A 144179-nucleotide genomic window follows, 5' to 3' on the forward strand; every position below is an offset into this window, starting at 1 on the left:
AAAAATACATACAACATTAAGAGGGACGAAGCATCCAAGTACATCAATGATTACAATGTAATCAATGCTCTTTTGTAAAATGCAAACATAGACATGCAGTACATTGCAGACAATTCCACTGCACGTGCAAGATGTGTCACCAAAGCTGAGCAAATAGAGCAAATAGACCTCTGGGATGACATATCATCTGACAAAAAAAATTAAAACAAATTGTACAGCCTTGGTATAAAAATGCTCTCCCATAGAGAATGTGATTGCTACGAAGCTACAGACAATTTAACAGATACAGCCTTACATGGCAAATTTGAACACATTGTTTGGCTAAACATTGGTCCAGTTTCATCCCGAAAAAGAGTGCTAAAATCCTACCAAGATATAGAAACAATAGCCACAAATGATCCCATCATCCGAGACATTTTAAAAAACAATTGTACAGAGACATACTACCGAAACAGAAGTAGTGATTTGGAAAATATGTGACTTTACGACGTAGTCCAAAACTACTCCTACAAAAACAATATCACAAACTGGCAAATATTCACTCTCAACTTGCGAAGGAAGGGTAGTGAAACCTACGAAGCTCAGCCTAATTAATCATATAAAGTTATCATGGAAATCTCCACAAAATAGAGAACATTCTTACATTACCCTACTGAAACTATTTTAACATGGGAGAAAAGAAGAATAATTATTAGGTGACTATGGCTCATTTAAAGCTGCATTCAAAGCAATTGAAAACAGTATAACAAATAACAATTTCAAACAATACAAAGAAATGTGTCACAAAGAATGCCAATAAGAGGTTGAATTTGAAGCTCAACTAGATAAAGAGACTCCTGAGGGCAGTCAACTTTCCCTTACAGGAAACCAAGAACCACTTTGAGAACCACTCCTTCTAAATTAAGCAGACATAGACATGACTGAGATAGAAAATACCATTTATCAATCTAAACAATCTGAAGAAGACTTGTCAGTGCTGCCTTCACAGCTAAATGATAAGCAACTAACCATTTATCTGGAAGTCACTGAAGAAAGGGAACATGGCTTTAAACAAGAACAAATTGTGTAACTGTAAATGTTATAAACCTCTTCTCCTGTGTGTAAGTGGTGAAGCTGGTACTGGTAAAACATTCTTAATTAAAATAGTCAGCACATTTCTACAAAATGAACAACATTTTGGCTATTGTAACAGCCCCCACAGGTTTAGCTGCCTACAACATAGGAGGTGTACCTTTACACCAACTACTAAACCTCCCAGTAGAACACCAAAATAAATGATAATACTACAAAATATCTGCAGACGCTGCTCCTGAAGTACGCAGAATTCTGCAGCAAATGAAATTGCTCCAGATAGATGATATAAGAATGGTTTCCAACCCCATGTTGTCTTTACTTCACATCAGAATGCAAGAAATCCTATAAAAGGACAATGAAGACCTTTTTGGGGGAAAACATGGTATTGTTATCGGAGACATTTTACGGTTAACACTGGTAAAAGGTGAACCTATTTTCAAAACATTAGGACACACACAGTGCCTTAACACACTTGGTAGCATTGGAAATGTATATCTCTGGCAACATTTTTACTACAGAAAACTAACTCAAAACATGTGTCAGTTTGCAGACCTCATCTATGCTATCATTTTAAAAAGCATTAGAAGTGGTTTGCTTTCTAAAGATGCAAAATCCATCATAAATAGTAGACTAATCCATGAGCTATATGGTCGAAATATGTCTGCTCCTGATTTCATGGAACAATTAACTCAACAAAATATAAAATGCATTTCCTTAATGCCAACCCTTGCAAGCTTTAGTCAAATCAATGAGACAGAAAAGCAACCAATTCTGGATATGAGCTCCACAGACAAACTAGAATTGCACAACATGGCACTCCCTATGTGTCAACACACAACAACACAATGAAATTTCTTAGAAAAATGTATCTCCTACACATCTGGATTAGAAAAAGTATTAACTATAGGTCTAAACAGCAGAGGTATTCTAAAATGAAACCTTGATGCAGAACGAGTTTTAGTCAATGGAGCAATTGGTACTGTTGTTGGCTTCCAAACCTATCCACATGACAGCAAAATATATTTTTCAACATCCCTTTTAACAAAAACAACAAAAAAACTGGCAGAACTAAAAAGAAAATGCTGTACAATAGCATGTCTCCTTCTTTTCAAAGACATGTACATATGTAGAAAACAATTATCTCTATCTCTTGCATATGCTGTCACTATTCACAAATTGCAAGGTCTAACCTTAGATCATGCATTGAATGGCATTGGCAGCAGAGGTCTTAAAGAAGGTATGACTTACATAGCACTTTCACATCTGTGTACACTCAATGGTCTATTCCTAATAAACTTAGATGCAATCAAAGTCAACACTGACATTCCTTGCATCCTAAAATGCAATAGGCTATGAGCACAGTACGCCCCATCTAGATATGCACTTTGTATCTCAAAAAAGAAAACTTTATAAAATAAAATAAAAACAAACAGAATCTATAACATATTTCCCAAAAATACTGCCAAAGAAACAACAGGGAAATGCTTCTAACATCAAATAAATACAACCACAAACCTGTCTATTAAAATCTGAACTGCACATCCTTCAGAAGAAAAAAAGACAAATATCTCTACTAGAAAAACAAATACAAACTGCAGGTCCCTCAAAGGTTATAGAGGCACATTTAAATTCAGAAACACAACTGGAGTAAATTGCTATGCAAATGTAACTATCAATCTTCTCTTCCAATTGCCACCAACTTAAACAGCTCAGGCTCTGCTCCTTCATAGAAATGCCACAAATAATCTTGACAGCACTAACATCGTCTCAGGTATAAGCCAAGAATTGGACTACTGTGCAGAAATGGTAACATTTACCATAAACACACAGGAAGATCTGCATGAATACCTAATGCACTTACAACAAGTACTGGAAACCAAAAACATCCCTATAAATGAAGTCTTCCAGATTCCATACAAGTTGAAACATACATGGACCCTCTGCAAACATGTTTCACAAGACCACATTCCTAATGAACAATATGTCTATGTATCGATACCATAATATGAATCCATTCCATTTCACCAGCTTTAGCAGAATACAAATCATGGCATATTATGTGCTTTGCAATTCAGACAATCATTCCAGCACAAATTTAACTCACATAGCCAATGTATCATACTGATACTTCTTTAGTACAAAGCAGATGGTACCAAAAATAACTGTACGCTCACTAGCTTTGCTGACAATATCTCTTGGCAAGAAAACCACCTTCACAACAGTAGGCATAACATACCACACTGCTGGCACAACCACTTCAGGTCACTATACTGCATATACTGCATATGATATATATATATATATATATATATATATATATATATATATATTCAGAAAAAAAAACTTTGTTAAAGGGACATTATGGTTAAGTTGCGCTACCCAAAACCTATGAAATTCAGATAAAAAACTTTGTTAAAGGGACATTATGGTTCCAAGTAAAACCAAAAAAACCTGAAATTCGCCAGTTATGGTAAACTAAGCAACCATAACTCGCTCCACCACTGTGCACTGCTAAGACTAACACCCAAGACATCAAAGATGACATCACACATGTCATTGATGACATCACTGATGACATCACATGTCTGGCACCCCCTTTTTTCCTTTACTGACATATCTAGGCCACATGGTTTTCTTCAGTAACAGTCCGGAACTAAACATTGAAAAGGTACTATATTTGTAGACTTATCCTTCAAGTATGTTCTTACATTAATTCCCTCAGGGTCCAGTCACATCATATGAAACATATACATAGGGGAAGACACAGGCTTGAAAGACAGCAATCGTTTCTGTGCATGAAGATAATCAGTAACATTATGAACTCTTTCTGCTACTTCTGCTGCTTTTTTGCTTACTTCATTTTCCCTGTCGATACTCATATTTGTATGTGTTCTTGTATCTTTGTGTTTTATCTGTAATAATGCAATTATGTACTAAGTGGGTTTTATTAACTTCTTATTACATGGTTCACAGTACGCAAAACTCTAATAAGAAAGCAGTTATCATTTCACTATTCAACATGGCAAGATTATGAATATTGCACCTTCATCATGTATGCTGCACACAAAGCCTATGTTTCTGCATGAGTAGCTTAGTATACTGGATAGAACTTCAACTTCATAATAGAATGTTATTTATATCAATGTATTGATTAATGCACTAATTAGCTCATGATATATATTCCAATGATCCTTGACACTTTATCAACATTAAAATAAGAATCTCTTGTACAGACTTTTCATGAAAAGTAAATGCACATGTGATGTCATCAATGACATTTGTGATGTCATCTTTGATGTCCTTCGTGTTAGTCTTATCAGTGCACGGTGGTGGTGCGAGTTATGGTTGCTTAGCTTGCCATAACTGGCAAATTTCAGGGGTTTTTCGGTTTTACTTGGAACCATAATGTCCCTTTAACAAATGTTTTGTTCTGAATTTCATAGGTTTTTGGTAGCGCAAATTAACCATAACGTCCCTTTAACAAAACATTTTTTTCTGAATTTCATAGGTTTTTGGTGGCGCAACTTAACCATAACGTCCCTTTAACAAAGTTTTTTTTACTGAATTTCATAGGTTTTTAGTAGCAAAAGTTAACCACAATATCCCTGACTTTATATACATGTAACATAGAACATACTGAACCCCCAGCTAGTGATTTTGATGTCTGCAGACTCTGTGTATGTCCGCGGACAGACACAGACAACAGCAACACTACCCAAAAACTCAGGGGGTATCTTAAATTGTTATATCATGCCATATGCACACTGCACAAGTTCAAAAACCAGTACACAAACATATTATATGTAGTAATAAATACAAAGCGGAACCTATATATGTAACACATCAACCATCCATTTAAATACCATATGTACTAAAAATGGAATATACCAAAGGAAGAAATATAGGCTTGCAACATAATTACCTCACAGAAACTGCACAACTAGTAGCAACAGCAGAGCTACAAACCAGTAAGAACACCATTTACCAGAAGCTAGTAAGTGTACTTAATTTTTTCTTATATATTTCTAACATTTCTGTATTAGATACAATAAAAGTGATGTATTTTTCTTTTCTCACAGAAATCTCCAGTACTTTGGAGTGGCTTGAGGAGAATTTCCCACGTGAGGAAATGTCTGAAGATAGTGAGCCTAATGGTAGACACTTCTCTATATAAGTAAATTAATAAGCATTACTTTATGTACACTTAACATATATATATATATATATATATTTTATTTTTATTTTTTTACAGACCATACAAACATTGAAAATAGTACACCAAAAGATATATTGGATAAGACACTCCAGCGCACGGAAGAAAAAATGGACATGCTCATGGCAAATTTCAACAATTTGAAAAACTTTGTGGAGGACAACATACAAGAAAAAATTAGATACCATTGTCCCACAGGTACCAGTCCGCCTTGTCAGTCAATTATCCCCAAACCCTCTCCATGAAGAAAAACGTTTTGATGAGACTTCCATCCCTTCATCTCCTCCTATCAATCCTCTTGAAACCCCACATTCTCCTGTGTTTGTCTCAGTTTCTGCTTCCCCTTCTCTTTCATAAATTGTATATCTATATATAATAAAACAAAAATATTATATGTGTCTCAATTCAGTTCTTATTGTGTAAAAAAAAAAAGGCAGTTGAGGTGTCCGCGGACAGCGTGGGTGTCTGGGATGTCCACAATCAAACGAAAATGGGGGCTTCCTAAGGACATTATACCTATCCGTCCTGTCCTGTTCGCAGGCAAGTTGAACTGTTCTAAGAACACACTCGGTGTCTGGGATGTCCGCAATTAACAAAAATGGAGGTGTCCTAAGGACACTATACCTGTCCGTACTGTTCGCAAGCAAGTTGAAACTGTTCTAAGAACACACTCTGTGTCTGGAATGTCCGCAATTAACCAAAATGGAGGTGTCCTAAGGACACTATACCTGTCCGTACTGTTCACAGGCAAGTTGAAACTGTTCTAAGAACACACTCGGTGTCTGGGATGTCCAATTAACCAACATGGAGGTGGTCTAAGGACACCATACCTGTCCGTACTGCCTAAAGAACATCTACACAAATGCGCACCACACCCGTAAGTTCTCTGAACATTGAGCCTGTCCGTTACTGTTCGCGTCGCTTGTGTCGCACTTTTAATGAATTTCAGGACCGAACACTGTCCGTAGAACACCCGTGCGCATGCGCACAACCGTTCCCGTGCACTTGATGTCCTGCGGACACCCGTTCCCTTTGTTCGCAACGCCATCATGTGACCGCACCCATGCTGAGCGTGTGTCCTGAATTGCGGACACTATCCGGGTACCCCAACATTTTTAAAGTACCTTTTCAGGCAATCCACAGTATTTTATACAAAAAATGCACCATAGCACATCTCCCAGACAATAACCCTGACTTTCTACAGACTTTTTGAAACTTTTTGATCCCTTTTGGGGTGTTCGTTCTGTTCGTGGACAGCGCGGGTGTCCGCGAACCGCGCACCAGCACACCTATAAAAGGCCACGCCCCAGATCTCACCATCATTGTGTTTCTGGTTACCTTACAGAACACAGTGTATTTTGCTGCCAATTTTCCAGATTTTTTTCTGAAACCTGATGGCATCGATGGCTCCTCCACTGCCACATGGTGCTACATCTGCCTCAGCACCACCCCGACCCCTCCACCACCACCCCCTCTCCAAGGGCCTGAAGAGGGGAACAGGCGTGAGGATGTAGAGGAGGATGAAGAGGATGACGAGGATGAGGTAGTGGAAGTCCCTACTACCAGCACTCGCCGTGAGCCTTGGGTGTGGCGGTTATTTACCATTCATGGTAACGTATCCAAGGCGCATGCGAAAAAAGTCACCTGCAACCAGTGCAAAATGGTGTTGAGTCGCGGGAGGCTTAGTTTGTACAGCTTTGGTACGACAACTATGAAGCGACACCTAAGGTCTTTCCACGGTGGGGCCGTTCGCAAGGTTGTACCTTGTGAGGAGCGTAGTAGGTTGAGTTCCTCTACTTCATCCTCTGTTTCCACTCCTCTCAACACAAGAGACACTCCTGTGGGAGATCGCATCCCTTCAGCTGCCTCACAGGCCATTCACAATGCTGATGACCCTTACCTTTCGAGGGTCACAGTTCTGTGTATGTACTGTGACACAGTACTCTGCAGGGGGGGAGACTTCAAAGTGCTTTTGAGACTGTGGTCTCGGAGAATGAGAAGACCTGCCCACTACTTAAGTAAGGCCCACCCGACATTTCTTATCCTGTGGTTTGTGCCCCCATTACCCTCCTTTACCCTCCTCTCCTAGAGTGTAAAAAAACAATAAAATGTATAAAACAACAATTTTAAAAAAAGGCTCTTTTCCTAGCCGCCTTTCACAGTCTAAAAAAGAAGTGACAAATAAATGGAGCAGACAGTTTGCGAACATCTAAAATTTTGGGGTGCTGCCCTATCAAAATCATTGCACATTTCTCTGGGAGGAAGAGGTGGCTCTGAAAAGAGCCTTTTGGTGATGTTTTTTTGTATTTGAAAAACTTAAAATAGTGAACACCTACTGAAAAATGGATAGCTGTAATTCCACAAAAGGACACAATGCATTTTGTACATTTCTCAAAACAATCTGATTACCAGAATAAGTAAGATGGACTCCATCTCTGCGATAAATGTTTGTGCTACGAAACATAATATATAACATAATAATGCTTTCTCCATTTGTGGACCAAATGAAGAAGAACGCAGCCACATTTGTCACTGCGCAATACGAGAAAATATTTCTTGAGAATTTGGAAACATGTCCATGACCTTCCCAAGTCCTTCTTTCATCGCAAATTGCAAAGAAATTCCTGACACATGTCCTAAACTGTTCCCTCCACAATTAATTATAATTATGTCTGGATGAAGCTCTGTCTCCAAACTAGCACAGAGGGGTACCAAGTCTAGCCACTTCATTCCACGTACTCCATGCCAGTGTACTTCCACATGAGGGAATCCAAGATCTGCAGCTACTCCACAGCGTTGGGCATGCACCTCCAACCAATGTATCCATGAGTCTCCTAAAATCCACACAATCTGTTTTCTGAAACACATAGCCATAGCTAACTGTTCTTCTCTCAGGAAAAAGACCTTCTGACAAACTCTCTCCTTACACAACACACCCACCAAACTTTCCTGACCAATCAATTGCTCTGCTCATTCTCATTTGCATGCCTCTCCACCCCCAAAATCCCTGCATGTAATACGCGGTGTCCGTGGACTACCGCCATGCCCGCGGACATATTGTAACGTGGACAACTCTTCTACCATTTCCACTTCACTCTCTGTGCCATTCCCTCATTGGATACAGCTAAACAGTCACACAACCATCCACCAATCACATTCAAGACCTCTACATCTAACTCCATCATCAGAGTTCAGCACTTCAAATGTACTGTAGATTACTCTGAGTACAAGTCTCATATCATTGGAAAGCACCTACTACAAAAACTACTATATAAGTCTCCAAGATTCCTACTTGCAGCTGCATGCATATCCACATGCATGAATGCAAACTACAGGTATGCATATTTTATGCACAGTACATGTACAAATTTTCTAAAAGAATATAAACAAAGTAACTGCCACTTAACCTGTATAGCCTATAAAATGAGCGTATTGTCATTTTTTCCATCTACTACAATCAACTGTCACTTCCAAACCCATCTACTATCTAAACATTTTTACACACAACAGTATAATTGTAGAAAAACACTTAGTAGTGTACTATAAAATTACACACAGCCAGGATAAGGTCATGCACCTTCATACACTCACATAGATAGACACTATCATTGAAAAACTCCCAACTGCAATAGCACCACTGCCTGTAAATCAAATCCTTCTGATTTATTACCCACACATTCACAAATCCATACATTCCATGCTTTTCTATACAGTATTTGCCATTTACCTTATAAAAATTGCTAAATAAGTATATCATTATTTCTTCTGTCTCCTAACATTCAATAACACAGCCTTAAGAAACCAAGCGACTTTCATACACTTCCTATTCTACTCATTTGCAAAGCATGTTGAACTAACATATTTAAAATAAAATATAAAGACTGCACATATTCAAAGGAAATTGCATGTTATATACACACAAAATTACTAACTTCTTTCCTTTACAATTGTAGTGAAGATCACTCTCCTGAAAAGCAGCAGAATCCGAAGTACAAACAACAACTCAGAAGAAACCTGCTCATTCCACACAATAAAAGTAAGTACAATACTTCCATAATATTCTTACTGTTACTCAAACACAGTGTGCGGTTGATTCATGGTATTTGTGCACACAAATACAAAAGATGAGTGCACCATTCTGCCCATAAACCCCCATTTATTAAACAGGCATTTGCAGGCAGAATTCCACACAAATCCCTGTTTTTCCGCGCACAAATGACATAACTCAGCCTCTAAAATGTTAGTATTGCAGAACAAAGAACTGTTTTAATTCTATACCATTAGATTTAGTATTTGTGCTTCTCTTCACCACTAGCTTACTGTCTACTGTCATCTGAACCCCAGTATAGTAACACACAAATACAAGAATAGCCCTCCCAACTAGTTGCAGCTACCCAATGCACAATCACACATCATCACATACATCTCTACCATCATACACAGACACTCAAGCACAGCACACATGCATCGCAGAACAGCCCAACCCATACCTTCTTTATTTTTTCTTATTTTTTTTCAACAGACCCCGAAGAATGCCTACCAAAAAGCAAGTCCATAGAAAACAATGTAGAAGTAGATCAAATGAAAAAAGAAGTGACCAAAATAAGCACCCATTTCTAGCAGAAGTTGTACAAAAAGTTAAAACAGAACAGCTAATAGTCATTTAGCGAAACAAACAAGCTTCAAGTACAGAAACTTTGCCTCCTCTATCAAAATGTAAAACGAAACAGAAAACAATTATCAAGAATTCAGCTACCACTACTGCTAAAACTGGTCCTATAAATCTACATATAATGGCAAGTAAGCATACCAAAAAAAGTATTTTAGCAAAAATGTTCTGCCACAGAGTCCTTCAGAATCTTATAAAAACAGGAGAGAAATCATACACAACCCTTAAAACCTACCGTAGAAAATTAATCTTAGAAGCTTTGATAAACAGTGCAATCCTTCTCAAAAGAAAAGTATTCATGTTAGTGTTTAACAGAATGAAACCACTAACAAAACGAATTACTAAATTACAAAAAAGACTTCTCAATAAACAAAATATCAACAAAAATAACTTCTTAAATATCTGTGGAGTTGAATGGAGTCACACCACAAGCACAGAACCATACTTTAATGAAGAAGCATACAAAGAAAAGCAAACAAATACAATTGCTATACATAGCAGTGGACAAGGTTATGAAAAACTTAATAATACCATAATGGAACAAGAAATACTGCTTACAAAAATATCCCCAGAAAACTCAGAATTAACTCTCCATTCAACTGGACCAGAACATCCAGTATACAAATGGCCATGCACGTCAATGTGTAACATTCCCAAAAAATCTTTAAAATCTTTACGCCAATTCCTCAATCAGTATGTGAAAGGAAAAGACAAAATCAAAATGAAACTGCTGCAAAATATGGATACCTGTCCAGTGTGTAAATACACAGGACTACAAGGACATTCATTAGCCTGCATTTCAGGACCTATTTGCAAAAGCACCTTCCATCATATCAAAATGATATCAACACATCTGTCATGATCCGCCGATTACATCCATTTTGGACTTTTTGGTCCATGATGCATCGTGGTCTGAACTCTGTGATCCTTCCAACATGGCCGTCAGTTTTGAAATGTTGCTTACCAGCCCTTATGCATTATGTTCAACTTCCTACTAAACAGCCACGCCCCCGCGGCTCTGTGCGTCTTATCGCTACTGCTTGGAGTAGTTAGACGTGTGTTGCCGGAGTCTGCTCTCTGCTTTTTTCCAAGTCCTTGTTCTCATCTTCCTGATTGTATTTCCCGTTGGTTCCCTTTCCTTTCCTTACCTACTTCCACGCATCATTCCTGGATCCTTTCTGTGCTCAGTCCTACAACGCTTCCATACCTCCGAGCCCGGACACTGTTTCCTTCCTGGTTCCCAGTCCTGGATGTTGAAAGCTACCCAGCGAAGGACACTCGCAAACCTCACGATGGAATCCGAAGACCCGCGCACAGGCCTGTATAAATCCCGGACAGTACGAAAGAAGGAAGCCACTTCCAAGAAGGTTGCAAGCAAAGAGAAACAGGTGAGAAGGGGAGAGACTTGTGACAGATTGAGACGCCTCAAACCTAATACAAAGGCAGATATGGAAGCCGCGGTTCAATACCTCATGTGAGGTATGCAAGAATGAACCACTGAAGTCCAGAACCTCAATGCTGAGAACGCGGCATTAAAGCAGTTAGTCTTATCTCGTGACTCTGCAGCCAAAGAAAGTGTCTTGTTGGGAGGAGTAGTGGACAAATACGATGGCTCATCAAAAACCCTCTGTGCCTTCCTTGATTCTTGTCTGGTACATTTTACCTTCAAACCATACTATTTTTCCACCCCAAGAGCAACGGTGGGATTTATGATATCTCATCTCACGGGCAATGCCTTAACCTGGGCAAGCCCCTTAGTCAATGCGGGTGATGCCCTACTGGATGATTACGATGGATTTGTGGAAGCCATTAAGGCCATGCTTGATCGCCCAGAACTCATTTACAGTGCACAAGAAAGACTGCTCGAATTCCAACAAGGATCCCAGGATATGCTCACATATGTGACTCGCTTTAAACAGCTAGTAAAAGAAGCCGATTGGTCCCAGGAAGTCAGATTCACCCTCTTTCGAAGAGGTCTGAAGGACGGGATAAAGGATTAATTAGCTAGGGTAGCTCGCCCAAGCTCCTTCCAAGCTCTCATGGACCTCTCCCTTCAGATTGATTTTCGGGATTCAGGAAAGAAAGGCAGAGAAAAGGAAGTCTAAGTCAACATCCCCAAAGGCAGCCACAGATTACCACTGCCAAAAAGAAACCGCTGCATCACAAGCCTCAGATCCTGAACCCATGCAACTAGGCGCCTTCCAAGGACCAATTTTTCCCCAAGAAAGGATCCGTCGGATTAATACAGGATTGTGCATGTATTGTGCCTCTGACAAACACCTTGTAAGAGAGTGTCCTATAGCGCCGCCTCGGCGTTCGAGAAACGCCAGCTTCTGATCTAAGTGGAGCACAGTTCTGGGAGAAAGATGTATGCTCCTCATCTATTCCATCCTTGAAATCCCCAGGACATAACAATCTCGTGATTCTACAGACATTTCTGTCACCTTCCAAAAAAGAATCCTAACCCCATGCTTGCCTTAGTGGACTGTGGACCATGGGCATTTTCATAGATCATGATTGGGCCATCAGCCATCACATATCCCGGGAATCCAAACAGATAATGCAACCTGTTGAAACCATTGATGGCAGACGCTTGTCTTCTGGACCCATAACTCATCAAACCAAGGAGATTCTACTTTCGATGACATCATAAAATCTGCCCACTACCCCGTGGTTTTAGGCATGCCTTGGCTACAGAAACACAATCCATACATCAATTGGGCAGCAGGCTCCTTGTTTCTCGGTTCAGAACATTGTATGTCCCATTGCCTATCTCTTGCCACATTACAAAGTCCTTCAGTAGACTTCCAGGAGCCCAAGCAACCAGTCGTAACTGTATCCAACCTTTTCCAGATTCCTCAGGCATACCAAGCTTACTCAGATGTGTTTTCAACAGCCATTGTTCAAGCTCTTCCACCTCATAGACCCGAGGAATGTTGCCATTTATACAGACCCAGCTGCAGTAATTCACTTCGTGAGTATGTTCATTTTGTCTGAACCTGAGAAGAAAGCCCTACGAGAGTATCTGGGCACCAATTTGAAAAAAGGCACTATCAGAGCTTCCAAGTCTCCAGCCTGTGCTTCTCTCTTCTTCGTTCCTAAAAAAGACACTAAGGAACTTCGACCTTGTCTGGTTTACCGTGGCCTTAACCAATGCACACTCAAAGACCAGATCCATTACCACTTATTTCAAGCATTCTTGAGGCAGTGAGAGGTGCTGTCATTTTCAGTAAACTTGATCTCAGGGATGCTTACCACCTCATTCACATAAGAGAAGGCAATGAGTGGAAAACTGCCTTCAGGACTCCCTTTGGCCACTTTGAGCATCTGGTGATGCCCTTTGGTCTCACCAATGCCCCTACAGTATTTCAACGCTTCATGGATCGGGTCTTTTCTGACATGCTGTTTCTTTTTGTCATAGTCTATCTGGACGATATTCTAATTTACTCCAAAGAACCTCAGGCCCATCAAGAACATGTACAAGCAGTTTTACAACGCCTACGTGAACACAAGCTCCTGGCCAAGCCTAAAAAATCCCTTTTCCATGTATCAACTGTTCATTATCTTGGCTTCGTGCTTAGTTCCAAAGGTATCAGAATGGACAAATCCAAGGTTGATTCCATCCTGTCTTGGCCCTCCCCCACTTCAGTAAAACAGATCCAATCCTTCCTGGGACTTGCACATTTTTACAGGAAATTCATACCCACATTTTCTGACATAGTACATTCCATTGTAACTCTTTTAAAAAGGACACTCCATTCCATTGGTCTGCGACTCAAGAGAAGGCTTTTCAACAACTGAAACTGGAATTCACTCGTGCTCCAATCCTAGCTCAACCTGATATAGATCGACCCTTTTTGGTAGACAGATGCATACGACTACGTCATTGGAACAGAGTTAAAACAAGAACTTGAGGACAAGATGGAGCATCCTATTGCATACCTATCCCGTACCTTGACTCCTAGTGAGACTCATTATTCCTATTCCTTCCTGGAGAAGGAACTACTAGCTATCCAACAAGCTTTCACCAACTGGTGTCATCTCCTTTTGGGTGCCAAACACCCAGTACAAGTTCGCACTGATCACTGAAACCTACAAATCCTACAGTCCTTGGAATGCAGTAATAGTCGTCAGGCCCGTTGGGCCTTCTTTTTTACCCAATATCAATTTCAAATCCACCACTTCCCTGGAACACATAACCTCATAGCTGATGCCTTATCCAGACATCCTTATTATGAACCACTTGAAGCCCGGACCTTCCCCAAGATGTTTCCTAACACAGTGTTTGTAGCTCAAGCCATTACTCTCCTGGAGGATATTCGAGCCAAGACACCTTCTTCCAAACTCTGGAAGGAATATAAAGGAGACAATCTAAGGAATTTCATGATGAAGGACGGATATCTTTTCAAGGAAACACGGCTGGCTATTCCCACACAAGAGCTGAGACATAAAATCACAAATCTATACTATGATACCCTCCATTCAGGACACCGAGGAACCACCAACACCTTCCGTTTTATACAGAGGCAGTTTTGGTGGCCAACGATGAAAGAAGACATAAGACAATATGTCCAATCCTGTACAGTGTGCAATCAGAATAAATATGATAACAGAAGACCAGCAGGTCTCTTACACCAACCAGCAATACCGACACAACCTTGGGAAATCATCGCCACGATTTTAGCGTGGAATTACCCCCATCCAGAGGATACATGACCATAATGGTTACCATCGATTTGTTTACACATATGGCTCACTTTACACTTTTGTTAAAGCTACCATCCTCATCTGAATTGGCTGGGATATTTCTGGAACAGGCTTCATGGACTACCTTCCAAAATCATTTCAGACAGAGGGCCCCAGTACATATCCCAGTTTTGCAAACAACTATGTCAAATATTGGGAATCCAACACACATTGTCCTCGGGGTATCATCCACAGACCAATGGAGCAACTGAACGAGTCAACCAGACCTTAGAACAGTACCTTCGGTGCTTTGCCACCAATATCCAGGATGGTTGGTTGCTCTTGATTCCTGTAGCTGAATTCGCTTATAACAATTCCGATCATTCAGCTATCAAGACCAGTCCATGTTTTTGCAGTCAATGATTTCACCCCTCAGTTCTACCATCCATTCTTCCACATCCAACCCCAGTTCCTGCGGTCGATTCCTGGATTGAAACACTGATCAACGTACACAAGGAAGCGAAGGAGCACCTGGAAAAGGCCAGAAAAGATGTCAAACAATATGCAGACACCAAAAGAAGGGCTAGTCTTTCTTATGCAGTGGGACATAGGGTTTGGATGTCTTCAAAACTCCTTCCTCAACATCTACGACCAAATAAACTGGCTCCCAGGTATTATGGACCTTTATCCATAAAGGAAATTATTAATCCAGTGGCCTTTCGACTCCAACTTCCAGAGTCATGGAAAAGGATTCATCCAGTCTTCCACACTTCTTTGTTAAAACTATTTGTACAATCCACTCTGACTGCTCCTAGACATACTCCAGTAATTGTCAATAACCAACTTGAATTTGAGGTCTCCAGGATATGTGACTCCAGGTAAAGACAGGGTGAACTCCAGTATTTGGTCGAATGGAAAGGATATCCTCTCCGTGAGCGCACCTGGGAGCCCGTCTCAAACATGAATGCCACCCGATTGATACAAAGATATCATCGTATCCACCCAGGCAAACCCGGAGGGTGTACATACACAGGACAACAAGGACATTCATTAGCCTGCATTTCAGGACCTATTTGCAAAAGCACCTTCCATCATATCAAAATGGTATCAACACATCTGTCATGAACCACCGATTACGTCCATTTTGGACTTCGTGGTCCGTGATGCATCGTGGTCTGAACTCCGTGATCCTTCCAACATGGCCGTCAGTTTCGAAACGCTGCTTACCAGCCCTTACGCGTTACGTTCATTTTCCTACTAAACAGCCACGCCACCGTGGTTCTGCGCGTCTCAACGCTACTGTTTGGAGTAGTTAGACGTGTGTTGCCAGAGTCCGCTGGCTGCTTTTTTCAAAGTCCTTGTTCTCATTTTCCTGATTGTATTTCCTGTTTGTTTCTTTTCCTTTCCTTACCTACTTCCGCGCATCATTCCTGGATCATTTCTGTGCTCGGTCCTACGACGCATCCGTACCTCCGAGCCCGGACACTGTTTCCTTCCTGGTTCCCAGTCCTGGATGTTGAATGCTACCCAGGGATGGACACTCGTAAACCTCACGTTGGAATCCAAAGACCTGCGCACGGGCCTGCATAAATCCCGGACAGTACGAAAGAAAGAAGCCACATCCAAGAAGGTCGCAAGCAAAGAGAAACAGGTGAGTAGGGGAAAGACTTGTGACAACTATAAGAAATCTAGTCTATAAAATGTACTATGCTAAAAGTCCTGATTTTGCACTAGCCAATTTAAATAGCAATCTTCTACATGGTACAGCCAAAGAACTACTTGAGGAAATCGACCATATTGAGAAAAAATATTTTGGAAGTGAAAGCCACTTGCAAAATGCAATAGCTTTACAACAAACTAGCAACAATTGTACACATGGCAACCTTCACCTACACACATACAAAAAAGAAATACTAAAATATAAAAGTACTTCTGCTGAAGTACCAAACCATTTCATTCTGTAAATGGATTTCACTTCCAAAATATTTTTTTCTGGATATAGTCACGTTCTTGAAGTAGGTCTTTTGTTGTACCATGTAGAAGAATGTTATTTAAAGTTGCTAGTGCTAAAGCAGGACTTTTAGCATAGTACAGTTTATAGACTAGATTTCTTATAGTTGAATGATGTGTTGATATTCTTTTGATATCATGGAAGGTGGTTTTACAAGTAGGTCCTGTAATGCAGGCCAATGAATGTCCTTGTAGTCCTGTGTGTTTGCACACTGGACAGGTATCCATATTTTGCACTAGTTTAATTTTGATTTTGTCTTTGCTTTTTACATATTGATTGAGGAATTGGCGTAAAGACTTGAAAAATCGTTTAGGAATGTTACATATTGACGTGCATGGCCATTTGTACACTAGACGTTCTGATTCAGTTGAATGGAGGGGTCATTCTAGGTTTTCACGGCATATTTTTGTAAGGAGTGCTTCTTGTTCCATTATGGTATTATGAACTTTTTCATAACCTTTTTCATAACCTCGACCACTGCTATGTATGGCAGTTGTATTTGTTTGCTTTTGTTTGTACGCTTCTTCATTAAAGTATGGTTCTGTGCTCGTTGTGTGACTCCATTCACCTCCGCAGATAATTAAGAAGTTCTTTCTGTTGACATTTCGTTTATTGAGAAGTCTTTTTTGTAATTTAGTTATTAGTTTTGTTAATGGCTTCATTTTGTTTAACACTAAAATAAATAACTTTCTAAAATTAATTTCCTACGATAGGTTTTAAGCATTGAACCTGATTTCTCTCCTGTTTTTATGAGATTTTGAAGTACTTTGTGACGGAACATTTTGGCTAAAATACTTTTCTTGGTATGCTTACTTTGCACTATATTAAAATTTAAAGAAGTCGTTTTATCTGTAGTGATAGCTGGTTTTCTGTTAATTATTTTTTGGTTGGTTTTACATTTTGATAGAGGAGGCAAAGTTTCTGTACTTGAAACTTCTTGTGTTTCACTAATTGACTGTATTTCAACTTTTTTTACAAATTCTGCTAGAGATGGATGCTTATGTTGGACACTTTTATTTTCATTTGCTGTACTTCTGCGTTGCTTTCTACGGACTTGACTTTTGGTAGGCATTCTTTAGGGTCTGTTGAAGAAAGAAGGTATGGGTTGGGGTGTTCTGCAATGTATGTGTGCTGTGTGCATGAGTGTTTGAGTAAGATGATGTATGTAATGGTGTCTGTGCATTGGGAACTACAACTAGTAGGTATGTGTATTCTTCAATTAATATGTTACTAAACTCAGGTTCAGATGACAGAAACAAATAAGCTAGTGGTGTGGAGAAGTACACATAGTAAATCTAATGTATACAATTAAAACAGTTGTTTGTTCTATAATATGAAAATTCTAGCAGTTGAGTTGGGTAATTTGTGTGCCCAAAAGTAGGAATTTGTGCACCATTCTGGCTGTAAATCGCTGTTTAAGACATGGGGATTTTTCAACAGAATGGTGCACAATCTCTATTTTTAGGCACAGAAATAGCATGCATTAACTTTACAGTATGTTTGAGTAATAATACAAATATTATGGTGATATTCTAATTACTTTTTTTCTAAAATGAGCAGTTTAATTCTTAGTTCTTCTTTGTTCTTGAAATTCGGCTGCTTCTTTTCAGGAGAATGGTCTTCACGGCAATTGTAAAAGAAACAAATTAGTAATTTTGTTTGTATGTAGCATTGTTTTTAATTTAGATATTGATTTTTTTCATTGAAATCCTCAGCGCCTTCCGTAAAACCATTAAAACTATGTTATTCACATAAGATACGTCACACCAGTTCAATACATATGGTATGTTCTTAATGAACAAATTGTATTGCAATGAGTAACTGTAACAAACAAAATATCTTTAGTATGTCTTGTGAAATTCATAATGTAGCACTGAATACCACCATTAGTGTAACTAAGCTGTTCTAGGTAATAGTGCCTTAATGTCATGCTTAAATTAAAGTAATCAAATAAATAAATAAATGTAATTGTATAAGTATTATTTTTTGAGATTTGAGCATAGAGTGTGCATGCATGCAATTTTGTTTGAATATATGTAGTCTATAAATTTCATTTAAAAATGTTAGTTTATCATGATTTGATAGTGAGTGTATAAAGAAAGTAAATAGTAAAAGGTTTATAAGTGATAGTTGATTTTAGAAAATTGGAATAAAGACAGTAGATTCATTTTACAGATTACACAAGCTAATAGTCAGTGTGAACATGTGTTCATGTACTGTACAGAAAATATGCATACCTGTAGTTTTTTGTTCATGCATATGGATATGCATGGAGCTGCAAGTAGAAATCTTGGAGACTTGTACATCATTTCTTGTAGATGGTGCTTGCCAATGATATGACACTTGAACTCAGAGAGATTCACAGTACATTTGCAGTGCTGATCTATGATGATGCAGCTGTCTTGAATGTGATTGGTGCATGGTCATGTGATTTCTTAGCTACATCCAATGAAGGAATGGCACAGAGAGTGAAGTGGAAATGGTAGAATGGCTGTTCATGTTACGATATGTCCGCGGACATGGCGTTAGTTCGCGGACATCGGGAGTTACATCCGGGGATTTTTGGGTTCAGAAGTCATGCAAATGAGAATGAGCAGTGAAAGGGATTGGTCAGGAAAGTTTAGTGGGTGTGTTGTGCCAGGAGAGAGTTTCTCAGATACTCTTTTTGCTGAGAGAACAACAGATAGCTATAGCTGTGTTTTTCAGAAAACCGATTGTTTGGATTTTGGGAGATTCGTGGATACATTGGTTGACGGTGCATGCAGAAAGCTGTGGAGTAGCTGTAGATCTTGGATATCCACATGTGGAAGTACACTGGCATGGAGTACGTGGAATGAAATGGTTGGGCTTGCTACCATGCTCTTTCCCGAGCCGCCACTTCCTCCCAGAGAAAAATGCAATGATAACAATAGGGTAGCACCCCAATTTTTTTAAGGTTCACGAACTGTCCGCGGACTTTTAAGAAATACAATGGGCCCTGCTTCATTTATCTTCACTTCTATTTTTTAACTGTGAAAGGCGGCTCTGAAAAGAGACTTATTTTTTTTAATTTTTGTAATTTTTATTTTTTCTTTCGGTTTTTTAGACACAACACACTAGAAGAGGAGGGGAAAGGAGGGTAAAGGGGGGGGGACACCAACCACAGGGATAAGAAAGGGCGAGCTGAGAGAGGAAGATGTAGAGTGGGTTTTATTTGGGTAGTGAGCAGGTCTTCTCGTGCTCTGAGACGATAGTCTCAAAAGCACTCCGAAGTCGCTCCCCCCTGCAGAGTACTGTGTCACAGTACATACATACAACTGTGACCCTCGAAAGGTAAGGGTCATCAGAATTTTGTATGGCCTGTGAGGCAGCTTGAGGAAGACGCTGTCCCACAGAGGTGGTCCTTGTGGTGACAGGATCAGAAACGGAGGATGAAGTAGAGGAAATCAACCTACTACGTTCTTCGCAAGGTACAACCTTGCGAATAGCCCCAGAGTGAAATGACCTGAGGTGTTGCTTCATGGTCGTGGTCCCAAAGCTGTACAAACCGTCCGTACTGCAACTGAGTATGATAACACGGTTTGCACGAGCCTTAGGACCATTCCCATAAATGGAAAATAACCGCCACACCCAAGATTCACGTCTAGAGCGGGTAGTAGGGATTTCCTCTATCTCATTCTCGTCATCCTCTTCTTCCTCATCTGCATCCTCACTCCTGTTCCCCTCTTCAGGCCCTTGGGAAGGTGATGGTGGTGGAGGGGATGGGGGTGGTGCTGAAGCAGGTGCAGCACCAGGTGGCAGTTCTGCAGCCAGGGATGCCATCTCGATGGTTTAATCAGCAAGTTGCTGGAGAAATAGCTGTGCTCTGAAGAATAGCCAGAAACACAATGAGAATAAGGCGTGGTCTTTTATAGGGGTGCTTGTACACAGTTCGTGGACATGTGCTCGGACAGATCGAACACAAAAAAGGGTTCAGAAAGTTTCAAAAGATATGTAGAAACTCAGGATTACTATGTGGGACTTGTGCCATGATGAGTTTTTATGGAAAAATATTGTGGATTACTCGCAAATGTACTTTTAAATTGTTCGGGGACATGAACAGTGTCCGTATTCAGAACACGCGATCAGCATGGGCGCGGTCACATGATCCCTTCGCGAACAGGTCCGCGAAGGATGCTCCTGTCCGCAGGACACCAAATGCACGGACTTAGCCCTTAATATGTATTCCAATAATCCTTGACACTTTTTTTAATTAAAATTACAATAAGAAACCGTTGTACAGACTTTTCATGAAAGATAAATGCACATGTGATGTCACCAGTGATGTCATCAATGACATTTGTGATGTCATCTTTGATGTCCTGGGTGTTAGTCTTAGCAGTGTACGGTGGTGGCGCGAGTTATGGTTGCTTAGCTTACCATAACTGGCGAATTTCAAGGGTTTTTCGGTTTTACTTGGAACCATAACGTCCCTTTAACAAAGTTTTTTCACTGAATTTCATAGGTTTTTAGTAGCAAAACTTAATCATAACGTCCCTTTAACAAAGTTTTTTCACTGATATATATATATTTCAAAAAACAAACAGCAAAAACACCATTACGACGAGCAGCACTCCCAAAAGTGAATGTAACATTCTTTCGAAGTTGATGCAGCAAAACAAAAGCCAACTTGCAAACTGCAGGGATTGAAATAGCAAACAACCTGGGCATGTTTGAGGACCTATTAATCTATACCACAGAGGCTTACAACAGACACGTCATCAAATGGACCCGTTACATTGATGACGTCTTGCTAGTATGGAATGGCACACCACAGCAATTGGAAACATTCAGACTTCAAATTAATAGCAACCAGTTAGGTATTGAGTTCACAGGAATCAGCAGCAAAACAGAGATCAATTTCCTGGATCTGAATGTTTATGTTTCGGGAGAACATCTTAAAACTAGAACATACCGGAAAGAGACTGAAGTCAACTCCACATTATATGCAACGAGTTGTCACCATGTACCGGTGATTAGGAATATCCCTAAAGGGGAGTACATTAGGGCTAAGAGGAACTGCAATGAACTATCTCACTTTAATGAGGAATGTGAAACATTGTCCAGAAGATTTCAAGCCAGGGGCTATCCAAGGAAGAGCATTGAAACTGCCTACAACAAGGCACGAAAAATCCTGAGGAAACAGACACTAACACAACAGGTGAAACCGAATCCGCCAGACAAGGTGCAATTTATCACAACATACTGTGCAAATAACTATGTGATTAAGAGATCTCTTAGAAAATACTGGTACTTACTTAAATTGGACCCCCATATTGGGTCATTTATACACGACCATCCATCATTGATCTACAGAAGAGCTAAAACTTTGAAACAGAGCCTCAGCCCGTCATTACTACCAGAAGAAAAGGAGGAGACAGCAGGGACCTGGCTAAAAGAATCCAGCCCAGGGTTCAGGAAATGTGGCACATGCACAATGTGCAAATATGCCACACCCATGACTAATAATTTCAAGACGGATAATGGTCTTCGAATTAAGATACGAGAACAGATAAACTGCAAAAGCAAGCATGTCATATACGCTATTATCTGCATTTGCAAAAAAATCTATATTGGCAGTACGATTCGTGAACTCCGTTTCAGGATTAGGGAACACCTGGCAGTGATTGGAAGTCAAGACAAGAATCTGCCTCTAGCAGAACATTGGCAGCGCGTCCACCAGATGGACAATAAACAAGACATCAAATTCATCGGCCTAAAAAAAGTGACATTGGGTTGCAGAGGTGGCGACCAGGAACTGTTGCTACGTCAGGGGGAGGCTAAACTTATAAATTTCTTCAGAAGTGTAGAAGACGGCCTTAACACAGACAAGGAAATGTCATATTTTCTATGAATTCTGTAAATGACAACTGTTATTATATAGATTAGAATGAAGCGCCTGTGAAGCAGGCCACAATGTAGTTGAATTATTTTTTTAAAATCCAGATTAGTATGATGTACCCCAACATATGGTAAATTCAAATTCAAGGTAGCACCACTTTTGCCTCCCCATGAACGAGATTTTAGGATTGCCCTGCCCTCACAATCCTACAGGGACTATTTTTCCCAGACTGCACCTGTAGGAGTTAACACTCCTCAGGATGGGACCTCGGACTAGGTTCACATGCATTTAGTCCAGATTAAGACTACAATTAATGGAGCTCATATTTCAGCAGAAGGACTGTCTTCTGTTAAATTCGAAACGGCCTTAAGAACACGCATGAATTCGCTATAGATAATCAAGGCGCTGACCTCTCAATTTCACAGAGACTACATCTCCCAGCATGCACCTGTAACAACTAACACTCCACAGGATGGGACTTCAGATTAGAATCACATGTAATTAGCCCAGAGTAAGACTACAATTAATGGAACTCATACTGCAGCAGAAGGACTGGCTCCTTTTAAATTCAAAACAGCCTTAGAACACGCACGAACTCGCTGTAGACAATTTAGCCCTCACCATTAAAATATGGCTGACAGTTTTTCTAGCATGGAAACAGAGGTAGGACGGAGTACCAGCACCATAGCAACACTTTATATATAAATGACAGGGAAAGACCTCTGCCATTTTAGAAACCCGACGCGTGATGCAGTAAAACAGAACTTGTCAGGTAAGCACTAGGGGGCGGTTAAGCCCACATAACAACGCACCAATTAACAAAGGGTCCGCGTTTGAAACTGCAGTCCGGATCCTCATCCGTAAAATTTCTATGGCACACAATGATAGAATACAGGTTAATGGAGACTAGCATGAGGATTGTTCAGATCTTACTGCTGGGCAGAAACGCATAGAACTATAGAACATTTTTAACGTAGTGAAATGGGAGTATGTTTAAACGCTTGGAGGCAAACTAACGGTAATGTCAGGATGCAACAAAACGACAATGTATGAACACAGTGGTTTGACTCTGATGTCTCACCTTGGTTTTTCTAGAAAACGTTTAGAGTCTGATGGGACTCAGCCACCAAATACGTTATTTGTAGCGGACAGAACAGTCGATGGGTAAGCTGGATTTACCCATTTGGGATTTCCCCGAAATATTAATCAATGCAACCTCGTGATCTAAATTAGTGACTTACAAAATTTCTATCTCTTTTTCTTTTTTATATTTTCAACTACCCTTTACTCCCACCTCCACACTCCTCCAAATGATTTTTCGATTCCGGATTGGTATGTGCTTAACATTTTTGTTTACAAATGGGTTCATGTATGTAATTTACGTTGTTTATGTGTCTAAATGGATGTTTTATTTACTATTTATTTTCTACTTTGGGGAATTCGCGAAACATATGAACTTAATATGATTTGTGCTCCGTCGTAAATGTAACGTTTGTCAAATTGACTTTTTTGTTTTTTTTTTTTTTGTTGTTTTTTGTATTTGCCAAATCTCTAAATGTTATGTTATAAATAATCAGTGAATAGATATTGCCCTGATCTGAGGAAGGCACTAGGAGTGTGCCGAAACACGTGTTATCAAAAAAGGGCTATTAATAAACCTACTCTCACTATGACCAAGAGTCCAAGTTTTTGAAATACAATTGTGGCGCAGTAAAGAGATGTGTGCAGCCCTCGATATCTCTTTCACAATCGGAGTGAGGGAACTCTTTGTCTCCGTTTCTGCTGCACACACCATTGCGACACCACCAGTTTTGGTGTACATAATTGAAGTCGCGGAGGTCAAAGAGTGATTTGCCCTAAAAAGTTCCCTATAAAAATTAAACCTTTATTTGTAAATGTTGCAATTTAAAATGTGGTTTTCCCAGTCACATCCATGCCAGCTGGCAGCCTGACACTTTTCACCACTCACCTGTGGCTTGATCACAGTAACCCAGACCACCTGAGAAGGAACAGGATCTACGAAACACTGCTGGGACAGTGCCCCATAGCAGTGCTTCCTTGAAGCCCAGTCCCTCGCAGAGGAATGCAGCGAGTGCTACCTGATTCTAGAAGGTTGATATCTATGAGTTACTCTTAGCACCATAGGTGCAGTAACCTTTCATAATTTCTTCAGTAACCTCCCAAAGGGTTATTACCTTATTTGCACAGTTAGAAGTCTGTGCTTACCTCTACATGTATCCGGCACCCTATCTGGGCATCCTGATGCCATTCTGCAACACAAGGCCCCAGGCCATTCCAAGATGGCTGCCCGTGATCCCCAGCCAATATCTAAGCCTATCACACACTGGGTGGCGCGAGCCGGCCCTTCCTGGGAAGGCCCTGAGGGAAGGCCAGCAACTGTCCTGACACTGTCTAGATCGGACCAGAGGACAGGGCCTCACCCCCTGCCAGTTCCACATCCGAGGTAACTTACTTCAATATATTGATTATACTGCAGCTGCCCGCCTACTACACGGCCCACCCATAAACTTACCACCACTTGAAATTAACGTTATACCTTGTGCTATCTACGGAATCAATTTGCTACTGAAGTGACTTATCCTCAACTTGTATAGTACTTGTGTATACCCGTAACGCCTCGTTACCTTTACATCTGTATATTTTGTACACATGTTCATACAATCCCGTTGAAGTCCTGTTCACTACGGAGCCTACCTTTTTACTGCCCGCATTGAGGCCTACAGCACCTAGTCTTGCGGCCTACCTATCAGCCATTGTATTTGGCCAGCACTCCACACCATAATGACCGAGTGCCTGATACTTACGCCTGCAATGTCCGGCTCTTACCGTATGCATGTTACTGCTGCTCCTCTTCATTATGTCCACTTTGCTATTATGTCTGCCTCATCATGCTGATAATTGTGCCTGATGCTTAAGAGTCCACATACGTGACCTTTTGTGCCAACTTTGGTGCCTGCATACTGTATTCAGAATCTGCTGCATTTCCTAATCTACAAATCTAGACTTCTGCTTACCTGTGCGCCCAATTTGTCTACTGTTAATACCTATTGCATATAGCTTCTGCCTACCTACTAACTTTTAAATCTAGGCAGCTGTATTTTTGTGCCCTCCATTTGGCCATCCTGCATATAGAATTCGTCCATTTGTCAGCCTTTGAATCTATGGGAACAAGAGGAAGGGCGTCCTACCACATTAATTTACATCAGACGATTCCTGCATTCCTTATTTACTGCAGAAGTAAACTTCATTTGACATACTAAGTATCAACAAGTTTGTAAACTCATAATTACACGAGAAATAAATACACATGAAGTGATGAAATTGACTTTTAGACTGCTTAGTTCAACTACATGTCAAAGACAAAGAATGGAATGAATTTAATCAACCATAACATTTAATAGTTTTATATGAACAACACATGCCCACTTATTTTGCAAACATATTCAAATAGAAACAAAGCACAAATAGATTGGAAACATAATTCAATTAGTTACCATACCAGTTTGCAATGACATGACATGAGATCTGAACAATTGTTTCATAAGTTGTCGTTAAAGAAACACAGATAAAATGTAAAACCGTAGGTGATGAACCAGAGTGTTTTTTTTTACAGATACAAATACATTATACCTGCTATTTTCAAGGTATACTAAATATTCTGCGGGAGGTAACCAAGTCTATGGCCCATTAGGTCTCTTGAGCATTTGGTAGATATTTTGCTGAAACTAAGCATGTATTCTTTGTCCTCTAAAAACAAAGCCGGTTCATTTCGAACAATCAGTCCAAGTGGGACCATATTTACTCTTAAATATTCTCTTAAAAAATGGCCATGGACCTCAGTCCGAAAACATTTCTTTTTGAATTTAAGTAAATCGTCACCGGATGCTGTAGTAGCTATATGTTGTTGTGCTCCATCCAAATTAAAAAGGGTGGAGCCCTGAATAATGTTAGAGGTTTCTTCCTCCGTAAAGCTAAGTACTTGTTCCATGTTGAATTCAAAGGAAAGTGTATTTAGGTGCGAGGCTAGTTAGAACACAACGTGTGGGAGGTGGGGGTGTCTAAACCCAAAGAGAAAGTCAAGAACTTGAAAGGACAAATCTGGGTGTCCCTATTATAGCAAGAGCTATATCTAAAGTTACGTAACTGAAGGGACTGCTCAAAAAGTGGTAGAACTTTATAGAGCTGTAATATATGGGAACAAGAGGAAGGGCGTCCTACCACATTAATTTACATCAGACGATTCCTGCATTCCTTATTTACTGCAGAAGTAAACTTCATGTGACATACTAAGTATCAACAAGTTTGTAAACTCATAATTACACGAGAAATAAATACACATGAAGTGATGAAATTGACTTTTAGACTGCTTAGTTCAACTAAATGTCAAAGACCAAGAATGGAATGAATGTAATCAACCATAACCTTTAATAGTTTTATATGAACAACACATGCCCACTTATTTTGCAAACATATTCAAATAGAAACAAAGCACAAATAGATTGGAAACATAATTTAATTAGTTACCATACCAATTTGCAATAACATGACATGAGATCTGAACAATTGTTTCATAAATTGTCGTTAAAGAAACACAGATAAAACGTAAAACCGTAGGTGATGTACCAGAGTGGGTTTTTTTACAGATACAAATACATTATACCTGCTATTTTCAAGGTATACTAAATATTCTGCGGGATGTAATTATGAGTTTACAAACTTGTTGATACTTAGTATGTCAAATGAAGTTTACTTCTGCAGTAAATAAGGAATGCAGGACTCGTCTGATGTAAATTAATGTGGTAGGACGCCCTTCCTCTTGTTCCCATATATTACAGCTCTATAAAGTTCTACCACTTTTTGAGCAGTCCCTTCAGTTACGTAACTTTAGATATAGCTCTTGCTATAATAGGGACACCCAGATTTGTCCTTTCAAGTTCTTGACTTTCTCTTTGGGTTTAGACACCCCCACCTCCCACACGTTATGTTCTAACTAGCCTCGCACCTAAATACACTTTCCTTTGAATTCAACATGGAACAAGTACTTAGCTTTACGGAGGAAGAAACCTCTAACATTATTCAGGGCTCCACCCTTTTTAATTTGGATTGAGCACAACAACATATAGCTACTACAGCATCCGGTGACGATTTACTTAAATTCAAAAAGAAATGTTTTCAGACTGAGGTCCATGGCCATTTTTTAAGAGAATATTTAAGAGTAAATATGGTCCCACTTGGACTGATTGTTCGAAATTAACCGGCTTTGTTTTTAGAGGACAAAGAATACATGCTTAGTTTCAGCAACATATCTATCAAATGCTTAAGAGACCTAATGGGCAATAGACTTGGTTACCTCCCACAGAATATTTAGTATACCTTGAAAATAGCAGGTATAATGTATTTGTATCTGTAAAAAAAACCACTCTGGTTCATCACCTACGGTTTTACGTTTTATCTGTGTTTCTTTAACGACAACTTATGAAACAATTGTTCAGATCTCATGTCATGTTATTGCAAATTCGTATGGTTACTAATTGAATTATGTTTCCAATCTATTTGTGCTTTGTTTCTATTTGAATATGTTTGCAAAATAAGTGGGCATGTGTTGTTCATATAAAACTATTAAATGTTATGGTTGATTAAATTCATTCCATTCTTTGTCTTTGACATTTAGTTGAACTAAGCAGTCTAAAAGTCAATTTCATCACTTCATGTGTATTTATTTCTCGTGTAATTATGAGTTTACAAACTTGTTGATACTTAGTATGTCAAATGAAGTTTACTTCTGCAGTAAATAAGGAATGCAGGAATCGTCTGATGTAAATTAATGTGGTAGGACGCCCTTCCTCTTGTTCCCATATATTACAGCTCTATAAAGTTCTACCACTTTTTGAGCAGTAGTCCCTTCAGTTACGTAACTTTAGATATAGCTCTTGCTATAATAGGGACACCCAGATTTGTCCTTTCAAGTTCTTGACTTTCTCTTTGGGTTTAGACACCCCCACCTCCCACACGTTGTGTTCTAACTAGCCTCGCACCTAAATACACTTTCCTTTGAATTCAACATGGAACAAGTACTTAGCTTTACGGAGGAAGAAACCTCTAACATTATTCAGGGCCCCACCCTTTTTAATTTGGATGGAGCACAACAACATATAGCTACTACAGCATCCGGTGACGATTTACTTAAATTCAAAAAGAAATGTTTTCAGACTGAGGTCCATGGCCATTTTTTAAGAGAATATTTAAGAGTAAATATGGTCCCACTTGGACTGATTGTTCAAAATGAACCGGCTTTGTTTTTAGAGGACAAAGAATACATGCTTAGTTTCAGCAAAATATCTATCAAATGCTTAAGAGAGCTAATGGGCAATAGACTTGGTTATCTCCCGCAGAATATTTAGTATACCTTGAAAATAGCAGGTATAATGTATTTGTATCTGTAAAAAAACCCACTCTGGTTCATCACCTACGGTTTTACGTTTTATCTGTGTTTCTTTAACGACAATTTATGAAACAATTGTTCAGATCTCATGTCATGTTATTGCAAATTGGTATGGTAACTAATTGAATTATGTTTCCAATCTATTTGTGCTTTGTTTCTATTTGAATATGTTTGCAAAATAAGTGGGCATGTGTTGTTCATATAAAACTATTAAATGTTATGGTTGATTAAATTCATTCCATTCTTTGTCTTTGACATTTAGTTGAACTAAGCAGTCTAAAAGTCAATTTCATCACTTCATGTGTATTTATTTCTCGTGTAATTATGAGTTTACAAACTTGTTGATACTTAGTATGTCAAATGAAGTTTACTTCTGCAGTAAATAAGGAATGCAGGTATCGTCTGATGTAAATTAATGTGGTAGGACGCCCTTCCTCTTGTTCCCATATATTACAGCTCTATAAAGTTCTACCACTTTTTGAGCAGTCCCTTCAGTTACGTAGCCTTTGAATCTAGGCATCTGTATTTTTGTGCCTTCCATTTGGCCCTACTGTACATAGATTGTGCCCATTTGTTATCCTTTGAATCGAGGTAACAGCCTACATGTGCCCTCCATTTGGCCCTACGGCACATAGAATCTGCCCATTTGCGAGCCTTTGATTCTAGGTAACTGCATATGTGTGCCCTCCATTTGGCCCTACTGCATATAGAATGTGTCCATTTGCTAGCCTTTGAATCTAGGCATCTGTATTTTTGTGCCCTCCATTTGGCCCTACTGCATATAGAATGTTTCCATTTACTAGCCTTGAATCTAGGCAACTGTATTTGTGAACTATAAGTGTTTTCTCACCATCTGCCGCTGCAGACCCCATCCTTATCACCTGTGGGTTGCCCCAGGGCTCGTGTGTTTCTCCAACACCGTACAATATTTTCAACAAGCCCCTGTTTGATGATTTGGACCATCTGGGTATCACCTACAATAATTATACAGACGATACCCAGATCCTCCTACCACTTACGGGGGACTATAGCAAGAATCTAGCATTGGTGAATAGAATTTACAGCATCGTTCAGGCATGAATGGCCACTCACGGCCTCCTTCTGAACGATGACAAAACAGAGCTTCTCATCCTAGGAACCGTATTTCTTCTCACCAGACTTGGCAAGGAATACTCATCATTCATTATCTATTGGAACATCATTAAGGTTGCCAAAGAAGTAAAAACTCTAGGATTTTACTTAGATGCTACCTTAACATCCACCAAACAGGTAAACACCCTAGCTTCCTCTACAGCATACATATATAAACTAATTAGAGCTGGCAAACAATTCCTCTCATCCAACAGCTGCATGATCTTAGCCAGAGCCCTCATTCTATCCAAACTAGATTACTGCACTGCCCAGAACGACCAAACACATTATTAACAAAATACAGACACTCCAGAATAATGCCATTAGAGCCATACTCAGTATCTCTAAAAGAGAATATATCTCTGAAACAAGTAGGGAGTACAAGTGGCTATCCACACAAGAGAAAATCAGACTAAAATCAGCATCCCTGACCCACAAATGCCTAAACAATAAAGCACCACAATATCTAATAGAAAGATTTTCTAGAATATATTCTACTAGACCCAGAAGACTAGTGAGTTCCAATTGCATTCACATGCCTCACTTTAAACTGTGCACCATTGACGGCACCAGTTTCCCAGTCAAAGCAGCCCAACTGGGGAACTCACTACCAACCACAATTAGAATGGACCAAACTTTTACCAAATTTAGGCAAAGTCTGATCACATGGCTCCTAGAGAATGATGATAAATGAACCCGTTGAAGCTGACCATACCTGTTAATATACTGTACATTTTCCTGTATATAGATTGTCTATATATTATTTACCACTGTATATTTGCCACCTTTGCTTGCTGTAGGTACCTTAGCTAATGGTTTGTAGATTTGATGTTCGTTTTATACTTTTGTATGCGTACTAAACTCTATAACTTCTTACTTTTGCCTGTGCCCTGATACCTTCGGGTATGGTGCGCATAACAAATATTAAACAAACAAACAAACAAACCCCTCCCTTTCAGGGGGAGACCAACTTAACAAAACACTGTGAAAGACATCAAATGGTGACTGATAACAAATTGTATTGATAACGGCCATCTTTGAGGGGACAGGCTCCAGTTGTAATAACATATGTGTCATATTGAAAATTATCCATAATACATAAAACGTCTCTCTTATTAGGCATAGTGCTAAACAAAGTGTTTGTCATGCATGCATTTTTACACAAAGATAAATATATTGCAAGTTTTAAAGTGACCATTAGGTCATGACCTAGGACAGCAAAAGCGTGTTCGTATTATGAAACACTTAATTCGAGAAGGAAAGTATAGTGCAAAGTGCACATTGTATTCCCGAAATGTTGTGTGTCCCAAGTACGGCAGCTACACCAAATTGCTAATGCAACCAACCCATATTAGATGCAATTCCATATGATGACTTGCATGACTTATACATTCACGCCAGAGCATTCCCTGAAATGAATGCCAATTGGCCAATTATAATGTATGGAACCTTCCTATGTTATTAGTTGCTGGTGCGACAGATAAAGTGCAAGGTGCAGTGAAGATGCTGAAACAAAGAATCAGTATTTGAATTTATATTGTAATGTATACAATATACATTCAAATCACTATCACTAAATAACTTGCTGCCATTAATGTGATAGTGAGACATAAAATATCTATTTCAATTGTCTTCAGTAAGATCTGGCAACTAAGGTGCATAATGCATTATGATAAAAAGTGCATAGTGCATCAGTGATTCAGACACAAGAGCAATTCTTCATTGTTGATAAGGCTAGATGTATTGTTATGCTCACCTGGTCTCTGTGGAGGCATTGGGGCACGGTTGCAGCCCTCACTGGTGTTAGATCTCCCCCTTCTGGTTTTGTCCCCTGTGCATCAGCTATGGGTGGCACCAACTGGTGGTACTGCTTCTGCGTGGGTATGGGAAAACGTGAATGTGCTGGTAGGTGACTGTGGTATCTCCCAAACCCTTCGACCCAAGGTGCGATTTCTGTGGGCACGTACCGCTTCATAAGGCTCACGTAGTTAATGTGAATGATGAGCTCTCCATCCTGCTACTTCTGGCAGGGGTGCTTGTTGGTGGAATCTAGTTTCTTCGGGTATTGTTTCTGTAACATGTTTTTAGCCACAACTTGACTTGTTAAGTCAAAATCAGAGATTTCACAACAATTCCATCTGATAAGGATAAATTCACTGTATGGAATACTCCACAATAAAGTGTTAGGATGTGCACTGTTGACACATAGGGGAATGTTAGCGTCTGTTACCTTTCTATGTAATACACACCATAACCTTTGAGCCACAATTTTAACTTTGACATCCAAAAATACTATGCATTCTTGACTATGGTGTTCAGTGAACTTCAAAATAAAATTGTTGACATTTAACAGCTTTACAAATTCACACCACAATTGTATTGTTCCATTCCAGATGATGAAAAAATCATTAATGTAGCGAAGTCGCAGTATGATGTTTTCCGTATATTTCTCATTCGTCTCTGCCCAGACAGTATTTTTTTGCCAGTGACCCATCAGCAGATTTGCGTACAAAGGCACAAATGTCATACGGCAGTCCCCTGAATTTGACAAAGCACTTAAAAAGAGAAAAATGTTGTTTTCCAGACACGACTTTATAATTTCGAGGATCATTTTAGAATGCTGTAAATGATTTAGGGTCCATGTATTGAGGACGTTTTGACAAGCCTCTGTTCCATCATTATGTTGCATAGATGTATATAGGGATACCATATCCATGGTTGCTGGTGTATATGTAGATTCCCACGGGAAATCAACTATCCTAGATAGGAAATCTGTAGTATCTCTGACAAAAGGGGGGTAAGGTAGATACGAAAGTACTGAGTACTTTGTCCACAAATGTGGACATGTTTTCAAGGAAGGAGCCACTAAGGGTCACTATAGGTCTCCCAGGAGGTCTAGTGGGGTTCTTGTGAACCTTGGGGAGGAAATAGATAGTAGGAATTACAGAATGTTTAGTCATTAGAAATGTGACCATTTCCTCCTCTAAAATGCCTGCATTCTGCCATTTGGTCAGAAAGGCCAATACCTCTCTTTCCAGATGTTTCATTGGATTGGTGGGTAGTCTTTCATAACAATTCCCATCATTAAGTTGTCTATAAGCTTCTCGGATGTAGTCTTGTTTATTCATATTGACTATGTCGCAGTATGATTGATTATGTACTTGTTTTGTACTTTTTGCTGTTTTCTTGACAGATTGCTTTTTGGTTGGTGTTTGATTTTCCGTCTTTCATTTTTCAAGTCATCAATGACTACATTTGATAAGGCCTCTATATGGCAGTTTTGTGTGCGCAGAGGGTTGAATTTCAATGCACACTTTAATTTACTGGTCGAAGGCTAGTCTGTGCTGAAACCCAATGTACTGAGATCAATGGTGTCTTCAGGAGTTGCTATGATGTTTTCATGCTGTAATTCAACAAGGGTAGTTAAAGTGTCTAATTCTGCAATTGTAATTTGTGTCCATCCCTCTGAGGTTTTTTTAGGTTTTTTCTTATAAGACGAGGTGGCAAAGAATTTCTTAAGTCGTAATTTGTGTATAACGCTATCCAAATCTATTGTAGTCTGTATGTAGTCAAATTTGGCCAGTGGACAAACATTAAGACACAGTTTCAGTATTTGAGTTTCCTCTTTTGTTAGAACATGATCAGACAAGTTGATGATTTGTTGTTTATTCATAGCTTGTATATTGTGATCATTCATTTGCCAGAGCGCAGAGATCGATGCAGGGGGTTGCTGTTTGAATGTATTGCCCCTCTGCCCCCTTCTCATTTTGTTCTTCCTCCTCATCCTCGTCCTCTTGTGTTGGATGTACTTACTCATGTATTTTTGTTTGTTCGTCCATCTTGGCACAAAAGTCTCATCACCTCTAAAAATGAAGGCGTATAGTAGGTTCTTCTTCTTTGCCTTCTGTAATAACGAATTCTGAGGTAGAGGCTGTTTGATCTTGATTGTTCTCATTTTACATCGCAATAGATGTTTGCATTGTTTTTGCTGTTTGTCGCATATGATCAAACCTGTGTGCAAAGGTGTATACACGGCCTTGTTTATAATCCACCTTTTCTCTTAGAAATTTACATAGTTTTCTGTGTTGTACTTCTTCCTCATATGTTATCAGACTGCTCTCAATATTGACTAAAAGTTTTTTTTTCCTTCTTCAGTCTCCTTCACAGCTTTTATTTTCTCTTCTAAATCAGCTATTTCTAATAAAGTTTTTATTTACAATCATTGCCTGCATATTACACTAATAGCTTCAAATATGTACTTGAACACTGATCCGTAGCATTGCCCCATTCTCTTAGCATGGTGAGGTCTTGTTCCTCAAATGACGATAATGGGAGAATTCTTAAGCCACGTGGGATTCTACATACATCCAGATAGTTTTGTCGGAATGTTCTTCCCACTATTTGCTTATTTCCTTTTTGCATGCTTATTAAAGTTCTTTAAGCGATTAGATTTCATTGTTATCTTTCTGCTTCTCTGCTCTTGCCTTGTCCTTCTCCCTGGTGGAAGGTAAAGTTACATTAAATAGGCTAATTGCCTGTTCTTTTCTTGCTGCCTCTCTGCCGGCCTGGGAAGCCATTGTAAGAACATATGGAGTTCAACTGAGTCCTTAGTTGCAAGAGACCATAAATATAATTAATGGTGTTGCATGTAAATTCACACAAGCCAATAATATGGCAGATGGTCACACAGTAGCACACAAATAATGGGCAGGGAAGTTATTATAAGTGTGAGGAGTATCACACATAACCCTTTTGAAAATAGTATTTCCACAGCGCAAGATAATGGGCCTGATTACGACTTTGGCCGTAACACCGGCGATATTACCGCTGGCGGTATTAGCCCTACCGCCGAACTCCCCGGCGCGAATAGCGCCGGATCACGAGTTCGGCGGTCATGTAATTCCCCATTCCCCATTGAGCCCATTCAGGAATGCCCCATTCCCCATTGGGCTCAATGGGGAAAATTTGCGTTCTTACCGCCGGCGGATTTCCCGGTGGTGGTAATAGTGCACATTTTTGGCGGATTTCCCCCCAGCCAAGAGCTGGGGCGAAATCCGCTGAAGTCCTGATTTGGTGGACCATTAAATCCGGCGGTAATAGCGCAACCGCAGGATTTAAGGGTTACCGCCAAAGTCGTGATGAGGCCCAATGGAATGAGTACTTACCCTAAGCAGGGTTCACTGACCAAGTCCTCCGACACTTCCATTTCGGACCGCGTTGGGTGTTCCTCCTAGTTGTCTGAGATGAAAGGTTTAAGGGCAGTCCCTCTGTGAACTCCCAGCAGCTTCGTAAACATTCTGAGCACAAGGTAAAACGTCCGGAATGTCCTCGAGTGCTTTAATCCAGTCCTCATTCGCTGGTGCTGCTCCATGCTGCAACGTTTTCAGCATGTAAACATTTCAAGAAACAAACAGCAAAAACGCCATTGCGGAGAGCAGCACTCTCAAAAGTGAATTTAACAGTCTTCCCAAGTTGTTGCAGCAAAACAAAAGCCAACTTGCAAACTGTAGGGGTTGAAATAATAAAACAACTTTTATTTGTAAATTAAGCAGTTTAAAATGCGGTTTTCCCAGTCACATCTATACCGGATGCTAACCTGACGCGTTTCACCACACACCTGTGGCTTGATCACAGTAACCTCTCCCTTTCCAGAGAGACCAATTTAACAAAACACTGTGGTAGACATAAAAACGGTGACTGATAACACATTGGATTTATAACGCCCATCTTTGAGGGGACAGGCTCCATTTGAAATAACATTTGTGTCATAGTGACAATTTTGCATAATACATATAACGTCTCTCTTATTAGGCATATTGCTAAACAAAGCGTTTGTCATGCATGCATTTGTACACAAAGAACAATATATTGCAAGTTTTAAAGCAACCATTAGGTCCTGACCCAGGACAGTAAAAGCGTGTTCGTATTATGAAACACTGACGAGCCGATTCATGGAATTAATGTGTGCTGAGATTTTCAGCGCAAGCCTGCGAAAGCGTGCAAATCGCAGTGCCAGTGCGAAAATCGCAGCGAAACCCACACACAGCGATTCATGGAAGTCCGTGAACGAGGAAATTCCAGGATGTGTGCCAAAATTCTGCCTGGCGCACGCTGGCGCACACGTCTCCAAAAAGCGCACAGCGAAATCGCACATAGCGCGGCACACACAACAAAAGTAGGAGGAACAGAGGGCGTGACATGCGGAATGGGGAACAACTCGTGAAAATGTGGGTGTCACGGGGGAAGTACAGGAGGCAAGTGCACGGAACGCCCACACGCACGTTCAAAACACATATTCATGGAATCGAACGGGGCTAACGCGTGCGCAAAAAAAGACGCGCTAATCCGGAAACACGTACGCCAGCAGGAAGCAGGCGTACGTGGACCCGCGCAGCATAAAAGTGCACGCAAACAACAAACAAGCACAGACGCTAGGATGAATATACCGTTCCTAGCAGCAGTGGTTGTGGGATACCGCAGGAGGAGGATTGTCAGGCCCAGAATTTTTACACCCAGAACCAGCCTTTTTGGGATGCCTGATGACCAGGTGTATGGAAGGTACAGGTTTCCACCTTACATAATACTCGACCTGGTCAGTGAGTGGGAGGATGACCTCACATCACCCACCCTGTGCTCCCAAGCACTCAGCCCCCTGCATAAGGTCCTCAATGTACTGCACTTCTTGGCCACTGGATAATTTCAACGGACAACTGCTATAATGGGGGGGTGTCACAGGCCACGCAGTCACGCTGCCTACACCAGGTCTTGGCCATCATGACTGCACGCCCATCAGTCCGCAGGCACATATACCTGCCCAGAACACCTGCAGAAAGGCAGGCTGTCATCCAGGATTTTTACGGGGTGGCACACTTCCCCAAAGTGCTAGGTGCCATTGACTGCACCCATGTGGTTCTACGTCCCCCCAGGGCATCAGAGCACATCTACAGAAACCGCAAGCACTGGCATTCCATCAACGTGCAGGTAGTATGTGATGCCAAGGGAATCATCACCTCAGTATATGCCAACCATCCAGGGTCCACCCACGACAGTTTTATTTACAGAATGTCAACCCTAAACCGGGACCTAGAAGCTGGGCGGCATGGCGATACATGGCTGCTCGGTGAGTATACATGCCACAGCACATGCATGCATGTCAGATACTGAGCAATGTCACAACCCCACTAATGATACCCATCACCACCACCCCAGGGGACAGTGCCTACCCTCTGAGCACACACATGAGGACGCCAATTCGGAACCCCACCATGCCACCCGAGGTAAGATACAACACAACCCACATTGCAACCCGGGGCATAGTGGAGCACACATTCGGAGTGCTCAAGTCACGCTTTCGCTCCCTTGACTGTTCTGGCGGGCAGCTGTTATACGCTCCCCCAGTAGTGTGCAGGATCATAGTGGCAGGATGTGTCCTGCACAACCTTGCAACACGCCGGGGCCCGCCCTTGGACATGGTGGTGCCCCCACATCCCCAACGACAAGCACAGCCGCTGCGCATGGGAGGGGAAAGGGCACGGGGTGAGGCAGCCCGTACACAGCTGGTGGATAATTACTTCACCTAAAATCACACCCCTGTGGAGTGCACACAGCCCTGGCACATGCCTGCTGACAATCAATGATGATGACATAAGGGACAGTCAACTGTCACAACCATACCAGCCTGAGATTGGTCACCTGGAAGTGTTACATTGTGTGCCCTACCTACACAAACACCAACAATGCTGTGTCATCAAAAGACACACTTCTATGCTGCAAAAATCATTACCCCCTTGCAAAATACAACATGACAACAGTGCCATGTCACCCAACCCCTCCCCAGCACCGCCACCCAACACACCATGGCATGTCATGCTATGTGCTAGCAAACAAAGCAATCCCCAAAACATCACACAAGTGTCAAAGTACAGTGTCCTCAATGGAAACTGCCCACACACAATATGATCCCAGTAATGTAGAACTAACAACACACATGACCAAATACTTACCAACAATACAATGCAGCTACACAACCTCAAACATAGCATAAACATGACAGTACTAAGTTAAAGTAGTGGTAGTCTTACAACCTGATCATGCCAGCACATCAGCCACTTCCAACTGTACAGTGCTGCTGCCACGCAAATGTCCAAGTACACTGCTTACAACATGAACTCCATCTCCAAAGTAGACGGCCTTGTGAAGACATTAGGAATTAACCTGCAAATTAGGCGAAAGACATGGATGCACAAGCACATAGCAATACACCATGCAGTGTACAAATGAACAACAATATCCACTAGGAATGTATACACAGTATTGACTACAGACTGCCCACACAGCTCATGGGAGATCTACGTCACCGTGTAAGTCAATGTCACTTGGGCACACCCTTTGCAAGCCCATGGAAATGGGAAGCAGGAGGGGTGTGTGTCTCACGAACCCAAGCACCTAACCCAAACTCAGGACAAGCCTGCATGTGCCCAGCCGGAATACAGTGGATGCCCACGGGAGCCACACAAGGCAACACACTGCAAAAAAACAAAAAAAACAAAAATCAAAAATGGCCGTGTGGGGGCTGGGGGGGGCACCCAGGAGGTCCGAGGACATGGTGCGCACCAACACCCACCTGTGTGGATGTTGGGGAAAAAAAACACCTCCATGGCCTCATGGCCTCCACGGCTATGCCAATGTGGGAGGACTGCTGCTGTCGCTATCATCACCCTCTGCTTCTGCCACAGGAAGTGGTGCTGCCACAGGAGGTGGTGGTGCAATGGGAGGCAGCCCATGCAAAGCCCTGGTATGGTCCTCCATGGCAGCAAGCATGCGGGTGTGGAAGGTTTCGTTTTGGAGGATTATAGTGCGGAGATCCCCATGCAGCACCTGACGTGATGCACGGATATCCTCCTGAGTTGCCTGCATCTCAGCTGAGAGCGAACGTGTGAGCCGCTCCAGCTGCTGTTTTGACCTGAAGTTAGTGGAAGCCTCAAGGTCAACAAGAGTCTCCCTGAGGTGATGGAGTTCTACCCTCAGGACTTCCCTGTGGCCCTGGGACTCTATTGATATCGTTTGGCGTAGAGTCTCCAGTGCCGCCCGTCTGTCCCTGTTGGACGCCAACATGTCCTCCCTGTGTGATTGGCAAATGGAGTCTGTTGCCTGCTGTAGTAGCTCCATCTGCCTTTCAGGGGGACAATGGAAGTGGCCACCCTCTCCATTGCTGATGCTGCCTGTTGGGTTGCCATACTGTAAATGGATTGTTCCCATGCGGTATTGCCTGGTGGCATATGGCCACCGCATCGGCGGGCACCACACCTGTTTGGGGCAAGGCGATCTGCGCCTTGCTGTGCCGGCACTGCCTGAGGCTGCAGGACTGCATTCCCCCTCTGATCTGCTGGCCCAGGAACAGGATCAGATGTTGTGGAGTGTGACCCTGCATCCGTAACTGCCAAAGGCGGACTTTCCAACACTGACATCCCCATAGAGGGTTCTACCCCTGGTACAGGTGGGTTGGACAGAACAGTATCCCTGCCAAAAACACTTACCTGCGATGCCACATAGGTCTCATCATCGGAATCAGCACCTGAATAGAGGTCTGGGGAGGTGCACCTAGAGGCACCCCTCGACAGAATGTTCTGCAGCAAGATTGGGTTCTCACCCACCACCACACCACATCCCCCACTTGTGCCCGTTCGTGCCTGAGATTCCTCCTGGGTCTGCACCATCTCCTCAACCTCAACAGCATCAAGTGCGTCAACCCCCTGCAAAAACATGAAACACAGAAAATGGAAACAGGCATTAGCACCATAGCACACAAATAGGCCTGACAAGCTACATAACCAGTACATGATTTACACGATTTGCACATTTCCCACATGACTATAACCCTCCCATGTATGCACTGTCACTGAGTTTGAAGGGGACCCAAAAGGCAGACACTGATGACACCTACATGGAAGAGCAACACATTTTCTGCATGCTGGGTAGCACTGCCATCACACATTGGCCTGTGAGTGGCATGTCCAAAACACATACATGACACATGCCATCACACAGATGGCATGTACCATAGCCATGGTAAATTCCACATGTCAGTGAATGAATACTGTCAGCCATCCATGTGAGATGGACATGATGAGATGAAAAATGCTACATAGTGTGACAAAATAGGCATGTGCCACACACTGCAATACATCCAGTGTACACAAATACAGTGATTGCAGGTCGATGTACACATTAATAGTTTGTCATTTCAACATGACAGGAAACAACTATCATGTTCCACATTCAAACAGGCCCCATAAATTCCTGTGATCAGGCCAATACTCAATTAGCCTGAATGGTCAAATCATTCATCTAACAAGGTAACACATGTGGTCCAATGTGGGGTTCATCAATGACAGAAGAATGTCACAAATGTGACAATAGGGCTGAGGAATGCGTAGCCAAAGTGGGAGAATTGAAACAATCAGCCTGAACGAACACTGAAAAATACAAACAATGTTGTTGCAAGATGCCACTTCAAGGGAAACTGCCGTAATGTTGATCCAAATTACTAATGTGGGCAGAAGGGATACTGTCACACCCAAATCCAAGGCCGCTGAATGTTTTGGATGAAGCACATGGGTGACCCATACCACTCAGGCACACACACTCTCACCTGGCACTCAATCAGAACCCGTCACCAAAACAACATACACATGCATTACACACATGCATGGGCACTCACCGGACAATGCTTCATAATCAGGTAGTCCTCCCACACCTAGGATCTGTTCCTCTGTGACGAAGGCCCCAGCAACAGACTCATGTTCAGTGAGTTTGTTGTCTTCTTGTGGAGACCCACCGCCAGTCACCAGAGTAGCGGCATAATTTGAGGCCATCTTGTTCTTTGCTCTGCCCTTCAGGTCATTCCACCGCTTGTAGCAATCATCAGCTGAGCGCCTCACAAATCCAAGGGCACTTATGCGCTCGGCGATGGTCTGTCAGTGTGCCTTACGTTGACCAGGTGCGGTCTTGCACCACCATTTCGTGGAAAGGTGCCGGCACATAGCCCACAAGTGCATCAAGTTCCGTCTCATTGAAGCAAGGCTTCCTTGAGGTACCGGAGTGTGTAGCCGTGTCTGGGGTCTCAGCCTGTCGTGCCAGAGCACCCTTCTTCCTCTTCTTTAAAGGTGGAGCAGAGCCAGAGTGGTTTAACCCGCTCTGGTCAGTAGGGGCAGAATCACAGGTGGACTGGATAGTAGGAGTGTGGGAATGCACAATGACCATAGGTCTTGATACAGGCATTGGTTGCAGGGTAATGTTGGCAGGGGGAACGTTAGTTTGATGGACTGGTGCTGACACTGTCTTGGCTGGGAGAGTCAGAGCTGGGGCGGATGGAGCTGCAGCTGCCCCTGCATCCTCCACACCCTGCATACTTGGGGCAGCAGATGACATAGCTGCCCCAGATCCACGTGGATTGGTGACAACAATGTCGGGGGGAAATTCTGCCGGGGTCGGCTGGGCCGTCCGCGGACCTGCGGGCAGGGAGGCCCCAACTCCTCCCGTGTGTCACAAAAATGAGTATAAGACGCACACAAGAAGCAAGGTGGTTCTGCTGATTATTATACAAACGGCAGGGATGGGTCAGGGAGCGTACGCGTCCGTCCTGACACACACACAATCGTGGGGCTCGCAGGCCCTTTTTACCGTGGTATGACGCGCTACTTGCGTCACCTTGAAAAGTTTATCAAAAAACCTATCTCCACTCTGGATTGGTTACTCGAGTGGTAGGGTTAGTATAGCACACATATAGAGAAGAATATTAATGGCTGAGGGTCAGTCAGGTGGTATACCTGGGTTGTCCCTGCAATTAGATACATGAGAATTGTTACATGAAGACCCCTGAGGATTGGTCAATTTTAATGATGACAGTGATAAGAGCCCCATGTTCTGATTGGTGCAGTCGTGAGCCTCTCAGCCTGGGACCATCGCCGTTCCCAGCTCGCGGTGTACCTGTCATATGCAACAATGTTTCACTATGGGTACGTGCAGACAATGCGAGGACTTATTCATGGGCTGGAAGGCCGACTACTCCCACTGTCGCAGATGTCCATTGAGTCCTTTATGTGTATCTGCTTGCGGCTCGTAACGTGGGATCCAGGCGCCTCCATTCTCCTAGCCTTGGCATCCGTGCAGGTTTGGCTTGGTCACGTGAGGCGGGACCGTGTTTGAGGCTGAATTCTGCACAATTAATATTGTTTTTTCCACTGTGTGCCTTGTTTAATTTGCAGGTGCGACCTTGACGTTGGTGTGCGGCGTGCGAGATTTGCAACATTGTGGCTTGGCTGTCTGCCTTTCGCCGGGCTCATTCTGCAGGATCAGCAACCGGACTCTTGTTCATTTTAATGTTCATGGAAGCTCTTGCTTGCGGCCTACTTGAGTCAGGCGCATAACTGGAACAGTTGAGTGCACAGGCGCTTTAGGTTATAAGGTTTATGTGAAGCGTAAGCAAGCCATTTAGATCAAGTTCATCGTGCGTCTTGCGTTTCTGCATCTTAAAGCCTATGTGAAAAATAATAAAGATGCACATCCGTGGATGTGTCCGTCACCTATGTCATAGCGCTGAGTATATTCTTCGTGTAGGTTGGTGTAGGAGTGTCCAGTGTGCATAGTCGTGTATATGTGACCGTTGGCTAGGTCGTCATGGCATCTCTAACGATGTGTTGGTTTAGTCGAGTTGATCCATGTTGCATGTGTCGGCCTGGGCGGGGCGGGCTGCTGGGCAGGTAGTGCAGGTAGGTGGGCACATCCGTAGGTTCCTGTACCAAGGTATTTGGTCGTCTGGTAGATGGGCAAACTCATCTCGTGGCGGGTGCCTAGGCCGTGATCCTCTAGGCCAAGCGCGAGAGGGGATTGGCGGGAGTCTGTTGTTCCATTCTCCCACTTCAACAACTTGCACCGCCACACGTGGCCTAGACTTGCTGACCTGGAAGTCATCCAGGGAGTCATCTTGTGCCAGGTCAGGTGCCACAATGGGCTGGTCCAACAGGGGCTGAGCTTGGATGGTGTCAGCCATGTTTCCCTCAACCATGGGGGGGCATGGGTATCCCTGATTGTTCCTCCACACATAGGGGCATAGGGGCACCCTGCAAATCCCGGCCACGTCCCCTACCGAGCCCACCACGCCCACCTTTTGAGGGTCAGCCACCTTTGCCTCCCTTACCGCTTGGTCGCCTCCCAGCCATGGCACTGATGTTGTTGTGCGTATGGGAGTTGCAGTAAACTATTGTCCTGGGCAATTGGGGTCAAAGGGGTAGGATACCAGATGGAAATCGTACCCTAATGCTCTAAAAGGCTGTCTGTGAGCCCTGGGGGAAGATGATGGGTCACGCAACGCACAGGCAGCCCAAAATAAAAAATAAACGTGCACGCAACCCCTCGTAGACCACGTGCATGAAAAAATGAACTCGCACTACGCTGTGGCACCTAGAAACACAAAAACAAGCGTACACGTAATACACGCAGCCTACAATGACCTCTGAAGGGGAACGCGACACACGGGGCAAGCACAGGTGCTAAGTACGTGCAGAACTCACCGTCTGCCCTGAAAAAGAATGTGAAAAATACCTGCACACCCCCGCCAAAAGAAGAATTGTACGCTGTCTGAGGAGACAGGACAAAAGGAGAAGTGAACTCTGTTTGAGAAAACAGGCCCAACAAAAAATCAGAAAAGAGCTGTCAGAGGTAACAGGGAGTACGAACTAGAAACGCTGTGAAGTAATCGCGTGTCAACCGACAAGAAGTACAGATTTCACCCACTCGCTCTCCATGAAAAGCACGTACAAGGAAATGGCATCCTACACGCAGCTTTTAAACCGGCCCACACGTACACACCAGAGGAGGGAGTAGGTTATTCTCCCTTTGAGCTCCTCTATGGTCATCCCGTCAGAGGTCCATTGGCCCTGATTAAGGAGGGGTTGGAGAGTGCTCCTTCCCCCAAGCCAGTCAGAGTGACTGACTACGTGATAGGTTTCCGGAGGAGAATGTCGCACATGATGACGGAAGCAAGTGATAACTTGAAAGCTGGACAAGCATTGGTCAAGCACTGGCATGATCAAAAGGCTAATATGGTTGAGTTCACTCAAGACCAGCTAGTTCTCGTTATGATCCCAACAAGACAGCGGGCCTTGCAAGACAAATGGATGGGACCTTTCAGAGTTGTGGGTAAACTCAGAGAGGTCAACTATCTGGTGGACTTGGGCAATCCCAAGGAGGCTCCGACAGTCTTCCACATCAACCGACTCAAAGCGTATGTCTCGAGACCTGATGTTGGAGTGTTGCTTCTAGCATCATCAGAGGAAGAAGAAGAGAGTGAAGCTCTTCCTGATCTCCTCAGAGGCTTACCTTTAGATGAAAACATTGAAGGTGTACGCGGGCGCTTCCATCCAATTACACGCGATGACACTCAAACGTGCAATTTTTCCATGTGTGCTCTGTTATCACAAGCTATGAGGGAAACGCCCGCGCGCATAATGTAATTTACACGCCTACGTGCTAAGGGCCTTTGGTCCAATGGAATCGCGTGCGTGCGCTGACGCGCTTACGCGCTTACGCGCTTACGCGCTAAGGCCCTTTCCTCGAATTACACGCTGACGTGCAAGATTTTCACGTGCCAAATCACTCCGTATCAAGCTGGCAACGCAAAAACACACGGAAGACCACGCTCCTGCCCTGAAGGCCATTTTCCTGCCCCCAGATCCCCAAGCACACTCCCACCTGCCATCTGCTGCTGCCTGACTGCCTGCTGCCCACGTGCCCTGCTATTTGGTGCCTGCACATCAGCCATCTGCATGGGTCCAGTTGCTGTGTCCACCCCTGCTGGAACTGAAGACTCCCGACTGGGATACCATCGCTCCACAGCTCAGCCCCAGGACCCAGTTGCCCACCCACGCCTGCCTCGGTGGTCGCCATGTCGGGGCAAACACCATCTGAGACCACTGGCGAACCCCAGCCAGAGGGGCAGAGGGCCACCAGCTTCAGACAGAAGGAAGTTGGTGTCCTGGTGGAGCATGTCCTGGGGCATTATGATGCCCTTTTCGGAACATCTCGCGCCAACAAGGAAGGACAGGATAGGATCTGGGACGACTTTGTGGTTGCCATCAACGCGGAGGGGGTGGCAACCCGCAACATCAAGCAAGTCAAGAAGCGCTGGGAGGACTTGAGGTCCAGGACCCTCAACAAGGCCCGGCGCCTCGTGGAGGGTGGCCGGGGCAGCATGAGTACCATCCAGATGAGGGTCCTGGAACGCGTAGGCCCAGCGCTCCACGCCCAGATCCTTCAGAGGCAGACCCGTCCGGAGTTGAGCAGTAAGTGGCCAAGCATTGCTGTGTGAGACAGGGCATGTTGCAGGGTGCTGGTTGTCTGATACTTGCCTGTATGTGTGACATAGGCCATGTATGGATGTGTGTGTGCAGGGACATCATGGTCATGCATGTGAGACCAGTAATGTGTGAACCGCATGGTTGGTGCATGTGTTACAATGCAACATGTGGAGCAGCATGGGGAATGCACACAATAATGCATGCCTGTCTCTGTTATTGGACATGGATGGGGTGTGAGAGATGGGTGCTGCTGTCATGGACATGTATGGTGTCCATGTCTGTGTGTCTGACTTGCGTGTCTGTGACTTGTAAATGCCATGGATGCATGACACATGTCTGTGACAATGTTCAGATTCACTGATTCAGCCTACTCATCCTTGTATCCACTGTGTCTCGGGTGTACGAGGCCAGATGGATGAAACTACGGTGAAGTGTGTGCATGTGATAGGCATGACCCACGATGCATGTGAGTTTCAAACCAGCATTGTATGTTTCAAGAGTCCCTTGGACATGAATGCTAATGTTCATAGCATGCGCCATGCCTGTTACTGCATGTGTTTTGCCTGCACTGACCCATGTGTTGTGGAGGGACATGATGGAAGTGATGTATGACAGTGCCACTCATTTGCTATTGCTTCCTGTCTAGGGGACCATTGTACAGTACCCTGATGCTTGTGTTCTATGTCTCCCTCTACACAGCAGCGAGTGATATAGAGGGCGGAAACGGGGCTGTGGAGCAAAGTGGCGGGGATGCCCCCACTGGCCGGCGACCCAAGGCCCAGTCACCCTCCCAGAATTTAAAATTGTTAGGGAGAATTCTCTGTTTAGGCTGAATTTCCTAACCTGGTTAGTCCCCAGCAGCTTTGCTGGATTTCTGGAGTTTGTTTTTTCCATCCTGCCAAGAGTGAGACTCTTTTTCTCCCACTCTTGGACATGAATGTGTGTAATTCCTTTGAACGTCAATGTGTTCTATGGGCTATGGGGTCTTTTACTCCATAGGGTCTCATATGTTTTTCTATGTGTGTTACACCGCACCCTACGTGCCGTAACACTGGGGCGTCCTAGCGGACCTCCATCATAGACTCCATACCCGGGGACTGACTAATGTCTCCCCGGGCATGTAAAGTCACCATTGGCTTTACTAGACCTAAATTTACTAACAGAACTAGTACAAACCACCCTATTGTGGACGTGCTAGTAGGGGTAATTCGATTACTCCTGGGTCTGTTATTCGAGGGGGCACTGTCCCGTCCCCCCTCGTCGAGTTTTGGCTGGTGGCAGTGGAAACTACTTGTTATATTCGACCCCGAATATAACCCTATGGGATTCTTCCCATTGTTGGAGATTAATAACTTTTTCCCGTTAATCTCTAACATACCACCGGTTTACTTATCTTAAATAAGTTTATCGGATGGTATTTTCTGCCAGAACTCGGTTTTTAAAATGGCATCTGTGTTCGTCTCTGTGACTCCTAAACCAAAGGTTGAGTCCTTTGTTCCACTTTTGGCGGGCTTCTGTACAGAGACCCTCCAAAGTGGTGCCATTCTGTCTGGGTTACCACAGGGGTGTGGGAGGGGGTTTAGGCACCCTGGACTGAGTTGCCTTGCCAACTCCGGTCGCACTGTGGTGTGATTGGCCCAAGTGGTGAGCCTCCCCGCTCACCACTTAGCGTGTTTTGATTGACAGTTAGGCTGAATGAATGGGGGTTTTCTGCATAAAAACAGGGCTTTTGGGACTGGATCTTCAGAAGTCGCCACAGGACCTAAGAATCCGACGAGGGTGAAGCTGAGCCGACCTGCAACGACGACACCTCCGGTGGAGCGATGCTGAACCGACTCACCACTTCCCGACGACAGAGGAGATCTCCCTGCCGGAGAGTCTCTTCCCCTGACTGGTGGGATCAACCAGTCACCTTTGCTTTTTCTTCGCTCCAGGACACAGTGGTCGAATTGCCCGTGCAGAGCACCTCGGCAACCGGATAGCCACTACCCCTGTACCGCGATCAAAAGGTGGTGCCTTGTGACGGAGCACTCCGCGGCTGGTCTCTTCCCTGGTGGTGCAACGATCTTCAACTTTCCTTCGACGACGAGATCATCTCTTCTCTTGGCAAAGACCCGACGTGCATCCACCACCAGGAACAACTGCCCCCGCCGGAGCTGTCTCTCCACAAACAAGGTACTGTGTCCGCCTGGCTCCCCTTTCTGCCAGATAGAGTGAGGTGTCTTAATCCTCGCCTTTCCATTGGGTCGCCTCCAAGCTTTCTTTACCTTTCTGTTCTGAACTGGTCCAAATTTTCCATAACAATTTATGATAAAGACTCGAAGCGCATTTCCACTGAGACACTTTTCGGGACATATCGCCTTGCCTCTCTCCGAGTGGGCCTGGCCTCTGAACTTTGTGATCTGCAGTAGACCCTGTCTTTCTTGCCTTGCATTTGTCCGTAAAGTATAGGTACCAAATTGATTTCATAACCTGCCTTATTTTTCTCTCCCGACCTAACGAATACTAGAGTGCCATCTAGGTTAAAGCATACACCTCTGTCTGCAAATAAGTGATGCCGGTAAACCTAGACTTGTCGAAATATTGTTAGGGCGATTGATCTTTTTCTTTGTATAGTATTGCGATTGAAGTTGTTTGCCATATTAATGCCAGAGTGTTTTCTATAGATGTGTCGTTATAAATAAATACCTTTACATCTTTACACCGAAGCCTTGTTCCTTGTTTGCTTGTTCTACTGTGTGGATCGCCCTATATTGTATACTCCACATACTGCCTAACTCTTCTTGAGGGAAGTCTGACTGCTCAGCCACAGCTACCAAGTGAATCTGTGTGGTACAGACTGCTACCAAGTGGGTTTACTGCCCAACACCTGTAGTCCTAAATCTTTTACAGTAGTCCCAGAGGGAACTGCACATGTTTCCGCCTAACACTGGTGTACAGCGGTGGGATTGGTATCGAGTATACAGTTTAGAGTGCTTTTCGACACTTTAGGATAACTAACCACAAAGCATAGCACTAAAAAGCAACTTTCAAAAACATGTCTACTATGGAAGCTTACAGTCAAGAATCCTTGTCAGGTGAAAATACTGAGAGTTTACGAGCTCTCTGTAGGCAAGAGAATCTTTCTGTAAGAGGCAAGAAGTTAGAACTGATAGCGAGATTGCTGGAAAACCAAAGTCTGGGTACTGGTTCAGAGGAACCAACTTCTCCAGCAGATGTAGATAACAGTGATGGTGTTGATAAAAGTGATGAAGAGGCTGAAGAGGAAGGAGAGGCTAACGAAACTGTCTCCCCTGCCCCTCTACCTGCCTTACCAGCTGTACCTACGGGGCCCATACCAGGTCCCACATATAACCCTGATTATTTTGAACTTGAAAAAATGAAGCTCGAATTAGAATACAAACGGTTCTTGGCTCAATCTGAAAGAAACCAAGAGCTCGAGTTCAGACGGATGAATGCCCAGGCTGAGCAGAAGCAAGCTGAGTTAAGGCTCAGGGAAATAGAACTTAATCACGAGTTAGAGATGAAAAAGTTGTCTGTGGAAAATGCTTCTCTCTCCTCTGGTTCCTCTAGGAGCTCCAGTCCCAAAAGTCCCCGGATGCCGAAGGAATTAGTGGGTATGTATGAACCGAGATTGGATGTGTTGGATTGGTTAAAACTGTTTGAGTACAATCATGGGCTCCAGGACATCACCGGGAATGATTTACTTCCCTGGTTGTTCTCTAGGCTTCCCCCTGTTGCAACTGATGTGGTAATGGAGTTGGGGGAGGAGGATAGGAAAGAGTACGAAAGTGTGAAACTAGCTTTGATAGCTAGATTTGGGAAGACCCCTTCCCAGTATCTTAAGAGGTTTAGAACCCTCAAAAAGCATGATGGTACCCCTTGGGTTGAAAAACTTAGAGGGATGGATTAAGGGTTACAAAGTGAACACTTATGAGGGTATGAAGAATCTTTTTATGTTGGAGTCGATTTATGATGCCTGTTCTCCTGAGATCAGACAGCACTTGGCTGATTCGAAGGAATTGAATTCCCGGAGGCTGGCTAAGGCTGCTGATTTATGGGTTGCCAACAGGGCTACTCATAAGGATTCTGGGGCAACTCAGAAAAAGGATGAGGGAAAGCAGCCTAAAAAAGACTCAAAAGAGAATTCGAATTAATTCAAATTCCAAAGAGGGCCCCAAACAAAACCAGAAGGGTAAGCCACAAGGAAAACCGCAGCAGAATAGTGTGTCTTCTGGTGCCAAACCGGAAGGAGGTCAGAACAAGCCACCATTCCAGAAATCATTCGGTAAATGCTTTGTTTGTGGCTCGACTGACCACGTGAAAGGAGATCCCAGATGTAAGGGTAAACCTTCAGGGGTCCAGCTTGTCTCCTTCGCCTTCGCTCCAGAGGAGGAAGTCCAAATGGCAAGTGGAAACTTTCTACTGCTAGCTGATGAACTCATTGGAGTCTCAGCCAGTGTTTCTTTAGTATCTCTGGGGTTGTGGGAACAACAGAATTTAGATGTCTATAATTCTATCCCCGATAATACTAAAGAGTATTATAAGGACAGTGTACAGGTGAATGGTCAGGAGACTCCTGCCATTAGGGACACTGGGGCCAGCATAACTGTGGTGGATAAATTGTTTTTTCAGGCTGAGGATGTTGCTAAGGCACCCAAATGCCTCACCAAGTTATCTGGCAGGCCTGTGCAGATGCTTCCCCAATGACTAGTTCTCATCCAGTGTAACGACATGACTGTGAAGATACCTGTCAGCATACAGAGTGAGGTACCAGGACGCGTACTGTTGGGTAACGATTTGAAAACTCTCGGAGTTGTATCGCATACTCCCAGACCTCCTAGTAAACGGTTACAGGAGCTAACTAGACCTGCAAGAGAGAGGACCATGCGCGGCACTCTCGAGGAGATGATGAAGAAAGAGATCACTCCTGCTCCACTGGAATTGTCGGCAGCTGTCTCGAAGAAATCAGAAGCGAAAGGGAAACCTAAGACTTCTACCCCGAAACCAGCAGCCAGCATTTCAGTGCAGCCAACAAGGACTTCCCCGCGGTTGTCCAAAGTTACACCCGTAACTCCACCTCCAGCTGAGGCTGAGAGGGAGGTACAACCCTGTGTGGTAGAATTAGACTCTGAGGAAGAGCTAATGGAAGGCCAGGAACTCATTGGAGATCTGGATCCTGTTGACCATCCTGATCTGCAGTCTTTACTGGCAGAAGGTGGACCCAACAGGGTTGACTTCAGTAAGGGACAGAGATAATGTCCAACTCTGGAAGGTCTTCGCCACCAGGCAGAAACTCAGGCTGAAGGGCAAGAGCCTGGGAAATATAGGTTGCACTGGGAAGATGGCCTCTTCTACAGGGAACCGACCGAGTCTGCACCTGGAGACTACAAACGACTTGTAGTACCCCAAGAGAACAGACAACAGTTCTTGCAGTTAGCCCACGAGATTCCTTTGGCTGGTCACTTGAGTTTCAAGAAGACTAAGGAAAGGCTCTCTCTCTACTTTTATTGGCCGAAGATGGGGGCCGAAGTAGAAAAACACTGCAGGAGCTGCCACACCTGCCAGACCTCTGGTAAGGTTGGCTCCAAGAATGTGGCACCTTTAGTGCCTCTCCCAGTGTGGGAGTCTCATTTGAGAGAGTAGGGATTGACATTGTTGGTCCCCTTGGTCCTCCAACCTCCTCAGGCAACAGGTTTATACTTGTTGTAGTAGGCCATGCTACTAGGTATCCTGAGGCAATTCCTATGAGGACTGTTACAGCTCCGGCTGTGGCTAAGGCCCTCCTTGGTATTTATACCAGGGTCGGGTTTCCTAAGGAAGTAATCTCTGACAGGGGGTCAAACTTTATGTCCCACTACATGAAAGCCATGTGAAAACCTGTGGAGTTAATTATAAGTTCTCAACAGCTTATCACCCAAAAACCAATGGGTTGGTAGAAAGGTTCAACCGAACCATGAACAGCATGATAGGCGCTTTAGAAGAACCCCTTAAACTGAAGTGGGACCTTCTACTGCCATGCCTTCTCTTTGCTTATAGAGAAGTCCCTCAGGAGGGAGTAGGTTATTCTCCCTTTGAGCTCCTCTATGGTCATCCCGTCAGAGGTCCATTGGCCCTGATTAAGGAGGGGTTGGAGAGTGCTCCTTCCCCCAAGCCAGTCAGAGTGACTGACTACGTGATAGGTTTCCGGAGGAGAATGTCGCACATGATGACGGAAGCAAGTGATAACTTGAAAGCTGGACAAGCATTGGTCAAGCACTGGCATGATCAAAAGGCTAACATGGTTGAGTTCACTCAAGACCAGCTAGTTCTCGTTATGATCCCAACAAGGCAGCGGGCCTTGCAAGACACATGGATGGGACCTTTCAGAGTTGTGGGTAAACTCAGAGAGGTCAACTATCTGGTGGACTTGGGCAATCCCAAGGAGGCTCCGACAGTCTTCCACACCAACCGACTCAAAGCGTATGTCTCGAGACCTGATGTTGGAGCGTAGCTTCTAGCATCATCAGAGGAAGAAGAAGAGAGTGAAGCTCTTCCTGATTTCCTCAGAGGCTTACCTTCAGATGAAAACATTGAAGGAGTAAATCTCTCTTCAAATCTGACACCTGAGCAACAAGAAGAGTGCAAATCTATGTTGAATCAGTTTGCCTCTCTGTTCTCACTTTCACCAGGCTTGACCCCTTGGGGCCAGCATGACATACTCACTGGTGACTGTCTGCCAGTCAAAAGCAGAGGATACAGAATGTCAGAAAATGTACGAACCCACATCAAAGGTGAGGTCAGCAAGATGCTTGATCTCGGGGTAATAGAGCCCTCTACTAGTCAATGGTCTAGCCCAGTTGTGTTAGTACCAAAGGCTGGATCTAAAGAACTTAGATTCTGCGTGGATTATAGAGCTCTTAATGCAGTCACCAAGACTGATGCCCACCCTTTGCCAAGAACAGATGAGTTGGTGGATAGACTTGGTTCAGCCAAGTTCCTCAGCACATTTGACTTGACGTCAGACTATTGGCAAATAGCCCTGACAGACCATGCCAAGGAGAAAACTGCATTTTCTACCCCCGTTGGCTTATACCAGTTTAAGGTAATGCCTTTGGGATTGAAAAATGCACCTGCTACATTTCAACGGATGGTAAACCAGGTTCTTAATGGGATGGAGGACTTCTGCATGGGATACTTGGATGACATAGCAGTGTTCAGCAATTCCTGGGAAGAACATGTAACCCACCTAAGTGATGTTTTGCAGGCTCTTGGACGAGCCAATCTGACCATAAAGGCGAGTAAATGCCAAATTGGACAGAATAAGGTAGTCTATCTTGGACATGAAGTAGGAGGTGGAGAAATAAGGCCTTTGCTCAGTAAGATTGAAGCTGTGCAGAATTGGACAACCCCTACTACTCAGACCCAGGTGAGAGCCTTCTTAGGTCTCACTGGGTATTACAGGAATTTCATTGAGAACTATGGGACCATAGCTTCTCCTCTGAATGTCATCTCCTCTCCAAAATTCCCTAAAAAGGTTAGATGGAACGAAGAGTGCAAACAGGCTTTTGAAAACCTGAAAAAGGCTCTTTGCCAAGTCCCAGTACTCAGAGCTCCTGATTACCACCAAACTTTCATTGTGCAGACAGATGCTTCAAATGTAGGAATAGGTGCAGTACTCAGTCAACTGGATGGGAAAGGTAGGGAGCACCCCGTTTGCTTCATCAGCCGCAAGCTGAAGGATCCTAAAACAAGGTGGGCAATAATCGAAAGAGAGTGCTTTGCTATCGTGTGGGCTCTGAAGAAGTTTAGGCCATACTTGTATGGTTCTACTTTTGTTATTCAGACTGACCACCAAACCTTGAGATGGTTAATGCAAATGAAAGGGGAAAACCCAAAACTACTGAGATGGTCAATCTGCCTGCAAGGGTTTGATTTCAACATTGAGCACAGGTCAGGGTGTCACCACCAAAATGCTGATGGTCTCTCTAGGATGTATGTCATCGACTAGAGGTATGAGATTCATCCAGGAGTGGATTAAATCCTCCTGTCCCTTAGTCTGGCAGGGGGGAGTGTTAGGGAGAATTCTCTGTTTAGGCTGAATTTCCTAACCTAGTGAGTCCCCCAGAAGCTTTTCTGGATATCTGGAGTTTGTTTTTTTCCATCCTGCCGAGAGTGAGACTCTTTTCTCCCACTTTTGGACGTAAATGTGGTTAATTCCTTTGAATGTCAATGTGTTCTATGGGCTATGGGGTCTTTTACTCCATAGGGTCTCATGTGTTTTACTATGTGTGTTACACCTCACCCTCCGTGCCGTAACACTGGGGTGTCCTAGAGGATCCCCACCATAGACTCCATACCCTGGGACTGACTACTGTCTCCCAGGGCATGTAAAGTCAGCATTGGCTTTACTAGACCTAAATTTACCAACAGAACTATTACAAACCATCCTATTGTGGACGTACTGGTAGGGGTAATTCGATTACCCCTGGGTCTGTTGTTCGAGGGGGCACTGTCCCGTCCCCCCTTGTCGAGTTTTGGCTGGTGGCAGTGGAAACTACTTTTTATATTCGACCCCGAATATATTCCTATGGGATTCTTACCATTGTTGGAGGCTGTTAGGGAGAATTCTCTGTTTAGACTGAATTTCCTAACCTAGTGAGTCCCCCAGCAGCTTTGCTGGATTTCTGGAGTTTGTTTTTTCCATCCTGCCAAGAGTGAGACTCTTTTTCTCCCACTCTTGGACATGAATGTGTGTAATTCCTTTGAATGTCAATGTGTTCTATGAGCTATGGGGTCTTTTACTCCATAGGGTCTCATATGTTTTGCTATGTGTGTTACACTGCACCCTCTGTGCCGTAGCAATGGGGCGTCCTAGCGGACCTCCATCATAGACTCCATACCCGGGGACTGACTACTGTCTCCCCGGGCATATAAAGTCACCATTGGCTTTACTAGACCTAAATTTACTAACAGAACTAGTACAAACCATCCTATTGTGGACGTACTGGTAGGGGTAATTCGATTACTCCTGGGTCTGTTATTGGAGGGGGCACTGTCCCGTCCCCCCTCGTCGAGTTTTGGCTGGTGTCAGTGGAAACTACTTGTTATGTTCGACCATGAATATAACCCTATGGGATTCTTCCCATTGTTGGAGATTGATACTTTTCCTCGTTAATCTCTGACATACCACCGGTTTACTTATCTTAAATAAGTCTATCGGATGGTATTTTCTGCCAGAACTCGGTTTTTAAAATGGCGTCTTTGTTTGTCTCTGTGACTCCTAAACCAAAGGTTGAGCCCTTTGTTCCACTTTTGGCGGGCTTCTGTACAGAGACCCTCCAAAGTGGTGCCATTCTGTCTGGGTTACCACAGGGGTGTAGGAGGGGGTTTAGGCACTCTGGACCGAGTTGCCTTGCCAACCCCGGTCGCACTCTGGTGTGATTGGCCCAAGTGGTGAGCCACCCCGCTCACCACTTAGCGTGTTTTGAGTGACAGCTAGGCTGAATGAATGGGGGTTTTCTGCATAAAAGCAGGGCTTTTGGGACTGGATCTTCAGAAGTCGCCACAGGACCTAAGAATCCGACGAGGGTAAAACTGAGCCGACCTGCAACGACGACACCTCCGGTGGAGCTCTGCGGAACCGACTCACCACTTCCCGACGACAGAGGAGATCTCCCTGCCAGAGAGTCTCTTCCCCTGACTGGTGGGAACAACCAGTCCCCTTTGCTTTTTCTTCGCTCCAGGACGCAGTGGTCGAATTGCCCATGCAGAGCACCTCGGCAACCGGATAGCCACTACCCCTGTACCGCGACAAAAGGTGGTGCCTTGTGACGGAGCACTCCGTGGCTGGTCTCTTCCCTGGTGGTGCACCGGACTTTACTTTTCTTCGATGACGAGATCATCCCTACTCTTGGCAAAGACCCGACGTGCATCCACCACCAGGAACAACTGCCCCTGCCGGAGCTATCTCTCCACAAACAAGGTACCGTGTCCACCTGGCTTCCCTTTCTGCCGGATCGAGTGAGGTGTCTTAATCCTCACCTTTCCATTGGGTCGCCTCCAAGCTTTCTTTAACGTGTTGTTCTGAACTGGTCCAATCTTTCCATAACCATTTTGCGATAAAGACTCGAAGCGCATTTCCACTGAGACACTTTTTGGGACATATCGCCTTGCCTCTCTCCGAGTGGGCCTGGCCTCTGAACTTTGTGATCTGCAGTAGACCCTGCCTTACTTGCCTTGCATTTGTCCGAAAAGTATTGGTACCAAGTTGATTTCATAACCTGCCTTATTTTTCTCTCCCGTCCTAACAAATATTAGAGTGCCATCTAGGTTAAAGCATACACCTCTGTCTGCAAATAAGTGATGCCGGTGAACCTAGGCTTGTCAAACTATTGTTAGGGGGACTGATCTTTTTCTTCGTATAGTAATTGTGATTGAAGTTGTTTGCCGTATTAGTGCCAGAGTGTTTTCCATAGATGTGTTGTTATAAATAAATACCTTTATATCTTTACACCGAAGCCTTGTTCCGTGTTTGCTTGTTCTACTGTGTAGATTGCCCTATATTGTATACTCCACATACTGCCTAACTCTTCTTGAGGGAAGTCTGACTGCTCAGCCACAGCTACCAAGAGAATCTGTGTGGTACAGACTGCTACCAAGTGGGTTTACTGCCAAACACCTGTAGTCCTAAATCTTTTGCAGTGGTCCCAGAGGGAACTGCACAGGTTTCCGCCTAACAGAGGCTAATACTTTTTCTCGTTAGTCTCTAACATACCTCTAACATAGATTTATTTATTTGTCTTAAATAAATCTACCGGTTGGTATTTTCTGCCAGAACTCGGTTTTTAAAATGGCGTATGTGTTCGCCTCTGTAACTCCGAACCAAAGGTTGAGCCCTTTGTTCCACTTTTGGCGGGCTTCTGCACAGGAGCCCTCCAAAGTGGTGCCATTCGGTCTGGGTACCACAGGGGGTATGGGAGGGGGTTTAGGCACCCTGGACTGAGTTGCCTTGCCAACTCAAGTCGCACTCTGGTGTGATTGGCCCAAGTGGTGAGCCACCCCGCTCACCACTTAGCGTGTTTTGATTGACAGCTAGGCTGAATGAATGGGGGTTTTCTGCATAAAAGCAGGGCTTTTGGGACTGGATCTTCAGAAGTCACCACAGGACCTAAGAATCAGACGAGGGTAAAGCTGAGCCGACCTGCAACGACGACACCTCCGGTGGAGCCCTGCTGAACCGACTCACCACTTCCCAACGACAGAGGAGATCTCCCTGCTGGAGAGTCTTCTTCCCCTGACTGGTGGGAACATGCAGTCCCTTTGCTTTTTCTTCGCTTTCAAGGCGTAGTGATCGAATTGCCCGTGCTGAGCACCCCGGCAACCGGATAGCCACTAGCCCCAACCCGACCAAAAGGTGGTGCCTTGTGACGGAGCACTCCACAGCTGGTCTCTTCCCTGGTGGTGCAACGATCTTCAACTTTCCTTCGACGATGAGACCATCTCATCTCTTGGCAAAGCCCCGACTTGCATCCACCACCAGGAACAACTGCCCCCATCGGAGCTGTCTCTGCACTTACAAGGTACTGTGTCCGCCTGGCTTCCCTTTTGACGGTTAGAGTGAGGTGTCTTAAATCCTTACCATTCCACTGGGTCGCCTCCAGACCTTCTTAACTTTTTGTTCTCAACTGGTCCAACATTTCTGTGACAATTTGCTACAAAGACTCGAAGTGCATTTCCACTGTGATACTTTTTGGGACATATCGCCTTGCCTCTCTCCGAGTGGGCCTGGCCTCTGAACTTTGTGATCTACAGTAGACCCTGCCTTACTTGCCTTGCATTTGCTTCGTAAAAGTGTTGGTACCGAGTTGGTTTCATACCCTGCCTTTTCTCTCCCGTTCTAACGAATATTAGAGTGCCATCTAGGTCGCAAATAAGTGGTGCCGTTGAACCTAGACTTGTCCAAATATTGTTAGGGGATTGATATACTTATAGTAATTGTAATTGAAGTTGTTTGCCGTATAAGTGCCAGTGTGTTTTTCATAGATGTGTTTTTAAAATAAATAATTATATATCTTTACACCCAAGCTCTGTTCCGTGTCTGCTTGTTCTATTGTGTAAATTGCCCTATCTTGTATACTCCACATACTGCCTAACTCTTCTTGAGGGAAGTATGCCTGCTCAGCCACAGCTACCAAGTGAATCTGTGTGGTACAGACTGCTACCAAGTGGGTTTACTGCCAAACACCTGTAGTCTTAAATCTTTTGCAGTGGTCCCAGAGGGAACTGCACAGGTTTCTGCCTAACAGGGACATGTGTAGGGGCCTGCTGGCAGGTGACCCTGACTGCTGTGGGGTGGGGGTGCAGGGGGACATGTGTGGGACATGAGTGGGGGCCTGCTGGCAGGTGCCCCTGACTGCTGGGGAGTGGGGGTGCAGGGGGACATGTGTGGGACATGAGTGGGGGCCTGCTGGCAGGTGCCCCTGACTGTGAGGGGGTGCAGGTGCAGGGGGACATGAGTGGGGGCCTGCTGGGAGGTGCCCCTGACTGCTGGGGGGTGGGGGTGCAGGGGGACATGTGTGGGGGCCTGCTGGCAGGTGCCCCTGACTGCTGGGGGGTGGGGGTACAGGGGGACATGTGTGGGGGCCTGCTGGCAGGTGCCCCTGACTGCTGTGGGGTGGGGGTGTAGGGGGACATGTGTGGTGGCCTGCTGGCAGGTGCCCCTGACTGCTGGGTGGTGGGGGTGCAAGGGGACATGTGTGGGGGCCTGCTGGCAGTTGCCCCTGACTGCTGTGGGGTGGAGGTGCAGGGGGACATGTGTGGGACATGAGTGGGGGCCTACTGGCAGGTGCCCCTGACTGCTAGGGGGTGGGGGTACAGGGGGACATGTGTGGGACATGAGTGGGGGCCTGCTGGCAGGTGCCCCTGACTGCTGGGGGGTGAGGGTGCAGGGGGACATGTGTGGGACATGAGTGGGGGTCTGCTGGCAGGTGCGCCTGACTGCTGGGGGGTGGGGGTGCAGGGGGACATGTGTGGGGGCCTGCTGGCAGGTGCCCCTGACTGCTGGGGGGTGGGGGTTCAGGGGAACATGTGTGGGACATGGTTGGGGGCCTGCTGGCAGGTGCCCCTGACTGCTGGGGGGTGGGGGTGCAGGGGGACAATTGTGGGGGCCTGATGGCAGGTGCCCCTGACTGCTGTGGGGTGGGGGTGCAGGGGGACATGTGTGGGGGCCTGCTGGCAGGTTCCCCTGACTGCTGGGGGGTGGGGGTGCAGGGGGACATGTGTGGGGGCCTGCTGGCAGGTGCCCCTGATGGCTGTGGGGTGGGGGTGCAGGGGGACATGTGTGGGACATGAGTGGGGGCCTGCTGGCAGGTGCCCCTGACTGCTGGGAGGTGGGGGTGCAGGGGGACATGTGTGGGACATGAGTGGGGGCCTGCTGGCAGGTGCCCCTGACTGCTGGGGGTGGGTGTGCAGGGGGACATGTGTGGGACATGAGTGGGGGCCTGCTGGCAGGTGCCCCTGACTGCTGGGGGGTGGGGTGCAGGGGGACATGTGTGGGGGCCTGCTGGCAGGTGCCTCTGACTGCTGGGGGGTGGGGGTGCAGGGGGACATGTGTGGGACATGAGTGGGGGCCTGCTGGCAGGTGCCCCTGACTGCTGGGGGGTGGGGGTGCAGGGGGACATGTGTGGGGGCCTGCTGGCAGGTGCCCCTGACTGCTGGGGGGTGGGGGTGCAGGGGGACATGTGTAGGACATGAGTGGGGGCCTGCTGGCAGGTGCCCCTGACGGCTGTGGGGTGGGGGTGCAGGGGGACATGTGTGGGGGCCTGCTGGCAGGTGCCCCTGACTGCTGGGGGGTGGGGGTGCAGGGGAACATGTGTGGGACATGAGTGGGGGCCTGCTGGCAGGTGCCCCTGACTGCTGGGGGGTGAGGGTGCAGGGGGACATGTGTGGGACATGAGTGGGGGCCCATGGGGGCCTGCTGGCAGGTTCCCCTGACTGCTGGGGGGTGGGGTGCAGGGGGACATGTTTGGGGCCTGCTGGCAGGTGCCCCTGACGGCTGGGGGGTGGGGTTGCAGGGGGACATTTGTGGGACATGAGTGGGGGCAACTGGCAGGTGCCCCTGACAGCTAGGGGGTGGGGGTGCAGGGGGACATGTGTGGGGGCCTGCTGGCAGGTGCCCCTGACTGCTGGGGGGTGTGGGTGCAGGGGGACATGTGTAGGACATGAGTGGAGGCCTGCTGGCAGGCGCTCCTGATGGCTGGGGGGTGGGGGTGCAGGGGGACATGTGTGGGGGCCTGCTGGCAGGTGCCCCTGACTGCTGTGGGGTGGGGGTGCAGTGGGACATGTGTGGGGGCCTGCTGGCAGGTGCCTCTGACTGCTGGGGTGGGGGTGCAGGGGGACATGTGTGGGGGCCTGCTGGCAGGTGCCCCTGACTGCTGGGGGGTGGGGGTGCAGGGGGACATGTGTAGGACATGAGTGGAGGCCTGCTGGCAGGTGCCCCTGATGGCTGGGGGGTGGGGGTCCGGGGGACATGTGTGGGGGCCTGCTGGCAGGTGCCCCTGACTGCTGTGGGGTGGGGGTGCAGGGGGACATGTGTGGGTGCCTGCTGGCAGGTGCCCCTGACTGCTGAGGGGTGGGGGTGCAAGCTGGGGCATGCCCATGGTGGTTGGGCTGCCTGCGGGACTTGACCAGGGGTGGGGGGTAGTCCCCTGTGGTGTGGGCTGCCTGCAGGTGCCGTGGGTTGGTGTAGAGGGAACACCTGGGAGGACCCACACTGCCAATTCACGTGTAGGTCTCACCACGTACCCCTGAAATTCACGGACCCCGCTCTGACTGCAAAATCGCGTGTGAAACTTCCCGCAAACCCCAGAAATACACGTACCCTGCTGAAATTGTGTGTGAAACTTCCCGCAAACCCCAGAAATACATATACCCTGCCTAATTCGCGTGTGAAACTTCCCGCAAAACCCAGTTATACACGTACCCCACTTACACAAGCCCTTTCGCGTGTGAAACTTCCTGCGAAACCCCGTAATACACGGACCCTGCTGAAATAGCATGTGAAACTTCCCGCAAACTCCAGTTATACACGTACCCCACTCGCACAGGCCCTTTCGCGTGTGAAACTTCCCACGAAACCCCGTAATACACGTACCCTGCTGAAATAGCGTGTGAAACTTCCCGCGAACCCCAGTTATACACGTACCCCACTCGCACAGGCCCTTTCGCGTGTGAAACTTCACGCGAACCCCCGTAATACACATACCCTGCTGAAATCGCGTGTGCAACTTCCCGCGAACCCCAGTTATACACGTACCCCACTCGTACAGGCCCTTCCGCATGTGAAACTTCACGTGGACCCCCGTACTACACGTACCCTGCTGAAATCGCGTGTGAAACTTCCCACGAACCCCAGTTATACACGTACCCCACTCGAACAGGACCTTTCGCGTGTGAAACTTCCCGCGAACCCCCATAATACACGTACCCTGCTGAAATAGCGTGTGAAACTTCCCGCAACCCCAGTTATACACGTACCCCACTCGCACAGGTCCTTTCGCGTGTGAAACTTCACGCAAACCCCCGTGATACATGTACCTTGCTGAAATCACATCTGAAACTTCCCGCGAACCCCAATTATACACGTACCCCATCGCACAGGCCCTTTCGCGTGTGAAACTTCACGCAAACCCCCGTGATACATGTACCTTGCTGAAATCGCGTGTGAAACTTCACGCGAACCCCAATAATACACATTCCCCTCTTGGCGTTTGCTGTTTGGCAGCCCTGTAAACTGGTCCAGGGTTAGCGCTGGATTGGGGATTTTGATGGCTTTTCCCTGCGCTAGGGGCGTTCTTGGGGGCGTAACTGGCGCTGCTGCAGGGTCGCTGCGCCACTCTGTGCCACGGCTGGTTTTGGAGGTGAAAATCCATGAATACACTGTGCGCAGAAATCGATTTTAGCGCACGCGGCTGGCACAGACAGCCGCGTGCGCCACTTTTGTGCGAAATTCTATGAATTACCCTGTTAATTTGGGAAGGAAAATATAGTGTAAAGTGCACATTATATTCCCGAAATTATGTCCATCCCAAGTATGGCCATCTATGCCAAATTGCTAACGCAACCAATCAATAGTAGATGCAATTCCATATGATGACTTCCATGACTTATACATTCACTTCAGAGCATTCCCTGAAATTAATGCCAATTGGCCAATTATAATGTATGGAACCTTCCTATGTTATTAGTTGCTGGTGTGACAGATAAAGTGCAAGGTGCAAGGAAGATGCGGTAACAAATAATCAGTATTTGAATGTATATTGTAATGTATACATCTAACCATCACTAAATAACTTGCTGCCATTAATGTGATAGTGAGACATAAAATATCTATTTCAATTGTCTTCAGTAGGATCTGGCAACTAAGGTGCATAGTGCATTATCATTAAAAAACAACATAAACTGGACATTAAAGTGCATAGTGCATCAGTGATTCAGACACAACAACAATTCTTCATTGTTGATAAGGCTAGATGTATATAATATACAGTGATCACACAACGGAAGTCACAGATTTTTATCAATTCGGAGAGTTATTCATATCATTCTGCCAACCGTGTAGCCTACAACTAGCTTGCCCTCCAACATATCTTCCTAAACCCTTGTGATGTTACTATCCCTAGGTTGCGCTGACGAGTCTCTTATCTAGGGTTAGGGGATAGGGAGAGAAACTGGTCTTATCTCGCGCTGATCATCAATAGTTTCTTCACAAACTTAGCAGTATGTGTGACAAATACATTTCTGATGAAATGTTGTCTTTATTCTTTTACTGCGCTCAGTATTCTCACACTTAGAAATGTAATTTTTTTTTACATTATTTCCAAGTTTTTGGTTTATTTAAAACCCCAAACTTGGGTATTTTTTAAAAAAGAAAGGACAATAGGAAGAATCTCCATTCTAATCAAATTTTTTTGTGAATGTACAATTGTTCTAGACACAATTGTGTTCACCACCCTATCTGGCTGTTTTTTTGAGCTAAAACACTTTGCACGATTACTTCAATGTGTTGACCCCTTCTCTTTATATATGTTTTTTTTTCAGAAAGAGAGGGGCCACATCTGGCCTACTGGTTTCAGTGGAGCTGGTGGTTAACACACTTTCTTCACGGCCACAACACATTTTATAGGTGTTGTCACAACAATGGGCCTCATTATGACCCAGGCGGTAAGTGTTTAACGGCGTCGTAAAAGGCTGCAGCGCCGTTAAATACTTAGCGCCTAATTACGAGGTCCCTTTGCGGGACCCGACCTTAATGGCTGGTTTTACAGCCGTTAAAGTAGGGACCGCAAAGGGACCTTGGTGCTAATTACGGTATCGCAATTTGCGGTACCGTAATTAGCGCCTTCCCCATTCCCATTGAGCCCTATGGGGCAAAAATGGGAATGGGGCAGGGCCATGGCGGCATGGGAATTACCACCCTACCAACCTCGGAATGAGGTGGTAATTCCCCATTCCGCCATGGCGTACTCCGGCATGGACCATGGTGCTAATAGCACCATGGTTTAGCGCCGGAGTCCTAATGAGGGCCAATATCTTTGTGAGAGGTACGGCTCTCTCTACTCAAATACCCACCTGTGAAGAATACATAAGAGAGGGCTGGGGAGAAAACATATGTTTTATGTTTAAAACCTCTGTTTCACTAACGATTTTGCATGTGCACTGTATAGTGCCTGATTAGTAACATTTCTTACCCTTCGGCTTAACACTTGGGGCCTCATTACGACCCTGGCGGTAAGGGGTTAGCGCCAGCGTTAGCTGCGCCGACCCCTTACCGCCAATTACGAGTTCCCTTTCCGCCATGGCGGTTTTTACACCTGCTTTTAGCGGGTGTAAAAAACCATGGCGGTAAGGGAACTTGGTGTTAATTACGCCACCGTAATTTACGGTGGCGTAATTAACGCCTTCCCCACTCCCATTATGCCCTATGGGGCAAAAATGGGAATGGGGAAGGGTAAATGGGGATTGGGGATTTACCGCCCCGCCAAGGTCGGAATGGGGCGGTAAATCCCCTTACCGCCATGGCGTTAACGTAGTTAGCACCATGGCGGTAAAGTCACGGCCCTGGCGGTAACTTACCGCCAGGGTCGTAATGAGGCCCTTGGTCTTGGCAGGGAGAATCAGGTGACTATTTACATCACTCTGATGCCACTTAGTGTGCAGCATTCCGGCGTGCCCTGCAAGAATATATATTGTCAATCTTATCCAGGTTTTTGTTCAACAAAGAAGGAGGGACTTCTTAGAATTTGCATCACGGACTATTAAAAAATCTAGTGCATTCTTTCCTGTAGAACAGTCCTATTGGAACTGTATATACGATACATTTTTCATTAAAAAAAAACATTTACTTATGGGCGCAGCGCCCCGCCCTGCCACCCCCTGATGTTCACAGCATGATGTTGTTCCAGGCACACCCTTAACAACTCTGTGGCCCTCTCCATGCTGGAGTCACACCAACTGATGTGGCTTAGAATGGGATCAACACACAGTCAGACAGATTCTCTTTTCTCAGTGACTAACACCTCCTGCCTTAGATGGGCCAGTATAGTGTAATGATCGTTATCTGATAAACGCACATATACTTTAAGAGTTTGGGTAGGTTGGCAACCAGCATGTAATACTGGATGCTGCACCCCCTTTGCCTACCCTGGTAAAGTTGGGTGGGCTGTCAGGTGGATATGCCCCAGTTATTGTGCTGAACCCATAGGATAACAACAAGCAAACCCTACCCAGACCCGAATTACTCGCCCGCTCATTACTACCCAACCGGCCCGACGGGAAGGTGGGATCCCCATCATTAGGGGGCAACTTCATCGGCAGAGGAATCTTGTCATTGAAGTCCCCACATATTACTTCGGGGCCCACCTGTTTCCAACCCCTCAAAAACACTTCCAAATCCCTCTTAGTGTTTTTCACTTCCTTTGTATAAGGTGGTACATAAACATTGATCCAAGTCATCTCCCGGGATTCTTCTTTGTCTATGTTATGGGAATATTTCACCCCGGCCACCAGAATCTTTGGTGAAGGGACTGTCAACTCCACAATCCGCATAGGCCGCTTCACCCCTACTACCAGCACACCTCATGTTCACCCAAATTGACCCTTAATTGCTGGTCTAGAGATAACATTCCAGCCATCAATCATCAGAGGTTCCAACCACCATGTATCCTGTAATAAAATTACATTGAGCCTGTCAATATAAATAAATACACCATCACCATCAAACAAATGGTTGTGACTCCTGGTGGTTCAGCTCACATCAGGTGTGTGGGCCGGGGGGGGGCTTGCTGGGGTGAGGCATCCCCCTAGATTTCACAAGGGACTCCAACCAAGCTCAATGAGATTCAATAGCTTTCCTGCCCTGCTCCACCTTTTTGGATCCCACTTTTGTTAGGTCGGCCAAATTGTCTGATCTAGGTGAGGGCCCCACTGCTCCTTCATCTGCCCGCCCCTATGGATGAGCAAGGGGCACCTCATCTTCAACCTTTTTAGGATAATTGGAGCAGTCAAAGCCCAGTTTATTCAATGTTTTCTGAGAGGCTATGATATAAGGCACAATGTTCATATCAAAAAAATAGATATGTGATGTCTGATATTCATATGTATTGGAAGCATACTTTTTTATAAATAGAAATAATTAAAAAATAAGAAATATACAATAGATATTGATTTAATAGAGTCTTCACACATATCAACAAGCCTGATGCTGCTACTATTTATGGGCTGAAGAGGTAAAATTCAGTAAGGCCATGATTCTAATGTGGTTCAAGAACAGCCTGTTACCCCCACAGAATAGACCTCTGATTTGCAGGGTGTTCCCCGGAGGTTCCATTTGTTCATCTCCACCGGTTCCCTTGTCCTCCTTATGCACATTATTGGTCCTAACACCAGTATCAGGGACATCCAGGTACAACTTGCCACACTTGCTGAGGTTGGTGCTTCTTGCCCTATTGGTCGGTATATGTTTCCCAGTTCCACTATTCGGTCCATAGCCATAGTGCATCTCAAAACTGATTTGGCACTCTCCAACTCAAGGTCACTCAACTCAAGGTCACTCGATTGCTCCTCAGCTTCCCTTATCTCCGAAATGACTTCAGGTTAACAACACATTTTACAGGTTCATGGGGCTGGACTTTCCGCCCCTCCTTCTTCCCAAATTTGTTTGCACAGGTACAGCAGTCAAAAATGCCCTTCAGGGCCTTTTACAAGTTGTGGTGGCTTTTGGGGGGCCCACAACCTGTGTTGGATTGTTTTCTCTTTTTATCTGCTCATTGTCCGTCTCACCAGATGTTTGAGGAATCTTTTTCTAGGTCGAGTGTGGCAGCATACTGTATCAGGCCAGCTACTGCCACCTCTGAGTCTTTCCTCTTCCCAATATGCCCTCCAACTGAATCCATTGTCAAGAATTCCAAGATGTCCCTCACCTCTTTACATATTGTAACCACACCCCTTATCACAGGGTAAGAGGCTTTGAGGAGTTCATTGGGGGGTGCACTATTTTATCAAGTTTCTCACAAGCAGCATCCAACTTCATTGCCGTAGCCTCATTTGTACGCATCAAGTTTGTCAATAGGGCTTCAAGAATGGAGAAAATGGTGCAGAAGAAGTGCTAGCCTCTGCAACTGAATTTGAAGAGTTTGTAGTAGGCTCAATACCTTTTTCAGTGTCTCCGTACTCCACAGTAAGGCAGGATGTTTGGTTACTTGAGAAAGAGCCTTTATTTTCCTGGGCAATTTCATTAGAGAAGCTGAGTCCGCCTTCAATAGAAAATTTCTGGTCTTGCCTCCTTCCTCCCCGTGTTGATCAGCCATCTCAGAATTGTTGTTTCCTCGTGTGTTTTTAATTGCTCCGAAGGTGCCCTCATGCTCCGCCTTTTATCCATTTAGGGAAGTGTGATGGAAATCAGGTGTGTGTTATTATCCATAATTGCCTGACTCTTCCTGACCCTTGTGTTGGGACATGTCAGGTATACAGCTCTGGTGTTAGTCCATTGTCGCTCATGACAAACTGTCTATGAGAAAGTGTTCATCTTGGGAAAGGGTGATGGATTGAGATTCTAGGTATCCTACCCGGTAGGATGAGGAAAAGGTGTTAAACAGAAGGGGATGCTGTGTCTCACCTTTCGTGGTCCCATTTCCAGTCCCCAAAATCCCTTCATCCATGTGATCCTCCAGCACTGGTCCACCCCCAGGAACTGGATTTAATAGTGATGGCCGTGTACCTGCCACCTGAATGACATATCCCCAAGGAATAGCGGGTGAGACACCTTCAGGTTTCTCACACCACCAGCTCTAGTATGATTTCCAGCCATACCAGACACTCAAATGCACTCTGCCGTGCTTCGCTCTGAGTGATGGTAAAATAGGCGGGTGTAGGCAGGAGTAGTGAATGAAGATGGAAGAAGGACTGTACCTCTGCTCGCATCTACGATATTCGCTTTACAGCTCGGGTATGATTTCTAGCCACAACAGACACTCAAACACACTCCCTGGCATATTTTAACTATATTGGATTTAACAAGAAGTATTGTAGTAGTATGGATGTGTAATCCAACAATAACTGCACAGGGATATTTTAAGTGTATTACAAGAAGGGTATTTTTAAAGTAGTTACATACACATTGGCGTATTCTAAGTGTTTTGGATTTTAAAAGTACTATTGTAGTATTTTGGATGTAGTTAGATACCCATTGGCGTATTCTAACTGTTTATTGAACTATACTTTAGTGAGTACATTTGGGTTCATGAAATATTAAATAGGGATTTGTTAGATTTGCTGGTAACTTCTGTTTTAGAGTAACAGAATTGTCGTTACATTTGAAGCGGGCACTTATTTCTTTGACATATTCAGAGTGCACTTTTTAAAGGAGCATTCTCACAATCTACTCTGTGTAACAGACACCTGGTTTACTCCCTCCACTGTGCCAGATATTTTTTAGCTGTTCCCTCAAAATATGAGAGTCTTTGTTGTGATAGATCCCCATCCCTGAGAGAGGAGGAGGCCTGACCTTGATTCATTTAGCTCAATAATTGCTTTGAGCCATAGTCTCCGGTGTGAACTATGGCTAACTCGGATTCAGTGGTCACCTAATATATCATTGTTTATACTGTTGGTATATAGGTCCAGCTCTCTATCATTGACTAATTTTGCTCTTGACTTCGCACAACTGTTTACTAACCTGTTTGTAACATACTCCAACCTGGTTATTATGGGAATCTTTAATATTAGTCCCAATGCCCCAATGGATATATGTGCAAAAAAGGCTGATCAGTACTCTTGACGACATAGGGTGTTTGTTGTGTAATCATTTACCAATGCACCAAATAGGAAATATACTTGATTAGATCTTTGCTTCTGAGAATGATCAGCAGTTAACGCACTGCCAGTTCTGTGGTCTGATCATTTTGTTTTACTCTACACTATCGCCTATGCTACCCCCACTGGCTGCACTGTTAATATCTTGCGTCAACGACCGAATTGGAGTTAGGTGTTGGCCACCACTGTGTTTAATCATCTAGTGGGTTGCACTAGTGGCATTATTGCTAATGAGAAACACGTTTGATGTAATGCTCTGTTGAATGTGATGATAAAAGTGGCAAATGCTCTTACTCCAATTAAAGCTAGTAACATTTGAACTAAACCATCAGCTCCTTGGTGTAATGCTGAGTTAAGGACTCTGAAGCAGTTATGTCACCAAATTGAACGTAAATACAAGTGTGAGTATGACTTAGACTCCAAGATGATCTATAAGCAGTCGGTGCTCCAGTATCAGGAGCTCTTCCGAGCAGCTACATCTCACCATTTTGCTGAGCAGATTTGATCAGCCTCCCGCTCAACATGTGAACTTTTTAGAGTCGCAAAAGAGCTCTCCTCTGTAACCCCATCTATTGATCCTCTGCACTCACAAGCTCAGTGTAATCTCATTGGCTCTTTCTTTAATGAAAATATCCAGACAATTCGCCAATCCATTGCAGATATTGAGACCATCGATCCTGCTGATGGGGTCTTGAAGCAACCGAGAAATGAAATAACAATTTCTGGGATGGACCAGTTTGAGGTGCTTACAGAAAATATGGTCAGGGTGGCCCTCAAGAGGTTGAAGCTATCCTCACCGGCTGACCTGATTCCACTCTGGCTGCTTCAATCCCTGCCAGCTGAGGTAATTTCAGTCTTTACAGCAGCAGTGCAGTCTTCCTTTCTTTTCTCTTGCCTTTGTTCCTGTGGCTCTAAATCATTAACTTGTCTCCCTCTTACTGAAATAGTTGCAGCTGGACCCAGCCTTTGCCTTGTGTTATGAAACTCATGCAGGCCATTTGTACTCCTCACCTTTCACATTTCTTAGAATCCAGAGCTCTGTTTCATCCATTTCAATCTGGCTTTCGGCTCACGAGGTGTACAGAGTCAGCAATTAACTCAGTCCTGGACAATCTGGCATGACTTAGGAGTTTTGATTCTGCTCGACCTTTCCGTGGCTTTTCACACTATTGATCATGGAATCTTAATGGATAACCTGCATAGGATAGGAATTTCTGGGGCGGCATTGGCGTGGTTGGAGTCCTTTCTCACACAGTGTACAGAAACATTGTCGCTTTTCCCTATTCATTCCCCCCATTGCCCATATCCCGTGGTGTCCCCCAGATGTCTTCCCTGTCTCTGCTGCTTTTTAATTTATACCTGTGTCCTCTGGCAGACTTAATTCAGGATTACCAGGTAAGGTTGTATACCTATGCCGACAACACAGAGTTACCATTCCAGCTTGAGTCTCCAGAATGTGATTCTCCACCGCATCTGAGAAATTGTCTCATAGCAGTTGGTAACTGGATGGCCAATTTGTGACAGGATATTTGGAAGTTGCCTAATCTGATGTGGCATTGTTTTCATAGGAGTAGTTTTGAGCTATGTCGTAGAGGCACATGTTTTCCAAAGCAGTACTTCTGCTTGGGTAGTATGTGTCAATTACATTGTATTTTCTTAAAATATCCTGGCTGTTGGGATCATTTGTGGCTATTGTGTATGTCTCTTGGTTGGATTTAGTACCCTTTGTTGTGATGAAGCTGGAGCAAGGTTTAACAAGACAACATTTTCAGATTTTCCATATACAGGTGTACCTGTTAAACTGTCTGCAGCTTCTTAGCACCTGCATTCTATGTGGGAGAGCATTTTTATACCAAAGCTGTACAATTTTTTTGATAGTGTTTTGTCAGATGATATGTCATCCCAAAGAACTTTTAGCTCTGTCTTCTCAGCTTTGGTAAGTTAAGCTGTGACATTTCCTGCAACTGCGGTGAAATTGTCTGCAATGTATTTTATATCTATATTTGCATTCCACAAGAGGGCAATGATTGCATTGTAATCATTGATGTACTTGGGTGCATTGTTTTTTTAATGTTTTAAGTGTTTTTAAAGGATTATATTTATCACTGTGTCTAACAGAAGACATCCAGCTATTTACTTTTCGTTTGCGCAAACTGTTCTAGGGAAGCAAAAGTTATATTTTGTATACTATTTACATTTGTTTTTATATGGACATCAGCAGTATTTGCCACACTTGGAAACATAATATTTGTGTACAAATGTCACTATGTATGGTGTTTGAAGAGATGTCACAGGTAATGTATTTTTACATAAATAGTAAGACAGTAGCATCACTGTAATTGCCAAATTTGCGAGCATCTTTTATCTACAAAAGCAAGTGGATGTGTGGTGCTCCTCGGGATTGATATTCTTTACTCCAAAAGAAGTTTGAGGGGTGGTTTTATTGCAGATGAAGTGTTGCATGGCAATTAAGCGATCATAAAAGTTCCTTTATACACTTACAGGGTCAAGAGAACAGAGTTCTCTTGTTATTTTTATATTTATTCCTTCTTTATTTTGATTTATAGTACGTAAGAAGTCATGTAAGTCATCCCATGCGTATTATGCACAACTTAAATAAACAAATCGTGTGTGTGGGCCTAGGTTCCTTAGCACACAACTGACTTCGGAACCAGTATTCTTTTGTACCACGCATGTTTGCCAAGAGAGTTGTGATATTTGACTGCAAAACATCATCTATGTTTCCTATATTTTGAAGCAGTTTGGTAGCTGTCATGTTTATGGAAATAGAGCCTATTTTTAATGTGTGTGCAACTCCATTACATAGAGTTTCTATTTCGCTTTTGAAGAGGAGGTGGAAAATGTATTCTACATTTTGTCTGAATCTTGGGTCTTCAGAATACATTTGTAAAGAGTGATATTCTAACGCCCTCATTTGTGTAGATCTGTCATCATATCTTCCTCTTTGCTCTGTCGGAAAGAGAAAATGATAAGAACATGCTTCTTCACTTTTCTCCCATAGTCTAACCTTTCTTAAGTAGACTAGTTTTTGTTAAATGTTTATGTCTTTCATTTTTAGACCATTAACTAGTACAATCAAAGATTGATCTCTTGGCTGTCATACTCTTAGAGTGTCTGCATTTTCTTTAAGATCTAATGGCAAATATACTACTTTGCCACAAATGCATTTTAGTAACTCGGATGGAGTCAATTTGGCAGTTTTGGGTTGAAGGCATATTATTGCTTGAAATGGGTGTACTGTTTTGATTATAATGCTCACATACAAATTCTGTTGCTAGAGAGCTTTCAGAAAGGGGAAGATTTCTAAATTATTAGTGATAGCACATTATGGCATTTGGTTATTATCAAGCTTTGTATTGCAGTACATGCAACACATTGAAGGGCCAGATAATTTGTATTTATTTTCTGCTTTTAGGTGTACAGGTATGATGGGCTTTAAAAAATATGACATTGAAATTGGATGGCAGTGTATAAAATAAGTATATTTATGTGATGGGGAATGAGTAATAAACTATTGATAGTTGAACGTATTGAGCACTAATGGTGTTAGTGAGTTAAGGAGTGGTGGTGTGATAGAATGAGTTGGAATAGTATGATGTATTGAGGAAAACTGAGCTAAAAATTGTATGATTTAATACATAGGTATGAGGGTTTTAAAGGAGTGAGGAAGTATGTGTGCTAATGTGTGTAAGTAATTTGGAATGCAATTTGTGTGAAAGTTGTTCAGTTGGAATTAAGGACCTCACATGGATAGGGATTTGGAAGAGTAATGAATTTAAATTGCGGTGTAGAATTTTGAAGAGACATGGATGTGTTGTTGGGCAGTAAGGAATTGGTGGTGTATTGAATAAAGAGCAATGCTTAATTCAGAATAGAAAGAGTGTGGATGCTGCAATATAATGAGTAGCAGTGAAATACAACATAATTGAGGAGAAAATAATATTCTAGGATAATATTTAGTGAAAGCATATTATTACAATTAGAGAGATGTACATATAGCCTCATTACGAGGTTGGCGCTAAGAATCTCCCTTTACCGGCATGCTGCTAATAACATGTCTGTGTAGGCTTGATCCCACAAACAGCGGGTGATCACGAGTGGTGAGCATGTGCAAGCCTGCATGCCGGTAACGGCCGTACCGGCATGCCGGTAATGACCCTCAAACCCCCAGATAGCAGCATCATCGAATGCGCACATCACACCTCTGCCATCGGCAACCCCTAAATAGCGGTACCTGTATTAACATAGTGGTAAGAACGGGCCCGTCATTACTGGACCCGGAAGTAACATCATCGCACCGGAACGGGAAATGCATTGGCGGCCATCTTCAAAAACACAATCCATTGTCATCCTCCACATACTGGACCTTCACAGGCAAAACTCTAAGCACACCACGGACAAAACGTCAAAGGCTACCCACGAGGAGCTGAACATGCTAGCCGATACCCTAGTAGAGAATGCAGATGTGGCTTTCTGCAGTGACCTCATGCGTCCAGCACAGCTGAGAAAGAAGGCCACCTGGGAGGAAGTGGCAAGGAAAGTAAGTGCAGTCGGCACCACCGCACACACAGTGTGCATTTGCAAAAAGTGCTGGGATGACCTGAGGCTGAGAGTGAGGAACATCTTGTCGGCCAATCAGAGCCAGGGGCTGGCAACAGGTGGCGGACCTCACTCACTTATCAAATTGGCTAGATGGGAGGAAACTTGCAGCTCAGTGATAGATGTGGAGTCCATTGAAGGAGTCGGTGGAGCAGAGTTTGGCATGCCAACATTGGCAGATGAAGGTCAGTGTCCCTATAAGCACACAACAACAAATCATCACAGTTGACCAACAAATGTGACAGCGATGAAAGCCAAGACATGGCCCATGACACACACCTACACATATCCATATACACATGCTGGGCCCACCACTTTCACATCCCAATGCATGCTGCATACTGCTCCCATACACAAATACGCACCCGACACACAGATGACCTGCATGTGTCACACAGCACGCAAGTCACAACACACCTCAAGGCCCCACAGCAGACACCATGATGAACATGTGAACACCTGCGTGAGTGAAAAACACCCCCCCAACCTTGCACATACCAAGTCTGCTGCAAAGCCAGACATGCAACTGATCACATGGTGCCAACTGCACAAAGACCAACGCATGCATGATGCAAGCACCACCATCACTGATGCCCTGTCACTCTCTGTCCCCCACAGGTACGGATCCAGGCACCGAAGAACCTCATGGAAGTGCACAAGCCACAACAGCAGCCAAAAGGCCCACAAGCCAAGATGATGGCACCAGGCCATCTACGTTGAGGGGACCAAGGATGGACCAAGTGGCACGCAAGACAACAACCAGTGCCCAACCAGCCACATTGCCACCTACACAGGACCAGCAGACACCTGCCCCTGCACCCCTGGACACCCAACCTACACAGGGCAAGGACACATATGCTGGCATGGAGAATAATGGCACACAGTCCGCTGCCGCAAGCTCAATAAGGGAGATGGCTGCATCGGCACAGCATAGTGGCAACGAGGAAGGTGGTCCTGAAAAATACATCAATGCAGGAGGTCTCACTCAGAGCCTGTAGGTCAAACCCCAAGCCTGCAGGTCACCCCACAGGACACCCCTCATCAGGATTCATCAGGACAGGGCAGCCATGGAGAGTGGTCTCCCACATTGCACAGCCCTGTATTGGCTGTAGTAACACCACCTAACCCACCATCCACCACCAACACTGCTATACGGAACCTTGAAGGATGTCTGTCCAGGATGGAGGGCCCGCAGGAGGAGATGCATGGCTATGTTAAACAGTACCTTGCAGAAGTCGAGGCAACACGCCGTGTCGTCTGTGACAGCACTGTGGCCGTATCCAGTCCATCAACTCCAGTACTCAGCAAGTCCGGGATGGATTCAACGCTTTGGGCCAGATCCTCACCAGGATTGCAGACAGCATGGAGCAGCGGCAAACTGTGGCTTTGGGGACACAATCATCTACCTCATCTACATCTACCATGCCAGAAAGTTCCGCACAGACTAGCCCCGTATGCATGTCCATGCGAAGTGTGCAGCACTCAAAGATGCAACCCCCACCTCCAAAGGGGGCTCCACAGTAGCAGGGCCACCCTGGACATTCTGTGTAGCACCGCATCCAGACACATGCTGTGCCATTGATGACTTTGGGTGTTAGGGGGAGGGTGGTGGTGGGTGGTGGGATGTGTAGTACTGGGGGTATAGGGGTGTGGGGATGTGTGGGGGTGAGTCAGGGGAGGGGGAGGGGTGTTTGGGGACATGGATTGTTAAATCATGTTGTACAACCATCACTTGAATACACCTGTTGTGTACAAAACCCCACATGAGTGGACATTGCTTCTTTGGTGTGTGTCAATGTATTGCTTCTTAGTGCACTGTGCCCGTATACCCCCACACCCAGTGCCCACAGTTCCCAATACATGGCACCCTCTGCATCCCAGTACATCACAATGATTGGTCTGTGACCGATTGGTGCACTGCGCGATCCTCAAGTGTATTGCGCCCTGGCCTATGTCCAACATCTACTCCTTCCTCTCCTTCTACTTCACCAGGTGGTGGCAGCTCAATGTCAGGTGGGCAGGGGTATGTTCCGCTGGATGCACATGTTATGCAGCATTGCACATACCATTATGATCTTGCCCACCTTCTCAGGCCCGTATATGAGGGTGCCACCTGACCTGCTGAGGCAGCGAAACCTTGCCTTCAACAGGCCAAAGGTCTACTCAATGACCACACCCATGCTTGTATGTGCAAGATTGAAGTCCTCTTCGTGCCTGTTCTGCGGATTCCTGACAGGGGTGAGGAGCCACGCCTTCAGAGGGTAGCCAGCATCACCTGCATGGGAGCAGAAGGAGGTATGTGTAAGGATACCGCTCAGTTGCCATATGTGCTCAGCCTGTACATCTTTCATGTTCACATGCACTATCCCGTCAATGGCAGCCACATCCACATAACTATCTGCTCTGTATAGCACTTGTCAATCCATGGTGCTAGCCTTGGGTGACATACATGACTTAGGGGCCTAGACATTGGAACCAGCATGCACCCCGATGCATTGTCAAGGTCCATTATGTACGCACATGTGAGGGCCGTGTGGAAGGGGATTACTCCAGATGCTTTTAGCCCCCCCAACCCTCTCCTCCCATGGCTCAGAGGGCATTCCCCTTGCATATGCATGTAGGCCCCTGCCCCCAACCCTCTCCTCCCATGGCCCAGAGGGCATTCCCCTTGCATATGCATGTAGGCCCCCCCAACCCTCTCCTCCCATGGCCCAGAGGGCACTCCCTTTACAAATGCATGTAGCCCCCCCAACCCTCTCCTCCCATGGCCCAGTGGGCAGACTCACCCAACAGACAGCCATGTCGTACGACATCTCCTTCCATGTAGCAGGGTAGTGAGGAGTTCCACAACGCCATGGCATCATGCGTGGATCCTGGGTATCTGGCACAACAATGTGTTATTATCTGGCTGGCATCACACACCATCTGCACATTGATGTAGTGGTACAGATTCTGATTGCGGTACACCTCCTCCACGGAATGTGGGTCTACCAACTCTATGTGGGTGCAGTCGAGGGCACCAATTACATTGGGCATGCCTGCCAATGCTTGGAATGGAGGTAAGTTTCTTCCTCCAGCTAGCGCTCACAATGAGAGACACCACACGCCGTCACCTAGGGAGACGGTCTCCTCCTTAAGTCAGCGTTCGTAACGAGAGACACCGCGCTGAAGCCATACACCATTTTCATTCAACCCAAATTTAGCTACACTCGGATGGAACTATCTTGCCAATCATGCACTGACGAGTGGGTGCCATTCATTGTGTTTTTCCTAATCTAATTCCAATTTTGACCAAATCATTCACCGCTGGAGGTTTTCAATTAGTACCTGGGCCAGTCTTATGCCAGCATGCCATCCAAACCAAGATGGATGCCACATTTTACTCTAACACTGGATAAATCTTAGATAGAAACCACGGGACTCGAACAATTTATATTTCACGTCCTGAAGAAGGCCTGCATAACAAAGCTGCATTTTACAGCCCCCATTATTGACTGAAACACCCTGTGTCGACGATCACTTTATATGTTCATCCAAGCAATGTTAAGTTGATTGCTATATGTTCATTTGATTTGCTCTTTTGTCATTTGTTGTATCTGCTTTACTTATTTCTGTCACAAATTTTAGCAGATTTTGTTAGTTATCCACTCAAATCCAGTTCATGAACCATGATTATACTTACCTGTATTGTGTGTTTTTATTGTTCTCTGGGTTCTCTATCCCAATACTGTGTTATCACATATTTTGATATGCTAATTAAAATGTATTAAGCCAAGACATGAACAGGTTTTGACTTTCACTAGATTTCTAAGAAAAAAGAAAGGAAAAAAAGAAAAATTGGTTATGTTTTAGTGTGACCTCTCACCCTGAAAATTTGTTCTGTTGATTTGTGTCAAGAGGCAGGCCACAACCACCACAACATAATACAACATAATACAGACTATACAAACATCCTCATTCCAAACATCCTCATTCCATATACATACAGCCTATACAAACATCATTATCATCTACATTCCACATTCCACTCCTCTACCGTAATGAAGCCTCCCTGCATTCACCAGACAAGCCGCCCGCCCGAGGCTCTGTCCGCGGACTACCGCAGTGTCTGCGGACTGCCATGGACACCAAATGGACTTCTTCCACCTAAGCATATACATCATACGAACCATTTTTCACTCCCCGACCCTTCCCAGACCCTCTTTCCAACACCAAATGCCCCAAAACATTTTTCTCAGACCCGTTCGCTACCGCGCTATCTGCGGATATTCAAGGATATCCGTGAATATCCAGGGATACAACATGGCAGGGAAAATACAACGCCGATCACACTTCCACCAGCCAATCAGTCGGTGCGTTGGGTGTCCGTGAACATCACCAGGCCAATCAGAGTCCTGTTTGCAGAGCCAACAGGGAAATGGGTCTGTGAACCAGACCCAGAAATCACCTATTTTTTGGGACCTACATTTAGCCTGTTTTAAAAAAAAAAACTACTTGAGAGATTTCCACCAAATTTACAAAAGCACACTTTCGGTACTGGGCAGCCGCCTCTCCATACATTTGGTGAAAATCCGTCCAGCGTTTTCAGCTGTAAGCGTGAGCAAAAATTTTTTCCATTGTGTCTATGGAAAAAAAAAGTTTTTGGGACCCCACTACAACTTTGCTCTCCCTTCACAAAACCTCACCAATCTTGGCAAAACAATTCAGAACGGTCCATATACTTTATTTGCAACGTTTGGTAAGGATTCGTCCAGCGGGAGCAAAGTTATAAGCTGTCCAAAAAGTGTTCTTCCTATGAGATGGGCACCTTAACCATAACTACACAGCCGCTATATATATATATATATATACACACACACACACAACACCAAGAAAGTTATGGTGGGTTTAAAAAAGGTTTGAAAAAAACTATTTCACCTGAAATGTGAAAGTAGGAAAGTCCATTTGAGCCAAATCACACATTCCACAACACCATATAGTAGCCATCGCTGGAGGTTCACCTCCAGTTCTGAGCCACAACAGCAAGACATTGTGGGTATGAAAATTAGTCCAAATGCAAACCTTTTTCCCCAGGAATCTGTCTTTTTCTAAGAAAACAATGCTACTTTATACATAGCGTAATCAAACCAAGACAGACATTTACAAGGCTGCCAGGACAACTACAGACCTGGTTTCATCCTTGTTAGGGATCAACAGTGCAGTATAGACCTGGCAGACTTGTGGTTGGAGCACTTAGTCATGTTTTAACAGCAACAAGAAAGCTATGGTAGGTTTAAAAATGTTTTAAAAAATAATTTTACCTGAAATGTGAAAGTAGGAAAGTCCATTTGAGCCAAATCACACATTCCACGAGACCACATACTAGCCATTGCTGGAAGTTCACCTCCAGTTCTGAGCCACAACAGCAAGGCATTGTGAGTTTGCAAATTAACCCAAATGCATACTTTTTTCTCCAGGAAATTGTGTTTGAGAGGGCAGTGCTACTTTGTTCAGAGCATCATCAACCCAAGATAGACATTTGCAAGGCTGACAACTGCATACCTGGTTTCACCCTTAATATGGATCATCAGTGCAGTTTAGTGCTGGCAGCCTTTTCTTTCTTCTTGGGGTGACTCCAGAAACACAGAGCCAGTGATTTCCATCTAACTAGATGATGTTCACCAAAATGTGCACCAATCAGCCAACCATTACCACTAAATCTCTTCCCACTTCCCAGTCTCCCACACAAACTGAAGGAACCTACACTGTTTTTCCTCCATCACTCTTTTCGAAAATTTACAAATCAGTTTACCCCAGTACAACCGCCCCAATGTCACTCATCCTAACTCTGAGCAATTCCCTCTGCATGTGAAACTTCACACAATCCAATATCTAATGAGTCACAGTCCCCCCTATCAAAATTCCCCTCCTTGATAGGCAACAATGCACTCATAAAATCCACAAAACACCACCACCCTAGCCAACTGCTTCCCCATAATCCGAAGCACTGCCATATTAACAGCCATCAACTCCGCTCTGTAGGCGGTCACATCATCCGATAACTTTGCAACCAAAAAATCCTCAGTTGCCCGAAAATAGCAGGCCATACCTTACGTTCCAGGTCCCTGGAACCATCCGCATACACCTGAGCACCAACTTTCCACCACATATTGCACCACCAATCTCTTAATCACCCCTGATCACCACTTTTCTTGACCACCACCTTTGCCAAATACAAACAGATAATTGGATCATGCCGCATCCAAACAGGCACCACCACCCTATCTTCCATCATACACAACTCTTGCACCCCCAATCATTTCACCAACCTATCTGGATGGAACCCAAAAGTACCCCCTTTGCTCTCCCAGGTCCCACTCTCATGGGCATGCAACCAATTATTCACCAGACACTTCTTCACAGGATGTCACACACTGAGGGACTTGCATCTCAACCAATACATAGCACTCAGCACCTCCTTTCTCAAATCCAATGGCAATATCACAGTCAACACTTGCACAGCCGCTGTGGGGGATGACCAAACAATCCCAGTCACAATCCTCATCACCCTTGACTGGACACCATCCAACACAACCAGCTGAACCCAACTAGAACCACTCTGCAGCTGAACTCCAAACTCCAGCACACTCCTGACCAACCCCACATACACCTCACAGCTTTGTGGTTGAAACATTTGGCCACATTTTCACAACATCAATAAAGTTATGGTGGGTTTAAAAAGGTTTTATTAAAAAAAAAAACTTTCACCAAACTTTCACCTGAAATGCGAAAGTAGGACAGTCCATTTGAGAAAAACTCACACATTGCACCATGCCACATAGTAGCTATCACTGGAAGTAAACCTCCAGTTCTGAGTCACAACAGCACGGCATTGTGTGTATGCAAATAAGCTCAAAATCAAGCAAACATTTGCACTGCAATGCATGCATTGCATTGCATGTTGTGAAAAAGTTTGAATTTGCAGAACTGGAGTGGAACTTCCAGCGATGGCTTCTATGTGGCATTGTGGAATGTGTGATTTGGCTCAAATTTACTTTTTTTTTCAAGAAAAGATTGTTAGTTGCAGGGAAGTTAAGGTGAGCAATACCCTGTAAAATAACATTTGAAGTTCAATGAAAAAACTTTAGTTGCAGGGACATTAATGTGAGAACTTAATGCAACAAAACCCTGGAAATTCAGCTAAGGCCACCTTACCTTTGTGCGCCCTGTTGAGAAGACTATGACCACAATAATGGCATCACAGACCACTTAACTGATGACATCACTAATTGCATGTTGTATGAGAACAATGATGACATTACAAATCACATCACTAATGCAATCACTGGTGACAACACTGATTGCATTGTATATTACATCAATGATGGAATTAGACATAACATCATATACAAATTAGCTAATGAAACCTTTGATTACCTTAATAAAAATGTAGGCCTTAGACTTGGCTATGACAAATGCTGGGGTCAGTGGCCAGCAGCAAAGGCCATAGCTAGCGGTCAGTTATAGTTCAAAAACACCAATGTGCATGGTTAAAAGCCATGCTTAGTAGCATGTCACTGTTTTAAAATATACAGTAGGTAACACTGAAATCTGTAGTCAGTGGCTATGGCTAAAGGCCATAGCTAGTGTCTATTAATATGTCAGAATATACAGTCAACACAGCCAAAGGCCTTTGCCACCGGCTAATATTGTGTTAAAGACCAGGGCTAGTGGCTGGTTAGTTTGTGTAATACACAGTGGGCATGGCCGAAAGCCATAGCTTATTGCATTTTTTTATTTTAAAATGTACACTGGACATGGTCAAAAGATGTACAGACTGCTGACGGTTAAAAGCCATGGATTATGGCCTGTTTATTTGTTATGATATATAGTGCACACAGTCATAGATTGTGGCCACTGGCCAGTACTGTACTAAAGTCCATGGCTAGTGCCTGTTTAATGTCTGTAATATACAGTGGACACTGTCGAAAGCTACATCCACTGCTAAAGGCCAAATTCTATGGTTGGTAGCTTGTTAGCTTTTCAAAATATTCAGTGCACATGGGTGAAGGTTGTGACCACTGTCCATAACTTAAGGCCATGGCTAGATCCCAGTCATGTGTTAAAATATATTTGGCCATGCCCACTGACCATGGCAGATGCCCATGCTTAATGCCCATCACTGTTATATTGAAATTTGTGATGTCATCAGTGATGTGATCTGTGATGACATCATTGTGGTCATATTCTGCTCAACAGGGGGTGTGAAGTTAAGGTGGCTTAAGCTGAATTTCCAGGGTTTGTTGCATTAAGTTCTCACCTTAACGTCCCTGCAACTAAAGTTTTTTCCTTGAATATTACACAGCCTGCGGTATTGGCCGTGTAGTTATGGATAAGTTACTCAACTCATAGGAAGAGCACTTTTTGGTCGGCTTATAACTTTGCACCCCCTGGACGAATCCTTACCAAACAATGCAAAAAAGTACATGGGCCGCTCTAAACTTTCTGGGCAAGTTTGGTGAGGTTTCGTCAACGGGGGGCAAAGTTATAGGGGGTTCCTATTTTTTTTTTCCATAAAGATAATAAAAACAATTTCCTCATGTCTACAGTGCAGACCTCTGGATGGATTTGTGCCATGAGCCGTGGCTTGCTTGCAGAAGTGTGCTTTTGTAAATTTGGTGTGAATCCGTCCAGTAGATTTTCTTTTTAAATGACCAAAAAGTAATTACACTCAAATTTGTGATATCTGGGCCCGGTCCGCGGAGCCATATCCCTGTTTGGTCAGTTTACAGGCATCTGATTGGTCTAGAGGGTGCTGTGATGTCCGCAGACATTTGACGCGCCCTCTGATTGGATGGTGAAAAGCCTAAAGTGCTTCAGATTTTTGAAATGTCGCCATGTTGGATTTTGTAAGCGATATTCAATCAACACTACAGCTAAGTCAATGCCTAGTCTGGGATGCTGAGGAAAACCCTTATTGATGTATTTTTATGTCCAGTTCAGTTCTCTGGATGACAACCCTTGTATAACACCCCCCTCTTAGAATCCCCCTGACCCCACTGAGCCAAGAAGTAGGTTTGTTTTGCAAATTAAAAGGTTTATTTGAACATTTAAACAATATATATATATCACACTTCTATAAATAAATTGATAATGGATATTACACTTGTGAATATGAGCAGTAATCAGCAAGAGGTAACTTATGAATAGGAACATAAGAAGAATGTGGGAAAGAATGCTTTATATGGTTCAAGGAAATACAATGATGAATGAAATGCAGTACAGAAGATAACTTGATATGGCTTCAACAAAAGACAATGTAATCAGTTTTCCTTGACAATTCACTCCCCCCCTCTGCAATGTAAGAAATGGAAGGAGAGCACACAGTCTTCAAGAATCCCAACAAAATGCAATATGAAATGCAGTTCCCCCCCAGCAAGCTTAGAGGAAAACAGGTAGAGGTTTGAAACACAGGCCCAAAATGCTTTTAAATGTGATGGCAATATGGGAAAATGTGCTAACTGATTTTAATTCCCTCTAGAGATTCAGGGTGAGTGAGAGATGCTTGTTGGTATTAGTTCAGGCTCACTTTAGCAATGCTCTGAGTTATTACCAGGTTGCAAACAGATTTTAACAAAGGAAAGTATGGAGCTGCTATATTGACAAGTGGAGAAATTGAGCCAAATCGCAAATCGCGGTGAATTTCGCGGTTCTAGGCTTGTTGGAAAACTTTCAAAGGAAAGTTAAATCTCGTTCCTAGGACAAACGGTTCCAGAGATACGGACGGATTTAAAGTAAAACTCAAATGACAGGTGACAGCTTGACAGCTTGCAGCTGCAGAATTGACAGGTGACAGTTGTGCTGCTTTACAAATGACAGATGACACGATTCTAGGAGGCTGTTCTAATTAGGTTAAAATAGTTTGGATTAGATTATTTTAACTAAGAGATTGGGTTCTGCACAGTTCTGGCGGATACTCACTCCTAATTTTGAAATGAATGGGCCTCGTCACAGATCTGGTCAACACGTCCAGCGGCAGTTCTCTCTGCTCAGCGGGTCAATCAGGCACCGGTTCTGCTCACAGCGATCCGGATCTCTGGTTCTGCTCACAGCGGTCTGGGTCTGGTCTGCGGTTCCGGCAAAAGTTCTTGGCAGGGAATTCAAACAGCTCGCCCGGCTGTTGAATAGTTTGCAAATGATTTTAAAGATGCTGAGGCCTGCTGAGAAGAGTTCTCAGTTTGTGGGTTTAGGCCCTTGCTTTAAGTTCTGAAGTAAAGTTCTGGTCTTTGGAGATTGATGGATGTGAAGTCTGGAGTCTCCCGGCAGAGCGTCCCGCAGAAAATGGAATTGAATCTCTCTACCTGTCCCAGCAGTCTCTTTTTATGTGTTTTAAAAAGTGGGTGGAGAGGCTAGCATCACTAAGCCTGCCCCTCTCTTGATTTGATAGGTCAATAGATTCTTTGGTCTCTGATTTGGGAAGGGATAGTGTGTCAGAGTGATGTCATTTTTATGACCTGCAGAAATGACACTCCCCTGGTCAATGTGCACACACATCTATTCCTGATCCAAATACATATTTCCCAGGTACACAGTTGTTTGACATCACATACACACATCATATATTACTAAAGATAGTCCCTGTCCCGACTCTGGCGTTTCTAGGAGCTTGCATTCAAAAATGGCAACTTATTTTCGATTTTAGTGGGTTTTGCAACATTGGTTTTTCATCAATAATTATACAAAGGTGCATTTCCCTTCCACATATATCCCAGTAACTTTCCATGTCTCTAGCTTAAATACAGTGTCTACAATAATCATAATTAGCGAGGTTTTGCCCCAGAACATGGTACAAATCGGAGTTTGGACTCAAATCGTGAGGGCATTTTCCATACTAAGACTCTCAAAGTTGTACATTCCTGTCATTTGGTTACAATAAGTTATCACTGTTTCTATAAAATATATATTTGTTGCAATTCAACTCCCCAAAGTGTTTGGGTCCGCCTCCAGAAGTCTGGGTGGGTCAGTGATCACATGTCTCTCCTTGCTGGCAGAGGGCTGTTGACAGGAAACACTCAAAATTAACATACCCCATTCAAAAGAAAGGGGCTATTGTCTCTCTCCTCCAGGCTGAAGGGGAAACCCCCTCCCTCTCACTCAGAAGGGCCATGTGATATCCTGCCTCCTGTGGTGAGTCTCTGGGGTGTTAAGAGTTCTCAGCCTCTTGGCCTCTGGGAACAGCAGGTGGCTAAGATTTTTTAATTAACCAACAGGCCTTTGAAGTCCAGTTGACTCAGGTCCCTTTGTCAGCCAGTTCTCCTGTCAGAGTTTAGACCGCTAGCGCCGCCTTGGGGAATTTGTCGGTACTGCATCCATTTTTGGGATCTGTCTTGAATTACTGCATTTCAATAGAGTGGTCTTTTGCATGATAGAATAGGACGCTTGCTTAACATTGTTTTGATGGCCTCCTTACAGTAGAGTGGTGATGTGGAACCCCCCACAAGAAGGTTGTATCTTTGGAGTGGTCTTGTGCCAACTGCGCAGTTCTCCTGGATTCTGGCGCACATGTGGGCTTTTTGGCCATCTTGGATTTTCTAAGCCCACAGCACCAAATTTTGCAGCTTAATGACTCAAACGTGGGGCAATACACCTGACAAAGCCCCCCCACCTGACTGCACTTTGAATTTGAGTCGAGGGGGAGTCGGGTGCGAAGAATGTTTTGACCCACGCACTGGTATGTCCGCATCATCTTCTTCCAATTCCGCAAATGGCACAGTTCAGCATCTTTTCCTCCATCCGGTTGGATCGATCGGTTCTCCTCGCCGGTCCTGATGGTAATATTGGGCGGCACCCCGGGCCCCTAGGGTCTCTGCTCCCGGTCCCCGGTCGTCCTCCTTGGTCAGTCTCCATGGTTTCCTCTCTCGTAGGATGATAAAGCAAAAGCGGCAATACACATTCCTAGACATTTTTCAACCACTATTAATGGTGTGGCGAACATGTACATTTTATACATCCGAATGCATTTTGCAGTCTGATTTTAAAAACAATATATAACAGGGAACATTTGCATTACGTTACTATATTTTTGATATGTGGAATATTTTAGAGTTTGAACTGACTTACTCTGGAGCGGCCCTCTCTGGTATTGCAGAGGACTCCTCCAGTTGCTGCAGGGTGTGCCCTGGGATGGCAACACTTTAACTGATTTATATGTAACCACTTGTCTTCCCCCTCTGCCAAACTGCCTTTGGGGATGCGGATCTTGTGCGCTAGAGGGGAGATCTTGTCTATAATTTCAAACGGTCCCTTCCGTGTAGGCAAGAATTTTCGCTGTTTGGCCAGGTTCCTTTGGAAATTGTATAGATAGACCCGGTCCCCCACAGTATATTCCTTCCTGGTGGTCTTCAGGTCATAGTGGGTTTTCATGCAATCAGCTGATCTTTCTAGATTCCGCTGAGCATAGGCAAAAGCATGCTGAAGGTGTTTCCTTAAATTCTCCACATACTCGTGAGTTGTGGAGGCATTTATCATTGTCTGCTCTTGGGTCCTGTAGGGCAGATGCTGGTGAAGCACCATCTTGCATCTGGTCATCAACTCAAATGGTGACATTTTAGTTGCAGATGAAGGGGTAGATCTGATGGCCATTAGGACCAGAGGTAATTGGATATCCCAACTTGGCCCAGAATCCGCCACAAACTTTTTTAATATGCTCACAATGGTTCGGTTGTATCTCTCCACTGCTCCAGAAGAAGCTGGCCTGTAAGCAATATGTAGGTTCCTTTTGACCCCCAGTATCTCCCACATCTTTGTCATTACTTCACTGGTGAAGTGGCTACCCCTGTCTGACTCAATCCTTTGAGGTAGACCAAAACGGGAAAAGATGTGGTTAATCATCAGGGCAGCTGCTGTTTCTGCCTTGCAGTTTGGGGCTGGGAGACATTCCACCCACTTGGTAAACAAGCATGTAACGGTCAACATGTACTTGTTTCCTCTAGACGAGCGAATACGGGGCCTACAAAGTCTATTTGCAAATCTGACCATGGCAGTGTCATCCACCTCTTTTGGAGAGGCGCACGGTGTGTGAGGAATGATGGCTGAAATTGTGCACACACAAGACACCCCTTCAAGTATTGGTCGAGGTCCTGCCCCATGTGTGGCCAGTATGCAACCTCTCTTAAAATTTCCAGTGTTGTGTGAAACCCCCTATGACCGGCGGTGGCCGCATCATGGCCGTGACTTGACATCAGGCTTCGGAATGAGGTAGGGACCACCCACTGATCATGGCCAGCTTGGGATTTCCTTACCAACAAACTGTCTTGGATTCTGAACATTTTTGGACATTTCATCAACACTCTTAGGTCCTCTTTCCCAATGTAATCGGTATCCGTCAGCGGAAAGTTCTCAGGGTCCTCAATGGGTTGGTAAAACTTACCAATTATTGGATCCCCCTTCTGAGCTGTAATCAAATCAGCATCAGGGGTCTCCTTACTCCATTGTGCAGTTGAAAGATAATTGTGAGCATTTGTCTGGGACCTAGTGATAGCAGTGACCTGGATTTACCCCAACAGGGATTCTATTTCTATTAGATCCCCTTGGATGGCCCCGGTTTTGGCCAGCTGATCAGCTAAGTCATTTCCAGTTTTGTCTGGTCCCTCTACTTTGGAATGACCCTTGATCTTTTTCCAGTAGATGGTCATCCCATTCGATGTGACCAGATCATCAATATTTTGGATTAACTTCCCATGTTTCAGGGGTTTGTTATTAGCACATAACATGCCTCTGGTTTTCCAATTAACCAGGTGCTCCACGAACCCGTTCCGTACATAATCCGAATCTGTGATTATGACCAGTTCGTGGAGTTGATGTTGGACAGCAGTGAGGATGGCCTGATGCACAACCATCAATTCTGCCACCTGACTACTTCGGGGACCAATTTTGTACCCAGCGGAGCGTTCAGGAAACTCCTTCACCCATGCATTCCCTACGCCGGCCACCAGTTCTTTCTCCCCGTCGTTGTCAACATGGTAAGAGCATCCATACACATAGACAGTGGGCATTCCCTCACACTTGTCTTCTTCAAAGACTTTGTGTGTGGAATTAAGGTATGCCTCCATGTTGTCCTCGATTGTTAGACTTTCGTCCTCGAGACAGTTTTCTCTGGCACAATCATGCACGTGAGCCAGACCTTGCGCGAGGGGACTCTTCTTGTTTTGGCCATATCTGACCTCCACAGGAAAGCCTTGCATTGACAGAATCCAGGAAGTAATTTGGGAATTACTCACATTTCCGGGCCGGATTCTGTCACTTTGGAGATATTGCAGAGGCTGGTGTGGAGTCTCCACTATGATGTGTTCCCCCTGGATGAACGGGCGGTAATTCTTCAATGCCCACACCGTTGCCAGGAGTGCCTTCTCACAATCGTTGAATTTTTCCTCCACAGAGGATAAAGTTTTGCTCGCATAGGAGATTACTTTATTGACCTTGTCATGTTTTTGGTATAATACTGCCGTCAAGCACGTATTAGAGAACCCTGTCTCCAGGAAGAACTCCTTGTTTCTGACAGGGTAAGCTAGGCAAGGCGCTTGTGAGAGGCTTCCTTTGAGTTGTCTTACTGCCTCGGATTGTTCTGGACCCCATTCCCACTTGACCCCCCCTTCAAGAGATGAATCAGGGGTCTAGTGATCTCTGCGTAGCCTTCAATTAACTTTCTGCTGTAATTAGTCAGTACAAGGAGGCTCCTTAGTTCCCGCAGAGTCGTGGGGTCTTTCAGTTTCTGAAGTGCTTCCACTTTCTTTTCCTGGGGACAGAGACCCTGAGGAGTAATCTCATGCCCCAAGGCATTAACACGGGTTCTACACCACTGGGCTTTCTGAAAGGAAAGTTCTGCTCCGGCGGCCCTCAACTGCGTCAGAACATAACGGATCTCCGCTATGTGTTCCTCCACAGATTAACTTTTAATGAGGACATCATCTACATAAGCCAGGTTACCCCTTGCACCCAGGTCGGGCATGGCCTTATGTAAGAAAATGTTGAATTAATTGCCGGAGTTGAGGTATCCGAAAGGGAGTCCGGGTCCATGTGTACTGCTGGCACCCAAAGGTAAAAGCCAGTTTGTATTGGTCCTCCCTACTGACAGGCACGGTCCAGTAACCATTGGTCAGGTCTATTGCTGTGAATACCTGTGACCCCTGAATCTGGGCCAGCCCTTGGTCAATGTAGGGCAGAGGCCATCGGGAAGTATGGACCCGTTTGTTGAGCTTCCTAAGGTCGGTGCAGAGTCTCCACTGGCCGTTTGTCTTCAATATCCCCAGCACCGGATTATTTAAAGTGCTGTGGACTGGACGGATTATTCCCCGGGACTCAAGGTTCTTAATTATTTCAGTAAGGGACTCCATGGATGCGAGAGGCAAACGATATTGCTTCACAAACACTGGAGTCATTCCAGGGTCCGTGGGAATTGTTGTTGTGTGGATGTCAGTGCGACCACAGTCATATGAGTCTACCGCAAAGAGATCTTGGAAATCCAAGAAAACTTGTTTCAACTTTTGCTTCTGTTCCAGAGTCACACAGGCATCAGCTAGGTTGACTCTCTCTTCCACCATCTGCCTGAAGCCGGGAAAGACTTCTGGTTTGGCTATCTCAGCGGCCTCCTCCAGCTGGGTGGAGAAGTCCCTGGTCAGAGTGCTGATTTGGACTGGAGGCTTCAGGTGGGTAAGGCAGCCCTCATGGACCTGGAAAATCACCTCATCCGTCCTGACGTCACAAGTCACATCTTCCTTACCATAAGGGCAAGAAGTGTACACCAGGAAGTTCCCCCCATGCCGGGTGAAAATCCTGTCTGGTGTTGTATTGTCCTCACTGTCACTGTAAAAACAGTCCTTGGGGATTGGTCCTAACAGTTCATTTCCTAAATCAATGGAGAAATGTCGGTCATCAACCGCCATTCCAATAATGGTGCCTGCGGCTAGAGTAATGCTCTTTAAGTCGCTGTTATCCACCTCTATTGGAATGGTGTCATGTTCTATGTTGACTAATGGTGTTGGGTTTACCCCCAACCCTTGCTGTTGGAGAGAAGCATTTAGATGTATATAAGCATCAGGGTTTTTCAATTTTTGTCCTCTTTTAACTTTCACTTCCAGGGAGAATTGTCGGGTCCTTTCTGGGATGGTGACTTCCTCTTTGATCTGAATTTCAACTGCATAAGGTAGCAATTGAGCTGACCTAAATGCTTTTTCTGGATCATCAAAGCCCATGTGATTATCCGCTAACCGGGACCAAGCTTTGAAGTTTATTAGGTCCAAACTAATGGCAAAGCGATTGAGAATGTCACTGCCTAAGTAAAAGGCGGCAGTGACGTCTCCCACGACCCAACAATTATGGACAATGCTCTTGTTGCCAATGGAGATTTTGAGCATACACCTGCTAGGCAGGAGATGTTTGGAATTAGGTGCTTCCAGGTCCATTTCCCATTTGTCTATCAGTTTGAATGTGGGAATGGCTGGATCTTTTGGGAGTTGGCGAAACATGGCTTCGCTGATGAAGCTCTTACTGTTGTTCACACACACTCGGGCGAGAACAGAGTCCTTCCCCTCATTTAACTGAACAGGGATGAACAACTGCTCTCCAATTTGCTGAATATCAGCCAGGACTATAGGAGTGGGAGTGTTTGATTGTGGATTTGTAAAGAATTTCAGAGTGTTTCCTTCCAGTGTGGAATACCACCTTAAACTGGAAGGAAGGTTGATTTTCAGAAATAGAGAGGACCCCCCATCACCAGTCTGTTGTCCTACTGCTATTACTGTCACGTCTGGAATTTGGTTGTTCTGGAAGTGAAATTCTACTTGGTCAGATTTTTGTTCAACCATGTGGCAGGTGCCGTTTAAACTAACATGGTTGACACTCTGTTTTAATTTTATTGGTCGGCTAGTCTCGGTCCAGAGGACCTTGTTCACGCACTCTATTAGGGGTGACAACCTTCTCAGGAGGTCATTCCCTAGTAAACAAGGGGTGCCCTCTGGAGTCACTACTATGACCGGGTGTTTCACCTTGTGTCACCCAATTTTGATGTCCAAATCTGCAGTCCCCTCGACAGGAATTTCCTTCCCGTCAAAGTTCTGCAGTTGTCCCGGAAGAGAGGTGAGAGGAATACGGTAATTCTCCCCCCTTCCTGCATTTAGTTCATCAAAGGCCCTTTTGGACAGAAGGGTAGCTTGAGATCCAGTGTCCACCAGTGCCGAAATTGTACCCTGCCCCTGTACTTGTACCGGGGCATAATATCTTCCCTCCTTCTCCTCAAGGGGGCACAGATAATGCACATTTTTGGAAAACTGGTGGGCTAAATTTCTGGTTTTGGACATTGCTAGCAAAGAGATTTGGGCAGAATTTTGTGGAGAGCCTGGGGAATCTGAAAGAAAAAGTTGGCAACTGGAGATCAGAGCCATTGTCGGTTCCCCTGGTTGTGGTTCTGGGCCGCCCCTCCCCCTTTTTGGAGGCAGTCACCAGGATGGGTTTGAACCAGGGGATTTCGGTATTGTGGGTTCTGGGATGAGATGATGGGCGGCGGTAGCTCAGTCTCCATATCTCCCCAGTCTGGATTGGAATCCCTTGGGGCCCATTTTTCTTTGGGAGGCGTTCTCCCATCTCCAAAGGAGAAGATCCTTTTCCCAGGATCCTCTGAGGATCCCTCTCCCTCAAATTGGAAGATCTGTACCTCCTCCACAAACTGGGCCTGTTTGGGTACTATGTTTCACCTACCCCCCCTCTGCTCCTTGGGAGGCAGGCTTTCAGGGGCAGGAGATTTTGTTTCCGGTTCTTTGTTTTCCAGGGGCTGTTTACAAGTTGGGAAGGAAGCTTCCTCCAAGGCTTTACACCCCCCTTCCCCTTGTGCCTCCTCCCTGGGAACCGGTGGGTTATCGGGGTGCTGCCCCCGTCATTGTTCTGGAGCACCAGGCCCAGAGTGTGGGGCATTCTGCGGTGGCATGCTCATCTGAGGGTTCTGTTGAGCCCTCAGTATGTGACCCAGATCCCGTGCCATATTTTGGACCTGGCGCTCAAGTTGTGAAACCCGCTCAGGCTGATACAGGGCTCTATTTTCTCCCATGGGCTGATCCCGGGAAGGGTAGCTATCCCTTCTCTGGTAATACCCCGGATTGGGAAGATTTGGGTACCCCTCCACCCTTGGCCTCCCCTCTCCCGGATTAGGTTGCCTGGGCTCCGGAAAGTGGGGAAAGAAGGATTGATGATTTTGGGGCTGGAAATTGGGTGGATACCTGGGGAAAAAGGTCTGCCCAGGATTTGGTGAATTTCTGCCCTCCTGGGGAAAGTTAGGAGGGAAGTTCCCCGGGTCAGGTGCTTGGCTGGATCCCCCCCCTTGAGCTGGAGGAGTCCACACATAACCCAGGATTGGTCGGTTTCCCTTGTAGCGGGGACTTACATAGTCAGGGGAGCGGGGGACCCCATTTGTGGGACTACCTCCTCAACTCCCCGTCTGTGACTGGCCCGAGGGTCTTCTGGGCTGTGAATTATTTGGTGCGGGCAGGTTTTTAGGCCCCCTCATCTCCAAATGTAAAACGGGGGCAACCTTTACCTCCGCCACCTTGGCAGCACCAGGGGTGCTGTTGGTTTTGGGGTTTTTCTGCGCATTATTTTTATTTTTGATGGGCTTCTGCACCTCATAGATCCGGGTAGCCTGTTCAATGACCCAGTCTAAAGATCTTTTCTCATGAAAATCTCTCACGAGCTGGGTCATTATGTATTTGGGTAAGGCATGGAAAAACGTATTGATAAATTCTCTGCTATCCGTGCGCTCCCTTCTGGTGGTCTGCGCAAAAGCACGCTTTAATCCTTGCACAAACTCTTGTGGGGCCTGATCCTCCCCACATTGCAAATTGTAGGCTGCCTTGCGAGCCTCTTGAGGATTTCTGTGCACAGAAAAATGTTTCAAGATGGCCGCCCTGTATGTGGACCACCTTGAATGGTTTTGATCCTCCAGCCCTGCAAAGAAACTGGAGTATTCTGGTGAGAAGGTCCATTTGACGTACTGGATGCAGCTACTGCTGTCCTTCAAATGGAAAGTCTCCATCATTGCTCATAGATCTCCAAGTGTTCCCAAACAGAATACTTGGCGTTCTTATGATAAGGCGTGATGACACTCCTTATTGCCTTTATTTGTTTCAATGGGTCCTGAAGCAAGGCCCTTTTTGCCTTATTGGCCTTTTTGGTTCAGGTAACCCTGGTCCATTCATCCTCTGACTCAGAAGCACTGCTCCCAGAGGTGCCCATCTGATCTTCCAGGTTTTCCCGGATTCTGCGAGCCTGGGAATGGCTGGCAGAATGTGGGGACCTGGTCTCCTGTGTCCTGTAATGCTCAGAGGAGTCTTCAGATCCCTCCTTGCAGCCAGGATTTGATGGGTACCCCCCCACTGACCTAACTGGGCAGATGTTTTCAGAATGCCCTTAATGGGCCTACTCTCCTGGGGTTCCCCACTAAATTGCACTGTGCTTGGGTGCCCATACCCGGATGCCCGCCCCTCCATTCCTGGGTGGTACTGGCCTATGAGCCCCATACTTTTGGCTGGATAGTAATCTGTCATTCCTGTGGCCCTTTGCTCATGCGCGCCAGGGGACATTGGGGTGGCAGAGTCCAGGGACTGGGAGAGATGAAGGCCTCTGGTACCAGGTCTCCTGAGGTTATGCTCAGGCGTTTCCCTTTCCCAGCGAACCTCGTCTCTATCAGCCCCTGCTCCCTGTTGCAATGCAAGAGCCTGCGCTTTCAGTTCCTCAGTTAAGGCCTTACTAGACTCTATCAGTCTCTCCTGCATGGCTACCTGTTGCTGGAGCCTATCATTGTGCTGACAGAGAGCCTCATTTTCTCTCTGTGCCTCCTGATTGGTCCTGGAGTACTGGGCCAGTCTCTGCTGTAAGAGGGTTACCTCCTCAGTCCCATCACTACTGGCCTGCTCCTTTCTTGCCAGCGCCTCCTCCACCCTCCTGGTGTGATCTAGCAAGCCCTGATGCTCTTTTTGGAGGTCACCCAGCCCCTGGAGGGCCAAGTGATTTTCTTCAATTTTTCTTTTTAAATGGCAGACTTCCTGGCCTAAGGTATCCCTTTCCTGACCAAGAGCCTGCATTTGTGACGCCAGGTCGTCCCTCTGCCTTTGAAAGGCACCAGCTTTCTGGCGTTCTTCATCAAACTCTGCCTGGGTATCCAGGTCTTTCAAAATCAATGTATTGCTTTCCTCTTTCTCTCTGTCTAGTTGGATTTGCAGGGTGGCTACCTGCTCTGTGCATGCCCTGTTGAAATTGATCTGTTGCTCCAGCTTTTTCTGGCTCTGCAGTAAGGAGTCCAGACTGTTTTGATGCTCCTTCTGCAAAGCCAGAATTCTTTTGTATCCTGGTCAGCCTTTTCCTGTTGCAGCACATCCATATCCTCCTTTATTTTAGTGATGTACTGTCTGCTGTCATTTTCTGACTCCTGGCTCCTGAGCAGCCTCTGCTCAGAAGAGTCCAGATCAGATTGGGCCTTCTCTAACGCCATCTGTTGCCTATTTGCCAGATCTTGGCCTTCAGCACATTTGTCCTGCATGGCTCCCACATATAGATACAAATATGCCGCTATCCTAACCATCTTGTCGTGTTCATCTTTAGATTTAGGAGCCATATATAATTCACTCAGGGCCACGTGTGGGGGACCCTGATCTCTCCATGTATCTGACCCTGTTTCAGTGACCTGTTGCGCGATTGCCTGAAACCAGACCATTTGGTCCTGATGAGTCCACTCACCTCTCACAAATAGCTTATTTAAAAGTGCTCTCTGGCTATTTTGATGTCTACCAGTGTCGTCATTCTGGAATTTGAGTTCCTTCCTGACTTACAGAAGTTTGTATTTTATTTTTGAAAAACAGACCGTTTCCTTGGAGCGTTCCTTTGAGGAGTGCTTTCACAGTGTAAAACAGTGTGGTGATCTAACCGGATATGTGTATCTGGTCAGTTGACACACTGTATTAATCTGCACAAGTGGTAAATCTAACCCAGAATTTCCCGGCTCCGAGCCCCCACTTTGTAAGCTATATTCAATCAACACTACAGCTAAGTCAATGCCGAGTCTGGGATGCTGAGGAAAACCCTTATTGATGTATTTTTATGTCCAGTTCAGTTCTCTGGATGACAACCCTTGTATAACACCCCCCTCTTAGAATCCCCCTGACCCCACTGAGCCAAGAAGTAGGTTTGTTTTGCAAATTAAAAGGTTTATTTGAAAATTTAAACAATATATATATATATTCAGTGAAAAAAACTTTGTTAAAGGGACGTTATGGTTAAGTTGCGCTACTAAAAACCTATGAAATTCAGTGAAAAAACTTTGTTAAATTGACGTTATGGTTCCAAGTAAAACCGAAAAACCCTTGAAATTCGCCAGTTATGGTAAGCTAAGCAACCATAACTCACGCCACCACCGTGCACTGCTAAGACTAACACCCAGGACATCAAAGATGACATTACAAATGTCATTGATGACATCACTGATGACATCACATGTCTGGCTCACTCTTTTCATCTTTTGCTGACATATCTAGGCCACATGGTTTTCTTCAGTAACAGTCAGAAACTAAACATTTTATTTTATTTGTAGACGTATCCTTCAAGTAGGTTCTTACAGTAATTCTGTTAGAGTCCAGTCACATCATATGAAACATATACATACGGGAAGACACAAGCTTGAAAGACAGCAATCCTTTTTGTGCATAAAGATAATCAATAGACTTATGAGCACTTTCTGATAGTTCTGTTGTTTTTTTGTTATGGCTGTACTTTCCCTCTGGGTCCAATCACATCAAGTGATACATATACATAGGGTGAATAGCAACTTGGAAACAGAGCAATCATTTATTTGCATGAAACTAATCAGTTAAGTTATGAATTGTTTCTGCTACTACTTGAGCTTTTTTGCTAACTTCACTTTCCCTGTATATACCCATATTGGTATGTGTTCTTGTGTCTTTGTGTTTTGTCTATAGTAATGTTTTATTAGCTACGTATTACATATTTCACAGTACACAAAAATCTATTAAGAAAACAATTATCATTTCATTATTCAACATATTAACATTACGAATATTATACCTTCACACCATGTTATGTTTCTGTATCAGTAGCTTAGTATACTAGATAGAACCCCATAATAGAATGCTATTTATATCAATGCATCAGTCAATGCACTAATTAGGGTATGATATTTATTGCAATGATCCTTGACACTTGTTTCGCAACATTATAATAAGAATCCCTTGTACACATATTTCATGAAAAGTACATACACATGTGATGTCATCAGTGATGTCATCAATGACATTTGTGATGTCATCTTTGATGTCCTGGGTGTTAGTCTTAGCAGTGCACAGTGGTGGCGCGAGTTATGGTTGCTTAGCTTACCATAACTGGCGAATTTCAAGGGTTTTTCGGTTTTACTTGGAACCATAACGTCCCTTTAACAAAGTTTTTTTACTGAATTTCATAGGTTTTTAGTAGCGCAACTTAACCATAACGTCCCTTTAACAAAGTTTTTTTCACTGAATTTCATAGGTTTTTAGTAGCGCAACTTAACCATAACGTCCCTTTAACAAAGTTTTTTCACTGAATTTCATAGTTTTTTAGTAGCACAACTTAACAATAATGACTTTGACTTTATATACATGTCATATGGAACTGACTAGATCTCTTCTTATGAACTTGATGTCCGCGAACTTATTTAATGTTCGCGGACATGTTCGGAGAACAGTACCACTACCTAAACACTGTGGGGGGGGGGTATATTTGATTGTTATATCATAATATAGGAACATTTAACAAATTCAAAAAGCAGCACACAAACACATTATATAAAGTAATACATAAGAAATGTAACCCATATATGTAACACACTAACCATTCATTTAAATACAATATGTTCTGAAACGGAATATACCACAATAAGATAAATTGGCTTCCAACATAATTACCTCACAGACACAACAGAACTGAGAACAAGACCAGACCCACTGAATACATAGGACTTATCTTACCAGAAATAGTAAGTATACTTCATTTTACTCATATATTTATAAACTTTCTGTATTAGATTAAAAAATATATTATCTTTTTCTCACAGAAATGTCTAGTACTCTGGAATGGCTAGAGGACAATTTCCCACATGAAGAAATGTCACAAGATAGTGAAACTAATGGTAAACACTTTATAATATAAACCATTTCAATATTATTGATTTGTATACATTTAACATATATATATATTTTTTGTACAGTCTTAACAAAATAGAAACTACCTCTGAAGAAGCTGTTATGGAAAACACGCTTGACAACATAAAAGAAAAAATTGATTTATTGTTGACCAATTTTAATAATTTGAAAACTTTTGTTGAAGATCATTTTAAAACAAAAAAGTCATACCATTGCCCCACATGTACTTGTCCCTCCTCACCATATCCCAGTCAATTATCCCCAAACCCTCTCCATAATCCAAAACGTTTTGATGAGATTTCCATCCCTTCACCTAATAACAATCATGTTGAAACCCCAAATTCTCCTGTTTTTGTTTCTGTTTCTGCCTCACCTTCTCTGTCATAAATTATTAATATATGTTAAATAAAGTTTAATTTTTATATTGTATTGTGAATAGTTTCCGTTTTTTTTTAAAAAAACAATAAAAGTGTCCGCGGACAGTGCGAGTGTTCTGAAATGTTCGTACATAAACGAAAGTGGAGGTGTCCTGAAGAACACCACACCTGTTCGTACTGTTCGCTAGCAAGTTGAAACTGTTCTAAGAACACACGTGGTGTCCTGAAATGTTCGTAAAGAAACAAAAATTAAAGTGTTCTAAAGCACACTATATCTGTCCGTAATGTTCGCTATGAACTTAAAACTGTCCTAAGAACACAATTGCTCTCCTGAAATGTTCGTAAATAAACGAAAATGATGTGTCCTGAACAACAGTACAACTGTTCGTAGTGTTCGCTAGCAACATGAGACTGTACTAAGAACACACGCGGTGTCCTGAATTGTTCGTAAACAAACAAAAATTAAAGTGTCCTAAAGAACACGATACCTGTCCGGTACTGTTCGCTAGCAAGTTCAAACTGTTCTAAGAACGCTATTGGTGTCCTGAAATGTTCGTATTTAAACGAAAATGGAGGTGTCCTGAAGAACACTATACCTGTGTGTAGTGTTCGCTACCCAATTGAAACTGTTCTAAGAACACAATTGGTGTCCTGAAATGTTCGTACATAAACTAAATTACACGTGTCCTGAAGAACACTATATCTGTCCTTACTGTTCGCTACCAAGTTTAAACTGTTCTAAGAACACACGCGGTGTCCTGAAATGTTCGTTTCACGTGTGACGCACTTTTAATTACTTCAGAACCCGAACAGTGTCCGTAGGACATCAATGCGCATGCGCTAACCAACCTCTGTGCACTTGGTGTCCTGCGGACAGGCGCTTCCTTCGCAGACTAGTTCGCAAACAGATCATATGACCGCGCCCACGCTCATCGTGTGTCCTGAAATGCAGACACTGTTCGTGTCCCCGAACAATTTAAAAGTACATTTTCAGTTAATCCATAGTATTTTTCAATAAAATCTCACCATGGCACAAGTCCCACATAGCAATCTTGAGTTTCTATATACCTTTTGAAACTTTCCGATCCTTTTTTTGTGTTTGATATGTCCACGCACAGTGCGCATGTCCGCGGACCGCGCACAAGCACCCCTATAAAAGACCACGCCCAAGAGCTTATTCCCATTGTGTTTCTGGCTATTCTTCAGAACACAGTGATTTTTGCTGCCACCTGCAGACTACACCATCATCGAGATGTCATCCTTGGCTGCTGAACTGCCACTTGGTGCTGCACCTGCTTCAGCACCACCACCTCCACCACCACCACCTCCCCAAGGGCCTGAAGAGGGGAACAGGACTGAGGATGCGGAGGAGGAAGAAGAGGATGATCAGAATGAGGTAGAGGAAATCCCTACTACCCGCACTAGGCGTGAGTCTTGGGTGTGGCGGTTATTTACCATTCATGGGAATGGTCCTAAGGCTCATGCGAACCATGTTACCTGCAATGAGTGCAAAATGATACTCAGTCGCGGGAAGCACGGTAACTACAGCTTTGGGACCACTACTATGAAGCGACACCTGAGGTCATTTCACTCTGGGGCTATTCACAGGGTTGTACCTTGCGAAGAACGTAGCAGGTTGATTTCCTCTACTTCATCCTCAGTTTCTGACCCTGTCACCACAAGGACCACCTCTGTGGGACAGCGTCTTTCTCAAGCTGCCTCACAGGCCACACAGAATGCTGATGACCCTTACCTTTCGAGGGTCACAGTTGTATGTATGTACTGTGACACAGTACTCTGCAGGGGGGAGCGACTTCGGAGTGCTTTTGAGACTATCGTCTCAGAGCACGAGAAGACCTGCTCACTACCCAAATAAAACCCACTCTACATCTTCCTCTCTCAGCTCGCCCTTTCTTATCCCTGTGGTTGGTGTCCCCCCCTTTACCCTCCTTTACATTCCTCTCCTAGTGTGTCGTGTCTGAAAAACCAAAAAAAATACAAAATTACAAAAATCAAAAAAAATAAGGCTCTATTTAGAGCCGCCTTTCCCAGTTAAAAAATAGAAGTGAAAATAAATGAAGCAGGGCTCTTTGTATTTTTTAGACGTCCGCGGACAGTTCGCGAACATTAAAAAAATTGGGTTGCTACTCCATCACAAGCATTGTAATTTGCTCTGGAAAGAAGTGGTGGCTCTGAAAAGAGCCTTTGGGTTGTGTTTGTAAGTCAAAAATTGTAAATGCTTAACATCTACTTCAAAATCGTTGTTGTAATTCCAAAAAAGGTCGCAATGCATTTTGTACATTTCTCAGAAAAATCCGATTGCCAGCATATGTAAGATGGACTCCATCTCTGTGAAAAATGTATGTACTACAAAACATAATATTTTCATTGTGAAAAGAAGACATGCCAAAATCTCTTAGAAAGCCACAAACAGCCTTATTAACATTGCGCCTTGCTTTTTCCATTTGTGGACCAAATGAAGAAGAACGAAGCCACATTTGTCTCTGTGCAATCCGTGAAAATATCACTTGAGAATTAGGAAACATGTCCATAACCTTCCTAAGTCCTTCTTTCATAGCAAATTGCAAAAAAATTCCAGTCACATGTCCTAAACTGTTCCCTCCACAATGAATTACAATTATGTCTGGATGTTGCTCTATCTCCAAAGTAGCACAGAGAGGTAGCAAGTCCAACCACTTCATTCCACGTACTCCATGCCAGTGTACTTCCACATGTAGGAATCCAAGATCTACAGCTACTCCACAGCTTTCTGCATGCACCTTCAACCAATGTATCCACGAATCTCCTAAAATCCAAACAATCTGTTTTCTGAAACACACAGCCATAGCTATCTTTTGTTCTCTCAGCAAAAAGAGTATCTGAGAAAATCTCTCCTGGCACAACACACCCACCAAACTTTCCTGACCAATCCCTTTCAGTGCTTATTCTCATTTGCATGACTTCTGAACCCAAAAATCCCCGGATGTAACTCCCGATGTCCGTGAACTACCGCCATGTCTGCGGACATATCGTAACATGAACAGCCCTTCTACCATTTCCACTACACTCTCTCTGCCATTCCCTCATTGGATGTACCTCAAAAATCACATGACCATGCACCAATCACATTCAAGACCTCTACATCTAACTGCATCATCATAGATCAGCACTGCAAATGTACTCTGAATCTCTCTGAGTACAAGTGTCATATCATTGGCAAGCAGCATATACCAGAAATACTGTACAAGTCTTCAAGATTTCTACTTGCAGCTCCATGCATATCCATATTCATCAACACAAACTTCAGGTATGCATATTTTCTGTATAGTAGATGACATAGCTCTCAACCATTTTTGTTTTACAGGCGGGTTAAATCACCCGATTTTGTTTTTGGCGGTTGAGACGCCCATTGGAATGAATGGGCGTGCAGGAGGCTTGGCGGGTGAGTCTGCCCTTTACAAGGCGTGTGACACCCGCCAAAAACGTGTGAGTTGAGAGCTATGAGATGAACACATTTTCAAAAAGACTTTTACCTTGTAAAATCTGTAAAATGAATTTACTGTACTTTTTTCAATTTCCTAAAATCAACTATCACTTATAAACGTTTATACTTTTTACTTTCTTTATACACACACACTCAAATCATGTTAAACTAACATTTTTTAAATGAAATATATAGACTACATATATTCAAACAAAATTGCATGCAAACACAATCTATGTTTAAACCTTTATAAAAATACTTATACAATTTCATATTTTTTGTTTTTATTTATTTATTTACTTAATTACTTTAAATTAGACATGACATTGAGGCGCTATTACCTAGAACAGTTTACTTACAGAAATAGTGGTATTCACTAATATATTATAAATTTCACAAGACATAGTAAAGATATTTTTTTTTTGCTACAGTTAGTCATTAAATACAATTTGTTCATTGTATTTATTGTTGATCGATTTTAATAATTTGAAAACTTTCGTTGAAGATCATTTTAAAACAAAAATGCCATACCATTGCCCCACATGTACTTGTCCCTCCTCACCATATCCCAGTCAATTATCCCCAAACCCTCTCCATAATCCAAAACGTTTTGATGAGATTTCCATCCCTTCTTCACCTAATACCAATCATGTTGAAACCCCAAATTCTCCTGTTTTTGTTTCTGTTTCTGCCTCACCTTCTCTGTCATAAATTATTAATATATGTTAAATAAAGTTTAATTTTTATATTGTATTGTGAATAGTTTCCGTTTTTTTTTTTTAAAAACAATAAAAGTGTCCGCGGACAGTGCGAGTGTTCTGAAATGTTCGTACATAAACGAAAATGGAGGTGTCCTGAAGAACACCACACCTGTTCGTACTGTTCGCTAGCAAGTTGAAACTGTTCTAAGAACACAAGTGGTGTCCTGAAATGTTCGTAAAGAAACAAAAATTAAAGTGTTCTAAAGCACACTATATCTGTCCGTAATGTTCGCTATGAACTTAAAACTGTCCTAAGAACACAATTGCTCTCCTGAAATGTTCGTAAATGATGCGTCCTGAACAACAGTACAACTGTTCGTAGTGTTCGCTAGCAACATGAAACTGTACTAAGAACACACGCGGTGTCCTGAATTGTTCGTAAACAAACAAAAATTAAAGTGTCCTAAAGAACACAATACCTGTCCGGTACTGTTCGCTAGCAAGTTCAAACTGTTCTAAGAACGCTATTGGTGTCCTGAAATGTTCGTATTTAAACGAACATGGAGGTGTCCTGAAGAACACTATACCTGTGTGTAGTGTTCGCTACCCAATTGAAACTGTTCTAAGAACACAATTGGTGTCCTGAAATGTTCATACATAAACTAAATTACACGTGTCCTGAAGAACACTATATCTGTCCTTACTGTTCGCTACCAAGTTTAAACTGTTCTAAGAACACACGCGGTGTCCTGAAATGTTCGTTTCACGTGTGACGCACTTTTAATTACTTCAGAACCCGAACAGTGTCCGTAGGACATCAATGTGCATGCGCTAACCAATCTCTGTGCACTTGGTGTCCTGCGGACAGGCGCTTCCTTCGCAGACTAGTTCGCAAACAGATCATATGACCGCACCCACGCTCATCGTGTGTCCTGAAATGCGGACACTGTTCGTGTCCCCGAACAATTTAAAAGTGCATTTTCAGTTAATCCATAATATTTTTCAATAAAATCTCACCATGGCACAAGTCCCACATAGCAATCTTGAGTTTCTATATACCTTTTGAAACTTTCCGATCCTTTTTTTGTGTTCGATCTGTCCGCACACAGTGCGCATGTCCGCGGACCGCGCACAAGCACCCCTATAAAAGACCACGCCCAAGAGCTTATTCCCATTGTGTTTCTGGCTATTCTTCAGAACACAGTGATTTTTGCTGCCACCTGCAGACTACACCATCATCGAGATGGCATCCTTGGCTGCTGAACTGCCACTTGGTGCTGCACCTGCTTCAGCACCACCACCACCCCCTCCACCACCACCACCTCCCCAAGGGCCTGAAGAGGGGAACAGGACTGAGGATGCGGAGGAGGAAGAAGAGGATGATGAGAATGAGGTAGAGGAAATCCCTACTACCCGCACCAGGCGTGAGTCTTGGGTGTGGCGGTTATTTACCATTCATGGGAATGGTCCTAAGGCTCATGCGAACCATGTTACCTGCAATGAGTGCAAAATGATACTCAGTCGCGGGAAGCACGGTAACTACAGCTTTGGGACCACTACTATGAAGCGACACCTGAGGTCATTTCACTCTGGGGCTATTCGCAGGGTTGTACCTTGCGAAGAACATAGCAGGTTGATTTCCTCTACTTCATCCTCTGTTTCTGATCATGTCACCACAAGGACCACCTCTGTGGGACAGCGTCTTTCTCAAGCTGCCTCACAGGCCACACAGAATGCTGATGACCCTTACCTTTCGAGGGTCACAGTTGTATGTATGTACTGTGACACAGTACTCTGCAGGGGGGAGCGACTTCGGAGTGCTTTTGAGACTATCGTCTCAGAGCACGAGAAGACCTGCTCACTACCCAAATAAAATCCACTCTACATCTTCCTCTCTCAGCTCGCCCTTTCTTATTGTCATGATGCCTACCTCTAAGGAGCCAGGTCCGACCCAGCAACCCCAGAGGCAGGCATTATTTCCCCCAGGGGAGTGCCAGCGGGCCCAAGCTGGGGCCCTTCGGACGCAGTCCTGGTGCCTTAGGCGCCAGGCTCATGTTGGACTCCTGTCCTGGCGCCTCCACCCGGGTGTGGTCGGGGAAGGATACATACCTGATCGGAGGAAGGATACACACTTGGAACTTCTTCCAAAGCTATTTAAACCACACCCGATCAGCAACTCACGCTTCGCGTTGTTCTGCTCCTCGCAGCTGGACGCTCACCGTGTCAGCTCCTGCATCTGGACCTCAGCCACGCCTGTCAGTATCCTGGGTCACCTGCAAAGGGAGACAAAAGACCTTACCTGCTAAATCAGCACCATAGAGAAATCAACCCGACGATCCTGAAAAGGAAGACATCATTTTAAAAGCATTTCGCTACGATCGCTGCAGCGCTGCATTTCACTCACCTTTCCTGGACGCCACCATCTTCAGCAGCGATCATCCGGATCCACAGCCACTTCCCAGAACCTAGAGAGAAAGACAAGAACAAGGTGAGAGAAGGAAGGGAATAGGAAAAGCTCAGTTTCCTTCTAAGTCTTACCTGTTGGGTCATTCCCATTTCATTTCGGGTCTTGCCGCTTCCAGGCATCCGGACCCTGCCCCTATGGCATTACCCGAGCGCTCATCCAGAACTTACCTGTCATTTACTGGAACTGCACGTATCACTTTCGGGTCGGCGCCATATCTCCGGCATTCCGAACCCCGGCCCCTAAGGGGAAAAAGACAATGAACATTATTATTAAGCTTGGACTTTTGAACTTGCAACAGAACTTTTACAGAGCCTTACCTGAATAGTCAAGCTTACCTGAACTCCCATAATCCTCAATCCAGTGAAGTAACTGGGTTTCAACGCAGCCCTGCATCAGAAGCAGGATGGAGAGCTCATCCTTCCTGACCCTAAGGTGAGACTTCACGGGGAATCGTGGAAGGGTATCATGGAGGGTTGGAAGAGAGTGGGAGGCTTGAGCATAACTCAGTCAGTAGGTAATACTCCCTTTTCACGCACAGGGGAATATTCCTGCGAGCCGGAGAAGCCAGAGTAGAGGGGCTCTTCCTGTCCATCTTCAGAGTCCTGCGCTTCACCATTGAAGAAGCATCAGCACTCGAAGCCAGACCTGCGCCTCCGTGGGAATCAGGTGAGCGTTACAGAACGCGAAGCCTACCCACAATTTCCCACCCGGGCGCTATGGAGACTTCCGAGACTGACCAGCTGGCCCAGCTTTTGGGGGAAATACGGGCGGAGGTGCACTCAGCCCGCCAGGAGACTAACGCTCTCAAAAGAGAACTGATCTTATCCAAGGAAAGAACAGATGACCTAGCCAAAAGGTTATTACAGGCCCAGGCAGGACACACTCCTTTACCTAATTCCGGAGACATTTCCACATCAATCGGTTTGAGTAACCCGGTACAAATTAATCTACCTGGACACATGCCTTTGGCCCCGCCTGAACGTTTTGCGGGGGATCCCAAGAAATATGCCGTCTTTATGAACCAATGTCGTTTACACTTTCTGTGCAGACCCGGAGCCTTCCCTAACGATCAGACCAAGGTAGCCTTTATACTATCTTCCCTCAGTGGCAGTGCTGCCGATTGGTCTATTCCATTGGTAAATCAGGATGATCCCATTCTCCAGGATTTTCATGGCTTCCAGACCAGGATGGAAAGATTGTTCGCTCGACACTCTCAAGGACAGGCCCTTGATAAGGAACTGCTATCCTTACGACAAGGTAATCAGGATCTTCTGTCCTACATTGCCACCTTTAACAGACTGGTTGTGGAAACTGTATGGCCAGAAAACAAAAGGATCACATTGTTTCATCGAGGCCTGCGCGGAGAGCTAAAGGATGTTCTAGCTCAGATAGTAAACCCACCCCAGGTCTGCGCAGACTACATAGACTTGGTGGTTCAACTTGATTACAGACTTCAAAATAGAAAAGCAGATCGGTGCAAGTATGAAAACCGAGTACCGATCAAAACCCACGCTAACTCCAAGAGTACCGACGTATCTGAACCTATGCAAATCGGTGGCGTTAAAGGACCATTAACGCAGAAAGAACGAGAGAGAAGGCGGCAAATGCAACTTTGTCTGTATTGCGGGACTTTCGGTCACTTTCTTCGAAATTGTCCAGTTAATCCACTTAAGAAGGTGGTTGGAGCTACTGATAACAAATTATTGACACCTGATTCGGGAAACGACCTAGCCCGACAAGCGTAGGGGTCCGCTTGCCGAGCTTGAAAACAAACTCTTTGACCTCGCATTTTGTCATGCCAATGGTGCTCGTGAACCCAAAACAGCCTCAGCAGTTGCATGCTATAAAAGCATACATCGACAGTGAAGCTATCGGAAATTACATAGACCGTGAATTGGCTTCCAGGATCAAGCTTCCTCTCCGCCCGAAAGTAACCCAAGATGTCATTACTACAGTAGATGGAACCGAAATAGCCTCAGGGCCAGTAACGCATTCCACTGTTGAAGTGACTCTGGTGGGTCAGGATGGACATCGGGAAGCAATCGTGTTTGATGTGATCAAGGCCCCACAATTTCAAGTAATTCTTGGAATTCCTTGGTTAGAAACACATAATCCCAGAATTGACTGGCGAGCAAAGAAGATAAGTTTTCCTGATTGTGAACCAACTTGTTATTCAAGAAATCCAGCTATGGGTCTAGCCTCAGCAACTTCCACCCCTGTACAGCTACCGTCAGAATACCAAGAATTCCAAGACGTTTTTCAGAAAGAACAGGCTAACACGTTACCTCTCCATCGGTCTTTTGATTGCCAAATCGATCTGGTACCCAATGCTCAACTACCTTGTAGTAGGATTTATGCTCTTACGGAACCTGAGAACCTGCATTTGCGTCAGTATTTAGATCAGTACCTAGCCAATGGTTTTATTCGCCCGTCCAAGTCTCCTGTCTCTTCAGCTCTGTTCTTCGTGCCGAAAAAAGAAGGCGACCTTAGAACGTGTATAGACTATCGCGCCCTAAATCAAATAACAATTAAGAATTGTTATCCTCTGCCCTTGATCCCTGAGCTTATCGACCAGGTGAAAGACGCTTGTGTGTACACCAAGTTAGATCTCCGAGGAGCTTATCACCTGGTGCGCATAAAAGAAGGCGACGAATGGAAGACTGCATTCCGCACCAAATTTGGGCTCTTCGAGTATCAGGTGATGCCCTTCGGGTTGTGCAATGCGCCTGTCGCCTTTCAGTACTTTATGAATGATGTTCTTCGGGAACTTATCGATGTCTGTGTCATTGTTTACATTGACGACATCCTGGTGTACTCTTCTTCAGAATCTGATCACAGAAAACATGTTAGGGCAGTTCTCGAGAAATTGCGCCAGCACAGACTATTTGCAAAACTCGAAAAATGCGTTTTTCATACCACAGAAGTTGAGTTTCTCGGATTCATCCTGACACCTCAAGGAGTCCGAATGGACTCGCGAAAGGTGGACGCCATCCTCAAATGGCCATCTCCTAGCTCGGTGAAGGGAGTTCAGAACATGCTCGGCTTTGCCAATTTCTATCGAAGATTCATCCCAGAATTTTCCTGAACAGTCCAACCCATCACCGCTCTCCTAAAGAAAAACAAACGCTTCGAATGGACTCTTGAAGCCGAACAAGCCTTCCAGGACCTGAAAACCAAATTCACCTCTGCACCTGTACTGAAACACCCGCACCCAGATCTCCCGTACATAGTGGAAACCGATGCATCCAGTTCGGCCATGGGAGCTGTCCTGTCGCAAAGAGACCCAAAAACTAACCAACTACACCCAGTGGCCTTTTGGTCCAGAAAATGTTCTCCTCCTGAAATCAACTACGCAATTACCGATAAAGAGTTACTGGCCATCAAATCTGCTTTCAAGGCTTGGCGTCACTATCTTCTCGGGGCAAGACACACCATTACCGTAATTACGGACCCCAGAAACTTACAGTATTTAAAGACGGCCAAAGCTCAATCTTCACAACAACTCCGATGGGCTCTATTCTTTGTGGAATTTGATTTTGTAATTACCTATCGCCCTGGCTGCAACAATGGAAAAGCGGACGCCTTATCCCGGATTGGCATGGAAGAACCTAATTTGAGCTTAGAACCTGTGCCCATCATACCTGAGCAAAGAATCTTAGGCTTAACTTCATTGCACACTATTGAGGACATCCAAACGCAAGTAAAACAACTTCTAGACTCTCCAGCCTTACTGGAATCGAGTCAGAAGGGTCCTCATTACACCGTTAAGGATGACTTACCCTACTTCCAGGAGCGGTTGTTTCTGCCAAGTAAAGAATTGCAAGAACTTGTTATTGCCCATCATCATGAATCTTTAATGGAAGGGCATCCTGGTATCGCTAAAACGGAGGAAAAAATTAAACGTCACTTCTGGTGGCCTTCTTGGAGAAAAGACATAAAGTCTTTTGTTCTGTCTTGCGGAATTTGCGCCCAAAACAAGGCTCAAAAGAAAAGGCCAGCCGGCCTACTTCAACCCTTGGATATTCCACCGGCACCATGGCACACCCTGTCAATGGATTTTATAACCGACCTGCCTCCTTGTGCTGGTTACAACACAATCCTTGTAATTGTGGACCTATTCACTAAAATGGCCCACTTTATCCCTTTAAAGGGTTTGCCTTCTGCTTCCACCTTGGCCAAGGAATTCCTGGAGAATGTAGTTTGCATACATGGTTTCCCTTCCATATTAGTCTCGGATCGTGGAAGTCAATTTATCTCCCATTTTTGGAAGAAGTGTTGCCAACTAGCACAAATAGATGTGTGGTTATCCACCAGCCACCACCCCCAGACCGACGGACAAACCGAGAGAACCAATCAGACTCTTGAGCAATATCTTCGGTGCATGTTACACCAATCCGAGTTAAATTGGAAAGACATCCTTTGGATCGCAGAATATGCATACAACAATTCAGTGCATTCTGGAACCGGACAAACCCCCTTTTATACTTTGTATGGTCACCATCCTCGGACCTCTGACCTAGATCCACCTCTGACCCTGGAAATGCCCGCAGTAAATCATCTGCATTCCACAATAACCCGAGCCTTCAAAGAAGCTGCAACTCATTTACAGCAAGCCAAGAAAAAGTATAAAGAAAACGCAGATTTGCACCGAAGTAAAACTCCTCCTTACCAAGTAGGAGACCAGGTATGGCTAGCAACTAAACACTTATCCCTCAAGGGCCCGCGAACCTTCAATCCCAGATTCATAGGACCTTATCCCATCAAGGCTATAATCAACCCAGTGGCCTTTAAACTGGATCTACCGTCCAACATGCGTATACATCCAGTTTTTCATGCATCACTTTTGAAGCCCGTACAACCAGGAACCCGATTGTCCAAACCTCCAGATCCAGTTCAAATTGAAGGGGAATTAGAATTCGAAGTTAAAGACATTTTAGACTCCAAGGTGGTAAAGTCGAAACTCTTCTATCTTGTTGACTGGAAGGGATATGGACCTCAGGAGAGATCGTGGGAGCCTAGTAACCATGTCCACGCACCTCGATTAGTACAAAGGTTTCACCGGAGATTTCCAAACAAGCCAAAACCCCTGGAGGGAAGAACCTTGGGAGGGGCCTTGAGGGGGGGTACTGTCATGATGCCTACCTCCAAGGAGCCAGGTCCGACCCAGCAACCCCAGAGGCAGGCATTATTTCCCCCAAGGGAGTGCCAGCGGGCCCAAGCTGGGGCCCTTTGGATGCAGTCCTGGTGCCTTAGGCGCCAGGCTCATGTTGGACTCCTGTCCTGGCGCCTTAGGCGCCAGACTCATAAAGCTAGACATGTGTTCAAGTGTTTTAATGTGCACTTACCTGATGCAGACCATGCTGCCACATTCAGGCCCTCTTGAGGCCTGAATGGAACTACTTTACCTGTGGGATTACTTTCCACCCGGGTGTGGTCGGGGAAGGATACATACCTGATCGGAGGAAGGATACACACTTGGAACTTCTTCCAAAGCTATTTAAACCACACCCGATCAGCAACTCAAGCTTCGCGTTGTTCTGCTCCTCGCAGCTGGACGCTCACCGTGTCAGCTCCTGCATCTGGACCTCAGCCACGCCTGTCAGTATCCTGGGTCACCTGCAAAGGGAGACAAAAGACCTTACCTGCTAAATCAGCACCACAGAGAAATCACACCGACGATCCTGAAAAGGAAGACATCATTTTAAAAGCATTTCGCTACGATCGCTGCAGCGCTGCATTTCACTCACCTTTCCTGGACGCCACCATCTTCAGCAGCGATCATCCGGATCCACAGCCACTTCCCAGAACCTAGAGAGAAAGACAAGAACAAGGTGAGAGAAGGAAGGGAATAGGAAAAGCTCAGTTTCCTTCTAAGTCTTACCTGTTGGGTCATTCCCATTTCATTTCGGGTCTTGCCGCTTCCAGGCATCCGGACCCCGGCCCCTATGGGGAAAAAAGACAAAGGGCCTCATTAGGACCCTGGCGGAGAGGGTATTACGCCAGCGTAGTGCATGGCGTACCTCTCCGCCATACTACGAGTTCCCGTAGCGCCATGGAGGTTTTCTCCGCCTGGTTTTACCAGCCGGAGAAAACCATGGCGCTACGGGACCTCGTTGTTAATTACGCCACCGTATTTTACGGTGGCGTAATTAACTCCTTCCCCACTCCCATTATACCCTATGGGGCAAAAATGGGAATGGGGAAGGGCAGAATGGGGATTGGGGATTTACCGCTCCGCCGAGGTCGGAATGGGGCGGTAAATCCGCCAACCCCCATGGTGCTATCGGCGGCTTTCCGCCATGCTTCGCGGTGCATTTAGCACCGCGAAGTCCGCCTGGGTCGTAATGAGGCCCAAAGACATTGAATGAGCGAATGCAAAGACATTACCCGAGCGCTCATCCAGAACTTACCTGTCATTTACTGGAACTGCACGTATCACTTCGGGTCGGCGCCATATCTCCGGCATTCCGAACCCCGGCCCCTAAGGGGAAAAAGACAATGAACATTATTATTAAGCTTGAACTTTTGAACTTGCAACAGAACTTTTACAGAGCCTTACCTGAATAGTCAAGCTTACCTGAACTCCCATAATCCTCAATCCAGTGAAGTAACTGGGTTTCAACGCGCCCCTGCATCAGAAGCAGGATGGACAGCTCATCCTTCCTGACCCTAAGGTGAGACTTCACGGGGAATCGTGGAAGGGTATCATGGAGGGTTCGAAGAGAGTGGGAGGCTTGAGCATAACTCAGTCAGTAGGTAATACTCCCTTTTCACGCACAGGGGAATATTCCTGCGAGCCGGAGAAGCCAGAGTAGAGGGGCCCTTCCTGTCCATCTTCAGAGTCCTGCGCTTCACCATTGAAGAAGCATCAGCACTCGAAGCCAGACCTGCGCCGCGTGTATTTCAGGGGTGCGCGGGAAGTTCCACACGCGATTGGCCTGGGCGCGTGTATTTCAGGGGCTCGCGGGTGGTTTCACAAGCGATCGGCCCTGGGGGAGCGTGTGCGTGTATTTCAGGGGTTCGTGAGAAGTTCCACACGCGATTGGCCTGGGCGCGTGTATTTCAGGGGCTCGCGGGTGGTTTCACACGCGATCGGCCCTGGGGGAGCGTGTGCGTGTATTTCAGGGGTGCGTGAGAAGTTCCACACGCGATTGGCCTGGGCGCGTGTATTTCAGGGGCTCTCGGGTGGTTTCACACGCGATCGGCCCTGGGGGAGCGTGTGCGTGCATTTCAGGGGTGCGCGGGAAGTTCCACACGCGATTGGCCTGGGCGCGTGCATTTCAGGGGTGCGCGGGATGTTCCACACGCGATTGGCTTGGGCGCGTGCATTTCAGGGGTGCGCGGGAAGTTCCACACGCGATTGGCCTGGGCGCGTGTATTTCAGGGGTGCGCGGGAAGTTTCACACGCGATTGGCCTGGGCGCGTGCATTTCAGGGGTGCGCGGGAAGTTCCACACGCGATTGGCCTGGGTGCGTGTATTTCAGGGGTGCGTGGGAAGTTCCACACGCGATTGGCCTGGGCGCGTGTATTTCAGGGGTGCGCAGGAAGTTCCACACGCGATTGACCTGGGCGCGTGTATTTCAGGGGTGCGCGGGAAGTTCCACACGCGATTGGGCTGCGTGTGGGTATTAGGGGTGCGCGCAAAGTTTTACACGCGATTGGGCTGCGTGCGGGTATTAGGGGTGCGCGCGAAGTTTTACACGCGATTGGGCTGCGTGCGGGTATTACAGGGGTGCACGCACATTTTTACACGCGATTGGGCTGCGTGCGGGTATTACAGGGGTGCACACACATTTTTACACGCGATTGGGCTGCGTGCGGGTATTACAGGGGTGCGCACGAAGTTTTACACGCGATTTCAGCAGGGTATGTGTATTTCAGGGGTGCCGGGGAGTCCTACATGTGATTTGCCAGTGTGGGTCCTCCCAGGTGTTCCCTGTACACCCTCCACGACCCCTGCAGGCAGTCCACACCACAGGGGACTACCCTGCATCCCTGGTCATGTCCCGCAGGCAGCCCACCCAACATGGGCATGCCCCCCAGCAAAGGCACATGTCTCCTTGCACCAATGATCACCAACTCATGTCCCCTTGCACCCCCACCCCCAGCATTGCGGGGCACCTGCCAGCAGGCCCCCACCCATGTCTCCCACCACCCCCACCCCCCAAGTCACCAGGAGCAGCCTCCACCAGGCCCCCACCCATGTCTCACACCACCCCCCAGCAGTGCAGGAGCACCCACCACCAGGCCCCCACCCATGTCTCCCAGCACCCCCACCCCCCAGCAGTGCAGGGGCACCCACCACCAGGCCCCCACCCATGTCTCCCACCACCCCCACCCCCCCAGTCACCAGGGGCAGCCTCCACCAGGCCCCCACCCATGTCTCCCACCACCCCCACCCCCCCAGTCACCAGGGGCAGCCTCCACCAGGCCCCCACCCATGTCTCCCAGCACCCCCACCCCCCAGTCACCAGGGGCAGCCTCCACCAGGCCCCCACCCATGTCTCCCACCACCCCCACCCCCCCAGTCACCAGGGGCAGCCTCCACCAGGCCCCCACCCATGTCTCCCAGCACCCCCACCCCCCAGCAGTGCAGGGGCACCCACCACCATGCCCCCACCCATGTCTCCCACCACCCCCACCCCCAGCACTGTGGGGCACCTGCCAGCAGGCCCCCACCCATGTCCAACTCATGTCTCCCACCACCCCCACCCCCCAGCACTGTAGGGCACCTGCCACCAGGCCCCCACCCATGTCCAACTCATGTCTCCCAGCACCCCCACCCCCCAGCACTGTGGGGCACCTGCCAGCAGGCCCCCACCCATGTCCAACTCATGTCTCCCACCACCCCCACCCCCCAGCACTGTGGGGCACCTGCCAGCAGGCCCCCACCCATGTCTAACTCATGTCTCCCAGCACCCCCAGCACTGTGGGGCACCTGCCAGCAGGCCCCCACATATGTCCCACTCATGTCCCCTTGCACCCCCACCCCCCAGCAGTGAAGGGGTACCCACCACCAGGCCCCCACCCATGTCTCCCACCACCCCCACCCCCCAGCAGTGCAGGGGCATCCACCACCAGGCCCCCACCCATGTCTCCCACCACCCCCACCCCCCCAGTCACCAGGGGCAGCCTCCACCAGGCCCCCACCCATGTCTCACACCACCCCCATCCCCCAGCAGTGCAGGGGCACCCACCACCAGGCCCCCACCCATGTCTCCCACCACCCCCACCCCCCCAGTCACCAGGGGCAGCCTCCACCAGGCCCCCACCCATGTCTCCCACCACCCCCACCCCCCCAGTCACCAGGGGCACCCACCACCAGGCCCCCACCCATGTCTCCCACCACCCCCACCCCCCAGCAGTGCAGGGGCACCCACCACCAGGCCCCCACCCATGTCTCCCACCACCCCCACCCCCCCCAGTCACCAGGGGCAGCCTCCACCAGGCCCCCACCCATGTCTCACACCACCCCCACCCCCCAGCAGTGCAGGGGCACCCACCACCAGGCCCCCACCCATGTCTCCCAGCACCCCCACCCCCCAGCAGTGCAGGGGCACCCACCACCAGGCCCCCACCCATGTCTCCCACCACCCCCACCCCCCCAGTCACCAGGGGCAGCCTCCACCAGGCACCCAGCACTGGCTCACACCACCCCCACCCCCCAGTCACCAGGGGCACCCACCACCAGGCCCCCACCCATGTCTCCCACCACCCCCACCCCCCAGCACTGTGGGGCACCTGCCAGCAGGCCCCCACCCATGTCCAACTCATGTCTCCCACCACCCCCACCCCCCAGCACTGTGGGGCACCTGCCAGCAGGCCCCCACCCATGTCCAACTCATGTCTCCCAGCACCCCCACCCCCCAGCACTGTGGGGCACCTGCCAGCAGGCCCTCACCCATGTCCAACTCATGTCTCCCACCACCCCCACTCCCCAGCACTGTGGGGCACCTGCCAGCAGGCCCCCACCCATGTCCAACTCATGTCTCCCAGCACTGCTGGGGGGTGGGGGTGGTGTGAGACATGGGTGGGGGCCTGGTGGAGGCTGCCCCACCCATGTCTCCCAGCACCCCCACCCCCCCAGTCACCAGGGGCAGCCTCCACCAGGCCCCCATCCATGTCTCACACCACCCCCACCCCCCCAGTCACCGGGGCAGCCTCCACCAGGCCCCCACCCATGTCTCCCAGCACCTCCACCCCCCAGCAGTGCAGGGGCACCCACCACCAGGCCCCCACCCATGTCTCCCACCACCCCCACCCCCCAGCACTGTGGGGCACCTGCCAGCAGGCCCCCACCCATGTCCAACTCATGTCTCCCACCACCCCCACCCCCCAGCACTGTGGGGCACCTGCCAGCAGGCCCCCACCCATGTCCCACTCATGTCCCCTTGCACCCCCACCCCCCAGCAGTGCAGGGGCACCCACCACCAGGCCCCCACCCATGTCTCCCACCACCCCCACCCCCCAGCAGTGCAGGGGCACCCACCACCAGGCCCCCACCCATGTCTCCCACCACCCCCACCCCCCCAGTCACCAGGGGCAGCCTCCACCAGGCCCCCACCCATGTCTCACACCACCCCCACCCCCCCAGTCACCAGGGGCACCCACCACCAGGCCCCCACCCATGTCTCCCACCACCCCCACCCCCCCAATCACCAGGGGCAGCCTCCACCAGGCCCCCACCCATGTCTCCCACCACCCCCACCCCCCCAGTCACCAGGGGCAGCCTCAACCAGGCCCCCACCCATGTCTCCCAGCACCCCCACCCCCCAGTCACCAGGGGCAGCCTCCACCAGGCCCCCACCCATGTCTCACACCACCCCCACCCCCCCAGTCACCAGGGGCAGCCTCCACCAGGCCCCCACCCATGTCTCCCACCACCCCCACCCCCCAGCACTGTGGGGCACCTGCCAGCAGGCCCCCACTCATGTCCCACTCATGTCCCCTTGCACCCCCACCCCCCAGCACTGTGGGGCACCTGCCAGCAGGCCCCCAACCATGTCCCCCTGCCCCCAGGTCCTGACGATACACAATCATGGCAGTAATGGGCAGCATACCCAGCACAAACACCCAGCCAAGGATTGCATCCACCCACATAGCAAATGCAATTACATGATACAACCCCAATGGCAAGTATGTAAATGAACACATGTCCGTCACACACACATACACAATGGGTGCAAGTGAATGTCAAAACCCATATCATGACATGCATGAAACCAATGAGAAAATACCACAAAAGAAAGTTATAAAAACATGTATTCTTGAAGAAAATGAAGTAAACAAATCAAACATACAACAATGGGGATAACAAAATAAATTGTCCATGTCCGATAAGTAATGTAAAAATCCAAAAAACAAAGGAATCCAAAAACTAATGTTGTCCAAAGCAAAATCATGGTGAAAAAAAATAAGGGAAAACCATTGCCTCATGGTGAACACAAATATAAATCAAAAAAATGTATTTTAAAAAATCCAACTATACACAAGAATATTCCAGGGTCCATGAGCCCAACACTATAAATGAAACCTACTACTACCTAATAAAAAAACTATATACAGAAAAGTGGCCATTGTCCGAGCGGTCCAAAAAAATCTCAAAAAATAAAGGAAACCTAACACTAACTAACTAAAGAACTATATACAATGGCAGCGGGCAAGTCCTGCGGCTCACTCTGTGATGTTGCCGGCCAGGGCATCATCGAACTCCATGTCGATGTCCTGGAGGCGGGACTCTGTCCTGGCCCCGAGGTCTCGCAGGGATAACCCCATGTTCACCTCAAACTCCCTGCGAGCTTCCTCGAGGCACTCAGCCCGCCTCAACGCCCGACGCATGGAGAACTTCGCCCTGACCATGGTGAGCCGCTCCTCTTCCGCCCGTTGCCGCTCCGCACCTATCCGCTGGACCAACTGCTCCCACACGGAAGACACTACCATCCCAGGGTTCTCCTGCCCTCCGGCCGATGCCTGCCACTCTGATCTTGATGGCCCCGAGCCATGATGCCTCCCACGTCGAGCCTGCTGCTGCCTCCGACGCCACTGCCTCTGCCAGCACGACGGCATCCAGGCTGATGGAAACCACTGACGCCGTCGTGCACATGCCCTGCCCGATGATGCCGTCACATCCTCCATCTGCTGGGGTCCAGTTGCTGTGTTGTCCACCCCTGCTGGACCTCTGACTCCCGACTGTGGCAGGGATGGGATCCCCACCGAGCTGGCTGCATTGGTCAGGGCAGGTCCACAGGGGGCCCTGGTGGCATCTGGGCCGGAAGACGGCAAGGAGAACGACCGGCGTATAGTCTCCACAGAGGAGGAGAGGGCCGCCAGATTGGCCGACACATGCAGGAAACCCCTGAACATGGCCGATCCCAATTGGGCCACGTCGGCACGGTGCTCTTCGTGATGACGTGCGTGCTCCTCCTGGGAAGCACGCACGGCATCACGAATCACAGCCGTGCGCATCGCGACCCCAATCAGGACCTTCTCCACACGGCCAGGGGTCCCCTCGTCCGCAGGTGGAGGGGAGTCAGATGACATGGACATCCCCTCTACCTGTGGACGGGCCTGGGACGGGGCATCCCTGCTGGTGCAAGGTGGTGCACCCACAGGTTCAGGGACAGCGACATGCACAGGCCACTCCACGGTGACCTGTGCTGCCTCCTGCCCCTGCCCCTGGACTGCACCACTTGCACAAGCAGGGATGCCCCCACCAGGCCCCATGTGCGCCTCAGTGGCGGCCTCCTCCTCCTCTGTGGAAACCACCAACCTGGATGGCTCCTCGCCGTCTACCGCCGTAGCAGGCCCCTGTGGGGGCTCACCCACCCCTTCCGCTGCAGCCATGGGGGCATCCCCGCCGCCTTGCTCCACAGCGCCGTCTCCGCCCTCTCCTTCACTAGCCGCTGCGTAGAGGGCGACATAGAACACAAGCATCAGGGTACTGTACAATGGTCCCCTAGACAGGAAGCAATAGCAGATGAGTGCCACTGTCAAAGTACACTTCCATCATGTCACACCACAACACATGTGTCAGTCCAGGCAAAACACACAAAGTGACAGTCATGGTGCGTGCCATGGACATTTCAATGCATGTCCAATGGACTCTCGAATCATACAATGTAATGGGACTCACATGCATCATGGGTCATGCCTATCACATGCACACACTTCACCTCAGTCACATCCATCTTGCCCCGTACACCCCAATCACAGTGCATACAAGGATGACTAGGCTGCATCAGTGAATCTGTACATTGTCACAGACATGTGTCATGCATCCATGGCACTCACAAGTCACAGACACGCAGGTCAGGCACACAGACATGGATACCACATATGTATCTGGCATCAGCACCCATCCCTCGCTCCCACCCATGTCCAGGAACAGAGACTGCCATGCTCTCATGTGTGCAATCTGCACAGGGCTCCCCATGTCGCATTCAAACACATGCAACAACCGTGCGGTTCACACATTACAGGTCGCACATGCATTCCCATGATGTCCCTGCACACATACATGCGTACATGGCCTATGTCACACATGCAGGCAAGTATCAGACAACCAGCACACTGCAACATGCCCTGTCTCACACAGCAATGCTTGGCCACTTACCGCTCAACTCCAGACGGGTCTCCCTCTCAAGGACCTGGGCGTGGAGCGCTGGGTGTGCGCGTTCCAGGACCCTCAACTGGATGGAACTCATGCGGCCCCGGCCCCCCTCCACGAGGCGCCGGGCCTTCATGAGGGTCCTGGACCTCAAGTCCTCCCAGCACTTCTTGACCTTCTGGATGGTGCAGGTTGCCACCCCCTCCGCGTTGATGGCAACCACACAGTCGGCCCAGATCCTCTCCCGTCCTTCCCTGTTGGCGCGGGTTGATCCGAAGAGGGCATCATACTGCCCCAGGTCTTGCTCCACCAGGACACACACTTCGGTGGCAGTGAAGCTGGTGCCCCTCTGCCCCTCTGGCCGGGGGTTGCCACTGGTGTCAGATGTGGATGTGCCCGACATGGCAACCCCAGGGGCAGGAGTGGGTGGGCAACTGGGTCCTGGGGCTGGGCTGTGGAGCGATGTTATTCGAGTCGGGAGTCTTCTGTACCAGCAGGGGTGGACACAGCAACTGGACCCCTGCAGATGGCTGATGTGCAGACACCAAATGGCAGGGCACGGTGGCAGCAGGCAGGCAGGCAGGCAGGCAGCAGCAGATGGCACGTGGGAGGCTGCTCGGGGCACTGGGGGGCAGTGATTCGGCCTTCTGGGCAGGAGCGTGGTCTTCCGTGTGTTTTCGCGTGGCCAGCTTGATACGGAGTGATTTGGCACGTGAAAAATCTGCACGTCAGCGTGTAATTCGAGGAAAGGCCCTTAGCGCGTAAGCGCGTCTGCACGCATACGCATTTTCATTGGACAGAAGGCCCCTCGAGCGCAAGCGCCCCTGTGACGTGACGCGTACAGACGTGCATGGGCATCACAGCGCGCGTGAAAAACTGCACGTCCGCGTGTAATACGAGGAAAGGGCCCATGCGTAAGCGTGCGTGAAAAAGTGCACTTCCGCGTGTAATACGAGGAAAGGGCCCATGCGTAAGCACGCGTGAAAAACTGCACGTCCGCGTGTAATGCGCGTAATCGCGCGTGAAAAAGTGCACGTCCGCATGTGACGTGACGCGCGCGTGCATTTCCCTCAGCACGGGTTAAAGGTGAGCGGGCCCAGCAGTTCGCTGTACGTGCCTTTCGTGGAGACCGACGTGTGTTGCTGCTTCCTGTTGTTTCGCGCGCCATCACTACTTCACAGCTCTCAAGGACGTATCTCTTCTTTTGGCGGGGGTATTGGCTACTCGTGTTTTTCTGCATCGCGCTAGTCAGACGGTGAGTCGCAAACGCTCCTTTTCCCACTGCGGGTCCCCCTGTGTATCGCACCCATTTTCGATGTCATCGTAGCCTGCGTGTCCCACGCGTACGCGTTATTCGTGTTACTGGGTGCCACCGCGTACTGCGGGAGGTTTAATCCACGCACGTAGGCTGCAGTGTTGCGTGCACGGTTTTACTGCAGTTTTGGGGTGCCTGAGCGTTGCGTGACCCTTCACCACATCACCGGGGTCACATACAGCCTTGCAGGTGCAGGGGGGCTGTTAACATCTTGCTTCCCACCCCCTTCACCCCAATTGCCCAGGTCAATTGTGCTGTACACCTCCCATTGGCACCACTCCATCTGTGCCAGCACTATTACATCTGTGCCATGGTTGGGAGGCCACCAAAGGTGAGGGGCGCCTCAGCTGGGCATATTCCTCGTGGCGGGCGTGGTCGGGGACGTGGCCGTGGTGACCAGGGAGTAGGGGGACTCCAGGGTGTCCAGGGCAGCCACAGAGGGGGAAGAGGCAGGGGTGCGCCACTTGAGCACAATGTTGTGCCATGTGTCGGTGCAGCCATGCCACCACCCCCTGTGGTTCCGGGGGATGCAGCTCCTGCATCTGGCACTGGCACCCGTATGACCGGGCAGTCCGTTCCATCGACTGCCACGGGCCCAAGGGTAGCGGTAGTTGCAGGTGCAGCTGTGGACTCCGCCACCCAGGCTCAGGGTCTGCCAGCGCAGGCTACGTTGGCACTTGAAGAGCCCTTGGTAGATCTCCAACAGGCCAGGGGGGAAACCATTGGGGCAGGCCGGGCTGCTCAGACCAAGACACGTGTCCCTGGGGCAGTCATGTCATCTGCTGCCCCGAACAGCCGGGTGTTGGCAAGTGCAGGGGCAGATGCACCCAACAGCACCCCGGTTGTGAGTCTGCCAACCAGTACCGTTGCGGTCAATGACCCTGCCACAGCTGATGTTGCTGCGCAGGGTCCATTAGTGGGCACCCAGCTGCCACTGACACAAGTCAGGCCTTTGGTCATCCCTCCACCTGCCACTCCCTCGGCTCAATCCACCGAACCCACTGGCCATACTGGTCAGGGCGGCATTAGCCAGCTAGGGTCTGCGCCACAGTCCAAGAGGAGGAAGGTTGCACCTGCAGCACAGGGTGGGACCCCACACACAGCCACGACCTCCTGCACAACGAGGAAGAAGCCTTTCTGTAAGCAGGAACTGGACTTCCTCGTGGACTACGTGCGGGGCCACAGCCGTGACATGCTAGTGGGTGCCAATAGTCAGACTACGGCTGCCCAACGTGACAACCACTGGAAGCATGTTGCGGAACATGTCAGTTCATTCGGCCATGAGGTGCGCACGGCGCAGGAGTGCAAAAAGCGCTGGAATGACATCAAGCGCAGCACTAAGGCTAAGCGTGCCTCAAATTACAACTTGACTCTGGTGACTGGCGGTGGGCCTGCACCAGAGGAGGAAGAATTCACTCCGCATGAGGCTCTCGTTGCGGAGTTCATGCCACCAGAATTGGTCGAAGGAGTGGGAGAGATGCTGGACTTTGATGCCCAGTCCAGTGAGTGTTGATGCGTAGTTGTTGAGGACGTGTGTGTTTCACTTGTGGGATGTGTTGTGCATGATTGCTGCTACATGTGAAGTGTACATGGTTATGATGTGTAAGTAATGCAATGCTACCGTCATGCATGTCTCCTCTGCCTGCATGCGGGACTCCATGTGGGCATGCTCCCTTACCCCACCTCCGCCACTCTGCACCCCAGTTCCATCTTTGCACTGGTCTGCTTCATGTTTGCCAATGTGTAGTTTCTTGTTCATGTGTCCTGTGTAGATGCTAACTTCCAGCGTAGAAACTGCCAGACATATGCTGTGTGGTACAGCCTTAGTACTCGATGCAGGGTATCCCACTTGTACTGTGCATGGGTCAGATGTCCCGCAGGGACATGAGTGCCCATTCATGCTCCATGTGCATTGCACGCATGCCCCTATGTGTCCTTGACTGGATGATCACTGTAATATGAGTCCTTGGTTACATACATTGTCTGCCATATTATCGGCCTCCCCATGTCAACTGTGGCTCAGTCCTGCGTTGCACACATGTTTGGGCTCTGACAATCTGTGTGGCTCACAGGCCTCAGCCTGTTCAATGGCCAATGACTCTGTCCAACTCTTGTCGTGTCTTCTTCACACGTGGCCGGCCTCCGGATATTCCATCATGTGACCTGTCCACTGTCCCAGCATCATTTGCAGTGTTGTAATTTGAATCACATTAAGCTGTTGATGCCAGTCAACACTGCCTGTCAATACACATGTGTATGGTCAGCCTTTTGATACCATGCTAGGCATCCCTGCTTTGGTACTGGGGTGGAGGGGTGCTTGGCTTCTAGACATGGTATACATTGAATACACAATGCATGTGATGTCTGAATTTGACATTGCACTGCCTTCACATTTCCTGGCACACACCATGGAGTGCTTGTACATGTAGGTAGTGAGTGGCGTACACATTTTCTGCACTGCATAGACCCACTTCCATGGAAACTGCCACCTTTCAACAGGTCTGATCACAGAAGCTATTCAAAGTAGCCCCAGCATGCATGCCAGGTCATATGTTGTGTGTCACATGTCTGCCGGATGCCTTTGCTGTCGGTGTGTGTGTGTGTCGTGTGCTTCTGACATGTGTACTGACCTTTTCCTCTCTATTTTTCAGGTGATGACGCAATGGATGCAGAGGATGGTGTTGTCATGCAAGACACAGGGTTGGTAAGACCACATCAACCCAGCACTAGTGGGGGTCGTGGGGTGGTAGGCCACGAAAACCCCCAAGTGCTGAAGTCCATCCTGTCTCTGGCTGCCTATGAGCCCAGCCTTGATGACGACTCTGACGTCCATGTTGAGTTGGATGAGCATCAAGTCCATGTGTCAGGGGTGAGTGATTCTGATGTGGACACTCCTCTGTCTGCGACACCTGCACTGAGGGATCAGACAGTCTTGGTTCCTCCGCCCGTGGTGGATCGGGACGCAGGGTCACCCTCCACACCAGTCACTGATGTGCCTGGGACATCACGTCGACGGGGGCATGTAGTCGTGCAGCCGCAGGCGGTGCCAACACAGCGAGGACCCCCGGTCCTTGGGTCCCGCAGGGGTCGAGCCCGGCAACGCGGTCGCCGCGCGCAACCGCTGTATACTGAGTGGGAGCAAGACATGACTGCCAATTCCGAACGGCAGGGGGCAGCAATGGAGAACATCGCTGACAGCATGGAGCGTGTGGCCCGATCTGTGCTCCCCTCTGCTAGGCAGGTGCTTCTCCAGCATCAGGCGGCACGGTCCATGGCCCGCTCGCTCAGGCTGGGCATGGCGGCCTCAGACAGGGCACGCCAGGCTGAAATGTGGTCTCTGCGTCAAGCAATTGCTGCTCACGCAGAGGCGCACATGGATGCCCTGAGGGAGGAGTATGCCTCCCTCAGATCCACTCTGGGTGTCCTTATGATGTCCCAGAGGCAGCAGGCAGAGGAGAGGTTTGCACAGCTTGAGCGCACCATCTCGGCTGAGCTACAGGCTTGCCGGGAGGTGCAGCGGTTGTCCAGCCAGGCCTTGCAGGAGGAACTCTGTGTTACACGTGCTACCTTGCAAGAGGAAGCACGTGTATCACGTGAGGTTCTGCATGCAGACCTATGTAACATCGCCACACAGAACCAGGCTCACCTGTCCGGAAGACTTGCTGCCGACGAGGGGCAAGCTGCGGCTAGGCGTGGCCAGGCTACTGTGCCACGTCCTCCTTTCCAGGATGAGCCAGACTCGGACGACCATCTATCTCCCACATAGGTCGTGCTGTGCAGGCGTTGAGCCCATGGAGGTATTTTTTTTTGGCTCAGCATCATCGCATGTGGATGTTGAGCAGCACCCTGTACCTCCCCCCTCCTGGGTGCCTCCCCTCCCCCCCGGGTCGTATGTGGCCATTTTTGATTTTTCTTTTAGTTTAGTTAGTTAAGTTTCTGTTTGATAGTTAGTTTAAATAGGTAATGTAGGTTTTCCATAGATAGTGTAATTAGTTAATAGTTGAGTTAGTTTAAAATTTGTAGTCTATTGTGCTTTCATGTGACAGTGCGGTACCTTGTGGTTTTTGAAGGCATCCACTGTCTGTTCCAGCTGGGCCCTTCATAGTTGTCTTGTGTATGTGTTTGCTGCTTGGGTTCCTTGACTCACATATGCCACTCCTGCCTCCCTTATCCATGGGCTCGCAAGGATGGTTCGGTGTTACAGAATTTTACACAAGGGCTTTGGACTGTCATATCTGTGGCATGTCTGGTGCTTTGTGACTTGTGTTGACACCCCTAGTGGGGATGATTTAGGTGTAATTGTCCACTGTTCAGCTTTTGCTAGATGGGGTGTGTCAAGATTAATTGGACATTGATTGCTATGCATTGTGTATTATGTTTCATATCTTTCCTGTACACGTGCTTGTTGCAATTCATGCTGTAGATAGTGTTCCACACTTTGGAGGTGAAAGACGGACTGATGGTGTGATTTGTGATGTGACTCTCTGACATGGTCAAGTAATGAGATACCTGATGAGACACACACAGATCACTTTGATGCATTGATCATGTGTTTCATGCCCTTTCTGCAGGGGGATGAGGCACCAGAGCACCTTTGCCAGCAGACATGGCCCATTGGACGACGGAATTATTGACCCGTTTGTTGGTGCCCACATGCACATGTGTGCACAAGCAGAGCCACAGTGATTGCAGACCCACATCCTAGAACTGCTGACATGTTCCAAGGAACTCCAGGCAAGGTGAGCATCACAGGGGGGCCACGACACAGCAAAGCTTGCACCAGGCGAGTTGCACATGCAGGCTTAGTCACAGCACTGAGGGTGAGCTTAGACGAATATTGGTGTTGAAGCACACAATGCAGCTGAGATGTGTTTGTGGACTGATGGCTGTTGATAGTAGGGTTGTCTGGGACACATGCAGGGGCATTGGCACATACCCTGCGGTACACCAAGGTTCATTGAGGCACTTGTATCAACCATGTAGCCTTCCAAGACATGGAAAGGGGCAGCTCACAGGGACATACAGCAAGGGACATACTCGGGTGCAGTGCATGTCTATTCCACGTACTTCATGATAAATGCACTGCCAACTTTGTTTCGGTCATGGTGGTACGCAACTTGCTCTGTAGTCATGACTTGCTATATGGGTCTGTCTGCTTACCCAGGGAACATTGCATGTTGTGTGAATTGTGACACATTGGTGTTCCATTTGCCACGCACCCACCAGCGGCTGACTTACTGCATTGACTGTGTATGACCCGTCACAGGGGTGATGTTATATATGGGTACGAAGCATCGAGCACAGATTGTCTGTTTGTAGAGTAGTTTGTTGCTATGGGGCATGTTTTGTGTTGTGTTTTTGTGTAATTGGCACATACAGGTTGTTGACTGTGTCTCTCTTTGCAGCATTGCAGTGCTCCTGTAACCGGACCTGAGAGTGCGCAGGCAGGAGGCCAGCACTCAAAACCAGAGCTAAGTGTCTTGTTGATTTTCTTACGAACTGCTCTGCATAGGCTTGCTGGGGAGTGTACTGATGCATGGATGTATGTGTGGTTCTATTTGGTATGTTTTTTTTCCCTAATCACCCATGATCCTATGCAATTTTGAAACCTGTACCCTCTACCCGGTGTTCCGGCTTCCCGTGCCTATCCAAGCAACGTTCCCTGACCCTCTTTCCCCACTGGGGTTGCGGATGCCTGTGTAAGCCCGGAACTTGCAGGCGCCAAAACCCTAGAGGGGGTGGTTGGTTCATACCACTCCTGAGCCTGGACTACAGAAGGCCATGACAATGATGTCCAAGTTTGTTTGGATTGTGTATGTGTTCATGCAGGTTGTACATTTTTGTGCATTCCATAGTTTCATGTGTCATTCCTCCTCCCCTCACCTGCCACTCATTCCAGTCATCCAGTGTGTCTACACCTGTCCCGACTGCATATCCCTGAACCTCATTCCGCACCAGGATCTCAGGGGCCTGTGTGAGTTTGACCTTGCAGGCACCCAGGACATGGTGTGGGTGGTTGTTTCATGACACTCCCGCGCCTGTACAGGGGACCTGTGACAGTACACATCCATTCATGGTGCATCATCCCCTGTCATGTACCACACATGTCTCACATCCTGTCGTGACATTGTTTTGCTGTGCTACCTTGGTTGTTGCATCATTGTGGTAGTACTTGGCGTTTGTGAGGTACTGCTACGTCAAGTCATCTACTGGAGGGTGTTTGGGTTCGTTTTCATGCCTTGGATTTTGTGGATTTGGAAATGTGTGGATTCTGAGGGTTCAGGCATCTTTTTACACACAAGGTGGGAGATGGACACGAAGGGTAAAGGTGATCCTGTGGCCAGGTGGAAATGAGGGTTGGAGGCTCCATGACCGAGGTGCAGTTGTTCAGTGGGTCATGGTCATTTGTGAGAGAGGGGGGGTTGTTGTTGATAGTTGCGTTGCCCTGCAGTGTGATGGGAACTCTGACATTGTAATGTTGTTATCCTGTGTACATGTTGGGTTCTGCTGATCAATGCCTGTTCATGTGTTGTGTTTTCCTTTCAGGTGCGAGGGGATAGTTGTGGTTTGATATGCTGGGGTGTACACATGGTGGATGTTCACATGTGATGTGTAGGGAACACTGATGGTCACTTGAGTGCACATGCATATGTGGAGTGCATGTCCTTGCAGAACCACACACTTGCACTCGGATGCACTCCATGTACTCCCACCCTTGCATATCCACGTGTACACTGTTTGCCTTCTGGTGCCCACTGTGTCCCGGCAGCACATGTTCTGTGACCGATTATGGTTCCAGAACATGCCTAATTTGATGTTTGATGTGGTCTGTCACTTAGATGTGATGCTCAGGGTGTGCATCACACACAATGGCTGTTCACTGTGCTGTGCGCTGAGCAGTGTGATGCAGGAGTAGGACACTGCACACATGAGCTGCAGTGTTGATTTTGCAATGCATAATGTGCATATAGACAGGCATTCATTGTGATGTTACGTCTACGACTGTTGTAATGCATTTGGAAACGACTTATTTTGGGTGGGACATTTTGTTGGTCTGTCATGTCATCTGATTCCGGGTCAGGCATCATTGTCCGATGCCACTGTACATTTAGGACATGGCAATGTGTACCTTATTGTTACTGCGTCGGTGTATGGGTATTGCTTGCCATGTCATGTTGATGTTTGGGAGGGTTTGACTGACATGACAGTGATGGCCATGGCCTGTTTTGCAGGTGTGGGTGATGCACACCTTGCATGTCCAGGTCATCCGCTTCTCAGAGCAACTAGCTGGGGGTGGTTTCTCTCTGCAGCAGGGCCCTCCCCCTGGAACAGACTTCCTGCCTGACTTGAACTTGAGGGGAACCATCTCCAGTTCTGGAAGCACCTCAAGACCTTCCTCTTTGCTTCTGCTTACTCTCTGCCTCTCCCTTGCAGAATTCTTCACTGGAACTGCACAGGAGCTGCAACTGGGACACTCTCACCAACCTCGGTCCCTGGCCCAGCAACTCTCCACTTGCACTGCCACCCTGGCAACCCCTGCACTGCAGTACTGTCTCTTTATCCCTACAGCCCTCCCTTCCCAGCACTTGTCTGCACTTACCTTTGCAGTTGCCACCAGGCGACCTATGTATTATTTTTTGGCCTACTTCCCCTGTACTGGACTCCCCCCCACCCTTCCCCTTGCACTTTTCCCTTCCCCCTACCCCTGCACTTGCACAATCTCAATGACACCTGGCCTAGTAGTACCGTTCTCTGTGTTCCCTTGTTCCCCCCGCCTCATTGCGCCTTGGAATACTTGTGTATGGCCCATGTCATGTCACATGTCATATGTGTGCATTTTGGTTGCACAGGATAGCTTGTGTTTAAGTAGCTAGGGATGCAGACGATGTGGCACTTCCATGGCAACTATCTCAGGGTGGTAGGGTTGTGACAGTTGACTGTCACTTTGTCATCATCGATTGTCACCGGGTATGTGCCAGTCCCGTGTGCACTCCGCAGGGGTGGGAGTTTAGGTGAAAAATGTGGCCACAAGCTGGGTCCGGGCTTCCTCGCCACGTGCCCTGTCCCCTCCCATGGGCAGCGCCTGTGCCTGTGGTTGGGAATGTGGGGGCACCACCATGTCCACCGGGACGCCCTGCCGTGTTGCAACATTGTGCAGGACACATGCTGCCACAATGATCCTGCACACTACTGGTGGTGCATAGAGTAGTTGCCCACCAGAGCGGTCAAGGGAGCGGAAACGTGACTTGAGCACTCCGAATGTGCGCTCCACTATGCCCCTGGTTGCAATATGGGCGGCGTTGTATCTTACCTGGGGTGGTGTGGTGGGGTTCTGGATTGGCGTCATCATGTGGTTGCTCAGAGGGTAGGCACTGTCTCCTGGGGAGGTGATAAGAATTGAGATTATTAGGGTTGGGATATTTGTCTGTGTGTGACTTGCATGCATGTGCAAGGGTATTTGTACTGACCTAGGAGCCATGTGTCGCCATGCTGCCCAGCTTCCAGGGCCCGGCTCAGGGCGGACATTCTGTATATGAAACTGTCATGGGTGGAGCCAGGGTAGTTTGCATAGACAGAGGTGATGATTCCCTTTGCATCGCATACCACCTGTACATTGATGGAATGCCAGTGCTTGCGGTTTCGGTAGATGTGCTCAGTGGCCCTAGGTGGTCGTAGGGCCACATGGGTGCAATCTATGGCACGAGCACTTTGGGGAAGTGTGCCACCCTGAAAAAATCCAGGACAACGGCCTGCCTTTCTGCGGGTGTTCTGGGCATGTATATGTGCCTGCGGACTGAGGGGCGCGCTGTCATGATTGCCAGTACCTGGTGTAGGCAGCGTGACTGCGTGGCCTGTGAGACCCCCCCCACTATGGCAGTGGTCCACTGAAACGACCCAGTGGCCAAAAAATGCAGGACATTGAGCAGCTTCTCCAAGGGGCTCAATGCTTGGGAGCAAAGGGTGGGGATGTGAGGTCATCTTCCCACTCCCTGACCAGGTCTAGGATGATATGGGGTGGAATCCTATACCTGCCATAGACCTGGTCGTCAGGCATCCCAAAAAGGCTTGTCCGTGGTGCAAAAATGCGTGCCCTGGCTATTCTCCTCCTCCTGCGGTGTCCCACGATCAGTGCAGCAACAAATGGGGCATTCATCGTCGCTGTATATACGCGTTTGTTGTTTGCGCGCACTTTTATGCTGTGCGCGGGACGCCTCCGTGTGGGCGGACTCGTTGACGCCTGTGCACGTCTTTTGCAGTGCGTGGGTTTCCCGTATTCGGGTGTTATCGCGTGTGATCGGAGGGGAGCGAGCGTACACGCGATTGGCCTGGGTACGTGTGTTTCGGGGTGCGCGGGTAGTTCCACACGCGATTGGCCTGGGTACGTGCGTTTCGGGGTGCCGTGAACTTTCACACGCGATTGGTTGAAATCCACGTGTGTTCTGTCATCACGTGCAATGAGGGATACACCCTCGCACGTCACGTCACAGACGCGCTCACGCGCTGAGGGCCTTTGGTCCAATGAAAATGCGTATGCGTGCAGACGCGCTAAGGGCCTTTCCTCGAATTACACGCTGACGTGCAGAATTTTCACGTGCCAAATCACTCCGTATCAAGCTGGCCACGCGTAAGCACACGGAAGACCACGCTCCTGCCCAGAAGGCTGAACTACTGCCCCCCAGAGCCCCGAGCACGCTCCCACCTGCCATCTGCTGCTGCCTGACTGCCTGCTGCCCACGTGCCCTGCCATTTGCTGCCTGCACATCAGCCAGGGGTGCTGTGGGTGTGACCACCCCTGCTGGAACCGAAGACTCCCGACTGGGATTCCATCGCTCCACAGCCCAGCCCCAGGACCCAGTTGCCCACCCACTCCTGCCTCTGGGGTTGTCATGTCGGGGCAAACTCCATCTGTGACCACTGACAACCCCCGGCCACAGAGGCAGATGGGCACCAGCTTCAGTGCCACCGAAGTTGGTGTCCTGGTGAAGCAAGTCCTGGGGCAGTATGATGCCCTCTTTGGAAGTTCCCGCGCCGACAAGGAAGGACGGACTCGGATCTGGACTGACATCGTGACTGCCATCAACGCGGAGGGGGTGGCAGTCCGCGACTTACAACATGTCAAGAAGCGCTGGGAGGACTTCAGGTCCAGGACCCTGAACAAGGCCCGGCGCCTCTTGAAGGCAGCGGATGCCAAGGGGCGCCGGGGCCACTTGTCGGAAGAACAGATGAGGGTCCTGGAACGCATATCCCCAGCGCTCCACGTCCAGGTCCTTGAGAAGCAGACCCGTCTGGAGTCGAGCGGTGAGTGTACATGCATCCTGATTGTGAGCAGTGCGTGTGGTGATTGTTCAGTAGTGTGCAGGTTGCACATCTGTTTGTATGGGGTTGAGTATGGGTGGGGGTGTACAGGGCCGTAGGGCTGACACATGCGAGGGCTGTAATGTGTGAGACATGGATGGTGCCTGTGTGTGTGGGCTTGCATGTCAAATGCAGTTGTGTGGGCACACTAGTTTGTATGAATGTGTATGTGAGTAGACATTTCCGTGATGTCACGCATGTATGTTGTTTTCGGCTGCATGTATCAGCGCTGTGTACATGTGCATGTGTGTGTATTTGACAAGGGTGCAACAGTGATGCAACATGGATGCATGTGACAGCGGTATGTGGAAGCCTGATGGGCAGATGTGACATGGATGCCGGTCGGAACACTGCGACACTTGGCAGAGGTGTACACATGCATGCAAGTGTGGTGGTGTGTGTACATGTGTGGTGCACTTCCTGTGTTGCATGTGATGTCTGGCTCACCTTTGGCTGCTCATGCTGTTGTATGTGTATGGATGGTGGTGGCAGTTGCGATATGGCTGTGGTATGGCTCGTGTGTGCGAGTTGTAATTACATGTGTGTTGGGGATTGTGATGACATGTCTGAGGTTTGCCAATGACACTCATGTACAACTGTCATGTGTGTATGTGTCCATTGTACAGTGCCCTGATGTGTGTGTTTTGTTTCTCCCTGTCTGCAGCGTCAACTGATGAAGAGGGCGGAGAAGGTGCTGTGGAGCCCAGCGGCGGGGATCCCACCGCCAGCCGGAGACACAAGGCCCGGCTCCCCTCCCATGTTGTGCTCTCGTCAGGGAGTGAGGAGTCCGGTGCCGCGTCCCAGGCCGCAGCTGCCGGGGGGAGGTCCAAGAGGCGGAGGTTGGAGTTGGACTCCTCGGCAGCAGAAGGGGCAGCTGGGACCCCACAGGGCCCAACAGGGGAAGATGGCACGGAGTCATCCAGGTTGGTGGGGGGTTTGGTGGAGGAGGAGGCCGTGCAAGCACCAGAGACGGGGTCTGGGGGTGGGGGTCCCACTGGTGCTAGTGGTGCAGTGCAGGACCAGGGACAGGAGGCAGCACAGGCCGCCAAGGAGGTGCCTGTGTGCAATCCTGTCCCTGATCCTGTCCCTGCATCATCTTGCACCAGCAGGGATGCCGACGTCCAGACCGGTTTTCAGGCAGGGGATGAGCTGACGTCAACTGGCCATCCTCTGTCTGCGGACGTGGCTATCCAGGCCCGGGTTGAGCCTGTCCTGGCTGGTGTGGCGTTGCGTCAACGGGCCATGCGAGGTGACCTGCAGTCTTTTCATGAAGAGACTGCACGTCATCTCGAATGGCTCGTTGACCACGTCAGCCTGCTGGGACAGGTCACCCAGGCCGGATTCCTCCGTCTGATGGGGCTTGCTACGACCCCCTCCTCAGCTGGACCCCCTACGCGCCAGTCGTCCTCTGTGCCATCTTCCCACCCATCAGTCACCTGGGTGCCCTGTGGAGCTGCCTCTGACGGTGCGGCCAGGCTGGTGGAGGAGGCATCCCTGCCACAGTCGGGAGTCGGACGTCCAGCAGGGGTGGCCACGTCAACGACTGCACCCCAGCCAGCGGAGGATGTGCAGGCAGCAGGAGGCAGTGCAAGGGCAGAGGCACAGCAGCAGCAGCACCATGGTGGGAGCAATGAAGGCTCGGGGCCTTCAACATCGGAGGGGCAGGCATCGGCCGGAGGTCAGGAGGACCCAGGACAGAGAGTGTCTTCCGTGTGGCAGCGGTTGGGCCACGCCATAGATGCAGAGCGGCAGCGGGCGGAAGAGGCACGGCTCACAATGGTCAGGGCGGAGCACTCCATGCGGAGGGCCCTGAGGCGGGCCGAGTGCCTCGAGGCAATCCGCAGGGGTTTGGAGGTGGACACGTCGACGGCCCTGCGGACCCTCGGGGCCATGGAGGAGGACCGCCTCCTGGACATTGAGGAGGAGTTCGATGATGCCCTGGCCCGGGGCATCCACAAGTGAGCCGTGGAACTAGCCCGCTGCCCTTGTACATAGTTATGTAGGTAGTGTTAGGTTTAATTTTTGTTTTTATTTCATTTGGACCTTTCGGACATTGGCCACATTTTTGTATATAGTTTTTTTTATTAGTTAGTGTAGTTAGATAGGTTTCCTTTATTTTGTTGGGATAATGGACCCTGGCTTCTTGCATTGTACATAGTTCACAGTTGGATTGTATTTTGTTTTCACTTTTTGACCATGGAGCAATGGCTTTCTTTTTTATTTCCCATTGGGTTTTGTTTTGTGGACATTGGGCCTCATTACGACCCAGGCGGTAAGTTACCACCTGGGCCGTGACTTTACCACCATGGCGTAAACTACGTTTACACCATCGTGGTTGGCGGATTTACCGCCCCATTCCAACCTTGGCGGGGCGGTAAATCCCCATTTACCCATTTTCCCTTCCCCATTCCCATTTTGCCCCATAGGCCATAATGGGAGTGGGGAAGGTGTTCATTACGCCACCGTAAATTACGGTGGCGTAATTAACTCCATGGTCCCTTAGCGCCATGGATTTTAACATCTGCTAAAAGCAGGTGTTAAAACCTCCATGGCGCTAAGGGACCTCGTAATCAGGCGGTAAGGGTCGGCGCTGTTTACGCCGCCGTAAAACCCTTACCGCCTGAGTTGTAATGAGGCCCATTGACTTTGGACCACATTACTTTGGATTTTAATTTTTGATTTTTCTTTTTTTGAACGGACATGCTTCTTTTCATTTTTTTACATTCACATTTCTGTTTCTTCATTTTTGATTCTATTTATGTTTCCTTTAATACATTATTTTTTAGGTGAACTTCAATGTGTGGTATCTCATTGTTTTCATGCATTTCATGTTATGTGTTTTGAGATTCACTGACACCCATTGGGTGTATGTGAGGGACATGTGTTTGTTTCGGAACTTGCAATTGGTGTTCTGTGATGTAATTGCACATTATGAGTGGGTGGATGCAATACTCGGGTGGGTGTTTTGCATTTGGGGGCTGACCATAGGGACCAGGGATCTAGATTGTGATGACATGTTGGGTGGGGAACATGAGTTGGACATGGGTGGGGGCCTGTTGGCAGGTGCCCCACAGTGCTGGGGGGTGGGGGTGGTGGGAGACATGGGTGGGGGCCTGGTGGTGGGTGCCCCTGCACTGCTGGGGGGTGGGGGTGGTGGGAGACATGGGTGGGGGCCTGGTGGGGGCTGGCCCTGGTGGCTGGGGGGTGGGGGTGGTGGGAGACATGGGTGGGGGCCTGGTGGAGGCTGCCCCTGGGGGGTGGGGGTCGTGGGAGACATGGGTGGGGGCCTGGTGGAGGCTGACCCTGGTGACTGGGGGGGTGGGGGTGATGGGAGACATGGGTGGGGGCCTGGTGGAGGCTGCCCCTGGGGGGTGGGGGGTGGGGGTGGTGGGAGACATGAGTTGGAGATGGGTGGGGGCCTGCTGGCAGGTGCCCCACAGTGCTGGGGGGTGGGGGTGCTGGGAGACATGGGTGGGGGCCTGGTGGTGGGTGCCCCTGCACTGCTGGGGGGTGGGGGTGCTGGGAGACATGGGTGGGGGCCTGGTGGGGGCTGGCCCTGGTGGCTGGGGGGTGGGGGTGGTGGGAGACATGGGTGGGGGCCTGGTGGTGGGTGCCCCTGCACTGCTGGGGGGTGGGGGTGCTGGGAGACATGGGTGGGGGCCTGGTGGAGGCTGCCCCTGGTGACTGGGGGGGTGGGGGTGGTGTGAGACATGGGTGGGGGCCTGGTGGAGGCTGCCCCTGGTGACTGGGGGGTGGGGGTGCTGGGAGACATGGGTGGGGGCCTGGTGGAGGCTGCTCCTGGTGACTGGGGGGGTGGGGGTGGTGGGAGACATGGGTGGGGGCCTGGTGGAGGCTGCCCCTGGTGACTGGGGGGGTGGGGGTGATGGGAGACATGGGTGGGGGCCTGGTGGAGGCTGCCCCTGCACTGCTATGATATGATATGATATGGTATTTGTAACGCGCCTATACACAAGTGTTTCAAGGCGCGACGAGGCAGGGAGGGGGGTACAAGGGGAGACAGAAAACGATCCTACTAGGCCAGGTGTCATTCAGATCGCGCAAGTGCAAGGGTAGGGGAGGGGAAAAGTGCAAGGGGAAGGGGAGGGGGGGAAGTGCAGTACAAGGTAAGAGGCGTACGTAATAAATAAATAAATAGGGCCAGCTGGTGGCAAGTGTGAGGTAAGTGCAGAACAAGTGCTGGGGGAGGGGGGGCTGTAGGGATACAGAGACAGACCCGCAGTGCAAAGGGGTTCCAGGGCATCAGTGCAAGTGGAGAGTGGCAGGGCCCAGGACCGAGGCCGTTTAGAGTGGTCCAATTGCAGGATCAGTGCAGCTTCAGTGAAAATTAATTAGCCGCTCAGCAGGGGAGAGGGAGAGGGAAAGCAGAAGCAAAGAGGAAGGTTTTGAGGTGCTTCCGGAACCGGAGATGGTTCTCCTCAAGTTTCAGGGAGGCAGGAAGGCTGTTCCAGAGGGAGGCCCCTGCCACGGAGAGAGATCTACCCCCAGCTCGTTGCTTCGAGAAGCGGCTAACCCTGAGGGAGTTGGAGGCGGATGAGCGAAGGGCTCGGGAAGGAAGATATTTGGGAAGAGAGAGTTGAAGGTATTTAGGACCCAGGCCCCAGAAGGCCTTGTGGACAATGCAGAGGGTTTTGAACTTTATCCTCGCAGCCACTGGGAGCCAGTGTAGAGATTTCAGTCCTGGAGAGATACGGTCCCTGGGCTTGAGGCCAAGGACAAGTCTCGCAGTTCTGTTCTGGATGAGTTGCAGAGGGCGGAGAGTGGAGGCAGGCAGATTAAGATAGAGGCTGTTACAGTAGTCCAGCTTCGAGAGAACCAGGGCTCGGGAGACAGTGAGCTTCTGGGGGAAGGAGAGGAAGGGAAGAATACCTCTGAGGAGGTGCAGCTGGTAGTGTGACCTCTTGGCGACGTCAGAAATATGAGGAGAGAAGGAGAGTGTGGAGTCGAAGATGACCCCAAGGTTTTTTGCCTTGCAGGTAGGAGCAGGGAGGGGGCCAAGGGAGGCAGGCCAGAGAGCTACAGGGAAGGAGGGAGTGGGAGTACCGATGAGTAGAATCTCAGTCTTACTGGCATTAAGGCAGAGGTCATTGGCGGCACACCATTCTTGGATAGCAGACAGACAGTCAGAGATGAGGGAAGGAGAGGGGGAGGCTGAGGGTAGCCTGAAAATGAGCTGGGTATCGTCCGCATAGCACTGGAAATTAGGGCAGAGAGCGGCGATGCGGTGGGCAAGGAGTGCCAGAAACTGGTTGAACAGCCAGGGAGAGAGATTAGATCCCTGGGGGACACCACAGGTGGAGAAAAAGATGTCGGAGAGGAAGGACCCCAGTTGGACCTGGGAGGGTCGATTTGAAAGGAAAGAGGTCAACCACGCCAGAGCCTGACCAGTGATACCCAGGTTTTCCCGGAGACGGTTGAGCAGGATGGCATGGTTGACAGTGTCAAAGGCAGAGGAGAGATCGAGCAGAATGAGAACACACGGAGTGTTGGAATCAAGGTTCAAGAGCAGGTCTTCACGGATGTTCAGGAGAGCAGTTTCCATGCTTCTGGCAGCTCTGAAGCCAGATTGATGGTCATGAAGACTACCAACAGATTCAGCATGGAGTTTAAGCTGGGGGATGGCCAGTTTCTCCAGGAGCTTGCCCAGGAAGGGAGTGATGGAGATAGGGCGATAGTTAGCCGGGCAGGAGGGGTCGGAAGAGGGTTTCTTGAGAAGAGGGTGCACAAGGGAGTGCTTGAGGGGGGAAGGGAAGACTCCAGAGGCGAAGGAGTGGTTGCAAAAGTCAGCCAGGGCAGGAGCCAGGGAGTCGATGTGGTCCTTGATAGTTTTGGAGGAACAGGGGTGAACCTGTTTAGATGAGACTTTCATAGATCGGACTTGTCTGGAAACCTCGTCAGCAGAGAAAGGTGGAAAGGCAGAGAAAGAGGGAGGAGGGGGGACCGCAGAAGGGCCAGAGGAAGGGCCGGGTAGGGAGGGAGGGAGGTGAAAGGAGGAGAGCGAGGACAGGATGTCCTGTGTTTTAGAGATGAAGTGAGAGGCCAGTGCAGTGCAGAGGGCCTGGGAGGGGACAGGAGAGGTAGAGACTGCAACAGGGTTGGCCAGCTCCTTGCAGATTTTAAAGAGTTTGGCGGAGTTGTTTGATGCCGCAGAGATGCGGGCTTGGATAAGGGCTCTCTTCTTGGTGAGAACGGAGAGCCGGTACTGCCTTTGGAGCAGGCGGCAGGCCAGTTTGTCAGAGGATGAACATGAAGCACGCCATTTCCTCTCAGCAACCCTGCACTTGCGTTTTAGGGTGGCGAGATCCGAGTCGTACCAGGAGTTACATTTGGCTTTGGGCTTCAGGTGGATTCTCATGACGGGGGCAAGGAAATCAAGAGTAACAGATATAGCAGAGTGGAGCATGGAGAGGGCTGTGTCAGGGTGGGAGTCAGCCGAAGGGGCAGGGGGGGGCGAGAAGGTAGCAGCGAAAGCCTCAACTGACACACGCTTCATGGGTCGGATGACCGAGAAGGTGGGTGGCAGTGATGAGGGTGGCTTTACCTGTGGGGTAGGCAGGGTGAGGTGGGAGGATAGGAGAAAGTGATCACTCCAGGAGAGAGGAGTGGAGAGAGGGACGGAGAAGGGAAGGTCAGAAGAGATCAGAGCATCAAGAGTGTGCCCAGCAGAGTGAGTAGGCCCAGACGGGAGAATAGAGAGTGAGAGAGAGTCGCAGAGGTCACGAAAGAGACCAGTGGGGGGGGGCAGGAGGCATCAAGGTGGATGTTAAAGTCGCCAAGAAAGAGGAGTTGAGTGGTTGAGGACAGGAGTGCGGAGGAGAGGTCAGCCCACTCAGAGAGGAAGGAGGAAATTTGACCAGGTGGCCGATAGATAGTAGCAACGGTAAGGGAATGGCTGGGAGAGAGAGAGAGTCGGCAGACAAGGCATTCAAAAGAGGAGTAGGTCTTCGTAGGAGTGACAGTGGCAGGAATCCAGTCAGGGAAGATAAGGGCAACACCACCCCCTGCACGGTTGGGCCTGGGCACGGAGAGGATCTTGTATCCGTCAGGTAGGAGTGTGTCAAAGCTGGTGGCAGAGCTGGATGTGAACCATGTCTCAGTGAGACAAAGGACGTCGAGGTCTAGTTCCTCAAGAAGGTGACAGATATTGGAGGAGTGCTTGATGGCAGAGCGAGTGTTTAGTGTGGCAATGTGGAGAAGGCTGCCATCCTTGAAGAACTTCCGGGGAGGGGTACAGATCAGAGGTACTCCCTGCGGAGGTATTGAAGAAGGAGGTGAAGAAGAAGGAGCACGAGCACGAGGTGAAGAAGGAGCACGAGAGGGGGCAGGGAGGGAGGGTAGAGGCAAGGTAGCCAAGGATAGAGGAGGGGGGACAGCAGGAGAGGAGAGGAAGTTGATGAGGAGTGGGAAGCGTCTGCTGGGGGGTGGGGGTAGTGGGAGACATGGGTGGGGGCCTGGTGGGGGCTGCCCCTGGTGGCTGGGGGGTGGGGGTGGTGGAAGACATGAGTTGGACATGGGTGGGGGCCTGCTGGCAGGTGCCCCACAGTGCTGGGGGGTGGGGGTGCTGGGAGACATGAGTTGGACATGGGTGGGGGCCTGCTGGCAGGTGCCCCACAGTGCTGGGGGGTGGGGGTGGTGGGAGACATGGGTGGGGGCCTGGTGGAGGCTGCCCCTGGTGACTGGGGGGGTGGGGGTGATGGGAGACATGGGTGGGGGCCTGGTGGAGGCTGCCCCTGGGGGGTGGGGGGTGGGGGTGGTGGGAGACATGAGTTGGACATGGGTGGGGGCCTGCTGGCAGGTGCCCCACAGTGCTGGAGGGTGGGGGTGCTGGGAGACATGAGTTGGACATGGGTGGGGGCCTGCTGGCAGGTGCCCCACAGTGCTGGGGGGTGGGGGTGATGGGAGACATGGGTGGGGGCCTGGTGGAGGCTGCCCCTGCACTGCTGGGGGGTGGGGGTGCTGGGAGACATGGGTGGGGGCCTGGTGAAGGCTGCCCCTGGTGACTGGGGGGGTGGGGGTGGTGTGAGACATGGGTGGGGGCCTGGTGGAGGCTGCCCCTGGTGACTGGGGGGTGGGGGTGCTGGGAGATATGGGTGGGGGCCTGGTGGAGGCTGCCCCTGGTGACTGGGGGGGTGGGGGTGGTGGGAGACATGGGTGGGGGCCTGGTGGAGGCTGCCCCTGGTGACTGGGGGGTGGGGGTGGTGTGAGACATGGGTGGGGGCCTGGTGGAGGCTGCCCCTGCGGGGTGGGGGGTGGGGGTGGTGGGAGACATGGGTGGGGGCCTGGTGGAGGCTGCCCCTGGGGGGTGGGGGGTGAGGCTGGTGGGAGACATGAGTTGGACATGGGTGGGGGCCTGCTGGCAGGTGCCCCACAGTGCTGGGGGGTGGGGGTGCTGGGAGACATGAGTTGGACATGGGTGGGGGCCTGCTGGCAGGTGCCCCACAGTGCTGGGGGGTGGGGGTGGTGGGAGACATGGGTGGGGGCCTGGTGGAGGCTGCCCCTGGTGGCTGGGGGTTGGGGGTGGTGGGAGACATGAGTGGGGGCCTGGTGGAGGCTGCCCCTGGTGGCTGGGGGGTGGGGGTGGTGGGAGACATGGGTGGGGGCCTGGTGGAGGCTGCCCCTGGGGGTGGGGGGTGGGGGTGGTGGGAGACATGGGTGGGGGCCTGGTGGAGGCTGCCCCTGGTGGCTGGGGGGTGGGGGTGGTGGGAGACATGAGTCGGACATCGGCAGGGGCCTGCTGGCAGGTGCCCCACAGTGCTGGGGGGTGGGGGTTCAGGGGGACATGCGTTGGTGGGCAGTAGTGCTAGTTGATATGTGGGTTGGCTGGTGGGCATGGCCATGGTGGAAGGGGTGCCTGCAGGACATGTGCTGGGTAGGCCCCTGTGGTGTGAGCCACCTGCAGGGGCCGTGGAGGGTGTAGAGGGTACACCTGGGAGGACCCACACGTGCAATTCACGTGTGCTGCTCCCCGCGCACCCCTGTAATACACATACCCTGATAATATCGCGTGTGTAACTTCCCGCGCACCCACGAAATACACGTACCCCGCTCAATCGCGTGTGTATCTTCCCGCGCACCCCCGAAATACACGTACCCCGCTCATTCGCATGTGTAACTTCCCGCGCACCCCCAAAATACACGTACCCCGCTCATTCGCATATTTAACTTCCCGCGCACCCCCGAAATACACGTACCCCGCTCAATCGCGTATTTAACTTCCCGCGCACCCCCGTAATACACGTACCCCGCTCAATCGCGTGTGTAGCTTCCCGCGCACCCCTGAAATACACGTACCCGATCAATCGCGTGTGTAACTTCCCACGCACCCCCGAAATACACGTACCCTGCTCAATCGCGTGTGTAACTCCCCGCGCACCCCCGAAATACACGTACCCGATCAATCGCGTGTGTAACTTCCCGCGCACCCCCAAAATACACGTACCCCGTTCAATCGCGTGTGTAACTTCCCGCGCGCCACTTTTTTGATGCGCTGGGACTCTACCGCCTGCCTTCGTGTGGCGGACGTGTTTCAGCTTGTGCGTGTCTTTGGCTGTGCGTGGCTTTGCCCTATTTGATTCCATGAATACGTGTGGTTCGAGTGCGTGTGGGCGTTCCGTCTGCTTCCCTGCAGTACATCCCCAGTTACGCCCTTATTTTCGCGTGTTGTTCCCCATTCCGCGCGTTACGCCCCATGTCCCGCCCACTTTCTGGTGGGTGCGCTGAGGTTGTGCGCTTTCACTGTGCGCGTCGCGCACGCCTTTCGCGATGTTGCAGTGACTTGTGCGCCATGCACGGGTTTGGCGCACATCCCGCGGTGAACACGCGCAGGGACTTCCATGAATCGCACGCGTGCGCGTGCGCCTGTTTTTTTCCGCTTGCGCATGCTTGCGGCAAGATTTTCGCCGCACGTTTGTTCCATGAATCGGCCCCCTAGTGTACAAATGGCCATGCACGTCAATGTGTAACATTCCCAAACAATGTTTCAAATCTTTACACCAATTCCTCAATAAATATGTAAAAAGCAAAGACAAAATCAAAATTAAATTACTGCAAAATATAGATACCTGTCCAGTGCGCAAGTACACAGGACTACAAGGACATTCATTGGCCTGCATTACAGGACCTACTTGTAAAACCACTTTCCATGATATCAAAAGGATATCAACACATCATTCAACTATAAGAAATCTAGTCTATAAACTGTACTATGCTAAAAGTCCTGCTTTAGCACTAGCAAAGTTAAATAACATCCTTCTACATGGTACAGCAAAAGACCTACTTTAAGAAATTCACTATATCCAGAAAAAATATTTTGGAAGTGAAAGCCATTTACAGAATGAAATAGCTTTAAACCAATTAAGCAACAATTCTACACATGGCAACCTTTTGCTAAACACATACAAAAAAGAAATACTAAAATTTAAAAGTACATCAGCTGAAGTACCAAACCATGTATGTGTATGTTGCCGTAGAATTTTTTATAAAAGTAACACAAAAACTGTGCACCTATCATACAAAATAGAAGACAATGAAGATTCTAAATGTTTTGAATTAGCTCTCTACCTTCTAGCAGAAAACAAATATGAAATAACTGAGCCCTTAATACTTTGCAGTTATTGCACTACAAAACTTGACAACAACCAAACTCCTTCACGTTCTATCACAAATAATTTGGAATTATACCCAGTACCAAAACCTCTACAACAACTTAATTTATGTGAGAGCATCATAATTCAAACAGTACACCCATTTTAAACAATAATACGCCTTCAACCAAAAACAACCAAAAACAGCAAAATTACCTCCCTCTGAATTGGAATACTCTAGGAGTGCAACGTCCAATGCAGCAATTTTTAATTATATTAGTAAATGGAGTACCTAAAAAAGACAAAATAATATGGCAACAACTGGTAGATTTACATAAAGTTAGAGAAGCCCTGCAGTATCTTAAAGAGAATAATGAATATTACAAAGAAATTAATATTGAAGAAAACTTGAAAGATACAACTGAAATAATTCAAGAAACACAAGAAGCTGGTCAATTTGAGCTACTAGATCCTGCTACAATATCAAATACTTTAGACCATTATAGAATTCATCCTTTGCACTGTAATGACACCGTACAAGATGTACTAGAAACTTAGCAAATGCGTCAAACAAAAGGATCGCCTATCAGTATATGGGAAAAAAGTATAGAAGCACGTGCTTTTCCTCTACTCTTTCCTACTGGCAAAGGAGGAAGGTATAATGATAGACCTATTCAAATATCAGCTTCAGAATACCGCTCATTACGGATGTATTCTGAAGATCCCAGATTTAGACAAAATGTGGAATACATATTCCACCTACTCTTTGAAAGTGAACTAGCAACTTTATGTTACGGAGTTGCACACATATTAAAATCAGGATCACACTTTCAAAATATGACAGCTACACAATTATTAGAGAAAGTGCAACAAAAGGATGAGGTTTTACAATCAAATATTAGAAATCTATTAGCAAATATGCGTGGTACTAAAGAGTAGTGGTTTCGACGTCATGGAGATGTACGTTGTATGATCAGAAACCTTGGCCCACCCACTTGGTTTGTTACATTAAGTTGTGCAGAATATACATGGGAAGATTTACATGATTTCCTACGCATATCAAATAAAAACAAAACAAACATAGATATTCTAACACCTGGAGAACTTTGTTCTTTGGATCCTGTTAATGTTTCAAGATATGTTCACCATCGCTTCATTGCTATGCTACATTTTATTTGTAATAAAACTGTTCCTCCCCTTGGAGAAGTGCAACACTTCTTTTGGAGAAAAGAATACCAAGCTAGAGGAGCACCACATATCCACATCCTTTTATGGATTAAAGATGCTCCTAAATTTGGTCAAGACAGTGATGCCACTGTTTTACAGTTTATTGAAAAATATGTCACTTGTGAAAATCCATCAGAAGACACAAATAGTGATCTTCGTGCACAAATTTTACAATTTCAAAGACACAAATGTGGAAAATATTGTCGTCGCAAATACAAAAACAAAGGCAAATACTACACCAAATGCCGATTTGGTTTCCCTAGACCAGTTACAAATACAGGTCAAGTAAACAACCTCATGTCTTCAGTTAGACATAGTGTTAAAGGTAAGTCAACTAAAAATACATATTACATAAAAAGAAAAGAAGATGAAAAATATATCAATGATTATAATGCAATCATTGCCCACTTATGGAATGCAAAAATAGATGGGCAGTACATTGCAGACAATTCTACTGCAGTTGCACGATATGTCACATCATACTTAACTAAAGCAGAAAAGACAGAGCTCCAAGACCTCTGGAATGACCTGTCATCAGATAAAACAGTATCTCAGAAATTATACAGCTTAGGCATAAAAATGCTCACCCATATAGAATATGGATCTTATGAAGCAGCTGATTGTTTAACTGGTACTTCATTGTATGGTAAATCTGAAAATATAGTATGGCTAAGTCTTGGTCCAGCTAAATCTAGAAAAAGAGTTCTAAAAACATATGAAGATATAGAAACAATAGCCAAACATGATCCCAACAGCCAAGACATTTTAAAAAACAATTTATTGGACACATACTACCCAAACAGAAGTAATACTTTGGAAAAAATGTGTCTATACCAAATAGCCCAACACTACACATACAAAAATAATATGAAACCTGATGAAAAAAAAGGTAAATATAGAGTGACAGACTGTGAAGGCAGCTTAGTTAAACTCACTAAACCAAATTTAATTAATCATATCAAATTGTCATTGAAGACTCCTCAACATGAAGAAGTATATTACATGTCCCTGCTACAACTCTTCAAACCATGGAGAAAAGAAGAACAATTACTAGATAACTATGACTCATATGAGGATGCTTTCAAAGCAAATGAAAGCACTATAACTGATGTAAACTTTACACAGTACAAAGCAATGTTGCACAATGAACCGCAACATGAAGAAGAACTCCAAGCCCAACTAGATAAGGATACTCCTAACAGTAGTCAACCTTCTGTAACAGGAAGCCAAGAACCACTGGGAGAACCACTAATAACAAATGAGGCAGAATTAGCTATGATAGAAGTAGAAAACACCATGTGTCAGTATGAAGATAAGGAAGACTTATCTGTACTACAATCAAAACTAAACAATGAGCAAAGTAGCATTTTTCAAGAAGTGACAAAACAAATTGCACATGGTGTAAAACATGAAAATAAAGAATGTTCCTGCCATAATTATAAACCTTTACTACTGTACGTCAGTGGTGAAGCTGGTTCTGGCAAAACATTCCTAATCAAAATCATTAGTAAATTCCTTCAACAATTGACAAACAACAAACTGTCAGCTGTTGTCACTGCCCCCACAGGTTTAGCTGCCTACAACATAGGTGGTGTTACATTACACCGATTACTACTATTACCAGTAGAACACCAGAACAAATTAGACTATTACAAACTTTCTGCAGAAGCTGCAATGGAATTACGCAGAGTATTGAAACAAATGAAAATGCTACTAATAGATGAAGTGAGCATGGTCTCCAACCTGATGTTAGCTTTGATTCACCTCAGATTAAAAGAAGTACTCAAAACAGACTATGAAGAGCTCTTTGCAGGAAAACACATTATTGTTTTTGGAGATCTGCTTCAATTAACACCAGTAAAAGGTGAACCTATTTTTAAAACATTAGGGCACAAACGCTGCCGTAAAACTGTTGGCAGCATTGAAATGTCAACCTTTGGCAACATTTCCAATACAGAGAATTAACAGAAAACATGCGCCAATCTGCAGCTCTCACTTATGCCAACATTTTAAAAAGTTTGAGAGTTGGTATACTTTCTAAACAAGCAGAAGCAACATTGAAAACCCGGCACATTAATGCACTTTATGGCGATAATGCATGTGCTACAGATGTTATGGAACAATTAGCCCACAAAAATGTCAATTGTATGGCCTTAATGCCAACTCTTGCAAGCTGTCTCAAATTCAATAAATTAATGTTAAGTAAAGAAATGCAACCAATAATGGAAATTAGTGCCACAGACAAACTAGATGTACATGGTATGACACTACCCATGTGTGACCAAGCCACAACAAGACTAAATCATTTAGAAAAATCAATCTCAAACACAGCAGGCTTAGAAAAGATGTTAAAATTATCCTTAAATTGCAGAGTAATGCTTAAACGTAACCTTGACGTGGACCAAGGACTAGTTAATGGAGCACTGGGTACAGTTGTTGGCTTTCAAACATACCCACGTGACAACAAAATTCAGTTTGTCAATATACTCTTTGACAAACTTTCAGAAGTAAAACGGATAGGACGCTCAACAGCTAGATTCCTTCTCTTCAAAGATATTTATGTACGCAGAGAACAATTTTCTCTAACTCTTGCATACGCAGTCACGATTCATAAATCACAAGGTCTTACCCTAGACAAAGCAATGATAGATATTCGTAACACAGTATTTAAAGAAGGCATGAGCTACGTAGCACTATCACGCTTACGTACACTTGACGGTCTATTTCTAATCAACTTTGATGCAAGTAAAGTAAATGCTGATATTCTTTGCATTTTAGAATATAATAGACTTTGCTCACTATACACTCACTATACACTCCCCATCTAAACACATATTCTGTTCCACAAAAACTAAAACGTTATAAAAGAAAACTAAATCAAACAGAAATGCAACAGGACGGCACTGCAAATCCTCCAAAGAGAGTAAAAGAAACTAATACTTCATCAAGTACCACAAACAAAAAAGAATCAATTAGAGAAAGTAAACCAGGTACTTCTTTAAAGAAGGAAGACAAACTCCCAAAAAAGCAGTTAGATACAGAACTACCTGGACCATTTAAATTCTCAAATATAGTTGGTGTAAGTTGCTATGCAAATGTAGCAATGAATATTCTATTTCAATTACCACCAATTGTTGACAACATTTACTTACACAGTACAGACCCATTGTGTTTGCAAATGTTAGTACTTCACAGAAATGCAGCAAACAATCCTGACAACACATATAGTGTTTTTGGAATAAGACGACAATTGGACTACTGTGCTGGAATGGTGAAATTCACTATAAACTCACAGGAAGATCCACAAGAATTTCTAATGTACTTACTACAAGTACTGGAAAACAAAAACATACCTAAAAATGAAATCTTTCTGATTTCATACATGTGGAAACATACATGCACTCTCTGCAACAATGTGACACAAGAAGAAATCCCCAATGAACGCTTCATATATATATCAATACCAAATTGTGAATCCATTCCATTTCAGCAACTGGTACAAAATGCAAACCATGGTAGATTATGCTCTACCTGCAATTCAGATAATCGCTCCACGTTAGTAATACAAAGACATAGTAAATACATAATACTAATGCTTCTACGTTGCAATGCAGATGGTACCAAAAACAACTGCAAGCTGACTGGAATCACACATGGTCAAATATCACTTCACAACAATAGGTATAATCTACCACGCAGGAGCCACAACCAATTCAGGGCACTACACTGCATACATAAAAAAGAAATGTGGATGGTTTGAATGTAATGATAGTACCATTACTCTAAAGCCGAGATTACCAGCAAATCTTACAAACGCTTATTTGATGTTCTTAAAACCAAAATTTGATAAATAAACTGTATTTAAACCTTTAAATAAATTTGTGTTAAAAAAATATAAACTGTTAGAATACTCCAAAAGCTATGTAACTGCTCAAAGATTCTACAACAACTAATCAGATAAATGAATACCACTAAATTAGACCAAAAAATACACAGTTAGAATACGCCAATTGGTATCTAACTGTCCCAAAATTATAAATTTGTGTTAAAATAATATAAACTGTTAGAATACTCCAAAAGCTATCTAACAGCTCAAAGATTCTACAACAACTAATCAGATAAATGAATACCACTAAATTAGGCCAAAAAATACACAGTTAGAATACGCCAATTGGTATCTAACTCTCCCAAAATTTAACAATATCCAAATAGATAAATCAAAACCACTAAAATATATTAAAAAAATAGACAGTTAGAATACACCAATTGGTATCTAACTGCTCCAAAATTTTATAATATCAAAACAAATGAAGAATCTGTTACTGCTCCAAAAAAGATACAACAAAGCAAAGTATAAAGCATTAGCCAGAAACAACAAGTGAACACTGAAAACAAACAAACA

Source organism: Ambystoma mexicanum, chromosome 3p, assembly GCF_040938575.1.
Source record: "Ambystoma mexicanum isolate Mex_15411 chromosome 3p, UKY_AmexF1_1, whole genome shotgun sequence".
NCBI classification, from domain to species: domain Eukaryota; kingdom Metazoa; phylum Chordata; class Amphibia; order Caudata; family Ambystomatidae; genus Ambystoma; species Ambystoma mexicanum.